The 116137-nt window shown below is 32.4% G+C and overlaps 10 protein-coding genes across 12 annotated transcripts; 5 read left to right on the forward strand and 5 right to left on the reverse strand.

Annotated features, from left to right (window-relative positions):
- The first annotated feature begins 7340 nt into the window (after positions 1-7340).
- Positions 7341-9346, forward strand: LOC18105361 (S-adenosyl-L-methionine:benzoic acid/salicylic acid carboxyl methyltransferase 1). The gene is given in 5 exon segments (XM_024585523.2): positions 7341-7454; positions 7570-7950; positions 7953-7976; positions 8462-8716; positions 8856-9346. Coding segments are annotated over 5 exon segments (1125 nt in total). The 5' UTR covers positions 7341-7349; the 3' UTR covers positions 9216-9346.
- Positions 9347-11138: 1792 nt separating this feature from the next.
- Positions 11139-13239, reverse strand: LOC7469333 (nitrile-specifier protein 5). The gene is made up of 2 exons (XM_002321165.4): positions 12973-13239; positions 11139-12468 (listed from the first exon to the last, which is right to left on the reverse strand). Exons 1-2 carry the CDS (start codon positions 13006-13008, stop codon positions 11509-11511), a joined length of 996 nt encoding a protein of 331 aa, XP_002321201.1. The 5' UTR covers positions 13009-13239; the 3' UTR covers positions 11139-11508.
- A 15763-nt stretch (positions 13240-29002) lies between these two features.
- On the reverse strand, positions 29003-32149 carry LOC112324164 (uncharacterized). The gene is made up of 6 exons (XM_024585810.1): positions 31786-32149; positions 31228-31662; positions 30512-30849; positions 30359-30436; positions 29940-30235; positions 29003-29885 (listed from the first exon to the last, which is right to left on the reverse strand). The coding sequence occupies exons 1-6, from the start codon at positions 32147-32149 to the stop codon at positions 29003-29005; spliced, it is 2394 nt and encodes a 797-aa protein (XP_024441578.1).
- A 468-nt stretch (positions 32150-32617) lies between these two features.
- LOC7456012 (nudix hydrolase 2) lies at positions 32618-35575 on the reverse strand. Of its 2 annotated transcripts, XM_024584661.2 has the most exons (10): positions 35292-35575; positions 35103-35142; positions 34586-34812; positions 34397-34462; positions 34183-34320; positions 34020-34097; positions 33876-33926; positions 33725-33759; positions 33415-33523; positions 32618-33275 (listed from the first exon to the last, which is right to left on the reverse strand). In XM_024584661.2, the coding sequence occupies exons 1-10, from the start codon at positions 35304-35306 to the stop codon at positions 33093-33095; spliced, it is 942 nt and encodes a 313-aa protein (XP_024440429.1). In that variant the 5' UTR covers positions 35307-35575; the 3' UTR covers positions 32618-33092. The 2 variants fall into 2 exon arrangements, with proteins under 2 accessions (XP_024440429.1, XP_002321202.3); XM_002321166.4 differs by lacking the exon at positions 35103-35142.
- Positions 35576-56912: 21337 nt separating this feature from the next.
- On the forward strand, positions 56913-63834 carry LOC7469335 (protein ACTIVITY OF BC1 COMPLEX KINASE 7, chloroplastic). The gene is made up of 18 exons (XM_002320491.4): positions 56913-57111; positions 57409-58054; positions 58245-58388; positions 58528-58653; positions 59037-59124; positions 59646-59739; positions 60213-60306; positions 60473-60527; positions 60699-60790; positions 60932-61102; positions 61758-61814; positions 61926-62009; positions 62295-62379; positions 62545-62606; positions 62703-62777; positions 62907-63011; positions 63168-63309; positions 63433-63834. Exons 2-18 carry the CDS (start codon positions 57443-57445, stop codon positions 63504-63506), a joined length of 2160 nt encoding a protein of 719 aa, XP_002320527.1. The 5' UTR covers positions 56913-57111; positions 57409-57442; the 3' UTR covers positions 63507-63834.
- A 1637-nt stretch (positions 63835-65471) lies between these two features.
- LOC7469336 (acetyl-CoA acetyltransferase, cytosolic 1) lies at positions 65472-71414 on the forward strand. The gene is made up of 17 exons (XM_052447031.1): positions 65472-65594; positions 66806-66953; positions 67055-67205; positions 67720-67769; positions 67974-68072; positions 68183-68356; positions 68476-68581; positions 68668-68806; positions 69336-69413; positions 69495-69560; positions 69671-69756; positions 70088-70187; positions 70307-70417; positions 70503-70544; positions 70749-70835; positions 70964-71067; positions 71198-71414. The coding sequence occupies exons 1-16, from the start codon at positions 65472-65474 to the stop codon at positions 71051-71053; spliced, it is 1650 nt and encodes a 549-aa protein (XP_052302991.1). The 3' UTR covers positions 71054-71067; positions 71198-71414.
- Positions 71415-73343: 1929 nt separating this feature from the next.
- LOC7469337 (protein NOI4) lies at positions 73344-76912 on the forward strand. Of its 2 annotated transcripts, none has more exons than XM_024585061.2 (3): positions 73344-73504; positions 75574-75762; positions 76547-76912. In XM_024585061.2, exons 1-3 carry the CDS (start codon positions 73499-73501, stop codon positions 76586-76588), a joined length of 237 nt encoding a protein of 78 aa, XP_024440829.1. In that variant the 5' UTR covers positions 73344-73498; the 3' UTR covers positions 76589-76912. The 2 variants fall into 2 exon arrangements, with proteins under 2 accessions (XP_024440829.1, XP_052302853.1); XM_052446893.1 differs by lacking the exon at positions 73344-73504 and adding an exon at positions 75247-75486.
- A 2710-nt stretch (positions 76913-79622) lies between these two features.
- LOC7469338 (indole-3-glycerol phosphate synthase, chloroplastic) lies at positions 79623-83101 on the reverse strand. Its single transcript, XM_002321167.4, has 10 exons — positions 82799-83101; positions 82488-82721; positions 82223-82399; positions 81582-81656; positions 81397-81441; positions 81127-81291; positions 80729-80807; positions 80478-80560; positions 80255-80323; positions 79623-79964 (listed from the first exon to the last, which is right to left on the reverse strand). The coding sequence occupies exons 1-10, from the start codon at positions 82949-82951 to the stop codon at positions 79881-79883; spliced, it is 1164 nt and encodes a 387-aa protein (XP_002321203.2). The 5' UTR covers positions 82952-83101; the 3' UTR covers positions 79623-79880.
- Positions 83102-86523: 3422 nt separating this feature from the next.
- On the reverse strand, positions 86524-89654 carry LOC112324134 (uncharacterized). Its single transcript, XM_024585339.2, has 6 exons — positions 89100-89654; positions 88796-88941; positions 88136-88304; positions 87273-87368; positions 87019-87101; positions 86524-86918 (listed from the first exon to the last, which is right to left on the reverse strand). Exons 1-6 carry the CDS (start codon positions 89472-89474, stop codon positions 86786-86788), a joined length of 1002 nt encoding a protein of 333 aa, XP_024441107.2. The 5' UTR covers positions 89475-89654; the 3' UTR covers positions 86524-86785.
- A 357-nt stretch (positions 89655-90011) lies between these two features.
- Positions 90012-94372, forward strand: LOC7456015 (ribulose-1,5 bisphosphate carboxylase/oxygenase large subunit N-methyltransferase, chloroplastic). The gene is made up of 12 exons (XM_024585338.2): positions 90012-90466; positions 90558-90721; positions 90850-90933; positions 91045-91102; positions 91298-91351; positions 91843-91914; positions 92017-92097; positions 92510-92682; positions 92772-92874; positions 92954-93085; positions 93264-93386; positions 93985-94372. Exons 1-12 carry the CDS (start codon positions 90086-90088, stop codon positions 94069-94071), a joined length of 1512 nt encoding a protein of 503 aa, XP_024441106.1. The 5' UTR covers positions 90012-90085; the 3' UTR covers positions 94072-94372.
- The last annotated feature ends 21765 nt before the right edge of the window (positions 94373-116137 follow it).

Raw genomic sequence — 116137 nt, forward strand, 5'->3', positions numbered from 1 at the left:
CTAATAGATTAAAAAACTCATGAAGGAGGAACCCGTACTTAAAAACAATGATAAGGGGCATAGTGGACAGACTCATATCATACCCCTACTTAGAAAATTTTTTAAATGGTGGAGGGGATGATCTTATGTCTAAGCTCATATTGTGAAAAATTTCTAAGGAGCAGAGGGGATATGCCCATGTCAATGTTTATACTTAGAAAAACTTTTAAGAGGCAAAAGGGAAGAACTCATATCTACGCTTCTATTTAGAAAAATTTCTAAAGAGCGAAGGGGATGGATCCATGTCGATGCCTATACTTAGAAAAACTTATAAGGGGCGATAGGGATAGACCAAAGGAGAGTTGTGAAATCGCACTAAGGAGGTTTCAAATACATCCCTTCTAAAGAAAGTTGTGCTATCACACTAGGGAGCTTCAGATCCATCCTTTCCAAAAAGAGTTGTCATATCTATCTCATCCTTGAATAGTTGTGCAATTGCATTAGAGAGACTGTGACAATCACTTCTAAGGTAAATTGTGCAATTATACTAAGAAGACTATGTCAATACCATCAGTGGAAGGTTATGGTGTCTATCCCATCTTTAGAGAGTTATGTAATTGTACTAGGGTGACTATGTCAATCTTTTCTAAGGTAAATTGTGCAATCACACTAGGGAGACTAAGTTAATACCATTATTGGAAGGTTGTGGTGTATATCTCATCCTTATAGAGTTGTGCAATCGCACTGGGGTAACTAAGTCAATTCCTTCCAAAGTAAATTGTGTAATAGCACTAGGGAGCCCGTGATGATTTCTTCTAAGGTAAAATCTACAATCGTACTAGAAAGACTACGTTAATCTCATCCTTAGAAGGTTGTGGTGTCTATCTCATTCTTAAAGAGTTATGCAGTCGCATTAGTCGCACTAGGGTGACTAAGTCAATCCATTCCAAGGTAAATTGTACAATCATATCAGGGAGACCGTGAGGTTCTTTTTCAAGGTAAATTATGCAATCACACTAGAAATACTAAGTCAATCCCATCATTGTAAGGTTATGGTGTCTATCCAATCCTTAAAGAGTTGTGCAATCACACTAAAAAGACCATGACGATCCCTTCCAAGGTAAATTGTGCAATCACATTAGGAAGACTAACTTAATCTCATCCTTGGAAGGTTATGGTGTCTATCCCATTATTGGAGAGTTATGCAATCTTACTAGGATGACTAAGTTGACCCCTTCTAAGGTAAATTATGCAATCGCACTAGGAAGATCGTGGTTATCCCTTTCAAGATCAATTGTGCAATCACACTAAAGAGACAAAGTCAATCTCATCCTTAGAAGGTTGTGGTGTCTATCTCGTCCTTGGAGAGTTGTACAATCTCACTAGGGTGATCGAGTCAATCATTTTCAAGGTAAATTATGAAATCACACTAGGAAGATCGTGACGATCCTTTCTAAGATAAATTATATAATTGCACTAAGAAGACTAAGTCAATTTCATCCTTGAAAGGTTATGGTGTTATTTTCCAAGTCAATCATTTCCTTAGAGAGTTGATGAGAGGCTCTCAGACATCACCTGAGAAAATAAAAAGTCATTTTGAACAAGTCATTCATATACAAGAAACTAACATTCTTGTTCTCATTAGCTATGATAATTTTTTATTTGATCAGAATGCTAGGCGTAAGGTAGACTCATTCTTTTTTCTTGGATGGTTTTCAAAGATACTTCACATGTTTTTCAGTTTGAACCAATATCCCACTTATACTTATTGAGAGCTTTCCAAAATCTCGAGACTCTAACTACATTCGTGAAGTTGGCAAATACATATCCTAAATCTACTAGTCTCACTAAGTCCATATGCAAGTAAAAGAAATCATAATTTGACTTAGTGCAATCAAATTACTGCATAACCTTTTTCCTACCTCTTATTGAAGAGTTGTTGAAGCTCTAATGGATCAGATATGCCAACAACTATTATGAGGTCTGTGACACATCTTATTCCAGGAGTGTTTTGATTATCTTCATTTGATGGTGATTAAGGATGTCAATAAACCAGTTATAGAAAACAATTAATGGCTTATGAGCAAGGCTTATGTGTTGGATAATTGAATAATCTCTTGATTCTAGCAATCTAATCCATTTTCCCTAGACAAGGTGGCTGGTAGTATGTACTTGGTGCCTGGTAGGCCAAAATAGCTAGTGGATGGTACCTGCAAAAAGTCATATTTGGTAGATTCGAAGACTTTCAGATGTATAAGTATCTTTTTAGAAATGGAAGACAATGATACTTTTGAGAGAGATGCTATAGAAATATATATGCAATAGAGAATAGAAATTGAGAACTTAAAGTTTGAAGGATTCCATATGTATTTATAGCACATGAGTCTTGTCTATTTATGGAAATGAGGGGCTAAAGTATAATTTTTTTCCTAATAGTTTTAATAAGGGAAAATATCTCTAACATATACATTAATGAGGGATAAATATCTCTTATGTAAATATTAATATTGATGGAAATATGGTAGGCCCTTAGATGACTTTTATACAATATCTCTTACACAACATTAATGTCGATGAAAATATGGAAGACCCTTAAAGGAATTTTATACACATAAGGGTGTAAGAAGATAAAGATCCAAAATGTATCTCTTCCTTTAGGTTTGAGCTTATAAGGGATGGGCTTTACCTAAAAATTAGGTTCAAAGTATAGCAAAATAAAAAGGAACTATGCATGTTTACTTGTTGAAAAATAAATCTAGAAAAGAAAGCTTGCATTGTCATTAATGATAATGATAAAGTGAATAAACTTGAAAGTGAAAATAAATCATTGAAAGAATAGCCAGACAAGCTAAACATTATCTTATCTAAATCCATTCAAAGCTAAAAAAAATAAAATACTAGAAACCATGCTTTCTAATTAAATATGTGTTTTTAATAAAAAGAGGTTTAGGCTACCAACTTAAAAAGAATAAAAAAAATATTTTAAAAACAACTTTGTTAAAGCCAAACAATCATATGATCCTAATTATATATCAATTATTGTAGAGAAATAGGTCATTTGGTTTATACATGTCCTATTAAGAAAGACAAACCTTGTAAAATAACTTGGGTTCCAAAATAAGTCACTTTTAACCACAAAGGACCTAAAAAGGTATGGGTACCAAAAACCTTATCTTGACTTTTGTGTATAGGAATCAAATGAGTATGGGGAGTGGTTTTTGAATAGTGCTTGCTCAAGGTATATGACCAAAGATGATTCATTATTTTTAAGTGTTACCAACATCAATGAAGAAAAAGTCATTTTTTGAGACAACTCAGAAGAAAAAATCATTGGAGTTGGCAATATTAGAAGTAAATCTTCACCTTCAATTGAGAAAGTATTTCTTGTTAATAACTTATAACATATTTTTCTTAGTATTACTCAATTGCGTGACAAAGGTTATAAGATTATGTTTGACCATGTATGTTGTTTGATTCTTGAAAATGACAAAGTAGTCATTGTAGGAAATAGAAAAGGTAATGTTTACAAAAATAGAAAATTATGCATGTATAAGAATAGAAAATTATCTTATTACTAGTATAAAAGTTTTATTTGACATAAAAAACTAAATCATATAAGCATAGATATTCTATCTAAACTAGTTAAGAATGAACTAGTCAAAAGGTCTTCCATATATTGTATTTAAGAAAGAAAAGCTATATGATGCTTGTCAAATGGGCAAACTAGTGAAAACATCATTTAAAAGCAATAATCACATCTTAGCCAAAAGACCAATAAAATTGCTACACATTGATCTATTTGGACCAACTAAAAATAAAAGCTTAAGTGGTAATAGATATGTGTTTGTGATTGTTGATGATTTTATAAGATATATAGTGGTTTTGTTTTTAAAATCAAAAGATGAAACTATTTATGAATTTGTTAAGTTTTCAAATAAGATTGATGTGGACCAAATGTTCAAATTATTTTTTTTCAATTTCATCCTCAAACTCTTTTTTTCATGCGATTCCATCCTTTTTTAGCTAAATTAAAGGGCAATTGAATCAAATTTCTAAGGATGAAATTAAAAGATAAAGGACCAAAGCAGAAAAGGGGTTATAAATGGATAATGGTTTCAAAATTCACATAAAAAGTTTAATTTAGTCATCATACTTTAAAAATAATAAATATTTGGTACCTCAATATTTTCTCAATTTAATTTTAGTATAAAAGTTTATTTTATTTATTTTTCAGTCTCTGTTTGAGAGAAGAGAGAGAGTGGTCATTGAATTCTAATGTAGAGAGAGAAACATGTTGTTGATGCCGATTTTAGCCACCAAAACGGTTGATTTTTGTGTTAAATGGTTCCATTTAATGAGGATAATTTGTATTATATGATTTTTTTAACTTGAAAATGCCTAGAAAAATATATATAAGCTTGAAAAGACTTTTGGTATCGGGTTGATTTTAGGTGTTGGGATGGTTTTTTATGTTTTTTTTAGACCATGGATAGGTTTATCATGGTTCCTAGGTTTGTTTTTAGATGTTTTGAGTCAAAATGGGTTTTTATGATAAAATCGCTTTTGCCATAATTTTCCGAACACAACAGTGACCAGATTCTAGGAAAATCAGACGACGTGTCGTCTAATTTTTTTATTTTCAGAAAAAATTAGGGCAAACAGTATGTCGTTAGCCTCGGAAGAAACAAAAAAAAAAGACTCACGCCTGTGCGTGGGCCTTAATGAAATAAGTTAGGGGGGCTAGTCTAGCTTGCCAAGTCGAGCAGCGCCTAGCCTTTTCTTGTTTTTCTAAATTATTTTTTTCTTTTTTAAAAAATTAATGCTTTTTTATATGTTTTTTTTTCAAAATTATTATTTTTTATTTATATTTAGATTAATATTTCTTCTTTCTTTTAGTTTTGTTTATAAAATCTCTTTTAAATGATGTATATTTTTTGTTATTTTGTATGCGTTTAATTTCTTAAGAGATTTTTTTATTTATCTATAATTTTTTTAATCTTTTTTATAGATGAACTTTATTTTTTAAAATAAAAAATATTTATTTTCAAATGCTATTTCTAATATGTGTAGCCTTACATAAAATTATTTTTTATTCAATGAATTTAATGGGTGTGTCTATTTCTATTATCGTTTAACTGAATAAAAAATTTATTTTAATTAATAAATTTAGCAAACACAATAGGACAAATGCCCCGTTTTGCAAGATTGAATATCTTGATCTATACATGTCTCTTGATTTTTCATGTTTTATTTTTTGTTATTGTTTTTATTTTCATTTATTAACACATTTTCTCAATTTATTTGATTACATGTATGCATAAAAAATTTTATTTTCATTAGAATTTTTTTAATTACAAAAACATGTCGAAAAATCTCATGTATACAATTTTTTTTAGAAAAAAATTTTTATTTAAAACGATTTTTGTACTTGATACTATTGTCCCGTACCATTAGAGAATACAACACTATGAAACCATGTTGCTAATGAGACAATGAACTAAAAGCATTTTTGGCATTTGTTAGTAAATTAAAAGCATCATGCAATAAAAGAAGTCAATGAAGTACAATATTGATTATAAAAATAAAGGTATTAAGTTATAATTTTATTTAAAATAGAAGGATTAAATTTACACCACATCCATTTAATAATTATTATTAACATGTACTAAAAGACCTTGACATTTTATTATAGCGATGAACAATGAAATGCTTTGGCCTTTTACAATTTGATCCTCAAGGTTAGCTAAAAAGCCTTGGCATTTTCACTGTAGTAGCGAACAAAGAAATAATTTGGCCTTCTACAATTTGGTATTTAATGTTTCTTTTTTATTATTTTTTTTTTGCAAATTCATCCTTTAACGTTAGGTTTAATAAGTATTGAACTTCATAATTTGTTTTGATTTATTTTCTATTGAGTTATGTTAGTCTTATGACTCGAGTTTGGTAGATTAACACAAGTTGACTCGGCTAACTTTTTTTGTTCTTTTTTTAATTGATTTTTTTTCTTAACTTCATCCATCAACATTGTGTTGATTGATAATTTGACTTTATATTTTTTTTTTTTTGCTTTCAATGGGGTTATCATGGTCTCATGACCTGGATCGCAAGTTTTGCAGGTTAGCTAGGTTGGTCCAGGTTTTTTTTTGTCCCTTTTCTAATTGATTTTTTTTTCAATTCCAACATTTAGCATTGGATTGATTGAGAATTTGACTTTATAATTTTTTTTCTTTCTATAGAGTTATCTTAGTCTCATGATTTGAGTTTGACAAGTTAACCCGGGTTGACTCGGGATATTTTTTTTTGTTTTTCTTAATTGATTTTTTTTTCAATTTAATTCTTTAACATTGAGTTGATTGAGGATTGTGCTTCATAATTGTTTTATGGGGTTATCATGATTTCATGACTCAGGTTGTGGGTTAGCTTGATTTTAATTTATTTATTTTTCAACTTTCAACTTTCATCTTTTATTCATCCTTCAACATTAGATTGATTGGGAATTGAGCTTCATAATTTGTTTCAACTTTCTTTCTATGTGGTTATCCCGGTCTCATGATTAAGTTTTCGCAACCTTACTCGGGTTAACTCGACTCATTTTTCTAATTAAATTTTGTTTTTAATGTCATCCTTCAATATTGGGTTGATTGGAAATTAGGTTTAATGATTTTTCTTTCTTTCTATCGGGTTACTAGAGTCTCATGACCTATGTTAAAGATTTGACAAGTTAACCTGAGTTGATCCGAGTAAATCTAAATTGATCTAATATATTGTCGTCTTTATATAAAAAACAATATCGTCTTGATTTTTTTTAGTCATGCTATATTTTTATCGATCATTAAGGTTGTTTTTTAACGTGCAAAGTTGACTATGTCACATTGAGTCAACCTACACGTATTTGTTTTTGCTAGAAAATATGTTGACATCTAAATATATTTTTTTTTGTTCAACAAAATTTAATTGAATTCGCAACATAACATCTGCAATTATCTAGTAATATTTATTTATTGTTCAAGTTTGATAATAATATATAAAAGGTAAAAAAAACTTTATATCTCAAGTAATTTACTTGTGTTTGGTATTGTGATATAATATATTTTTTAAAAGTATATACTAAAATTATTTAAAAATATTTTTAAAAAATTAATTTATTTTTTAAAAAGAATAATAATTTTAAAAAAATTATACATATAAAAAAAACCCTTAATACAAAGATGGCTTGTCTCGCGTCCAAACCAAAAAGTAACCGTATTCAATGCATTATTTTTTTGTTTGACTTCAAATTTAAAATCAATTACCTCGACAAAAAAAAAATTCAATAAATTATTTTATGATGATAAAAGGGCCAAAATAAGTCAGATTGCCAAACAACAGGTATGGAGGTTGAGAAATACCCTGTTAGAGATCTTCAACTCCACCAGGTCCTCCACATGAACGGAGGAGATGGAGACAATAGCTATTCCAATAACTCATTACTTCAGGTGATCTCTCTGTTTGTATCTTAATCATGGAAATCAGATTTTCCTCTAAAGCCTAAGTTATTTTGTAGAAACAGTACTAATGGCATTAATCTTTGCTTTCTTGTTTTTTCAACAGAAGAAGGTGATGTTAAAGGCAAAGCCCATTCTACAAGAAACAATTGTGCAGCTGTACAGCAAGAGTTTCCCAGAGTGCATAACAATGGCAGACATGGGGTGCTCTTCAGGACCAAACACTTTCCTGCCAATATGGGAGGTCATAGAGGCCATTGATGAAACATGCCGCAAGTTGAATCGGAAGCCTCCGATTTTGCAGGTGTTCTTGAATGATCTTCCAGGGAATGATTTCAACTCCATCTTCAGGTCATTGCCAGGTTTTCATAAGAAACTTGAGGAAGAGATGGGTGGCAAGTTTGGGCCTTGTTTCATAGCTGCCATGCCTGGAAATTTCTATGGGAGGCTTTTTCCAGCTCGTTCCCTTCACTTCGTTCATTCTTCTTATATAGTCTCCACTGGTTCTCTGAGGTCAACCATTCAGCTATAGCTTACAAGTAGTTAGTAGAATAGAATTATGCAAACATGACATTTAATTTATTTTGTGCTAACTGACATTTCATCTCACCAAATTATACACGAAAGATTGTTCAGCTTGATCCGAATTTTCAAGCATCAAAAAACTGATTTTGATTCCAGAAAACGCTGGCTCCCAGCTGTCTGAAAAACAGACCATGTTCCTTTCTGTTTTTAACACAAAAACTAAAGCTATTTTAATACATGCATCAATGGCATCACATGTAAGTTCAGTTTCTCACAAGCAAATGCTCAAGCTGTACCTTAGCTAGATCTATCCCATTTAGTGTGTTACGTGCCCAACCCATCCACTCTGCATTTCTTTCTCACAGGGAAATCTGGAATCCATTGGTTTTTGGACATGCTAATAAATGCCAAATTAAGTTTAGTGCAGTGCATTTTCTGTTCAAACATTGCATAAATTGTGCTTGCTCTACCAGGTTCCGAGAATTCCACTGAACAAAGGGAACATTTACCTGGCAAAGACAAGCCCTCCTGGTGTCCACAAAGCATACTTGAATCAGTTTGAGAAAGACTTCACAGCATTTTTAAGATCCCGATCAGAAGAGATGATTCCTGGAGGTTGTATGGTGCTTACCATCTATGGAAGAGATGAGAACAATGATTCTTCTGTAAAACACAGCCCCACCATCTGGGAATTTTTTGGGATGATGCTGAATGACATGGTATTAGAGGTAACCACGCTCGTAAATCACAAAGGACAAGATCAATGTTGTTAAATCATAGACTAATAAGTGTAGAGGCACTTATAAATACTAAATTAATGTCTCCCTTTTGCTGATTTTTTGACTTGGTGCCTGCATGTGCATGCAGGGATTGATCGAAGAATCGAAGCTGGACTCCTTCAATATTCCATTCTATGGAGCGTTAGCTGAAGAAGTAAGAGATGTGATTCAAGCAGAAGGATCGTTTACCATCAAACGGCTTGAATCCTTCCATGTAAGTTGGGATGCAAGCATCGACGATCGTTACAGAGATACGATGGATAAGTATACGAAAGGCAAGTTCGTAGCAAAGAGAATGAGAGCTATTATGGAGTCCATACTGGCAAGGCATTTTGGAGACGAAATCGTTGATGTTTTGTTCCAAAGATTTTCGATCAAGATAGGAGAGTACATGGAAACAGTCAATGGTGAATACAACAATCATGTAGTTTCCATGGCTAAGGCATGAATCCTTCCTTGGATTTCTCAGTTGTCATCGGATTACGACTCTCTCGGTTTTAATTATTATATTAACTTTTCAATAATAATATTCTTATGTTAAAAAACTCACTCGTTTCAATAAAAATGTTTCTTTTTATACTTTTTTATAAAAAAAAATATAGTAAGAATCACTATTCAATTAGTTAATTAATTTTATTCAATTTATAGAAAAAAATTGTTTACTCTAATTCATTCATTTTTATTTGTTGCAAATTATTAAATTGTATAAAATAATTTATTGTTTATTTTGAGATATTTACCTTTTCATATTAACTTGATGAAATGAAAAAAACAAACTTTTAATACAATTACATTTTTAAAAGTATTTTTAAAAAATTAGTATGTGTGTGAGAGATAACATGTATTTGAAAATTAATAAAATAAAAAAAAAATTGAAATTATAAAATATTTGAAAGGATAATTTTAAAAAAAATTACTTCGTTTTGTCTTCATCCCAATCGATCTCTCATTTTCAAAGAGATGAAAAATTGATTAAAAATTACCTATGAGATTAAGATTTTTGTCTCCGTTGTAACCAAATCATACTTAAAGTTGTGTTTGGTTAGTGTACTGAGAAAAAAAAATATATATATAAATATGTTTAGTTAAAAAAATAAAGATAAGAAACATAAAATAAAATTACCTCTCTAATATTTTTGGATTAAATTTTTATATTTTTAAAATAGAAAGTTCGAAGAGAAATGTCTCTTTTATTTTTATTTTTTTTATTTTAAAATAGTAACCAAACACTATATCGCATCTAAACCAAAATGTAACCATATTCAACGTATAAAACCTAGCCTCGTGATTCTTCGACTTAAAATTTAAAATCTATTACCTAGACAATAAAAAAAAAAAAAAAAAAACAATTTAGTATATTATTTGACGTAGATAAAAGGGGCAACAATAAGTAAGATTCACTCACACACACACACACACACACAGAAACCTTTATTACTAATGGCATCAATATTTGCTTTCTTGTTTTTTCAGCAGAAGTGAAGTTACATCATCTTTAAATATAAAAGGGGGTTAAATGAAGATTTTCAAACTTGATTTTTTTATATTTTTCAACACTTTTTCTCACTTTATTTTTAGTGTTTTTCTACAAGGTTTTTATACTTTGATTTTTTTTTCTAAATTTAGAGCTTAGATTCATCTTGTCGATGGATATTTAAGTTACATAATCTTTAATTCAAAAACCTTGTAGAAAAACAAAAACCTTGTTTAGATGTGTATCTAAACCAAGATGTTGTTAGAATCTTGACAGACATATTGCAAACATCTTAGTTGCACAAGTAAGAATTAATAAAGCTTTAGATACAAATGATTCATCATTTATAACAATAAAAGTTTCTATCTTTTAAAGTATTTTAATAAATATATACCCTTACTTGTTTTTATTTAAGTATTATTATTTTTATTATTAATATACATATTAAGACTTTAATCTTATGTATATTACAAGTTAGAATATATATATTTAGTATTCGTGGTAGAGTTGTATTATTATTATTATTATTTCAAAATTTAACTCTTATACATAGTCAACTCTTCACTATCATGACTCATCTGCTATTTTCCACTCCTCTAAGAACTTCTCTATCCTCTTTTTCATATGTAATCTTTTTTGTCCTGTCTCTTTTATGAGAGGATTTGTCAACTTCCACTAAAACTCTCTCCTAAACTTCTGTTCTTTAGACTTCATACCTTGCATCTCTTGTTTTTTATTTCGCCTCTCCATCCACTCACTCCTGGATTTATTGCCTTTGCGATTTCTTTCTCCCTTTATTCAACAAATATGCTCTAACTAATCTCTTAAACGATACCATTTTATTGAAAGAAAATGGAGTAGGTGAGAAGGAAAACATGGTGAAAAACAACTCTCATATCACAAGAAAAGCCCTGTGCATTTGATTTACATTACAATACTTTCAATACATGTATAAAAATAACTCCAGAGACTCAAAGGATAACTATATCATTAAACATGCACTTGAAACAACTAAAAAGACGCATTAAATTGACAATACATACCTGCCTAAGTCCCAAAAGAGCTGACAGTATTTTGCAGATCAAACGTTGATGTACGAGATGGATTGATGCATCTCTACTGATTAACAAACTCAACATAACAATATCAAAATATACACAGGAAACCTTATGCAGTTTCAAAGATCATTTCTCTCGTTCACCACCATAGGAAATCAAAACTCATTCCATAGAAACAGCACACATTAACACATGATCATTCCCAGACATCAACTTCCAATTGCATCCACACAAGGAGTGAAAAAGAAAATGTCGTCAAGCCGGTCATTACTAGGGGAGTTTCCGCCGCACACCAAGAGCCCCTGGTTGCCGTTTAGGCAACCGCCAGCAAAAGCACACCAACCGCGAGGCCCCGGATGATCATCGGAACCCAGCCCATCATTCAACCTCTTCCAGGTTAGAGTATCAGTGTCCAATGCATATGCCTCACTTGCAAATTTTCCAGCACCAAGGTGGCCCAAGTCACTAGGGTCTACTTCTCCACCAGATATGATTATGTATTTCCCAATCCCGACCGTAGAAAACACACTTCGAGCCGATGGTTTTTCCCCGCTCGTGTCGACTTGAGTCCAGGTTCCCTGGATCGGATCAAAGCAATGCACATCATTCATCTCCACCCCGGAAAAACCGTAAACAACCCATATCTTTCCCTGAGCCACAGCAAGCCCAGTCCCACCTCTGCCCTTGCAATTGTCACCTGGTGTGGGATACTTGACCCACTTCTTTTCAATCACATCATACTCCCACAGATCATTAAGCCGGCCAGCAACACCACAGCCACCAAAGATGTACACGTGTCTGTCATCGGATGCAGTTGAATGGTAGCTCCGGTGAGGGGGCCCAGCATCACCATTTGATAGTAGAGTCCACTGATTAGTAGAGGTGTCAAAAGAATAAAGCTCATTGAGCTCCTTATGTGTGGCATCCCTGCCACCAAACACATAGATGGTTTTGCCAACGGTGGCCATTGTGACTCCAACACGTGGTGGAGGGATATCTCCGGTTCCATCAGCCACGGACCAAGTTAGAGTCTGGAGATTAAAGACATGAAGTTTGTTGTCAACAGGGACACGAGGTGCAAACTCGCCGCCAAAAGCATAGGCCTCGTGTCCAACTAGGGTTATGGCATGTGAACTCCTGGCTCCAAGCCCCGTTCCTTTCTGGTTAAGCTGATACACAAATTTCAACAAAATCCAATTATATTAGAGTTGGTGATAGCTTGAGATTCATGGGATTTCCTAGTTTTGTTCTACCTATTGACAATTGCAATCAGATTCAGTTACACAATCACAACTAAAATAGATTCAACCCTAAAACACAAAGGGTCGAATTACCATTACCTACTTCTACACTTCAGAAACAAATACTACTGTTGATGCTTAAACTGGTGCGAAGATAACTCTTACAATTGAAACAAAATACAAAAATCACCATTATCAATTATGATGACAGAGATATATAATAAAAGAGTAATATTTATTAATCAATCAAGGGGTTGGAGAAGAAACAAGAAAGAATTCACCACATATCACAGCTGATGAAACAGACTAATTTAATTCAAATTATTTGGGACCAAGAAATTAACACACCAAAACTATAACTAAAGATTTTTTTTTTTAATAGTTTGAAACTTTGGAAAGCAAGTAAAAGAGAAGTAAAAAAGAACTGATTACCTTGACCCATTTGCCTCCCACTCCCACCACAGCCATCGAGTGTGTCGGGTGAAACTCTTGATGTTTTTCGATGGGCAAATCACCTTAAATTTATGGAGGCTAGCAACAATGTGCGGTCTTCTTGGTGACAACTACGTATATACACTTAGCTTTCGTTTGTATTTACCAAACTGCGTCTCCTGGACTGGATCGGATATTCATGCATCCTCGAGGGTAATGTTGAGTCCCCATTTTTCTGATACAATATTAAATTACAAGATTCCTTCTCAGTGGCAAGGGACGTGCCGTTCTGCTACCCTCGGCCCTGTCCTTAAATTGTTTTTAAAAAATAATTTGTTAAAAATTAATTATTATTTTTTATGTTTTAGATTATTTTAATATATTGATATTAAAAATTTTATTTTAATATATTTTAATATAAAAATTACTTTTGAATTCTAACCACAACTACAATTTTAAATAGAAATAAATTAAAAACAAAACTAATTAAAATAATAATATATTATTTTTAGTATGAATTTATTTAATTAATTTTATTTGTTTTTATCGATGTGATCTGTGCAATAATCATAATAAAAGCCCGGGCTAGCAATAACTGGAGTGACTTCGATTGAGGGAGGTAGCTTGCTTCTTGACAAAGACCATTAAAAGTAATTAGACGCTCCAGCTAAGCCTAAGTTAGTGATAATGAATAGGAGTCAGAAGCTCAATCTCCAAATAATAATATATTATTTGAATAGAAAAACTTGTGTTTGAACAAATAAACAAAATAAGTAAATATACAAGATTTTTATTTTGTATAATAGAATATTTCTGCGAGTGTGATTGCGGTTGTTTTTTAGAGTGTTTTTCACTTGAAAATGCATCAAAATGATGTTTTTTTATTTTTAAAAAATTACCTTTTACATCAGCGCATCAAAATGATCTGAAAATACTAAAAATATATTAATTGAAAGCAAAAAAAATAAAAAAATTTCAATTCTTTTTAAAAACGCTTTTGAAACGCAAAAATAAATAGGATCATAGCTACTTTAATAGCAATTCAGAAAAATAAGTAAATATAATTAGGTAAATTTTTTATTTTATATGATTAAATATTTTGATTTATATTTATTTTTAAATTTTTTTACCATTATTAACAAAAAAAATTTCATTTATTTATATAGATAATTATTAATTTATTTAATTAGATATTTATATAGGATTTTTTATTTACATTTTAATTTTTTTTATGTAAAAAACACATTAAAATTGCTTGTATTTATTTTCTTTTCTTTTAAATAAAAAACAGTTACAACCGGGACGGAGAATTGGTTAGATAAGGAGTGAGTTGTTGTAGATATCCTGCGATTATCTGGTGGAGGATTGTCTTGGACAGCTCATAAAATATATATATATATATATATATATATATATATATATATATATATATATATAATGGATGATCCTTGGCCGTATATTATAAACTTACTGATAAAAAACTATATTTACATTAAGAGTGCGCTACTAATTTATTTATAAGATATTTCTTAAGATTCATTTTATAAATTAAACTAATTTTATTTTTTATATATAAAATTCAATGTCAGTAGTATACTTAAACTTTACCATTAAAACAACACTTATTTAATATATTTAATGAATATCATTAATTTTTTATTTGAATATTGAAGTTTTATTATTTTTAATTCAATCAAGCAAAAAAGGGAATCTTATATGGTTTCCAAAAGACATCCATTACTCCTCAGCTATTGCCTAAAACAATTTATCCCATAAGGAGGGAAAAAATGTCATTTTAATTTATTTTTTCATCAACAGTATTTTAATTTTTTTTTTCTAGGCTGATTTGTTTGTTCTTACTAAGGTGTTTTGGGATTGTTTTTTATTTGAAAACATATTAAAATAATTTTTTTTAGATTTTTTTTATTTTTTATATCAACACATTAAAATGTTTAGAAAACTCTAAAAAACTATTAATTTAATATGTTTTTGAAAATTCAAAAATACTTTTGAAAAACAACTAGAAATAGAAGCAGAAGTTATGTCAAACATCACTGAATTTTTGTTTCTTGTTAATTTTTGATATGGTCTTTCCTTAAAAAAAAATACATTGTATGTGTCATTCCTTTCATTTAATTTCATTCAACTAGAAAAAAAAAGATTTTATAATCAAGAAAGAAGAACAATCCTAATGAGAGAAAGAGATTAAACTTAAAAAAATATGTCATTGTTTTATTATTATTTTACTTGATTCATTCCTTCATGTGTTATCTCTAATAGATATCATATATCTCTAGTATTTTTGCATGATGTGATCCTATTGAATTGACTTCTACTCAATGAACAATATAAAGTATTCAGCATTCATAAATAATAATTTCTTATCACCATTGGTATACTTACTTCTAGGTTTAGGAACCATTATATTATTTTTAATCTTAGTAGGCTTGTGAGGTGACCTCGAGGTTGATAATCCTTCATTTTAAATATTAAAACTAGTGGTTATCATTTTACTTAAAATCTAAGTAAACTTATATAAATGAGAGGTAAGTTCTAATACCAATTATTGTTTTAGGAATAAGGCAACAATAACACCACCTAAGGGGTGAATTATGTGGTTCACTAATAATAACGATTATTGCAATTAACTCAATTAAACATAATTAACACAATCAATAACAATATAATTAAAGTGGTTAAAGTAAAGAGTATAGGAATAGAAATTGTAAACTCGGTTTTTAATGTAGTTCGGTAAACCTACATTCACACCTCAAACACCAAACTTGTCTCAAGTATTGTATTCTTTACTAATTCAAGCCAAAGATTACAATGTCCTTGATGAATCCTCACCAAACCCTTTTTCATCACTTGAAAAAAAATATTATATTCAAGATTTTTCCCCTAAATGATGTACCTCACCATTGACCAAGAGTTTTTCACTTAAACTCTTGAAGGATTACAATTGTTTGAGATGTAATAATACTCTCAAAGAATAGGCAATGCAATTGAAGCTTATATATTTATAGCTTACTCAATAACATTTGGAATATATGAAGGTGTTTAAGTGTAGTGAGTGTAGAAATTTATACTCTTGTGCAAGAATATAAAGGTTTAATGCACAAATAAAAGTATAATTTAGGCTTGATGATTTGAAGTGGTTTTTGCTCTTAAAATAACTTATATATTATATATATTTAATTTTTATTTTTAATTATGCAATTAGACAAGCTATAAATATGTTTCTAGCAAAAACTAGTCATTTTATAGCTGTGTAATGTTCCTCTGACAGTTAAAATGGTTGACCAGTTCATATTGGTTAAGTCAATCAATCGACCGATTCATGCAGATTCTCAGGTATTCATCCATGATGAATAAGTGGTCGAGCGGTTTACTTAGTATGGTCAAACAGTTGATCGGTTCAACTTAAAATCCAGTTTTAGCAGTATTAAGCCTAGTGAAACTAGAACCGACTAAATGCATATCAATCCTATAATGCATGCAATATGAAGTGTGTGAATTTATTTTAATTTTTGCTATCAAGTTAGATATAAAGATTTATATAATTTGCACTAAAATAAATCATTAAGAACTAAGTCTGCACTTACTTAGTATCTTGGACTTATTGATTGATTTTTTTTCATTTAATTATTCATGCTTATTGATGATATTCATATAAACCTGTTTAAATTTATTCTCAACCAAGCATATTATTAGTCTATTTTCATTTAATTGTTATCATCAAGATACATAAAATATTAATATGTGATCTAAAGGTCAATAATTTTCTCCATGACTAAAATATTATTTTCTAACATTGAAATACTTCGATTCTAAAAAAAATATTTCAAAAGACTAGGTTTTTTATTTCAAATTCTCTAGCCAAGTAATCTTATTGAGCTTCCTTACTTCAAGATCATCTTTTTTATATTCATCATACCATACCATTTATATATATATAATAAGTGAAATAATCTTACTATGTTATTGTTTCAGAAATAATATGTGATTTGAATTGTTCATATAATAGCCAAAAGCTATCATATATTTTGTGAACCTTTTTAACCATGCTCTCAAAGATTATTTCAATCCATACAATAATGTTTTCACCCTTTGATTATGCCTTTTAAGTATCATGCACCCTGGTAGGAGATTCATATAGACTTCTTCATATAATTCACCATGTAGAAAGATGTTATTCACATCAAATTGTTATAATTACCAACTAAATTCATAGCTAGATATAATAATGCTTGAACCACGTTAGTTTAATCGATGTAATCAATCTCATAGATTTAAGTATAACCTTTTTGTATCATGTCTTGTTTTAAAGCATTTAATTATGCTATTAATCTTGTATTTTACTATGTAAATCCATCAATACCAATCTAAATTCTTTCATGATAGAGGATTGACAAGTTCCCATATTATATTTTTATGCAAGGACTTCATCTTTTTATCCATAGATGCTTTACACCTTAGGGTAGTTAAGGCTTTATACATACTATTAGTAATAGATATAATAGATATTTGATATATAAATAACAACTTTGATTATAATAAATGATGGCTAGGCACACAGTGACTTATAAGATATTTGACTTTACTAGAAATTTTGATTTATATATGGGATTAAAATACCTTAATGTGGTAATTTTCTAATTGACTCGACACTAAATCATGAATATCGACATCTAAGGCATGATTAATTTTTTTGGTTATCTATTAACATATTTTGTATTTTATTTAAAAAAGAAAAAGAAAAGGAAGATATATAGTTTCTAATGTGATGTTTGTAAACTAGAAAAGAGCCATCATAATTTGTTTCAATTAACTCTAACTAAAAGCATCAACAATATATTTAATCAATAAAGAACCTTTCAGTTCTATTGATTGTTGGAAACCATTCCACTCTCTCATTAACACAATTTGTGCCCTAATAGTTTAACATTTACCACCCTATATCTTTTTATTGTGTCTCATTTGTATACCTTCATAAACACCAGCACAACAAGTTGACTACTCAAGTGTTGTGATGGTTTTTTCTTAGGTATGTCAATCATAAAAAGTTGCACTAATGTTATTATCCTTCAATTTGATAAATTTTTTTTATCACAAGGAGTGTTGTTTTTCATGAAGACACCATGTATTTTTTTTTTCTTTAAGCTTGAACTTTAAAGGGAGTATCATAAGGAAATTCAGATTCTAGATTATGATTTTCTTGATATAAATTTAAATTCTAGTAGTGATGATTCACATGCTAGACCAAACAATCAAGGGGAAAGTGAATTAGATTTAGTCAAAGTGGTAATGAACACCTAGAAGCTGAAGATGTAACTCTAACAAATGTATTTTTTAAGTTAGAATCTATCATAATTGATATACCAAACTAATTGATTAGATAGTATTTTCTTAAATTAGTGTGTGACTTATTTAGAAATTACCACATAATCACACCAAAGATCTTTCTAAACCTATATATGAACCTAAACTTTCTAATATAGTAAAATATCTCAAGAGTCAATATATGTTTAACCATCATTTATCAATATCAAATCTATCATATATATATATATATATATATATATAAACAACCTTAGTTGACCTAATGTGGAAAACAACTATGAACGAGGAGATGAAATTCTTGCAAGAAAAAAAAACATGGGAACTTATTGATCATGGACCAAAAAATAAATAATTTGAATACCGATGAATTTACAAAGTAAATAACAAAGTTGATGGCATAATTAAAACTTATTGTAACTAATGATGAAAGGTTACGATCAAATCTATAGTCTGTTTATATATAGACATTTGTATTTGTAGCCAAAATCAATACATTTTGAGTCTTATTGTCTTTAGATATGAACATAGGTAGGACATTATAATAATTTGATGTGAAGAACACCTTTCTACATGACGAGTACCAATTTGTTAGTTACAGATGACACTAACTTTATTCATGCAAAACATAGTTATCATTGATAAAGATATTTTTTATTTTTAATATTCATTTATGTTTGATTAATGAGTTTAGAGTAAAGATAAAGTTCGGAACAAAATGTTTTGCAAAGAAAATTATAAAGCAGTTATAATTATAAGGATTCTTATTGCATCAAAGAATTAGTCCTCAATGTTTATGGTTAATGCTCTATTAAAATTGGACATTAATTAGAGTTATTAAGATCGATATATATTATGTTATTTTCTTTATGAAAAAAAATAGTTTTCATAAGTTGAGGTATAAGAGATACCTAGAATTAATATATAGGTGTTTTTCAAATGATATGTACACTAAACTAACCCACATGAAGATTTATTTGGAGAGATCATTTGTGTCTATGAAAAGACTCATATGACAATGATGCAAATGATCTTTAGACTTGAGATTACCAAGTCATTTTTATATAGAAAATGCTATGTTTTTTATCCTAATTACATTTAATCAAGGGTAAAAAATGAGCATATATTGGATATAACATAAATTATATGAATGTATTTGAGTGATTAAGAGAGGATTTATTACCTTAGATAAATTAGAAAAAATATTTCACATGATCTCAAATAGTATTAATTTTAAAATCCTTGTACAAGGTGGAATAAGATTTAAAAATTATTTCAAATATTATTCAAAGAACCAATGATTATGCTGTTTAAAATAAACATGATTTAAAAAAAGTAAACACACTTCATGCTCAAATACTCAAATCAAAATATTCTTGATGAATGAATAATAATTACACTTAGAAACTTATTATAAAAAAGTTAAGTCAAACTACTTATAACCTTTCTAATACTTAGGAAATCATGACATGTTGTTAGACAATATACTTGATATCTAAATATAAATCAATAAATTTGTTGAGTTAATAATAATTTAAATTGTTTAATTTATTTAATCCTATTTTATTTATAATTATGATTTATATTTGGTCTAACATATTAGGAACCTAATAGGTCACACACATTTAGAGTCATTGCTAAGAAATTAAATTTGGATGATTAATCAAGTGAAACTTCATTGTAAATATGCTATAAAAATTAAGGACTAGAATATAATTTATATAAGAATTACTATTCTAGATATAGAAAAATCAAGTAGGGATCATGATTGTATAAATTTCTAAAACTATTATGAAATAATATATATGATAATTTTCAATAGCCAAAATGATATTTTACCATTAACAAGGTTATGAACGTTTTCTATAAATATAATATTATACCTTATATTTTTCTCTACATACTTTACATACATTAGATACCCTATAAAAATAGGCAAAGTAGAGAAAAGAAAGAGTTAACACTCAAGGCGTAGCAAACCGTCTCTTCTAAAAGGGTTTTAAAAGATTTCTAATCTGATGGTTCGTGTAGATTATTGTTAGATGCTGAATAATTAGAAGGTTTGTGTCTTGCAACAACCTAGCCTGAAAAAGTTGATTAAACCTCATAAAAAAGAATTTTTTTTCAAGTAATCTTTGCATAAACCCTAAATGACACTAGATTGTCTAACGAGATCATTGGGACTCCTAAAAAAATTTTAAATTATTGTTTCTATTGTGTTTATGTTTTTTTTCAAAAAAACTTAAAAGAATTATCCAAAGAAGTCTGTATGGATCTCCCATTAGAGTGCATGATATCTGAAAGGCATAGTTAGAAGGTGTGCATGTTGAGATAACATGCATTTTGTAATGCTATTGATTATGATTGATAATCATCTCATTATGTCATTTACAACTAAGAAGTCTTCCATGTGTTTTTATTATAAGATGAAATGTGATTAATTTTTATATCTAGTAGAATTCAAGAATTGATTAGTCACTTAATATATATGAGGCTAATGTTGTTGAAAAATCCTTAGCATTGGTAGTGATTGAAAATAATAATGGTAAAGTTTTAAATATTTATGCACATATTTCTATTACTGCATGAATAATTTATTATGGTGCTACAAAACATATGAAGTTTGATTTTAAACATGTCTCATCTCTTAATTTGTCCTTATAAAAATTTATTTTTATTATCAATGATACTTTGAGCTCGGTTGTTGGGGAAAAATCTTTGACCCTTACTTATACTTTGAAATTAGATTTTGTTATAATTGTTCCATCATAAAATTATAACTCTTTATTAGTTTCTCAAATAACCTCAACTTTATCTTGTGTGGTAATTTTCTAAACTAAATATATTTTTTTAAAGAAATCCATTCGAGTCAAACAATTGGTTGTACTATTAAGCGATGAAAATTGTATTACTTTGATTTAATGTCAATATTCTAAATGGTTATGTCAAACTTTAACAGTCGATTTATCTAATACCATGTTTACAAATATGAAAAAAATACTCTTTGATTTTTTTTTATTAAGAGAGTGGGAAAGGTACACTATGTATACAATACTAATTAAGCTAACTTAGAAACTAATTATATAGAAAATATAAAAAATAATTATCAAGAAATTTTCTTTAAATTTGGAAGCTAAAGATGTAGTCATAACTATACAATCCCTATATAATATACATGAAATCTCAAAAAAGGTAGTTAAGAAAATATTACTTATTATCCAATAAAATAATAATCTTGATTGATGTACAAATTAGTCCAAAAATATTATTCATTATCCAATAAAATAAAATAAATACGCAAAAGAGATGGATCTCATCCAGACATGTAGCTTTTTTATATCTTATTGTTTAAATTTTAATTCTTGCTCTTTTCTTATTACAAGTCTTACTTACCACTAGTCAATGAAGAAACTGAAAGAGGCTTTTGTTTTACTATAGCACCACTACTCATTCCCTTACAATTCAATTTATACACTAGATATAGCATTGCCTGAATTCATTATTGGTCCCTTAGATTTTATTTTACTTTTATCTTCAAGTTGTAGATTTTTTTATTTTGACACCCCAAAGTTCTTTTTTCATTGTATTAAATTTTTCAGTTCACTATAGATTTCATTTTTACATATGTTTAAGCTATTACAAATTTTTTCAGAATTTTGTGACATGTTGATTTTACATGGAAATGTTTAAAATTTTCAAAAATGATGAAATTAAAAAAAAAAACATGGACCAAATTTGACAATGACAGCAATTGAAAACCTTTTTTCCATGTTTATTATTTAATAGGCACATTTATTATTTAATAGGCACATATATCTAACCTTTGGTCCCTCAATTTTAACTTTTTCTTATATTTGATCCCTTTTATTTTTTTTATTTTATGTTTTAGTCTAAACTTCATTTGTTTTACGTTACAATCCTTGGATTTTGAGAAAAGAGAAGAAAGTCACTAGCAAAAATTAAAGAGAGATAAACCAAATACTTTGATTTCAATGTCTATGGATTCATCTCTGAAAAAGAATTCAATGGAGGTGGTTCCCAAATTCATTGATGCCATGAAAAGGAGATCGAAATCGATAATATTTTTTTCTATTTGGTTTGATTTTGCATTTTCATGCTGAATACAATGTGTTTGATTGTTAGAAAAAGGGCCTTAGTTGTTCTTGAGATTTTGTTTTCATGTTTTTTGCAAGTTAGGGAATAGAAGAAACAATATAACTGTATGAAATAGTAATGGTTGAATAATATGAGTAGCAATAGCCATCCTTTGTGTGTGTGTGTGTGTTTAGGGTTGAGTACAATAGTAATGGTGGAAAACACTGCACATGATAATTACACCATGTATATGATAAGTTTTCTGTAATATGCCCCCTCAAGCTGAAGAGGGAGATTCCTCTCGAATTGTGTGTGTGTGTGTGTGTGTGTGTTTAGGGTTGAGCACAATAGTAATGGTGGAAAACACTGCACATGATAATTACACTATGTATATGATAAGTTTTCCGTAATATGCCCCCTCAAGCTGAAAAGGGAGATTCTACTTGAAACTTGGATCGAAATTGAGCAAAAGGTGCAGACGGTAGCGGTTTGGTAAGGACATCAGCTAACTGATCATTCAAAGAGATGTACCGAACTTGAATCTTCTTCTTGGCAACTCGATCACAAACAAAATGGTAGTCAACCTCAACATGTTCAGTACGAGCATGAAAGACAAGATTTACTGACAAAAACGTTGCCCTTAAATAATCGCACCACAAGGTAGTCATAGGTGGAGAGGGAAGACGAAGTTCTGACAGTAACGAACAAAGCCATAAGATTTTAGCAGTGTCATCAGCTAAAGCTTTGTATTCGGCTTTTATGGAGGATCTAACAATAGTACGTTGCTTCCCGAATTTCCAAGAGACAAAAGTATTATCGAGATACACCAAATAACCACTAGTAGATTTTTTATTATCAACACTGCCAACCCAATCTACATCAGTAAATCCATTGAGGGACATGGAAGACCCTCGAGTAACATGTAAACCATAAGATGTCGTAGCCTGAAGATACCGTAAAATACATTTAACAGCTGCCTAGTGGTCCTCAGTGGAAGCATGCATGAATTGACTCACCTTATTGACAACATAGCAGATATCAGGTCTAGTAAAATTAAGATACTACAAAGCACCAATAATTTGTCTATACTTGGTGGAATCAGAGTACGAAGCACCTGACAGGATGGTCAATGCAGAAGAAGGGGATGAAAGAGTGTCAACCGATTTATAGGATGACATATCTGCTTGTCGAATGATATCATTAACATATTTATGTTGACTTAGTAGAATGCCCATAGAGGTGGTTTTTACTTCAATGCCCAAGAAGTAGTGCACAAGTACCTGAATCCCAAAGCTTGAATTCTGAGCTCAATAAAGTAATCAATCGGTGGAGTAAGTCAGAGTTACTCCCAGTCAACAGAATATCATTAGCATACACAAGTAAATGGAATAGAGCACCACCAAAAAAGAGGATGAAGAGAGAGGCGTCAGCTTTGGATGCTTGGAAACCAATGGAGAGTAGAAAGTCATTTAATCGTTTGTACCAAGCCCGAGGTGCTTGCTTAAGACCATATAATAATTTATGAAGATGACATACATGAGTAGCAAAAGCAGAGTGAACAAAACAAGAGGGTTGGTCCATGTATACCTCTTCCTGAAGGATGTCATTAAGGAAAGCATTGTGAACATCCAACTAATGGATCGACCAACCATTCGAGACAGCGATTATGAGTACTAGCTGGATGGTGGTAAGCTTGATTATAGGACTAAATGTCTCAAAATAATCAATCCCTTCTTGCTGAGTGAACCCTCGAGCCACCAACTGGGCTTTGTATTTTTCAACACTACCATTGGCACGTCGTTTGATCTTATAAACCCATCAACTTCTAACCAAGTTCATAGAGGGCTGGTAAGGGACTAGGGTCCATGTACCATTATCATACAAAGCCTGGATTTACTCTTGCATAGCGTGTTGCTAGGACAATGAGCGATGTGCCTTCTAGAAGGTGAAATGTTCGTATGTAAGGGAAAATGAATGCCCCGGAGCAGAGGTGACACTGAGGTTAGCCGTCCTAGTCTTCCATTGCCTAAGAACAGTGGTGTGCTGGCGAGGAACTAGAGGAAGAGATGTTGGAGTACCACTGTCTAAGACCTGCTGAAGATCAAAATGCAAGAGATCAGTGACTAAATTCAAAGCAGGAGGAGAAACATTAGGGAGACATGTTGGTGAGGTGGCCAAGTCAGAACCAAGCCGAGAAGAAGTGTCTAACAGTGGGCGAGCCAACACGAAACTAGTCCATTACAATGCTAATGATTGTGGTGAAGCATGATGAGACGCTGGAGCCAAACTTGTACCTGGACACTAATCAACAAAAATATATGCATGTGGAGATAAAAGGAGCGGACTAGCGCTCATGAGGGGGTTCAAAACAGGGGAAAATAAGGCTGGTGCAATGGAGGCAGGTTAGGCAGGGGAAACAGAGGCAGGAAACGATGATAAATGAAAAAAGGACACATGGAATATGAGGAATAGTTGAGGTAGACATGTTCTGATGTCTGATTGTGGAGGAGAGTTATTCTGTTCAAAAGTTGCTAGAGGGAAAGTGTGTTTGTAGAATCGAACATGTCGGGCCATATAGATACGATGGGAAGATAAATTGAGACAACAATAACCTAGGTGAGAGGTGTTGTAACCAAGAAAGACACAAGTAGAGGAACAAAAATCGAGTTTATGAGCATTATACAGGGAAAGAAAAAGGAACCAAAGACACCCAAAAATGCAAAACAAAACTATAGTCAGGAGTCAACCGAAAAATACATTCAAAATGTGACTTGATTAAGAATAGAGGTTGGCATACGATTTATTAAATAAACAGAAGTTTCAAATGCATAGCACCAGAATTTTAAAGGGGCTTTACATTGACCCAGAAGCGTAAGGCCAGTTTCAATAATATGTCGGTGTCGACGTTCAACCATGTCATTCTATTCATAAGTATATGGGCAGGTCAAACAATGATGAATGCCAATAGATTTGAAAAATGTATTTAATTTGCGATACTTGTCACCCTAGTTTGTTTGAACAGATTTAATTTTTAAAGAGAACTAACGCTCAACTTGAGTTTGAAATTGATGAAAAATAATGAAAACATCAGATTTGGCAACTAAAGGAAAGAACTAAATATACTTCGTATAAGTGTTAAAAAATATAACAAAATATCGAAAACCATCTAAAGACAACATAGGGGAAGGTCCCCAAACATCACTAAAAATTAATTCAAGAGGAGCCAACGTTTTGTGACCCATAGTTCTTAAAGACAAATGCAATGATTTTCCTAATGGACAAGCCTGATAGTCAAAATGAAATTATTTTGACATACATGACACTTTTTTATTTGATACCAAGAAACTTAAAATACGTGAACTAGGATGCCTAAGTCAGCGGTGCCAAACATCAGCAGAAGTGGATCGACATGCAGTCAAGAAAGCTTGAGGCAATGAGGTGGCAAAGGATTCGAACGTAATGTAAAGACCATATCTCTATTGTGATAATCTCTATTGGCGGGTGTCACATGCTGATTAGCACTTGTATCAGGAAACAAAGTAATATGAGTACTCTGAGATTGAGTATTACACATCAAATGAGCATTAGCTTGCATATTATGAGTGGATAGTTGGGGGCATTGCTGTGCTGAATGCCCAAAACTATAGCAGAGCTGACATTTTATTTTTCGTGAATTGGACCATTGACCGGAACCCCCAAAACAATTGCCTTGTTGCCTAAAATTTTGTCCAACAAATTGTCCAGACCTAAAACCATTACTGTTAATATTCTGACCAAAGTTATACCTATTAGTTCCATGATTGAGATAAACATGGTTATGAGTCTTCCATCCTCTAGAAACGACCCCTACGACCAGAATTTTGATTATAATTGTTACCTGAAGACCATGACTGACACTGTGAGAGGCAAGCTGAGATGGTGTTGGCAGCAATGGTGCTGTCATGACGGGTTAAAGAGAAGCATTGTGCAGAAACTTAAGTGTGAGAAGATGGCTGTGAAGATTAGTGTATGAAATAGGTTCTGCTCTGGTGGAGAGGGTGGTTACTAGATCCTAAAATTCTCCTCTCAATCCACGAAATACATGGAAGTTAAAATCTTCCATGGACAGCAGCCTGTTGGCAGCAACAAACTCATCAATAACATATTGGCTTGCTATAAATAAGCATTAATAGTGCTATCATTCTGCCTCGAGTCTTAGAAGGAGCCATTGTATTATTCGTGAGTTTGGTGAAGCAAGAGTAGTTTCAAGAGTTGTCCATAGACCATGGGATGTCTGGCAATTAACAATAATATGTAGCACTTCAGTAGACAGAGATGACATAATGACACTCATAAACAATTGATCTTGTTGCTTTTATGACAAACATGACGGATATTAAGATTGAACAAAGTCATATCAGCAAATGATATATACACAGGAGGGCATAGGAAAGAGCCATCAACATAGGAGTACACACTTTGGCCTAACAAGCAAGGTTTCATCTGCATCCTCCAGTATAAGAAATTTGTGTTTGATAGTTTTAAAGAGATTACTTGTTGAGTGTTTGAAAGAGGAACAATCGTGTGAGAGGGTCTGGCTACTCTGTGAAATCAAAGGAAGGAACCATTGCAGCAGAGTAGACGTGTGGGAAGACAATAGCCGAGGTGTTATTGATGGTTGCAACAGAAAAATGAACGTCAAAGGAGAGTGATTCATTACCAGAAGAAGAAATAGCAACAACAGCCGATATTGTTGCGGCAGAAGAGACACCACCAGAGGAAAGGATTGTTGCAACAAAAGAGAGACCTGGTGCAGCAGAAGAGAGAAACGGTGCAACCATGTGAGAGTCCATATATTAGGTGCTTATAGAGTCTAAGATGAGGAGGAATACCAAGTCTGCTCTGATACCAAGTTAGGGAATAGAAGAAACGATATAACTGTATGAAATAATAATGGTTGCATAGTATGATCAGCAACCATCCTTTGTATATATATATATGTTTAGGTTTGTGTACAATAATAATGGTGGAAAAAACTGCGTATGGTAATTATACTATGTATATGATAAGTTTTCTATAATATTGCATGAAACAATCATTGAAAATCTAGGTTTTTAAGATCCAAAAATTTAGATCCTGATTTTCTAATCACTAGAGACACCTTCAATGATTGAAGAAGAAGGTTGACAACCGATGCATCATTTGGCTAGGTGCGTCATTCACCAAATTAAACAAAAAAACAATTAGGGTGGTGATATCCACCCTTTAAAGAAAGAAAGAAAAAGCGTGTATTCCTAGGTTTTTATGTTGGGGTAGATATTTATTTCTAGCGCAAGCATGCTTGACTTTTCGGTTTTTTTCTCATTTTTTTTAATTCAAGTAATTTTAAATAAAATTATGTAAATGATGTTTAAATAAGTATCTAATTATGCCATTATTTTAGAATAATATTAGCTTCTTCCATGATAATATTAGCAATTAATTTCTTAATAGGTAAATATAAACCTAATATACATAATTTTCTAAAAGCATATGAAGTATTTATTTTTTATTATTTTAATATTTTTTTTATTTAATTCTCTCAATGCTATTTGTTATGTCTTTTTAATACCTTGCCATTAAAACTTGCTTTTTAATATATTGTTTTGTGAAAATGTGTTCGCAATAGCAAGACATTCTTTTCTTGAGTACAGTTAAAGAGTCTTGGCCGGTTTTATGGAGTAGAAGATGTGAAGTTCGCTCATCATTTAGCAACTTTTCATTCGATGTCTTCAATCCCAAAAATCCTGAGAAAAGGTCATATTCATAGATAAAGATGAATATAACAACGAATTTTGAGGAAGTTTAATTGATTAGACAGATAAAATACATGTAGCATTAATCATCACATATTCATCGTTATTGAAAGTGTTTACGTGTTTGAGTATTATGTAAGAAAAGAAAATAGAAGAGAATTGTAAAAAACTGTAATATTATTGATGCTGCGGTATTATTAAGAAAAGGATTGAATACAGAATTGCTTGATGTTTCACAGCAATCGTTTACATATTTATTGAAATAAAAGCAACAGAAATACTAACTTATAGCAGCTTAACGTGCCATGATCTGTTAACCACTTAACAGATCAACTGATTCCTAAAGACTAGGACAATCATTTATTAAAGCATAAAAAATCGTAACTGAAACAGAGTAGCAGCAGCAACTTGAAGCAACAAGCTCAACACTCCTCCTTGCTTTAAGGGCTGCATACTCCTAACCTTGTCTTTAGAAACTCAAACCTGCTTACTGGAAGTGGTTTGGTGAATAAATCAGAAAGTTGATCTATAGATTTGCAATAAATTAACTTAACATCACCATTTTTTTGCACTTCACGCAAAAAATAAAGCTTGATGTTAAAATTCTTGGTCTTCCCATGAAATATTGGATTATGAGAGATTGCAATTGCAGCTTGATTATCAACTGAAATCTCTGTTGGTTCTTCTTCCTCCATGTGCAAATCACGTAGTATTTTCTGGAGCCACAATGCTTGATTTACTGCTACTAAGGCTTCAATGAATTCAGCTTCTGCAGTAGATTGTGCTACAATCTCCTGCTTCTTTGAGCACCATGAGAAAACTCATGAGCCAAGGGTAAAGCAATACCCAGAAGTGCTCTTCATATCTTCAATAGTTACAGCCCAGTCACTGTCTGAGAATCCATGCAGTTTAAAACTTTTGCACTTCTCATACTTTACACCAAAACTTACAGTCCCTCTTACATACCTCAATATTCTTTTTGCAGCTCTTAAATGTAATTCACTAGCTCTATGCATAAAACGAGATAAGAGACTTACATCAAACAAAATGGCAGGCCTTGTTGTAGTAAGATACATTAAGCAACCAATTATGCTTCTGAAATAACCCTCATCAATTTTATGAGCACCGTCATCCTTGCACAGCTTTTCTTTTTGATTCATGGGTGTGCTGGTTGCTTTGCATTCCTCCATCTGAAATTTCTTCAGTATTTCCTTTGCATATTTCTTTTGGCAGATGAAAACTTCATTTTTGCTTTGCTTGACCTCCATTCCAAGAAAATAAGTCATAAGACCAAGATCGGTCATTTCAAACACACGCATCATCTCTTGTTTAAACTCTTCAATTTGCAGTTCATTACTTCCTGTTATCAAGAGATCATCAACATACAAAGACATTATAAGAATGTCATCATCCTTCAGTCTGATATAAAGAGTGGCCTTAGATAAGCTTTTGACAAAGCCTAAGTTCAGCAAATGATCATCAATCCTGCTGTACCAAGCTCTAGGAGCTTGCTTAAGCTCGTAGAGAGCTTTTTGTAGCAGATATACTTTATCCTCTTCACCTTGAATCGCAAACCCATCTGGCTGCTTCACATATATTTCTTCCTGTAATACACCATTTAAAAATGTTGATTTGACATCTAATTGGAACACTTTCCACCCTTTTTGTGCTGCAATTACTAGTAGCAATCTAATTGTGTCCAATCTAGCAATAGGAGCAAAAGTGTCAGAGTAATCAACATCGAAAATTTAAGCATACCCTTTAACTACAAGTCTGGCCTTGTATTTGTTGATAGAGTTGTCTGCATTAAACTTTGTTTTGAAAATCCACTTTTCTCCAATGACTTTTCTGCCTTCAGGTCTGTCAACTAAATCCCAGGTTTTATTTTTCTGAATCATTGACATCTCCTCCTCCATTGTTTTCTTCCATTTGAAGTCTTTGAGAGCTTCTTCATATCCAGCAGGTTCATATATTGCAACATTACATCTTTGATAGATGTCTGAAAGTAACTTTGTACCTCTGATTGGAGGTTCATCTTCTTGTTCATTCTGCCACTGAGGTATTGTTTGATCCTCATAAATAGTGCTCTACTGAAAGTTCTTCCAGTCTCATTGCTCATCTTTATTGAATTGTACATCCCTTGTGATCGTAATTTTTTTTGTTTGAGGATGATACACTTTGTAAGCTTTGGAGACAGAACTGTATCCCACAAATATACCTGGAACTGCTTTCTTGTCAATTTTGTCACGCTTGACCTGTGGAATATAGACAAAACACACACTGCCAAACACTTTAAGAAAGTTTAGTGAAGGTTTATATCCATATCAGACTTCAAATGGTGTTTTGTCTTCCAAAAACTTTGCTGGAAGTCGATTTTGAAGAAAGACTGTTGTATTTGCTGCCTCTGCCCAAAACTCCTTAGGCAACTCCTTCTCAAGCAACATACATCTAGTCATCTCCATTACATATCTGTTTCTTCTTTCACTAACACCGTTTTGTTCTAGAATGTAGGGAGCAGTGAGCTGATGTTCAATCCCAGCTTCTTTACAAACCAAATTAAATTCTGCTGATGTGTACTCCTTTCCATTATCTGACCTTATACTTTGTATTTTGCAGCCACTTTGATTTTCCACCATTTTCTTGAACTTCCAAAAGACTCCAGCTACTTCTAATTTGAACTTCAAGAAAAAAATCCAGCACATTCTTGAAAAATCATCAATGAAGACAATATTGTAGAGACTACCTTTCAATGATGGTGTTCTTTGAGGTCCTGCTACATTCATGTGAATCAGTTGTAGCTTTTATGAGGCATTCCAAGTAGATTTAGGAAATGGCAGTCTTTTTTGTTTACCAAATTGACATGCATGACAATTTGGTATTTGATCAGCAAGAACTGGTAGACCTCTTATCACTTCATTCTTCTTCATTTTCAACATTCATTGAACATGACAGTGCCCAAGTCTCTTGTGCCAGATTTCAGTCATGCTAATATTTGTGGAATATGTTGTATGCTCCTTCTTAGTTGGAAAAAACGAGAAACTTTTACCTCTCATTTTGATTTGTAAAATTTTCTGTCCAGCAGCATCATAGATGAGGCAGCATTGATCTTCAAACGTCACTTTGAATCCCTTTTCTATTAGCTGACCCACACTCAGCAAATTTTGATCAATATCAGGTACATAAAGAACATCTGAAATGGTTTTTGTACCTGAGTTTGTTGCAATTGCAATGGTTCCTTTTCCTTTTGCTGAAATGTAGTCACCATTCCCTATTCGAACTTTTGAAATTTCAGTCGACTGCAAGTCCTTGAAAAGAGTTATGTCAAATGTCATATGGTTTGTACAACCACTGTCGATCAGGCAACATTCTGATGAGCTCCTGGTTGAAAAACAGGTTGCCACAAACATCTGATCTTCATCATCTTGATCAGCAACTTGAGCATCTGCTTCTCGTATCTGAAACTTGTTTTTGCAGATTACAGCTGCATGCCCAAGTTGATTACACTTGTTGCACTTTGCATCTGGCCTCTTCCAGCATTTGAATGGTGGATGACCTGTTCTTCCACAGTGCTGACAAGATGGATAGCTTCTTTTTTAATTTCTACCCTTGCTTTGATTTATGTTGCTGGCAGTGTTTTCATTGCTTGAAAGTTGATATTTCTTGAAATATTTCTTCTTGCCATACTCTTGATGCTTGGCTGGCAAGGCTCCTTCAAAAATACGATCCTGCCTCATAAGCATGCGTTGCTCTTGAGCCTGCAAGGCATTTATCAGCTTTGCCAAGATTATCTTGGACAAATCTTTTGTATTCTCCAAGGTGGTTATGGATGCTTCATATCTCTCAGGCACTGTTACAAGAATTTTCTCAACAATTCTGCAATCAGAGAAATCTGTGCCAAGTAACCTTACCTTGTTGACAATCCCAAGCAATTTGTCTAAGTACTCCTTTATAGTCTCAGAATCCTTCATTCATTGCAGTTCAAACTCTCTTATCAGGTTCAAACTTTGCATGCTACGAATTCTTTCATCTCCTGCATATTCCTTCTTCAAATAATCCCAAACATCTTTCGCTGATTTAAGAGACATAATCGTGGTGAAGATTGTTGTGGAAACAGCAGCAAAAAGACAAGCTTTTGCTTTTGATTTCCTTGTTTTTCTTTCTTTGTGATTTTTGATCTGAGCTACTGTTGGATTAGTAGGCAGCGGATGAACTTCATAATCGTCTTCAACAGCTTCCTAAAGATCCAAGGCATCCAAATAGGTCTCCATTTTGACTGTCCAAAGTTGATAGTTCTCGTCGTCAAAGATAGGAGAGGATATGTGAGAAAAACTTGATTCAGCCTCCATTACAGGTCCCTTCAAGAAATAATTGCTCTGATATCAATTGAAAGTGTTTACGTGTTTGAGTATTATGTAAGAAAAGAAAATAGAAGAGAATTGTAGAAAACTGCAATATTATTGATGTTGCAGTATTATTAAGAAAAGGATTGAATACAGAATTGCTTGATGTTTCACAGCAATCGTTTACATATTTATTGAAATAAAAGCAACAGAAATGCTAACTTATAGCAGCTTAACGTGCCATGATCTGTTAACAACTTAACAGATCAACTGATTCCTAAAGACTAGGACAATCATTTATTAAAGCATAAAAAATCGTAACTAAAACAGAGTGCAGCAGCAACTTGAAGCAACAAACTCAACAGTTATCACCATCAGGCCTTCATTGCTGTGAAGCATGTTCATAAACGAAGAATTATTCCATTTTTCTTTGGCTTTCCATTTGTGTGAGAGTTGTCTATGTATAGACATTTAGCACAACTACAAGAGAAGGTAGACAGGAAAAACTAAAGAGTTCTACAGTTTGTAAGCGACAGTTCTGTAACAATCCGTGGATCTCTTTCGCAGAAGCTTAGTTGAAATCCCTGTTGTTGAAGAACAAGTAGGTTTCTTTACCAGAATCTGGGCCTACAGGCATTGCAGAAAACCCACTGTAGTCCATCTTGGCTTTAGTTTTGCATATTTCGGCAACATATTTGAAGAGCTGATGTTCTTTGTTATAAGGTTGGTTCACATAGTCTTCAATTGGCATCCACTGAGAGAAAAATACAATTGAGAAAAGCAAAATGAAACAAAACTAAGGTGGGCACCGAGAAACTATTGAATCTAGGCATGACCTAACCCAGAGGATCATTTTTTTTACATACAATCAAGTAACTACCAGAGTAAAATACCTGAGCTGCCTCGAGCTCTAAATCTTGCTTCTGGATGTCAAAAGAGCGTGGCCTTAGCATGCAAATGAAAAATAGATCTGATTTGCTAAAGAATGATCGGTGGCTTTGTCTGCGAGCGAACAACAGAGATGAAATTGTGAAAGTACGGAATTTAAGTGGGAAAAAAAGAGGGATTATGCTGAGAAAGAATGGAATTCTCCTGTCGAATGATGCACATGGAAGACTATCTGTATTCCTTGTATAGCACCAATGCCTGGAAACAATTTATGCATGATGAACTAGTCTATTCATTACAAAGCAGACATCTCACCTGAATGCTAGAACTTCCATAAATTCTGTGTCAATCTGATACAGGATGAAAACCGAAGACCTTAGATTTAGAAAGGAAAATAAGAAGCTAAAGATATTTCACCATGTTGCTCCCATTTTTAAGTCTAAAAGAGTGCAGATTGATTACTTACTCCTGTCTCTTCCTTAACTTCTCGAATTGAAGCTGAAGGAATATCCTCACCCTGTGGATGGAAATTTTTAATTTACGAGGTAGAGCATTGTAAAAGACAACACTACAGCCTGCAGGGAATGGAAATGCTTGCAATCCTGCTCACCTCATTAACCACCCCGGTAGGTAGCTTCCATACACCTGTGCCTTTAAATTCTCCACTATTCTCCTTGACTACAAGAACCTACTCGTAAACAAATTATAGAATTCAATGCCATCAAAACTTATCCAAAGAGAAGGTGGACAGATTGAAAATAATTATCGAATACCTCTCCATTACTATTCAATACAAAAGCCCCAACCCCTACACGATGCGAAGCATTTTCTGGAAGAGTATCAGGAGTATCAGGAATCCAATACACCAGCATCAAGTAGTCTGGTTCAGCATGATGATATCTAAATCCTTCCTACACAACTCATAAAATATTACTTTAAAGTTTATGAACAAGCACTAGTTGCTGCTGTAAAGATGTGCTTAATTACCTGAACTATAGGTTCAACAAGACTGACAAGTCCAATAGGCAATTTGATCCATACACCCTTTTTCCCCTGAAAGGAGTGTCACGAAATGAAAAATACTGTGTGTTATGCAAGTGGAGATTAAATTATCATCGAGTCAAGTGAGAGTAAAGGGAAAACATAAAAGACTAATGAACACTAAAGAAGCATTACTTGTTGCCTCCATTTTACTATGGATGCTCTGAGTGAAGGGATAAATTCTGTAGAGTCCACAGGTTCTTTCATTTCTATTACAATTCCTTCATACAAATCCTCAACTGCATTGAGTAATCCAACATGCTCGACTCTACTTTCAGCTTCAATTTGCTCCTTAATAGACAATGAACTTGTTGAAGCTGGAATTTTCCTGGGCGAAAAGAAAGCCTTGAAATAACTGCTACCTGAAGGAACGGAAAATCAGCTGCTAAATAGTACTTGTGTTGAAAAAACAAAGAACATTATTAACACCTTCCAATTCTCAGAAAGAGAAAGTAGAACAATTATAGAAGCTAATCAATGCTGTTTATTCAGACATAACCATACAAAAAGGCTTTCCTGTTCGAGCATTATGGAAGGTATGTAAAACAAATCTATTCAATGTGAAGTGATCTGTTTCTAGCTCACAAAAATATGGAAAAGTAATTAAAACAAGTCCTAAAACTCCTAATTAACAAGGCAAAACGTATCTCACTCCTCATTGTGAAGATGAAGAGAATGACATGAAGAAGTGCCTGCATTCAACCCAATTAACCATTAGCTTTTTTATATGTGTCTGAAGAAGAGAAAAAGGAATGTCTAGAGGAAAAAGACGTTCTGGGAACCTGATAAACTTTTATTGAACAACAGAGTAGTAGTCATCGGAAAGCCAAAGTTCAAATACCTTTCGAAAATCCATGACGAGAAGATGAAGATAATAGGGTGGTCGACAGACGAGGCCTATTTGGAGGTAGAGAAACTGGTGACGGAGAGTTCTTGCTCGGAAGAAGAAACACTAGTTTGCGATACCTGATTCTGATCATCTGCTTATCATTAATGTTAAGCCAAATATTATTGCTAATATACAGCATTTGCAGGTTCGAGCTGCTTTTGGTAGCTTCCACCTTACTTCACGAAAGAGATCTGTATTTCTCTGAATTTTCGGATTCTTTTATATTAAATGTATGGCACCTGGAAATTTATTGGGGTTGATGGTCATCAACTGACCAGGATACTTTGAATGGTAAATCTTTCTTAATCTTGACCAAAAATTCTTGACACGGTTTCGTACTGTAGTATAGACCACTACGTGCAAAAGGGGTTTTGAAAATAACAGCTTGGCTGCTTCATACAAGCTGCGTTTCCAGTTCATTTCCTTCCACCTTCCTCTCACTGTCCCTGCACTGAAGGAAAGAGGAAAAACGAAAAAGTTTTGTGAGTGAAAAACGGCACCAACTTTTTACATGATGAACTTGTTGACTGTAAGTAAATATTAACTTTCTTTTCTATATGTTTCGGTTTAGAAATATTACTAAATCATTTATCCTTGTCGATTTAATTTCTCGGATCAATTTCTTTTTAATAAAAAAATATATAAACGCTGCTATTTTGTTTTCTAATAAAAAGTTTAATTATGAACTAAAAATATAATGCATAATTATTATTTTTTTAAATATTGATACGATGAAATATTGGATGATATATTTTTTAAAATATTAAGACAACAATATGTTAGATCTATTCGGGTTAACCTGTTAAATCTGCAACCCGGATCATGACACCATGATAACCTCATAGAAAATAAATAAATAAATAAAATTATGAAGTTTAACCAACTTAATGTTAAAAAAAATTAAAAAAAAATAGATAAAAAAATAATAATTCAAGTTAACCTAGGCTAACTCCTATTGCAAAACCCGGAAAAAATTAAAAGCATTGAGAAAATAGAAATAAAATTCTGAAATTATTTTACTTTTTGTTGTTATTTTTTCAGATTTTTTTTTATGTGTGTTTTGAGAAGTATTGATTTATTCATGAATGATGAAAAAATAACTTAAGATGTAGTAAATAACTAGCTTTAAAATTCACATACATCACCATGTAGGATTCCAAATTAATTTTTAATATAGTAAAAGAATATATCAATGTTATAAAAATATTTTATTATATCATAGTTTTTTAATTAAAAAAAATATGAAGATGCTATTTGTGTTTAATAAAATAAATTTAAAAAATAAATGAATCGACCACCAATGAAAGTGTTGTTAATATGAATTAAATATTATAAAGAGAATTTGAGCTTCAATCTGATGAATTATTGGAAAGAAGCGGAAACAGTTGTCATGTACAAAATATTGGGCTATATAAGACCTTCTAGGTGCGTGCTGTTATTCTTAAATGTACACATCTTTTTTTTTATTATTATTATTAATATAGGTATCGGGTCAACTTATACGCATCTCGACTAATCTTACAAGCCCTGAAGTTAATGAACATATAAACCTTCAATGACCATCATATTAGCAACTAAAAGGCTCGAACCTGAGACCACAGGAAAAGCAAACTACTTAGTCTCAAGTTCTAACCACTAAATTATCTACTGGACGGTTAAAATGTACTCATCTTGACTTTGCTTATGTCTTGCTGGAGGTTTTTTTGGTTCAGTCAATGTGCATTAAAAATTCATACAAACTGCTTTTCCAGTTCATTTCCTTCCACCTTCCTCTCACTGTCCCTGTAAGGAAGGAAAGAGAGGAAAAACAAAAATAGTTTTGTGAGTGAAAAACGGTACCATCTTTTTACATGATAAACTTGTTGACAGTAAGTAAATATTAACTTTCTTTTCTATATGTTTTGGTTTAGAAATATTACTAAATCATTTATCCTTGTCGATTTTCTCGGATCAATTTCTTTTTAATAAAAAAAAAATATAAACACGGCTATTTTGTTTTCTAATAAAAAGTTTAATTATGAACTCAAATATAATGCATAATTGACATTATTTTTTAAAAAATATATTGATACGGTGATATATTAGATAATATATTTTTTAAAATATTGAGACAACAATATATTAGATTTATCAGGGTTAACCTGTAAAATCTGTAATCCGGATCATGACATCATTATAACCTTATAGAAAGCAAATAAGAAAAAATTATGAAGTTTAACCAACTCAATGTTAAAGGATTAAACAAAAAAAACAAGTAAAAAAGATTTTAAAAAATAATAATTTAAATCAACTTAGGTTAACCTGTTAAACCTGTAAAGTGAGTATTGAGATCAAGATAACTTCATAAAAAGTAAATAACAAAATCACTAAGCTCCATTTCCAATAGATCCATTGTTAAATGTTGAAATTGAGAATAAAAACTAAATTCATAAGACTGAAATAACTCCATATAAAGCAAATTAAAAAACAATTATGAAGCTCAATTTTCAAACAACCTAATATTAAAGGATAAAATTAAAAAAAAAAACTAAAAAAAAAACATTGATTTATTGGAAGGTGAAATTGAAAAAAAAATATTCGATTAAAAAAAGACAAAAAAAAACGAAGGCGGCCTGAGTTAATGACTAAACTCATTAATGAATCTCATGTTTAATTAATGAATCTAATGTTTAATAAATCTAAAGCAAAGATAAAGTCCATGGAACAATAATGTTTTGCATAGGAAGATATAAAGTTGTTATAATTATGAGATTCCTAATGCATCAAAGTATTGTTTCTAAATGTTCCTGGTCAATGTTGCATATTATGTTCTTGTCTTTATAAAAAAAAAAACAGTTGCTCTCATAAACTGAGGTATGAGGAATACTAGGAACTAATATGATGGTGTTTGGCAAATGACATGTACACTAAACTGACTTGTAATAGAATTTCATATGGAGAGATCACTTATATATATATATATATATATAAAGCTCACATGATAGTTATGTAAGTGATTCTTAAACTTGAGATCACTAAGTTATCTTATATATGAAGTGTTATGCTTTGATCCTGACCACATGTTATCCTAATCAAAGGTAACAAATGAGAAGATATTGGGTATAACATAAACTCTATGAAGATATTTAAGTGATCAAGAAAAGATTACTCACATTAGGTGAATTAGAAAAAATAGTTCATATGCTCTCAAATAGTATTGATTGTAAAATCTTTGGTCAAAGTGGAATGAGTTTTGAAAAAAGTTTCAAAATCTTATTCAAAGAATCAATTATTGTAATGTCGATAACTAACATAATTTAACAAAGTAGACATATCACATGCTATAATGTCTGAATCAGAACATTCATAATGAATGGATAATAATTACATTGAGAAACTAGTCACAAAAAGGTTAAGTCAAACCACTTATGACTTTCTTAATATTTGAAAGATCATGACAGATTACAAGACATTGTACTTGATCTTCAAATATAAGTAAATCAATTGTCAAATTGATAATAAATTAAATTATTTAATCTCATTTTATTTAGAATTATGATATATATTTGAGTTAATTTATTAGGGAATCTAATAGGACACACATATAAGAACCATTGGTCAGAAATTAAAATGAAATGATTAATCAAGTGTGACCTCATTATAAATAAATTTTAGAAATTGAGGACTAGAATGTAATTATTATAGGGTATTACAATTCTAGACCTAGAAACAATCAAGTAGGGACTTGATTGAATAATATATATATTATTGAAGGGGCAAATTGATATATTTTGTATTTATAGGGTTTTTAGGTTATTTATAAATAAATTGTTATGCCTTTTGTTTTCTAAAATGTGAGGAGAGTACAGTACAAAAATATCTAAAACACAAAAAAAAAAAGAGTTAACACTCTAAGGTATAGAAATCTCTCTCTCCTAAAAGGGTTTAGAAGATTTATCATTGGTGGTTCGTGTGAAAAGAGTTAGCATTCTAAGGTATAGAAATCTCTCTCTCCTAAAAGGGTATAGAAGATTTATCACCGGTGGTTCGTGTGAAAAGAGTTAGCACTCTAAGGTATAGAAATCTCTCTCTCCTAAAAGGGTATAAAAGAGTTAGCACTCTAAGGTATAGAAATCTCTCTCTCCTAAAAGGGTATAGAAGATTTATCACCGGTGGTTCGTGTGAAAAGAGTTAGCACTCTAAGGTATAGAAATCTCTCTCTCCTAAAAGAGTATAGAAATTACCATTAGAGATCGGATATTTGGATAGCTTATGGTTTGCGACAACTCAGCTTTGAAAAAAATATTCAAAGCCATCTAAAAAAGTGTGACTTTTACATAAAAATAATTTTTTTTTTCTTTGATATGTTGTTAGTGAAAAAGATATTGAGATATATGAGGCTAAGGTTAAGGTTATAAAAGAGTAGCCTACACTTAAGACGGCAAGTGAGGTAAGAAGTTTTCATGAATTGACTAGTTTCTATAGAAGATTTATGAAAGATTTTAGTACAATATATACTCCTTTAACTGAAATTTTAAAGAAGACAATAGGTTTTAAATAGAAAATTCAACAAGAGAAAGCTTTTAATTTGTTAAAAGAAAAGCTTATTCCAGCCCCATTACTTGCTTCACCTAACTTTTCAAAAAACTTTTAAGATTGAATGTGATACTTCAAGTATAGGTATTGAAGCATTTTAATGCAGGATAAAAGGCTCATGGTCTATTTCACTGAATATAAAGGAATTTTAATGTGATTCTAGTTGCATTGGAAAGTATACATTCATATCTTTCCAGTAATATATTGTGTGTTATCTAATTCATTAAGATGAGAGAGAACCATGCGTTTGAAGATAGATTTTGATTCTGTCAGCAGATTACAAAAATGATTTTAGTCTTATTTAAATTAGTTGAGCTATTGTTTTATTTATCTTTTAGTTATTATTAGACTTTTTAAAGATATTAAGGCCTTTATTTAAATTTGGGTTTAATGGATTATTACTATTTATTAGGTTTATCCATATTCACTAGAGATATTCTATTACACTTCTGATTATTAGGTTTATCCATATTCACTAGAGATATTCTATTACACTTCTGATTCTTTCTAGTATAAATACTCTTTTATAGAGATTTTTTTAGGGAATACTATTTTTAGTATAAAAAAATCATTATTCTTGCTATCATTTATATGGTTGAGTGATTCTTATACTAAGTTCTTAATTAAACTTTCAAACTTTTTGAATGATTGATCAACGTCATTGTGATTTTAAAATACTTGTTCATTTCTCTAATAAGCGTAGGGTGGGATTATCTTTGTGTATAACTTTGGTTCTCCAAGATAAGTTCTTGTTGGGTCAAGTTGTGAAAGATTGAAATCTAATTTTAGCATATCTTGGGAGGTGTCCACATAAAACATGTTATATCTAGCCATGTATATGACAAACAACTTATTTTTTTCAACTAACTTTTGATATCTTTATTTATTTATAGTTATTTGATTTAAAAATTCTCTTAAATTGTGATTTTAACATATTGGAGTTTCAACCAGCTTATAATTAAGCATTTTTGTTTTACATGAAAATCTAATACATACTTCCTTTGACATAAAAATATACCTTGTTTTGACCGAGCTAACTAAATACCTAAAAAATACTTTAGTCCTTTAAGATTTTTTTTTTATCTCAATTTTAGTTACCAAGTATTTCTAAAGTATATAGATCTCTTATAAGTCGTCTCCTATGAATATCACATCATTAACATAAATTATCAAGGTTGTTACCTTTTTCTTGTGATGTTTTAGAAATAGAGTATGATCTTAGTTACTCTCCTTAAACAGTCTTCATCATAGCCAAACCAAACCTTCCAAACCATCATTAACCTTTCAAAGCGTAAGCATCAAAATAGAGGACAATGTTTCATGTTTGGAAGTTTGAAAGAGCTTGAAATGGAGTTTGAAAGTTTAACACATTAGACAATATATGGTTCATTAAGTATATAGTGTTGCAATTATATTATCCCGATAACTATTGAGCACATGATCCCTAATGAGGAGAGCTATACAATTTTCTAGATTATGCATGTTTTTATATTCTATAATGTTGTTTTGTTGAGGCCTTTAAGAGCAAATAATCTCATGAAGGATGCTATAAGCATCAAAGTATCTTTGAAATTCATAATTAACACATTTTTAACCATTATTAGATTAGAGAATCAAAATCTTAACAGAAAAAAGAGTTTAAATCATATTATAAAATAGTTGAAAGATGTTAAACATATCATGTTTATGTTTCATCAAATAAAGCATGGTCATACATGTTTGATCATCAACCAATATCCAACCTTCATCACATACATTACATATATTTGACACATGGATTCCTCACATTAATTCTTATAGTGTTGCAAAAAATACAGAAAACAAGGATTCAACTTCATACTTCAGTCCTCTGTCGGGAGTTACACAGGTGCAAAACATTTTTGCCATAAAGTTTCTCTAGAATAGCAAACCACAACCAGCGGGGTCTCCTACACCACTACAGGTTGAGGGAGAGCAGTCAATTGAATATATATATATATATATATATATATATATATATATATATATATATATATCTACAAGAACAAGAAAGCTATCCTTTAACAGACTCAACAGGACACTTAGAGGCAGCAGCAAATCCTACAACAGACTATCTTATAATAGACTCAACAGGACACTTAGAGGCAGCAATAGATCCTACAGCAAAGACAAACTCTGAGGCAGTAGCAGATCCTACTACAGAAACAATGATAGAATCCACAATAGATCTTGTAACAGATCTTGCAACAATTGGGAGAATAACAGATCCTCCAACAGTAGAAAAACACTCAGCTCCAACAATAACAGACTCTGCCCTAATTGTGATAGTCTTCACAACAGACCCTATAAAAACAACATCTAAAACTTCTTAGGTAGAATCTGAGGCAGCTATAACTCATCATCTTTCTCACCCAATGATCATTTGGTCCCAATCAACCACTTCGGCAAAAGCTCCACAAACAAAACGAGCAAAGCTCCATAAACAAAACCTACATAAACAATTCTACAGCCCTCTCAAGGACAAGATTCTCACTCTATGGTTACACGATTTCAACTTGGAGTTGTAAAATCAAATCCAAAGTATGTCTTAACATCTATATCTTCTCAAAGTGTACCTAGGGAGCCACAAAATGTTCAAACAGCTTTGACTCATTCCGGTTGGAAAACTGCAATGGAAGAAGAATTTACTGCTCTACAGTTGAATCAGACATAGACTCTTGTTCCTTGCACCCTAGACCTACATATAATTGGCTCTAAATGGGTGTTTAAGACAAAACTAAAACTTGATGGATCCTTAGACAGATTAAAGGCTTGTGTTGTTGCAAAAAGGTACCATCAGATTGATGGAATTGACTACACTGAAACCTTTTCTCTAGTTGTCAAAGCAGGCACCATACGAATGATTATCAGTACAACACTAATTCTAAGATGGCCTATTCGACAACTTGATCTAAAGAATGCCTTTTTGTATGGTAACATTACCAAAGATATATATATATATATATATATATATATATATATATATATATATAGACAACCACTAGGAATGGCAGACTCACAACATCCAAAATATGTCTGCAAATTGCATAAGGCTCTCTATGGACTCAAACAAGCTCCACGTGTCTGGTTTGATCGTTTTAGCACATTTCTTTTTAAATATGGATTTATCTATAGCTTATCTGATCCATCTTTATTTATCTTTCATTCTGAACATGGCTTACTGGTACTTTTGCTTTATATAGATGATATGTTGCTCATAAGATCTACAGAGGCTCTTATCAGCAACTTCATTCAACTCTTAAGTAGTGAGTTTACAATGAAAGATTTGGGACCTATTCATCACTTTCTTGGAATTGAAATCTGTAAAACAACGAGTGGTCTTCACTTATCTCAGTCACATTATGCATTTGACTAGACTTGAACAAGCTACAATGACAAATTGTAAACATATGAGCACACCTCTTAAAGCAAAGATAAAAGCCTCCTTAACCAATATCCCTCTAGAAGACCCTAACCATTTTAGAGGATTAGTTGGATCATTACAGTATCTCACCCTCACACGACCAGATCTTTCATATAGTGTTAATTATGTGTCATAGTTTATGCATGCACCAACAATGACACATCTAAAAATGGTTAGACGAATCTTATGATATGTTAAAGGAACTCTTAACATAGGTCTATATTTTTCTGTCAATACTTCACTTGATCTTTCTGCTTCTTCAAATGTTGATTAGACAGGTTACCTCACTACTAGATGTTCCACCATAGGATACAGTGTTTTTTTTTTTTTTTTGCAAAAACATCATTTTTTGGTGCGCAAAGAAACAACACATAGTGTCACATTCTAGCACTGAAGTTAAATATCGTGCAATGGATAATACAACAGTTGAACTTACATGGTTAACTTTTATTTTAAAAGATCTCTGCATTCTAATGACATCTCCTCCAACACTCTATTGTGATAACCTCAGTGCTCTTCATATAACAATCAATCCTGTCTTCCATGCTAGAAGCAAACATATCGAATTAGATTATCATTTTGTGCGAGAGAGAGTTTTCCTTGGACAACTGATCATCAAACATATCTCCACTAATAAAAAAGTTGCAGATCTCTTCACAAAGCCAATGTCAAAGCGGCCCTTACAAGTTTTCAAAACAAACTATGTCTTCAACCCAAGCATAGTTTGAGGGAGAGTGTTAGCAATAGACACTCTGGTAGCAGTAACCATGGTGTGAGTAGATGAAGTGATAAGATGAATAAAAAAATATAGGAGAAACAAGGTTGAACACTCACACTTTACTTCCAGCAACATCCCTTAAATTAGTGGAGAAATGTTAGGAGAGAAAGAAGTTCAAAAGGCAACAAACTCTAGCTAACATGGGAGTCTAATCTGATAAGGAAATAGCAACTACATGAGTGATTGGTATACAATCAGAATCTACCTCTAGAAAGCATACAAGAGAAGAGATCTTATGCACAATCAAAAAGATCATCCACAAAAATAAGGATAAGACTTATCCTTGTAGATAAAGTAGAGGTGTTAATATATGTTACATATACATAAGAAAAATCCCTCTGTATTAAAGAAAAACAGTGCTCACGTTAATAAAATCAACAACACAATTGCTGTTGTTTTTCCTTTTTCTCCCGAACAATGTCTGCAAATTCATTGTTCTCTTCAAAACAGTCTCTATAAATTCAGTTTCTCTTCTTCAGGAACGAAAGCTCACCAAAACCCCTGGCTTATCAATTGCCAATCAAAGCTAGAAGGAAAAATCCACCGGTTATGAGTTCACGATACTGTTGATGGCATCCGATTAATCAGTACGATGTCACACCATCTTCGCTCCTCCTTTGTGTTTCCAGCGGATATGTGCTCTTCGTTCACTCTAGATGTAGTGTCATCAAAATTTAAATTACCAAGGTTTCTTCATCTCCATTGATAACATGCGAGGAACACCGGTTGAGTTGTTCAATCTAAGGTACTTGAACTTGAGAGATACCAAGATCAGGGAGCTTCCCAAGTCGATGGAAAGGCTAAACAATTTACAAATACAAACGTTGGATGCAAGGAATACCTGTATGGAGAGGCTACCGAGTGGAAAATCAAAACTATCTAATTTGAGACATTATGCTCCGCAAAAATGATAAGATTTCTGAAACAATAGATGTTCTCATTAGTATGCAGGTTCCGGCAGGAATATGGAACATCTGCAGTTTGTAGACTCTTGCTTGTATTGAAGCAGAGAAAGAGCTGATTCAACAGGTGGGAAACTTGACTGATCTCAAACGGTTGAGATTACGAAGTTGAGAGCTGCTGATGGATCAAAGTTACGCAATTCAATTCAACTGTTGCCAGGGCTCCTCCGCATAGATGTGATGGCAACGAATGCAGAAGAAGAACTTCAATTGGAAGCAATACCTATGCCTCCGATATTTCTTCTTTAACTAACCTTGATCGGTCGATTAAATAGGTTACCTCCCAGGATTGGGTCCTTGGCAAACAAATCTAACAATTGTATTTGGGTTATTCTCTTCTCCAAGAAGATATACTTTCTTCTATCCATGAACTTTCCAGTATAGTGTTCCTCAAACTCAAGAAATCATATGACGGCAGGCTCTTACACTTCAAGAAAGGATGGTTCCCTAGGCTGAAGAAGCTGAAATTTATAGAGCTTGCACAATTGGGATAGCATGAAACTGGAGGAGAATTCGCTGCCAAGCATCCGGGAGTTACACCTAACTCATTTGGAGGATATGCATAAGCAATTGGTGCAGGATTTACAGAGTAGTGGCACCAGTGAAGATAGAAAAAAGGTACAGCACATACCCACAATCAATCTTGTCTATAAAACAGACCAAACTCGACGGGTTGAAACTCTTTGAGTGATTCTAATACCAACCCACCTCGAAAAGGGGGGAAATTGAGCTCTTACAAATTCTTGAAGCACTGCACTGTGTACTGTTTATTCTAGTAGATTGAGTTGTCTAGTAGATTTATTTACAATAAATTCACAAACATTGTACGAGGTAGTGAAAAAGAAGCAAGATCATTATTTTGTGACTTAAACTGGGCTTACTGCATGTATATTGCGAAATCAAACAGGAAGGGATTCAGAAATTTACAGCTTTACTGTTGATGATCTAACAGTAATACTAGCTCAGAGCATTAATTATCAGTAATGATGCAGTTATTTTCAGTTCATAGAGACACTTAACAATGAAAAAACTATATCACTGCCCATTTGTTGAGAAATTTCAGAGCCAACTAGAGACAATACAGTGCATTTTATGGATGATCAAGAAGATGTAACAATTCACAAGCAAGGAAAAAAAACGATAGTAACAACATATATCATATCAAATGAGAGCAACGTGTACGTTTTGCCAAGAAGTAATTGAAATGAGTAGCCAAACTTGTTAAAATTATTTTGGGTGGGGAATTTTAAGTTATCAACCGCTATAAAAATATACTGAAGGGGTCAAATGTGTTAGAGAATTATATAAATCATATTGTGTGACCTTACCTAACAGCTTAAACTATTAGAGTTTTAATATGATTCTTTAACATAGTATCAGAGTTTTAATGACTAAGTGGTTACGAGTTCGAATCTCATCATCTTCTTATTTGATAAAAATTAAGCACAAGGTAGTGTGGGTCTGTGTAAGTTTCTTGAGAGAGTGTGTTAGAGAATTATATAAATCATATTTTAGAACCTCACCTTAAGCTATTGAATTGAGATGGTTCTTTGATAAAATGATGTTAAACTTATGCTAGGCACTTGGATTTGGAGGGTGGGGGGATATGAAGAAAGAAAAATGAAAAATTATATAATTAAAAAAAAAAAGGGTTTATATATCATTTTTCTTTGTTTTCGCAATCCTGAAGAAAACTTAAGGATAACATATATAGAACAATTTTATTGAAGCTATCCCAAATCAATCACGGCTAGAAAATTTGTTTTAAAACTATGGTTAATTAATATATTTGAGCTCAAATTAAAAATAGCTCTACTCATTGTTAGAGCTAAAGTTTTATTGAAAAATATTTTTTTTCAACAAAAATTCTATAACATAGAATATTAATATGATTAAAATAAATTGTAGGTAAATGACAAATTAATCTCAAACAATCCTTGGTAAATATGTTTTTGTGAAACTCAAAACTTTTTATTCCACGTTAGATAAATACAAGATTTTCTTGTAGTTTATATAGTGAAAAGTTGAAGAATCATAAATAAACCTAAACAAATTGGATTTGGGTTTAAGCCACATACACATACGCGTGCTTGTTTGGCTCAGGCTCGAACCTGGGCATGGACTTTGGGTCCTAGAAACTGGGTTTGGGTTTTTTTTTTTTTTACCAAACTATTTTGGACTTGAATTCAAGTTTGTTATAAAATAATTATTTGGCTTATGAATAATTTTTTTCTTGTCATCCCTTTTATTTATTTAGCCCATGGATAAGGAGTCTAAACAGTTATTTTCTTTAACCTAAACAATTTTATTTATACACAAAACATTGAATTTTAAAGCAAAAAATATATTAGGTTAATTTCATTTTTATGACAAATAATTAAAGTTAAATAGCAGAAATTAATTATGATAATTACCCGATTTAGTTCTATACTAGTTTTGGCTTCAAAATGTACTATAAAAGAGGCTAGAGAAGTGTTTTACATAGTTTTTCAAGCTCTTCTTTACCTTAGTTTTCAATGTTTCTTTCCTAAGATATAAGCTTTGTTTTTCCATTTTATTTTCCTTTTGCTCTAAAGCTTAGTTTTGTTATTGTGGAGAGATTTTGAGTTATATTTTCTAAAGTTCATGAACCTTGTTTAGTAGTACAATTAAATAAGGTGGTGATGTTGAAATTCTGGTAGGTTGATAACAATCATTCTATCTGTATTAAAAGATGAGTAATAAATAAATTACTCAAATATTTAAGGTACAACTTGGATTATGGGTTATACTATATTGGTTACCTGGCATACTAAAAAAGTATAGTGATGCCAATTGAATATCTAATACTAGGAATTAGAAAATTCACTAATGGATATGTCTTTACACTTGGTAGAGCAGCTATTTATGGAAATCCTCTAAAAAAAACATACATTATAAGATTCATGATGGAATCAAAGTTTATTGCTCTTAATAAAGATGGATAAAGAGCCAAATGGCTTCAGAACTTCTTGGAGTATATTCCATGTTGTTCAAAATTAGTGCTTGTAATTTGTGTACATTGTGACAGTCAGTCAATAATTGAGAGAGAACAGGGTAATATATATAATGGTAAGTCTAGAAATATGCATAATGAACATAATATCATTGGATACTTGCTCTTTAATATGATTATTTGCATTGACTATGTAAAGTCAGAAAAATAATGTGGATTTGGTGACTAAAGATATGACGAGAGAGCTTGTGTATACTTCATCAAGAGAAATGTACTTAAAGCCTTTAAATATAAAAGAATATAATGATGGTAAACCTACCTAGGTGACTAGATATTCCAAGATATAGGTTCAAAATATTGGATAAAAACAAGATTTTCTTGTAATTTATACAATGCAAAGTTGAAAAGTCATAATAAGCTTAAGAAAAGCGGTTTTAGGCTTAAGCCACAAACACGCCCACTCGTTCAGCTCAGCTCAGGTTCAGGTATGGGCTTGGGCATGGACATAAAGTCGAGCTCTGTGTCTTGGGATTCAGGTCCTAGAGACTGAGAATTGGGTTTGGGTCTGCATTTGAGTTTGAGTATTTTTCCAACTTAATTTAGACTTGGATTTGGGTTTGTTATAAAATAATTTTGTGACCCATAAAAAAATATATTTGCCATCCTATTTATTTATTCGGCTCATGAATAAGGATTATGAACAATTATCTTTTTTAAATTGAATAATTTTATCTATACATAAAAAATTGAATTGTAAAGCCCAAAAAAAAACTATTAGGTTGATTTTTTTATGACAGACAATTAAAGCAAAACGATAAGAATTAATTATAGCGATTCTACATCATCTTCTGTTCCAAAGTTCATTATAAAAAGAGGTTGAAGAAAAAGTGTTTTACATCATTTTTCAAACTCTTCTTCACCTTAATGTTCCAAATTTCTTTACTAGGATTTAAGCTATGTTTTTCATTTGTTTTTCTTTTGCTTTATAGCTCAGTTATGTTATTCTAGAAAAACATTGAGTTATAATTCCAAGAGTTCATGAACTTTATTTAGTAATGCACTTAAAAAAAATGTGTTGAAATATTGAGAGGTTGATTATTATCATTTCATTTACATCAAGAGATAAGCAACAAAGTTTCAAAGATAAATGATTAATCCTTAACAACAACATATTTTCATCTAAATCTTATTCTAAGTTTTTTAACAAGTAAAAACATTTACATTTTTTTTTTAGTTGAAGTATAATAATTATCTTTATATATTATAATATACATGGTATTATCTTTGATATTTCATCAGTAATTCTACATATTCAATTAAATGCTCAGAATGCATGTTTATGTTCTTTACCTTATTTTTGCATGCAATATAAATTAAACATTTATATCCTATAATAAGTTTTGATAGCAATTACAACGTTTATATTTTTTTAAATACAATGTGTGTAAAAAATATTATATTTCTGTAGATTGAAAAACAAAAACTACACAAACAGGTGGGTGCTAGTTCGAGGTGTCATGGTCTAACTGAGTTCTTATCAAAAATATAATTTCAGTAAATCTTAACAAGAATTATTTTATATCATGGTCTTAAGATATTTGTTTTTTGAAAATTGTATATCAAACATTATTTATATACATTAGCCATTCATATGCATTACGCATAGCTTGTGACTAAAATTGGTAAATTAATCCATTTGTCTTGATATATTAGAACTATTTTCTAATATGTCTGGGAACCTCAATCTATCAACTGAGTTCTTATATATTTACATATTTTTTAATGGGTCCTTTTATTAAAATTTATAGTATAAATAACCTCAAAATACAAAGAAAAAACTTAATTCAAACAAACCCAAAAAAGAAGAACTACTATTGAAAAAACCAGAAAAAATTGAAAGCATTGAGAAAAAAGAAATAAAATCCTGAAACTATTTTACTTTTTTATGTTATTTTTTCAGATAATTTTTTTTGTGTGTTTTGAGAGGTATTAATTTATTCAAGAAAGATGAAAAAATAACTTAAAACGTAGTAAATAACTAACTTTAAAATTCATGTACACCACGGATAGGATTCCAAATTAATTTTTAACACAGTAAAAGAAGTACCAATGTTACAAAAGCGTTTTATTGTATCATAGTTTTTTAATTGAGAAATGTGAAGATGTTATTTTTGTTTAATAAAATAAATTTAAAAAAATAGATGAGTCAATCAGCTATGAAAGAATTGTTAATACGAATTAAATACTAAATTGTTAGGCCAATATTTTTTCTAAGAGCAAAAGAAAGATGAATATGCAAATATTTAACATCCACTTTTATTTTAAATGTATGCCTTTTATATTTTTTATATTAGGTGATTTTTTTCTCATCAAGAACAAATATTTTTTAAAAAATACATTATGTCATGACATGCACGACATCGAATGACAGATTTGCTTCCTGAAATTGAAGGGGTTTTTGGTTTAATTATAAAATTATGATTTGAGAGAGTTGTTACTTAGTATCATGGTCATTAAAAAACCTATGGTCTACAAGAGTTTGAGTAAGGAGACTAGTTTTGTAAGGAAAAGACGCATCATCCCCAATTCACCATACCTAAAGTAAGTTGCATTGTTGTTTGATTGTTAATCTAAGTCATGTTTCTATCTGTTGATTGAATCTAAGGTTAAAAGAATATCACTTTTTGTGAGGAAGTCTCTATCTCATCAGGTTAAATCATAATTGTTCTAAGCCCTCTAATTTTATCAACGCATGTATTTTCTATTTTGTATCTTTAATACCTAAGGGTATACTTTATATTGTAATTTTTTACCCTTAAATCCTAAAGTTTACAACTAAATCCTACACTTAGAATATTAATTAAACAAAATAATTGATGTGGGATTTTTGGGATTTTGTTCAAACCTTAATGGATAATTATAAACCGGTTACGATACCCATTTTATATTTGAAAAAAAAAACATGATAAAAATGCAATTTTTTTTATAGAAAATATGCATGAAAGACTTTTAGGATTTGACTATATGCCCTGAGGAATTGTTTTGGATTTTTTTTTGAAATTTTGGAGAAAAATCAGGTATTTTTAATATCGGATCCGTATCTTATAGTGTAAGTCTACAACTCAATATTAAATGAAATTCTTGAAGAATAAAAAATATTTTTTTATTTTCTGAAATAATAGAATTTTTTTTGAATTATTGAAATTCTTTTTTTGAGAAAAAAACATGTATTTTTAATACCGGGTTCATATTTTACAATATATGTCTACAACCCGATATTATGCAAAATTATTGAAAAAATACGCTAAAGACCCACAAATAATTCCAAAATGATCCCTGAATTTTCTTATAATTTTTGAGATTTTCTAAGGGTATATTTGGTTATACACACAAATTAAAACTAAAGCGAAATTTTTTAAGGCGTGTTAAACACGCCCCTTAGCCTAAAGCTAAAGGCATTAAAAATTCCTTAAGGATATGTTTAGCAAATGTGATCTAAGAATCCAAGCAAGACCTTATTTTTTAAGGAAAGAAAAGGTGTGTAAAACACACTTTTAGGTCTGAATTAGGCTTGTCTCAACCACATAGGTTGGGCTTATTGAGCCCCTGGTCCAAAGCCCACATGTATGGGCTGAGCTTAAGCCTGACCCAACAAACTTTTTTTTTTTTTATAAGTGGTTCATCTTCAATTTAAAATTAAAAAAATATATCATAGAATATATATATATATATATATATATATATATATATATATATATATATAATGAATGTACATGTACATGTACATATATGTGATCATAAAAGGGGGTTCATTCCAACCGGAAAACTAAGCATGTATGAACATATGTAAATATGTAAATTGAAATTTTGATGAGTAAATTATTATCATAGTAACAATTAAGCTACAGTTACAACCATGAGTTGGGTTTGGGTTTTAGTTATGATTGTATCTATGATGACTATAAAAAAAATGACTGAAAAAAACATTAGAAATAATATTAACTATTTGCTAGATAATTTGTTTTTTCAACACAAAAAAATAAATATGCAGGGCTTATCCAACATATTTTTTTGACATAAAAAAATCATAATCGTAAACCAAAAAGTTTATACATGCATTTAATTAAATAAATCAAGAATCATCTATGTTAATAAATAAATAAATAAAAAGTTATTGACGATAGCTAAAGACTAAACTAGAAAATCAAAAGATAAATATAGATCAAAATATATGATCTCGCAACACAGCTCATGTAACCATTTGCGTTTAATAATATTTTTTTATTAGAATTAATTTTTTATTTAATCAAATGATAATAGAAATAGACATACACATGAAAGCGATTTAATAAAATCAAATACAAAAAATATTATGCAAGGTTGCACATATTAAAAAAGATTGTTATCATTTTATGTGAAAATCAAGTAAAAACTAACCAAAGACTAAATTTAATAGTTGAGAGATAAATATGGATGTAGATATCTGATCTTGAAAAACATTCATAAACTCGATTATATTTAATAATTTTGTTTCTTGCAACTAATATTTTATTTAATAAAATGATAATAATAATAAAAAAGATAAGCATAGGAAAGTGATTGAATAAAACTTAATAAATAAAAAATAAAAAAGAATGCCTCCTAATATTAGGGGAAAAAATATTGAAATCTTATATGTAAAGCAAGTAAAAACTAAAATGTTGTACATTAAAAAAATATCATATTTTTTTTAAAAAAAATGTGTTAAAATTAAAAAAAAAACAATGAAAAAATGCAATAAAGTCCTAAAATTAAAGGATCAAATTGAAAGTAAAAAACAATTAAGAAAAAAAATCAATGAGAATAAAAAAGAGGCCCAAGTGCGCAGGGCTAGCCTAGCGCGCCTAGGCTTAAGAAAGCTCGTGCGTGTTGGCCTTATAGCCTACGCGCAAGAGCTGAGTTTTTTTTTTCTTTTTAAAGGGTTAGACAAACTGTCGCATGCCCCGAATCTTTTTTGAAAAAAAAAGTAGGTGATGTGTTGCTTGTTGTGGTAGACAACGTATCGCCTATTTCTTCACATAATTCGACCATGGTGGTGGTCGAAAAATCAAGGGTGTTGGTTTTTTTTTTATCTAGAAACCTAATTTCAACTTGTTTTTCAACCCAAAACACTATATACTCTTTGATAAACTAATATATGGCATCAAATAACCCAAAAACCTCTTCAAAAACCCGAAGTAAAAAAACTTATGAAGCTCATATTTATCATCTTATATGATGGGAAGGCCAAAGAACATCTTGTGAGACTCCTCTCATCAAATAGAACGCATTGTCAACAAAATCAATTTTTATCGTGGGCTTAATTTATGTCAATCGAGATTTTTTTTTCTACCAACATAATACAGTTACTTTCTCTATCCTCTCTTGAACCAGGTAGTGAAAATTAAGGAAAATGAAGTTTTAGACTAAAATTGAAATTTCAAAGTCAAAGGGACTTAAAAATAAATTGGAAAGTATGAGTACTAAAGTGAACTTTTATCCAAATTTAAAGTTGTCATCTATTTTGCCTGTCTTTTTCACTTTGGTCCTCCACATTTCAATCATACCCTTGTTTAACAAAACAAAGCCAATTGACCATCAATTTGGTCATAAAAGAAGTGAATCGTGGAGAAATAAACTTTGATGATAAAAACAAAAATCACTATGACAATTCATAGTGAATTATGTGTGTGAACAATAACATGGAGCTACAATATTTTTCCTATTTCATTTAGTGTTTTCTATAATAATAATAATGAAGGGAAAAAACTAGAAATACTTTAAAATGGAGCTTTCTTATAACCAAACAAGTTTGGTTGGAAAAATTAATAGAGAAAATTTGATATTGATGCAATACTTTTTTTTCATTTTAATATATCCTTTATTATTTTACCAAACTAGAAATAAAAATATTATACAAAGATTGAGGTCATAGTTTCTCAATATCTAATTGATTGAGACTGAAAAATATTAATGTTCAACCGACCCAATCCAATGTTTTTGAAGAGGACTCAATTAGTAATTTGATACAAGTAAAGGAGTAGAAGAAAAGATGGCTTTTTTTCATGAGTTTTTTTTTAGGAATCCAAAATTTTCACAAAGAAGAGGAGACGAAATAAGTTAAATCCCGATCGACCAAACTATATATAAAAAAATTGAAGTGAAAAAATAATTACCCTTTTGGATTAAAAAAAAATATCCTTATCTTTCTACCATAAATATGTCCCAAATTATTTTTAAGAGGACTCAATTAATAATTTAATAGGACTAAAGGGCTAAAAGAAAAGATGACTTTTTTCATGACTTTTGTTTTGTTGATAAATCAGAAATTTTCACAAAGAATAGGAGACAAGCAGGCAGTTAAATCCTTGAATTTTTTAAAAAAAATATTATTGTAAAAAAAAATTTATTGATCGACCAAACTGTTAAAAAAAACCTTGAATTTTAGTGAAAAAATAAGTATCCTTATAAACATAAAAAAAAATAAAAATACCCTTGATCTTTTACCCTAAACAATACTTCCTTTGTCTCAAAATTTTAATATCATTAACCTGGAGAGCTATAGTTCAACTGGTCAGACCCTGAGTTTATTTCTCAGAGATCACCAGTTCGAATCTCATAAATCTCAGGATTACTGGAGGCTTACATGGTCGTTAACTTTAGAGCCCGTGAGATTAATCGAGGTGCATAATCGAGGTGCATAATCGAGGTGCACGTAAGCTGGCCCGAACACCCACGTTAATCTAAAAAAAAATTAATATAATTTGATTTCTCACACAGTTTAATATAATATAATTAATTGTATAGCATGCATCTACCTTCAAATTGCTTTCTAATGTTACCTTTTTATTTTATTTAGGAACGAAACATATATAAAACTTGTAGAATTAGGCTGTCGTGAAGGGTTTATTTACCATCACGTTGAAATAAATGGGTTCAATTCCATCATGATGGTTAAAGATTATTATAATAATCGATCATATCATAGTTTTCAAATAATATTAATAGTTACCATGTATATAACTATACATAAACTTAATATGGGATCTTTTTTAAATAAAAAACAAATCTCATGAATATTCAATGAGGATAAAATGTCTCTTTTATTATTATTTGTTTATTGTAAGTTCGTTATATAATTTTTTAAAATTAATTTTTTATATATATAATCACATAAAAAATATATGAGTTGTAATCTTTTTTTTTATTGAAATTCTCTCTTTAGATCATTATAAGTTTTCATTTAAAAAATAACACTTCTAATATAAAAAAATTCATTAAAAAAAAAACATGAATGAGGAAAGTGATTTTTGATTAAACAGATACATTGATTCCTCCTTAATTTAAATAATTTGAATTTTTATATGTATTTATTTTTGTTGCTTTTAAACTTTGTTGCTTGTGAGCCAGGTTGGTACAGCGATATCAACTATAGTTATTCAAATATTGACCAATCCCATATAATAGAAAAACCAAATCAGACACGCAAATAAATACTAACAATAATTGAGAGACGTCCCTATTTGTATTTTGCGGTTGTAAAGTTTTAAATTAATATTTTTATGTTTTAAATTGTTTTAATGTATTAATAATAAAAATATTATTTTAATATATTTAATAAAACATTACTTGATGGTTAAAGATTCAAGTATAAAAATTGATTTTTTTTAATTAGTGTTGTGGAAGAGAAAGAAAATTCAAAATAAATAAATATGTATGACCGTATTGAACTTTTGATGAATAAATTATTATCATCCTTGTAATCACAATTAAACTATAATTACAACCATAACTGAGATTGTAGTTATGGATGAGAAAAAAACTGAAAAACTGATTAAACCGAAAATAAAATAACAGAAAAAACCGAATCGTGAAAAAAAACAGATTAAAATTTTAAAAAAACCGACCGGTTCGGTTTCGGTTTTATAAGTCTGAAACTGAAAAAACCAAACCGAACCCAAACTGGAAAAAAACCGAGCCAAACCAAAAAAACCAAGCCAAACCAGTTTGAACCGGTTTTTGTCCAAAAAAACCAAACCGAACTGAAACCGGTCAGTTTGAATCGGTTTTGATTTTATTTTTAATTTGATTTGGTTACTTTTTTAATAAAAACTAAACCGAATAAAAATTGATCACCCCTACCCCTAGTTATGATTAAACAGCCACTCACTCCGAAACATCAAATGATATAACATAGACTGAAAGAGTATTGAGATCATAGTTTCCGGTATTATATTGACTGAAATTGAAAAATACAAAGCTCACCTTATGGTTTTAAAAAGGACTGAATTAAAAACTTGATACAACTACAGGGTTCAAAAAAATATACCTTCTTTTTTCATGGTTTTAGTTTAATTGATGGTCCGAAAGAAGACGAACCAAACCCAAATAATTGAAAAACTAAACAAGAAGCTACTGTATAGATATTTGATATTGCGGCTATTTTTAAATTTTTTTATTTTATTTCTTTATATATTTAGATTATTTTAATTTATTGTGCTGATATAAAAATAAATTTTTTAAAATAAAAAAATATTATTTTAATATATATATATATATATATATATTTTAAATAATTTTAAAATCAAGTATATTCCTAGACAATACTACAAGAAGCAATTGAAAATATTAAAATTTGGTGGTGGTGGTGATGGTTTATATTACGAAAATATCGATTTTCTGTTTTGTTATTTTGGGCCGTTGCTTACCACCAAAACACAAAAAGAAAATAAATAAATAAAAGAAAATAATCTCACTCACACCCGCACAAGCCACAGGGACATGGATGCCTTGTCTTGCCTTAAAAAACAAAAGGAGGAAATTAACTTGTGAAATTAGAAACATGTACACGCTTCGTCCTCTCGTCCACGTTCTTTGTGTCTCCCCTTCAATTTCTATTTTAGCGTCTTCTCTCACAAATCTCTCTCACTAACAGGCAGTGGCTTCAATCATTCATTTTTGAAACAAATAATATCTGCCCCCCTGAACTCGTTGTCTTCCTGATCTCTTCTCCAGCTCAATTGGTTAGTTTTTTTTCATCTACTCCCTTCTGTTTTTTTTTTTTTACAAAATATTATTCATTGCGTTCATGTTTTTGTTTCTGAATTTTGTTTGCCTTATTCAGTTGCTTGATTATATATTAGCCGCCTGGCTGCTTAGATATTTGATTCTTTCTGCCTCCAATTTTATGGTCAATTCTCTTTTCAAAAGGGTTTTGTTTTTCGTAGCTTCAAGGCCAGGGTAGAATCACTATTCACTTGTATCTCAGTTTCAGCAATATTTGGGGTCTCTTTAATCTTATTTTTTTTTTTATCGTATAGGCTGTATATTCTCAGGTGGCATTTTGTTGCTTCAATGGCGGCAATACTGGCTTCACAAGGTTGTTATTGTCATCATATTGATTTGATGAATGAAGGAAGGATATTATCGGACAATCTCAGTTTCTCGAGTTCGGTTTCGAACCCATTTGTGAAGTTTGACCGAAAAATACGTAACGTGATTTTCTCTGATAAATTAAGAATGGAAGTTGAAATGCGACAAACTGAGTCGCCGGCTTCAAAAAACTTAGGTTCCAGTGGACCACCAGACCCAAAAAAACTAGGGTCCAATGGAAGAGTGATAAAGATGGTGCCTACAAGTGAGGTGATGAAGAAAAGAACCCCGAATGGTAACAGAGTAGATATACAGAATAGAACGAAGCAGGTTATTAATGGAGCGACTTTAGCTAAGAGAGATTCTAGCGCTGCACTTGTAAAGTCAACAAGATCTAGAGAGACTGACAAACTTCCACCACTGGAGGATTTTAGGGTTCTTCCAACAGATGAGGGCTTCAGTTGGGCGGATGAGAATTACAATGACTTTCGAAGGACCATTGACATTTGGTCCTTTGTTCTGGCCTTGCGTGTTCGTGTTACGTATGACAATGCCAAATGGGCATACGTGAGAGGTTTCACAGAAGATAAACAGGTGACTTTTCATAATCCCTTGAAGAGTTAAAACTGTTATATGGTTTGGTTGTTCATGCCTTATGTTTTGAAATTCTGTTTCGCCTGCAAGTATTTTCTAATGGATGAAATTCTGTGTGAAATTATGTTGATTATAATTCTGTTTTCTTTCTTTTTTTCCTTTCGTGTCAATGGTGGTCTTTCTTGTTCAGAAAAGCCGTAGGAGAAGAACTGCTTCATGGCTACGGGAGTGTGTATTGCAGCTTGGTCCAACTTTTATCAAACTTGGACAATTATCCTCAACAAGGTCAGATCTATTTCCCCGAGAGTTTGTGGATGAGCTTGCCAAGTTGCAGGTACCTCTTTGATTTTATTCTGTATTAATCTTTTATTTTGTCATTATATGCTAATATGGAGTAGTCCAGTCATTTTATCCTTCGCAGTCTTTGAGCTTTTCTTATAAATTTGATATGATGGTCGCATGATGTATTCCAGGATAGGGTGCCTGCCTTCTCTCCGAAGAAAGCAAGAAGTTTCATTGAGAGAGAATTGGGAGCTCCGATTGATGTGCTGTTTAAGGCGTTTGAGGACCAGCCAATTGCTGCAGCTAGTCTTGGTCAGGTGTTTGATTTATGCTTGCCTGTAGTACTTGTTTGTGTCCGTATTTGGCTTTCTGTGAAATTTACTTGGTACTCTATCGAGCTTTGAAAATATAATGTCGTGGAGATATTTCTCATGTGATATGATTTGCAGATTTAAGAAGCTCCTTCTATAAAGTTTAGGGAATTCATGACTAGGACACCATTCTCAAGCAAAATTAAGAAAACATGCAGACAAGGCTTCTTGCTTTCACCGATTCAAGATTTCATTGCTTCTACTTCTATTCCCATAAGAGTGGTGTATTGATTAGTTGTTAGGACCATTGAAACCTTTTCTCTGCAATTATTTTCTTTATGGTGAATAATTCACTATATTGCTGATTGGAATTTATCTGGTGCCTTTAGGTGCACCGCGCCATCCTGCATAATGGGGAGAAAGTAGTTGTGAAAGTTCAAAGGCCTGGTCTCAAGAAACTTTTTGACATCGACTTAAGTGAGTTATGTGTACTATATTTTTGTTACTTCTAGACAAGGATATTGTACTTGCTTATAACTATGTAATACCAGGCATGATTTTACTCTTTTTCTCTGCTTCATGGCTTTCTTTATAGCAGCTTTGTTCTCTTTTTTGAGCTCTACTGGAAAATATGTTCATCATTAGCTTGATGCTCTTTGTTAGTTTTGGGATTCTTTTTGGTTGGTTTTGCAATTTTCATTAGAGGAGATGAATTGCTTGGAGTATACTAAAACTGTAATAAAAGCACTAAGAAGGGCGTGTCTATTGACATGCTTTTAAACTGCCAAAAAATAAAAATTATGCTCGAGTCAGATTTAATATCTTCTGAGGCACCACTAAAAAATATATTCACATGTTAATTTACAGGTGCGTATATTGACTCTATAGGTTTGGCTGGGGGCTATACTCTTATTATGTCTTACTCCATAGATAGTGGTGCTTACCCTGTACAATTAACGTTTTGATTGTTTCTCCAACTCTATTCTTCTTTCACCCAGGAAATTTAAAGCTAATCGCAGAGTACTTTCAGAGAAGCGAGACTTTTGGTGGTGCAAGTAGAGACTGGATTGGCATATATGAAGAATGCAAAAGGTAAATCATAGGCATTCATTACTTGTCATATTATTTATATATTTATTTTTATCATGGTTATGGATAAAAATTCAGGAATTTTTTTCTATTTGGGTTACAAAGGAGAGGCTCAAAGTGGAGATCTCTTGGCAGGAAGGGGGCATGGGTGCCAGCTTGAGCCATAGGCTCATTGGCAACAGTTGTGGAACTCTAATTGTTCATTAAACACAATAAGGCATACTTATTTAATATGAATCCATGTCCTAGCCTGTGCTATTCTGCTTGACATTTCCTATTTGCTTTGAAATCCAAAAGACAAGCTGGGTTTCAACATTGCATTGTTCCACAAATATAGATTTTGTTGCTTTGGACATAACAGGGACTAAAGGATTTAATCTTTATCGAAGTGATGCAAGTAAAGAATGGCATGTGTTTTTGTTCATATATGTAATTATGAAATGCTCCCTATCATTCTAGTGCTACATTGATTTCAGGATTTTGTACGAGGAGATTGATTATATTAATGAAGGAAAAAATGCTGACAGATTCCGCCGAGATTTTCGGAATATAAAATGGGTCCGAGTGCCGGTATGCCTCTTGCTACAAATTTTTTTTATTTATTCTTTCTCCTTGATCTCGTAGTTTACAATTATGAACAGATTAAATTCTGAACTTGTCAGTGAAAGTAGACTGTACACTTGAATTCTGTTTATTTGAACAATACTTATTTTAAATCTCATTTGCCTCCTTCTAGCTGGTATTCTGGGATTATACTGCCACGAAGGTTTTGACTTTGGAGTATGTACCGGGTATCAACCTAAACTTATTCATTTTCTAAAGCTCCAGTTGATGTCAAGCCCCTTATATTTTAAGGCAGTTAAAGTCTATGTTAAGATCTTGTTATAATTAAACACATTATATAAATTGTAAAAAAAGTGTTTGTGATAATTGACGTCATGTTGTTTTACTTCTGTGTGCAGGGGTTAAGATAAATCATTTAGGTATGCTAGATTCACGGGGATATGATCGTTCACGAATTTCATCACGGGCCATAGAAGCATATTTGATTCAGGTATATGACACTATTCAGATACATCCACATGACTTTAAGTCATTACTGACTTTCAACCTAAGCAGTGATGACTGTAAAATGGATTTTATTTGTTCCCTTATATATGTTTCTATTAATTAATGGGTTCGGGTCATACTACAGATTCTGAAAACTGGTTTCTTTCATGCTGATCCTCATCCTGGAAATCTCGCTGTCGATGTGGATGAATCACTTATCTATTATGACTTTGGTATGATGGGAGAGATCAAAACTTTTACACGCGAGAGGCTACTTGAACTTTTCTATGCAGTTTATGAAAAAGACGCAAAAAAGGTTTACTTTTTTTTTACTAATGTTTCCTTGACATTTTTCAAGCTCTAGAATGATTTGTAGGATGGGAAGCCCCAATTTTAATGCAAACAAGCTGCCATCTTTTATTTTCAATGCCTCAAATTAGTATATGTTGCAGCATTGAATGCTTGTGTATTCATGTTATTAAACATGCTATGACTGTTTCATCTCTCGACCTCTGTGATGTCACTTTATTACATAGTTCCTGGACTATTGATAAGAGAGTTGGCAGGTGGGAATTTGTTAGGAAGGAACCATGGTGTGCCAAGAACTTGGCAAAATTAGTTCATAAAATATTCTGATTCACAACTTAATGTTGAGTTCAGTTGTAAAATGCAGAATTTGTGAACTGTTTCTCTGCATCATTATCCTCAACTCTCATTCCGTCTCCCTTTCACCAAAATTCTTTAAATCAAAGTCAATTTTGAAAATTGGACTTGTGAGAAGAAAATTTTTCTCTGTACTGTTCTGCTGACATTGGCACTACGGTGCTAGGGTCAGAAGTTCTACTATCACTTTTCAGCTGCAATAACAGGAGATGTTGGAACAGTCAGAACCTTTCTATATATGTTGTCTGAAATTGATGGTTTCCTGTGCTTGCTTCGACCATTTGAACTGATGAATAGTTACCATGCAGGTTATTCAAAGCCTCATAGATCTTGAAGCACTTCAGCCCACTGGAGATTTATCATCTGTAGGTGTCAAACACAGTTGAATCAGTATTTAGGAAATGTATCTCAGTAATATGTAAACAGTTTTTGAAACAAGTGGTCTTATAAGCATTTTTATTATGGTATTTTCCTAGGTGAGGAGATCTGTACAGTTTTTCCTGAACAATTTACTGAGCCAGACACCTGATCAGCAGCAGACTTTGGCTGCAATTGGGGAGGTATGCAACAACGAAGGCTTCAAAATCATTTATCATCTATATGTGAAACTTAATAATAGCTCTTGTATCTATATAATCCTCACACTTGTCTTGTCAGTTTATGGCCAAATGAACAAAATAGCTAAAAGAAAATAACTATTATTTAAGTCATCTTTAATTATAGTGACAGGTAAATGCATGTTACCATTTTATTTTTTGTAATAATATGATCCCGTTTATTTTCACCCAATCATTTTATATGATCCTTCCTTGATCACTAAGTTTGACTCCCCTTCCTTTTTTCAGGATTTGTTTGCAATAGCTCAGGATCAGCCATTCCTGTTTCCATCCACATTTACCTTCGTCATTAGAGCATTTTCAACGCTTGAAGGTTATCTCAAAGCTTTACTACCAGATATATATATATCACATTTGTGCTGATTCACAGAATCTTATTGGGATATTTTGTTAATATGTTAACTTTGTGAATGAGGAAAGTTTAAAGGATAGCCTACATATTTGTTGCTCTTACCTCGGTATCATTGTGTTCTTCCAGGTATCGGGTACATTCTTGATCCAGATTTTTCCTTTGTGAAGATTGCTGCCCCTTATGCGCAGGTTGGATATGTTTTACTAGCCCGTTTTCATTACAGCTTCTCTCCCAATGCTTTCATGGTCTGTATACAGTTGACTGATGCTTTACACCACCTACAGGAGCTTTTAGATGGAAGACAAAGGCCACGTAATGGAACACGACTAGTTGAGGAAATAAGGAAACAAGCAAATGATGTATTGCCCTCGCTCTTGTTCCTCCTAGATTCCATTTACTCCCTAGAAATGCTGTTAGATAGAAACTCCTGCTTCTAGTTTCCTTGGTTATATTTTATCCGTGTTAAGTGTACTTGTATATTTGTTCAGGCTAGAAGTTCCACCATATCCATGCCGTACAGAATCCAACGAATAGAGGATTTTGTGAAACAACTTGAAGCGGGTGACTTGAAACTCCGAGTCCGGGTGCTTGAGGTAATCATCCTTTAATATTCTATTTAGAATATGTAGTCTGATGGCCTCTTGAAATGGTTTTTTGAAAAAGCTCACCACCATAGCTAGACCGAGCTTTTAGGAGTTTTATCTTTTTCCTACTTCCATTTAACACCACAATCAAACTGCCTTTACCAGTCAGAAAGAGCTGCTCAAAAAGCAACAATACTACAAATGGCGACCATGTATACAGTCTTAGGAGGTACCCTACTAAACCTCGGGGTAACCTTCAGCAACCAGGGCAGTCAAGTTTTCGCAAATGGATCGTTCATTGGTGCAGGTGAGCTTTCTTGCATTAGAACCTTCAAATCATATCGGCGCGAGTTTTTGGTTTCAAACATTGAAATTCCTGATCATTCATCAATATTTCGTGGCATAAAGTGTTTCGTCATTGAAAATGCAGGAGTTTTTCTGACACTTCTTCTAAGGTCGATGCAAAGGGTAAAGAAGCTTGATAAATTTGAGAAGATGGTATGATTTCTGAAGCGACTGGTCAAACTTCCTGCTGCATGGTGCACACCAGATACTAATCATTCATCTGAAGTCGTCAATTGTCCTATTCTTAATCCAAGTGATCACAAGCTTGAGAGATCAACCATAACTTCAAACTCAAAATCATATAATTGGACCATTGAGGTGGTGATATGGCATTCCTGAAGACCCTGAGTGGCAAGGAACTTGTCAAGCAGACAGGTATACATTAATTATTAGTCAGTTTGATCACGAATCACGAACAGAAAGACTCCGTGTAAAGGAAGATAGAAAACATCAATTAAACAATGGAGGAAAAGAAAATATTGTCAAAGAGGGTGTTCTTTTCTTTAATGAGTAATGGGTGCCGTGAACTGACCGGTGCATGTGTCACACACATTCCACAAGCCAATTTGCATGCCTGAGAATACCTTGTTTTGGACGGTAGTGGTGGGTGGCTGGCACCGTCTGATCTGACCATATTCCAACTCTCTCTCTCTCTTTTCCTTCTGGGTCAAGTAATATGTTTGAATTAGGTTATGTATCAAATGGAAATTAAGTGATCGATTTTAAAATTTAAAATGTTTTTTTTTTATTTAGAAATGTATTGAAATAATATATATTTTTTATTTTTTAAATTTATTTTTTATACTAACAAATTAAAATAATAATATTAAAAAAAAACTGACTACATGGTGCTGGCAAGCCAAACGAGCACTAAATTCAAAGAGCACATATCTGCCGCTGCTGACCCAGCAACGTTTTTCACGATTCCATGCACTAGTATTGCCCCTTGAATAGGATTTGAAAAGTTTGACTCGAATTTAATTATTATGTGATGCCAAACTCAAATACATTTACATTAAAAATTTAATGAAAAACTGTACGGCACTTCTAAATCCAATTTCTTGCCCCCTTATGCAGAATTGATTACGCTTTGGTCAAAGTTGGGTATAAACCGGATTGATTGTTAACCTAACTCAATATAAAAATAAAAAAAATTATTATTATTATTATAATTTTAATATCTAGTTAAGATATGATGTAATTTAAGATTTAAATTATAATTTATTAGATTAATTCAAAATAATATAAAATAAAAATAATAATTATTATAATTTTAAAATGCTATTTAAGATTTACCTAAATAAGACTTTATTGACGGTGTATGAGAGTGAAGCTGGGTTGGCTAACGGTGTGTATTTGAGAGTGTGGTTATGGTTGTTTTTTTCAAAGTGCTTTTAACTCAGAAAAGTATGCTAGTAATTTTTTTTATTTTTAAAAAATTATTTTTAAGATCAGCACATCAAAATAATTTGAAAACATAAAAAACATATTAATTTAAAGTAAAAAAAAATTAATTTTTTTTAAAAACGTTTTTCAAACACAGTACCAAATGAAAGTCAAAGGATTTATAGAGCTAGCCAATTAAGTTAGCTGACCGATTCTCCAGATAAATTTGTTTGTGTTTGAGATTGTGGTAGTGATTATTTTTTAAATTGTTTTTCATTTAAAATATATTAAAATAATATTTTTTATTTTTAAAAAATTATTTTTAATATTAACATATTAAAATAATCTAAAAACATATTAATTTTAAAAAATATATATAATTCTTTCAAAAAAATATTTTAAAAAACACTTTCCAGCGCAGTCGTGACAAAAACTGCCTTATGAAAAAGCTGATGACTTGTCATTGCTGTATTTTTATTAGCCGAAATCATTAATAATAATAAATAAATAAAAAAGCACAATCAACTCCTAATCACCTCATTAACAGTATTTAGTGTATTGCATAGGAAGCCTAACTTTGTTTTTTCCTCACCTTATCACAGTGAATGCTTGTGCAGAACTGGACCCAGAAAAACCCTAACTTGACATTTATGGTCGTGTCTGCGATGATGGCTATGGTGGAAACCAAAACAGCATTGACCTTTTTTAAAAAAATATATATAAAAAAATAAAATGCAAATGGGTAAAAAGGATATTTGCAATCCACTTGAAACCAAATGTAATCAAGTTTTGAAGAAGATGCTGTGTTCTGTACCTATTGATTTTACTGTTTCTCTTCCGTTACCTGTTGAGAGAGATGCCGTCTGTGATAGCTTGTAATCGCTGCACCCACCACGATGATAATAATAATAATTAATGACAAACAGCGAGGGAGACGAAAGGGAAAGAAGTAAAAGAAAAAAAGAAAACAGAGGAAAAAAACAAGAGCGTCGGTATTTTTAAGATGTTAAAACACGCCCGGGAATCTTTCATCTTTTGAGGCCAGGTTGTAGCCCTTGGCCGCTAATGCGATCGATGTAAGGCAACTAATTTGGTATTTAATGCTGATGGGTATTTTTTTAAAGTTATGTTTTTGTTTGAATGTATGTTAAAATAATATTTTTTTAACAATAGTTAAAATAATTTAAAATAAAAATATTAATTTAAAATAAATAAAAAAGTTAGTTTTTTTTATGGTAAAATATAATAAAAATTATAATATAGAGGGACTAAAGTTTTATTATTTTTCTTAATTGTTTGATTTTACTTTTTTAAAGTGCTTTTAAAATAATTTGAAATTTTTTTGTTTTGTTCTTTACTTTAAATTAATATTTTTTGTTTGTTTTAAATCATTTAAATGTATTGATCTCAAAAATAATTTTTAAAAAATAAAAAAAATTATTTTGATACATTTCCGAGTAAAAAGCAACCACAATCACAATATCAAACATTCATCTTAAAGTTACACGTGGTAGAGAAATTATTCTTAAGAATGTACTAGACAGATATAAAAAAATATATTTCTAAAATATCCAGAGAATAAAACTTTATTTTAATTGATGTCCTTTCATAATTTAAATAAAATAAAACCTTCATAATATCTATTTATTTATTTTTTATTTCAAAACAATAAAATAACATAAAATGGATGGAGAATATTAATAATTAGTTTTTGAAACTAGGTTGGTGACCGATGCTATATCGCGAGCCGATCAAAATGTTTTAGTGTTTAAAAGATGTTGAAAGAATGACATTATTTTTAAAAAATCAAGAAAAATTCGATACTCGAATCATTAATTTAATTACATCTAATAAAATTATATAATTTAATAATTATTATTTAAACTATAAGCAATGATAGTAGAAGAACCACAATACATTATATTGGGGTAAAATAAATTCACCACACTCTTTAGTTTTTTTTTTATTTTTAACACGAGGAACTAATTAATTTATTTTTTAAAAAATAAATAGAGGGACTTAAAACTCAGAATGTTACAAGTCAAACCAACCAATATTGACAAAAAAAAAAGAAAAAAGAAAAAAGAAGAGTCAGTCCTTATATAAGCAAACGTTACCTTTTTATACTAATTGTTTTTCATCTTCCTGCTGCTCTTCCCTGGAATTCTTTCTTTTTTTCAACGTTCTTCGTAGTGTTAAACAAAGTTTTTTTTTTAAGTGGTATTTTTATGTTTTTGAATTGTTTTGATATAATAATATTAAAATTTAGTTTTTAAAAAATAAAAAATTTAATTTTAATATTAAATTAAATTATTTTGCAGGTGGGCAGTTGCCTATTTCCAAACACTTCCTCTCTTTTTGTGTTATATATACAGAAGTCTCACTTCAAATACTGCCATTAAACCTCTCTCCATCTCTCTGCATTCATTTCTTGAGGATCTCTCGAAAAGTCCTCTGCGTCTCGTATTGCAGGTATAACCTTCTTCTTTCTTTTATTACTCTCCTCTCTAATAAATTCTCTCTATAATGTTTTGTTTTTTAAAAACACATATTTCATTTACCTCTGTTTATTCATCCTATGATCCGTCCATCCATCTGTCTGTTTTCTTAGCTTTTCTTTTCTCTATAATTTCTCAGTGAACAAACAGCCTTTGATGTGAGTATCTTTCGTGTTTTAAGTAATTAAAGCATACGCGTCTCGTTGGGAAACTATATAATAATAATAATAATAATAATAATAATAATAATAATAATAATCCAATGTCTCATGCTTTTTCTACGATTGATTTCGGATTTCCTTAACTGATCAACTGACTACTTCATTAATATCAACTGTTTAAAAGGCGGATCATCTAAAGCTTGTGTCGTTTTTTTTTTAAATTTTTTTTATACAGCTCATTTATGTTTATGTTTATGCTTATGCTTACCATAATTATTTTTCTTTTAATTGGAATCAAAGGCTAATTGGGTTTGTAATCTCTTGCAGATTTTCATTTCCAATATTCTCAATGACTTCTGCAGAGATAAAGCCGAGAGGTGCCGTATTTTCTCTCTTTCTTTTGATAAATCTGTACATGCATGTTAATTGAATGTAATCCTTATGGCTGAAACTTTGTATAGTCCTGATGCTCTATTTTTATTTTATTTTATCAACATTTCAGTTTATGAAGTTGGTGGAAAATTTTCAAATATAGTTTCTATATGTGCTGTTCAATTTTCTTGATTTAAATTTTTTCACAGATGTTTGTGTTGTTGGTGTTGCCCGTACACCAATGGGTGGCTTTCTGGGTTCACTGTCATCTTTACCTGCGACCAAGCTCGGATCTATAGCTATTGAAGGTCAGAATACAGCCTTGTTGTGCTGTTTACTTATTGGCTTAATCTCTGTTTATGAAACATTCTTTTTGGCATTTGGTGCTAAATACTCTCCTTTGTTTGTTGATATGTAGCTGCTCTTAAAAGGGCCAATGTTGATCCTTCAACTGTGCAAGAAGTGTTTTTTGGCAATGTTCTCTGTGCGAATTTAGGACAGGCTCCTGCTAGACAGGCTGCATTAGGCGCAGGAATTTCTAATTCAGTAGTTTGCACGACCATTAACAAAGTTTGTGCTTCAGGGATGAAAGGTGCACGTGATATCATGTTGATCTCTTAATTACTTCTTCCTAATTTTATGTTAAGAAAATATCACTAAAGCATTTTAGATTTTTTTTTTTTTTTTTTTTTTTTTTGGGGGATGTTGCAGCAACCATGCTTGCAGCCCAGAGTATCCAGTTGGGTATTAATGATGTTGTTGTTGCTGGAGGCATGGAGAGCATGTCAAATGTCCCCAAGTACTTGGCAGAAGCAAGGTTAGTGTGACACACTCATTATGGTTAGTCAGTTCCATTACTTTGAAACTCCATTGAATATTTTACGATTCAATTATCTCAAGCAGGAAGGGATCCCGACTTGGACACGATTCACTGGTTGATGGAATGCTCAAAGACGGTTTGTGGGATGTTTATAATGATTATGGAATGGGAAATTGTGCTGAATTATGCGCTGATACTCATTCGATACCCAGGGACGACCAGGTACTGTATTAATCCCATAGGGTTCTGTGAACAAAACCTCACTGTTAGACATGGCTTTTGATATACGTATTTTCTTCATAATACGGTGTCAAATCTACATTATGCTCTTGTGGTCAGTGAATTTTCTTATAGACAGTTTGATGTTTTTTTTTATCAAACCTAGCCTTGTTTTAGCCACAAATCCCAATATTGATTGGTAAATTGTTACGCAGCCAGTTTGCTGGCTTGTTTTCTACCTCTTTTCAGTTCAGTTTCTGGAACACACATTTTCCCATTGCCTTTTCTTTTCCCTCTAGTAGCCTGCCTGTCTACACCCATGGTTACCATAAGCCTTCAGTCCTCTGGTATCATTGTATCAGGGGCAGCTTTACCAGTGAGGGCATGATGGTAAAAGCTGGAGACGCTAGATTAATGGACACAAGTCTCTGAATCTCTGCTGTCCTCACAACCACATAGAGCCTCAAACCTACGACCTTTTTTTTTTCAATTTCAAATCAGTTTCTTACTAGGATCTTGGTGATTTATGCAGGATAACTACGCTATTCAGAGCTTTGAGCGTGGTATTGCTGCACAAGATAGTGGTGCCTTTGCATGGGAAATTGTTCCGGTTAGAAATCTATTTTTATGTTGAAGATATTTCCTTTGCTTGCTTTTGTCAATATTGTGTATCTAAACTGTTACTGCACAGGTTGAAGTCCCTGGAGGAAGAGGAAGACCTTCAACAATTATTGATAAGGATGAAGGTTTAGGAAAGGTATGATTCCAAACCAGTCCTTTGTCCTTGCTTCTGATGTTGGGAATTAGTTATAAGTATCCAACTTGCTCTGCTCTTAAATTTTCTATGTTGCTTTTTTGCTATGCCAGTTTGATCCTGCAAAATTGAGGAAGCTCCGACCAAGTTTCAAAGAATCTGGAGGCTCAGTTACTGCTGGCAATGCCTCTAGCATAAGGTTTAATATTTCTCTCACCTTCAATTTACTTATCCATCTTCTTTTAATTATTCAGTTAGGTCAGAATATGAGAAGTAGCTATATGTTTGACTCTACTAGAGGTCTATCTCTTGCACAGTGTAGTCATTTGATGCCAGCACCTTACTTCCCTTTCCATCATTATGAGCATCTCCAAACACTATACCCAACGGATATTTTTCCTGAAGATCTATAAACATTGTTTCTCCTTATTATTATATCTCTTTCAGCTTTTATTTAACCTCTAGCATGTTAAAATCGTGGTAATAAGTGCCCAAGTGTTTTACTAAAAGTGTAATTTTCTCATTAACAGTGATGGTGCTGCTGCTTTAGTTCTAGTGAGTGGAGAGAAGGCACTTCAGCTTGGACTGAAGGTGCTTGCAAAGGTTACAGGATATGCTGATGCTGCTCAGGTAATTCATTAAATTGGGTGGGAAATTACTATTTTCTTGATACTGTGTAATTTAAATTACTTTGTCTTTTGAGTTTTTAGTGCCACGCACTGCTTAATCATGTGCAATTCCCTGTGCAGGCGCCAGAGCTTTTTACAACATCTCCAGCCCTCGCCATACCTAAAGCTATCTCAAATGCTGGCTTGGATGCTTCCCAAGTTGATTACTATGAAATAAACGAAGCCTTTGCTGTGAGCTTCCATTCTTTATCTTCTGCTTGTTTTGGTCATCTATCTTTGATGATAAAAATCACCATTTATGTCACACTATATGCAGGTGGTGGCTCTTGCGAATCAGAAATTGCTTGGACTTAATCCAGTGAGTGCTTTTGACCTCTGCCAATGCTTGTGTGCATACAGTGTTACTCAGCACCTGTAAAGATTTTAATATTCAAGATACATGGATTAATAATGTTCAGGAATGACTGCAATATCATCTCATTTAGCTCTATCATGTTTGTTGACATTGAAATTTGTGCATTTCATTCTTGTTGACGAAGCACCCCTTTTATCCTGCTTACAGGAAAAGGTCAATGTACATGGTGGAGCTGTATCCTTGGGGCATCCACTAGGCTGTAGCGGAGCTCGTATCTTGGTCACACTTTTAGGGGTATGCTTTCTTCAACCCCTACTGAATTGCTACTGAGCTGTTAATAACATCTTGCTACCCCCGCCCCTTCTCCCTCCCGTATTCATGTGAGTGCATGGACTCTTAGTACAGTTGTCATGGTACTGTAGGTATTGAAGCAGAAACATGGTAAATATGGTGTTGGTGGTGTTTGCAATGGAGGCGGCGGTGCCTCCGCGGTAGTTGTAGAGCTTCTGTAGACTTGCAATATCTGGTGAGTACAAAATCTCATGCAAATACCTAGCATAGATGATGGCTTGATGCGATTCTTCAACCCTCACTTGATAATGGTGGTGGGTGAAAAATCAAGATTTCTAGTCCGATAACGCAACTGTCTCTTTCAGGCGGTAGACAAGGATGGGGACTCGATCAAGTGAGATAAGTCTCTCCTCCGTCGACATCAAAGTCAACGTTCAATTTCATCCGTCTCTCATTTCAATTTCTTCTCTAATAACCTAGACTAGTTGTTGTATTTAACTTTCAGAAGAACAGATGCTATCAATTTCTCTCCTCGTTTTGATATTTTTTTTCTCCAATAAAATTACAACACGTTTGTAACCAGTTGAGAGGTTGTAATAATAGTATGTAGAATTATTACATGGTAGCACAATAATTATAAAGAGAATAATATAAAAAATAAAATAAATTGAGTTTTATTTATTTTAAATTCAAATTATTTTTTTATTGTAATTTATATCTTTCTCATTTTGGTCACAAGACTTTATGTAGATGCTGTATTCACTAAGGTCTTGGTTGTTATATTTTAAAAATGTTTTTAAAAAAAATAATTTTTTTATTTTTTTTTCAAATTAATAGTTTTTTTTTCTTATATTATTTTGATGTGATGATATTAAAAATAATTTTTAAAAAATAAAAAATATTATTTTGATATGTTTCTAAGTAAAATATATTTTGAAAAATAATCCTAATCACATTTCTAAACATGCTGATCTTATTTGTTTTTATATTTTAAAAATATTTTTAAAAAAATTTGAAATTTTTTTAGATTTTTTATTTCAAATTAATATTTTTTGATATTTTTAGATTATTTTAATTGTTAATATTAAAAATAATTTTTTAAAAATAATAAAATATTATTTTAATATCTTTTTAAATAAAAAACAAAAATAATTACAACTACATTTCTACACCTACCATGAATACATGGCATCGTGATTAACGAAGGGAAAGATTGTGGATTTTGTCCTGGGTGTGGACCCATATTATTATTTTAAGAGGGTGTAGGAGCTGTAGCCAGAGAAAGCAAAATAAATAAATAATAATAAAATAAAAATATGTAAAGGAGGCCAGATCATGTGACAGCGCATAGTAATCTGTGAGGTGTAATTAATCTATTTCTTCCGGAAAAAATAAAAATAAATCTGGGTTGGAGTATAGAATTCCTTTTGTTTTGGGCATGGGACAATGTCTGGGACCATCTGGTCTGTTGGGTTTGAAAACAAAAGCAGATGCGAAGTCCGGAAAAAAACAAGGCATCGTGGCAATAAATAAGAGATAATTTTTTTAATTATTATGGACGTCTAGCCGGTTAATTTTTCAAGTTCTAAATTAATAAACTCAAAGCTTGAATTATTTGATAGAGAAGCAAAACTTAAGATATAATTTATTATTAAAAAATTCATTTATTTAAAATAAAAAAATATTATACTATCCTATATTTAAACACTAAATAATAAAAAAATATAAAATGTTTTGCAATGACCGGGGCCACTACTTGCCTCCTCCTAATTCCTCTCCTGCATATAAGCCTCTAGTAGCCCTGATGTTTGTGAGATTCGAATTTGTAACCTCTAGAAAATAAATTCAGGGACTAACCAGTTAAGTTACACCCCCACAATATTAGAAATAAAAGATAATTGTTATTTATTCTCCCTGTATGTTTATGTAAGAGAAAAAAAAAATTATTTCCCTTTAAATAGTGAAGAGAATGGATTTATTTTGGGATAAATATTGGTTTCTAGTTGACCTGGTTTAATAAATTTATTTAAAGATATTATATCTTGTAATAATTTTTTTTTAAAATAAAATAATAAAGGATAAAATTTTATAAAGGGTAATATCTAACACTGCTTCAGTCCACAATATTTACACCCGTAGCTATGGTAATTGACCGTGGACTATTAGTTTTTTTTTATTTTTTTGTAATTGTAGTGAAGCTGAGTTAATGGAAAATCAAATCATATATAATTAATAAAGAGTATGATTATTTGAATTTGGATGGATAATTGATATGAATAAAAAATGGTGTAGAGAAGAGGAGAGGAGGTACCTACCATATTATTGCTCAACTTGGAAATATAATCAATAAAATTATGATAATTTGCTTTTCAATTCGGCAATGCCAAGCTGGATATTAATTAACACTACAATGGAAGTTCTAGACCCTAACCCAAACAAGTTTACGCTATGCCTTTCCTTATTATTTATTTATTATTCGTTCCTTGTGGGCCCCCACCGACCCACATACTATAACTACCATCGATTCCATTTCTTTCGGCCCAACTTGGCCCACTCACCCTCGCAAACTCCCTCATCATCGTCATCATCATCATCATCACAGAAACAGCTAACAGGAAGGAGGAGGAGACTCAAGCAGCGCCTCCCTTCCTCTCTCTTTCTAAATAATGGCGGTACTGTCTCAACCCGAAAAATCTCTTCTTCATTTCATATGATAATTAACCTTTTTTTTTTTTTTTCTTCTTTGTATTTTATGCGGCGTTTATTTTATTATTCCTTTTCTTTAACATTTCTCATCTTCTTCTTCTTCTTCTTTTTTTTTTTTTAATTTCTTATGTTAATTTCTACCGTAATTCATAAATATTGCAGCTAGCTCTGATGATATATTCTTTATATATAATTATTATAATTTGGGCTGATTGCGCAAAGTTCCTGCATAAATGATGCTTATTTATGTTGTCTGAAAATGAAATGAAATGTTAGAAGATTGCCGCAAGTGATGATTTACTAGGTTGGGTCGTGCTGTGTCTTCCTAAGAAAATGAGTTTTTGTTTGCGCCTTGTCAAAATCAAGCGCGATCACGGCCTCCATGTATTTTAGCTAATGAAATGATAGGCGGTTATGCCTCGATGGCTAATTGTTTTTGAATACGTGTTTGTTCGCTACAATAATGTATGCAAGTCTAACCGATCCAAGCTAAACTGGGTTGTTCGATTTGTTGACATCCTGTTTTTTTCCGCCCTCTATTTAACATGCAGATATAGAAATCAATCCTGCTATATGAACCTAGGAATGGGGAATGTTGGTTCCTTTTTCTGACAATTGCGAAGGGCAAATTGTAACCGAATGCAAATTTATCTATGCAGCTCTATTCATTTGTAGAGATTGTCTTCCAGCATGGATTTTTAAAGAGTTATTTAGTGGTGGTCATTGCCTTATAAATGAATACAACATCATGTTAACAGGGCTTACCTCTTAGGTGTACATGGATGTTATGGGAAGCTTGAGAGCGAGGGCTTTATTTTAGGTGAAAAATGAGTTTGTTAAAGGCGTATAAAGTGTTGCTGATACTACAAATTGAATGAGCACACCCTACCCTGATCATATTCCTCAATGGGAGTTGAGTTTTGATTTAGTATCTTGTGTTTTTATATGAAATCCCAGTCCATTCTTTTTCTCCGCTGAGAAAGATAAACACTTCCAAACAGGGTTTATACCAACCTTAAACTTGGCCCAGATGACCTGATGTGGCACGCTTGGGATTGTATGTTTATGTTAGATTTTGATGTTGGTTATGGAAAAACCAAAAACAAAATATTTCAGTCACAGTAAACATTGTTGAACTAGAACCCTTTGTGAGAGACTCCAAGAGGGTAATTATAGAAAGTTGAAGAGGATTTTTATAGTCAAAGCAGTAGTGGTTGTATGTGGACGAGGATATAAATGGATGATAAAAATTTCTGTAACCAACACTATAAAGAGCATGTATGTTTGCTTATCTATGTGGCCTTGCTGTTTTTTTCTAAATCAAGTTGTTTTCCAGAATGAGCCTTGTGATAAAGTAATGAATGTAGCTTCATTCCTTAAGAATCATGGAGGTTACCACATTTCCATGTGTTATATCTACTAAGTAGCGCCATTTATGTAGTTGTGGATTGTACCTTGAAATTACCTAATCTTGCCTACGAGGCCATCTGCTCGCTTGTGGTTATTTTGGGCTTGGTCAATTATTATTCAAGATGCCACCTTTTTTTGTGTTGATGAACCTAATATACCGGTCTTCTTTTCTTGTTTTGTTATGGATTTATTTTATTTTAATTGATTGGGAATGCATGCTATTATATTTGTTTGTGTCTTTGTGAGCATGTGGGTATGTTTATGTTTCTACACATAGCATGCAGAAACATCGAATGTCTCCCAGGTCATAAATTAGAATATTACCATTTGCTTGAATGGCATGTGTTTCAGTGCATGCAAGGTTCGATGTATCTGCTTCAAGTTCCGATGTATCTGTTTCAATCTTGCATTTAATATATAATTTTGCTGTTCCCTCTCTATTTTTATTTTTTTATACTTTGCTATTCCTTATTTTACAAGATCAGCAAGATCCTTTTTTTGTTTGCCAGTCGAAGGGAAAAAAGTGATGGGAAATAATGTAGATATCATTATGCCTTCTAGTTATCCCTTTTGCTGTCTTGTCCTGAGATGACTGACTTTTCGTGTGAATTTTGAACCTCTTCAGGAAAAGGACCAACCATTGCCAAAGTTCGGGGAATGGGATGTCAACGACCCAGCATCAGCTGAGGGATTCACAGTAATCTTCAACAAGGCTAGGAATGAAAAAAAGACAGGTGGCAAGCCTGACTCACCAGCAAAGGATAGTTCCACATACAAGCCTGGTGCTACTACTACTCTTGGAAAGCCTCAGACTGTAAGCAACAACCTTTCTTATTTTATTTCGCTGGCTTTTGGGTTTGGTTAAATACTCTGCCATTATCAGCTGGAAGCATTTTCATCTCACACATCACGCTACCAGTCCCATGCCTTAATCTTGAACTTGGATGTATTTTTCATTCACTTAACATTAATGAAAGTAATCTTTTTAAATAATTCTCAATACTGTTTACTGATTGCCTCTTGAATTTTACGTTGTTCTAATCATGAAGATTTTTCTTGTGCTAGTGCTACTGTGGGAATTGCTTCAGCAATTCAAAATAATTAACGGAGATCCCAACTTCCTGGCACATGCTACTTCATTTTATTTTTTGCACTTAAATCTTGCCTCTTGAATTTTTTGCTTCTGTCTGAAGTTTTACCTCTCATTAAATCTTAAGCATGTGCATCTTACTAAAATGTGCATGCTATGTTCTTTTGGAATTAGGGTTTTTTCATTTGTTGCTATTACATGTCACAGACGTAGAAAACTAAAAGGAAAGTAAATCATTGCTCACAAGTATTTTCAGTCTTCTTCAGTAGCTTTCATTTGGATGAATTTGGGACCATTTTTTCTGAAGTAGTTTCTTAGATAATAAATAATTGTACTTGGTTGTTATGAATTTTTCAATAACACTCTTAATTGCTGGGACTAAACCCCTGGACAAAAACCACATCAATGAGCAACAATAAAATGCTTTGTTTTATTAACAGTTGCTAAATTGAACAAATTCTAGGTTTGCATCATGTTTGATACTTTAAAATTTATTACTGGTTTGCAGAAAAAATGGTTTTGCTGCATACAAGCTACTCATGCAGAATAATGAAGTGGCTCTTGCATTGTAAGAGCACTGATGGCAAGATATTATTTATCTACACCTAGCCCCAGCATACAATCCAGAAGACTGGAGCTGTTTTCAGAAGCTATGATGGGTCCTGCAGAAATCTATTTGTTGTGGCTTGAGCTTTGGTAATGATGATGGCTTGGGGAAGTATGTGATGAAAGAACACTTTTATTTTGTGTTTATGAATACCGATGGGTGATTATTGAGGTTTATGCTTGTCTGCTCCATTCAATATGTCCCATTAGGCAACACTGTTGTGACATTCTATGTTTTGTTTCGAGTGATATGCTTTTCTTGTGTGTATTTGTGTTCTTATTATACCTTATGAAGGATGAAATACCACCAGAGAAATCACTGCAACGTTTTGGTGCCATAATGAACCCAAGGGTTCGGAGGCTGTGTGTTGTTGATACGGTTCCGTGTCCCTGTTTTATCATAGTTGATGAGAAAATGTTAGTAATGGTGGAGACTCAAGATAGAGAAGAAATAAAATATCAAGGCAATTTACCTTGACCTCCATTGTTGGACCTTACTTGCCTTTATTGAAATCCCAGAGATTTTTTTGTCTCAATCGGATCCCTAAAGTATTCAAAAATTCCTCAATTAAATTTCCCATCTAGTTTCTTCACAAACTTTGAATGGAGAACGCCAAGTTTCCTAAGCAAAGATATCATTTGGACAGATTCCATGAACGGACATGGATGAAGAGATTCAATGGTGAATTTCGACAACCTATAGAGGTTTGCCCTCTCTCTTTCAAACTAGAGGCTAATCCCTCCTCTCTGACCGATAGATTGCCCCAAACCCTCGAAGAAGATAAAGCTAGAGACTCTGTTTCCCACAGCATGTCCAGAGAAGAAGCGCAGTTATGACCTCTTAGTAACCACAGATAGCTAAATGCCAGAAGAATTGCAAATGAAATGAAAGCAAATTGACATAGAATGACATAGAATGACAACAGATGTTCAGGTCATCACACCAATCACTGCAATATCTTCCTCACAAAAAACCTTATGAATATTCACATTAAGTTATGATTACTTGAACACTTTATATCCTATTCAATCCATCCCAAATGAATCAAATTGCAAATTTGATGCATTCAAATGTGATAACTGAATGTCAAGCATTAAAAACAATCCAACATTTGTCAAGCCTACTACCTTAATACAAGCCTTTGATCAGGCAAAATAGCAAGAAGAATCAATTGTTGCAGTTGCAAGAAGAAACATAATCACTTCTAGAATTAGTTCTTCATTTAACAATGAAAGACCAGCAGGTATTACACCCTATAAACCTTTCAACCAGCATAGAGTTGATGAGCAATATAGTCCAAAACAATATAAAGACACTCTTTATGAACAGAGAAGAAAACTTGGATTATGCCTTAAATGTGGTAATAAATTTGTATCTGGACATAAATGTAGTGTTAAAGGGATTCATTTGATTCAGGGAAGGCAGGATGAAAAGGAGAAATTCTTAGAAACAGAAGAAAGAATACAGGGTTGTTGATATGAGATTGGTTAAATGGTATCACGTGTTCATGAAGAGATAACATGGGAAGACCTAGAGGAATTGAGCATACAGTTTCCAGATTTTGCTATGGATTCTTGAGGTCAAGAATCTTTTCAAGAGGAGGGTATTGTTATGATTCAAGTTACCATGGAATTAAGGTTATTAGCTTGCAAATAAAGAGTGCAAGCCTCCAGTATTGCTTCCATTACAGAACAGAATTGCTAGCCTTCAAGCAAAGAATTGCAGCATGTGCTGAATGTGGAAAACATGAAGACCATGGCTTTTAGTTAGGAGGTAGTTAGCTGTTGAGTTAGTTAGTAGTTGGTAGTTGAATAAAGGGGTTAAATCAATTGTAATCGGAGGGAAAATCATTGTATATAAACTGGTGTATGGAAACGTGTTGAAGAACATGAAAATACAGAAGATTAATCTCACTCCTCTGCTCTTTCTCCTCTGCTCTCTTTTCTTTTTGTTCTTTCTCAATTTTTGTTCTCTCTTCTTTCTATTCTTTCTCAATCTTGTTAAGCCGAGCTTAACATTTCTAGCCTAAAAAAAGGAGTCCTTTTTATCGCCGAAGCTTTGATACTTCACGGTGAGCTCCTCACCTTTGAGGACCATGAAGACGATGTACCAAGCCCCGTCGGTCAAGTTCCGAAGCTCAATGGAGGGGCATGGCCGTGTATTCGGATTCGCCGTCGACATTGCGGTTTTTTAAGGTCTTGGTTTTGACATCAGGGAAAAAAGGGTGTCCTGACTGGTGACTGCCATGCTGGAAAAAAAATGTTTTTTTAACAGTATTTCCTAGAATGTGGCACTTGATTTGTTCAAATTAGATTAATTATTAGTAATGATATAATTAATTAAAGGATGGCTATTCCATTAACTTTAATCAACTTACCGGTAGAATTTGTGAAAATTCAAGTAGTCTTCATGAATATAGCATATGATTACAGAGACAATCAAGTACTCTTCATGCCTCCATGGGACGGATTATTTGGCTCCTCTTTTTATCATTAGAACAGACTTTAATCAAAATATTAGACACTAATTTCTTCTACTCTTTCGGAGAATGGATAATCTCACATGCTTTCCCACAAGAAATGGAGCACTTATCCAGGTTGGAAGTTAGCATACCTGCCTTGTAGCAGAAGGCCATAGAAATTCTTGACTGGTTCCATTTCTTCCAAGGCAGACAACAAATCCAGCCAGCCCTTTGAGCATCTAAATCTCTAGTACTTAAATATGGTTCGACTTGAAACCACATTCAAATCCGAGCAGGTCTATGAATCGATGTTTCCATGCACGCAGCAGGAAATTCCCCCGCCATTATCCCGTGCACATTGCTATAACTTTGGTTGTATTGACCCTTCCAAAATAAAATACATAAACCATAAGCAAAAACAACAACTTTAACAACCAGTCTCGTAAAGCTTTTTCACTCCATATTATTCCTCCCATGCAAGCTTGGACCAAGAACACTCCTTACGGTCAAATCAAATAGAAAAAAACCAGATGCACTACTTCATAAGAAATCCATCATTAATTTTACAATTCTTCCATTGTAATGAACACTGCGTACATGTTTCAAATACAACTTTTGGACCAACCCCAAAATGATTCCCACTACAGTTCAAGACATCATGGGAAAGCATGGCGAGAAATAAGGATGCAGGAACACGTATGTGTAAGTAACAAGTGCCTCAGTTTAACTTCACTCTATGCCAGCTACAACAAGGTTGATGTTCCTACTTTGAGCTTACAAGGAGATATCTTTACCAAAAAGTCCTGATATTCCCTTCCCAGGATCACTCTGTTTCACAATTGACTCCCCAACCAAAACCTGCAGGACAGCATTACAAATTCAACATCTAATATACACTAGATAATTATCCATTGCAAATGCGGCATTATGGATTCACATAACAAACTGTGGATTTGTTATTCACATGCGTGGGCAATACAAATCAAGTTACTGGGATGAAAATCCATAACAAGTCCGAGTCACAACATAATTGTTGTTTCTAACTATAGGCCATCAAGGACTGCATGACTGGGCAAGACAATATACTGTGGTTTCAAACATTTGCATAACTTTACATCTAGCATGGAATTTTCAATTTGTAGACTTACTGCTTTGACACCAGCTTCTTGCACATAAGCAATATCATCAGGAGTAAATAGCCCAGATTCCCCAACAACCTGAACAGTCCAACAAAGAACCCATCAGAACAACAGTTTACAAGAACACCACACAGTCAGAAACAACACATTCACATGATGGATGCTAGTCCAACTAATCAGGGGGTCACAATCAGATAAGCTGCCACCACTCATCAAGACAAGAGGCACTTACAATTATGTCTTTTTGACAGATAAGTTGACCGCGCTCTCCTTCAAGAAGCTTCTTTGTGTTACTGATATCAACCTCAAATGTTTCTGAGAGCGCACACATAAGTGAAATATTGTCAGTCGTTTATGTAGGTGGTAGAACAATTTGGCAAAGTACATGACATGCATAATTACAAAAATTGAAAATGCTTGAAAGTGAAAGCTTCATAGATGAGGTCCATGAAAAAGCAAGTTTTTAGATGTTGAAAGGTATACCAAGGTTACGATTGTTGATGCCAATAAGTTCGACCCCTTCTATTGCAAGTACGCGATCCATTTCTCTCTCATCATGGACCTATGGATAAACAGCATGAGCAACAACACTTCAGATCACCAACCTAGCAAATTTTCTTATGTCAATGGTGCTGTTATACTTGAATGTTACAAAAAACAAAGCATGATAAGAAAAAAAAATTGAAGGATTGGTTAGAAACTTGTCTATGTTCCATCAGATTAATAATTGGTCAAAATAAGAAATACAATGAACAAAAGTCTGTATAAAGAACTGCAAATTTTGTCCAAAGCATGTAATAAAAGAAAATGTTGCATTGGATGCCTGTATAGACAAAAGTAACATAGAAGTGTAACAATTCCAAAAGGAGCACCATTCAGACCTCCACAAGTGCAGTCAAACCAAGCATCTTGCATATCTTAGTCATGTATTTGATGTCAAGATCAGGAAGAACAGCAGCAATTAAAAGAATCGCATCTGCACCTTTAATCCGAGCATAGAAGATCTGCCATGCGTCCACAACAAACTCTTTGCAAAGCAGGGGGCACTGCACAATTTGCTAGCATTAGAATCATGTTTTATGCTCTCGATGAAGTAGGCAAGCATGTACAATACATTACATGTTGAGCAATAGCAGAACACAAAAGCATACCTTTACTCCAGCATTTCTTATTGCCTCCAGGTTTTCAAAGCTCCCCTTCGTTTATCAAAGCAAAATCGAATTAAAAGAACATATAAAATGATTTTGCTACAATACCCACACATCCTACTAATAAAAAAGGGAATGAAAAATACAATGAATGTGCTTGGTAAGGATGTCCAGGAAGAAAATCATACCTTAAAATATTTTTCATCTGTCAAAACACTAAGACACGCGGCTCCTCCTTTCTCGTAAGCTTTGGCAATTTCAACCTACCATGAGAAACAGTCAGTCATGATGAAATCACTAACAAGATTACTACCAGGCCAATGTGGCTTTTGGAACATAGTTTCAGTTCTAGAAGGCTTTTTAGGGGAAAATGCATTATTACTATGAAACCCCCCATTGATTTTTCAAAAACATTTGCACACCATTCAAAATGCCAAAATTGCAGAAGCCATCCCTAGTTTAAGGTTATTCCCAGTTTTAAATTAAAAAAAAAAAAAAACCTGAAACCATTAAAGCACCACTTGCAGCAATAAAAACACAATCGTATAGATTTGTATGAAAATCGCATTACAAGAAAGGTCTAAGCAAATAACTGTAAGGTTATCTTGGAAAAAAACAGATTCAGAAAACTACAACAAAAACTCAGAAAACATAACTTGACCAAGAAAAGCTCATCAATTATTACAAGGGAAACATGAAAAAGAAATGTGTAAGCCTGAGAAACATATAGAACCAGAAAATACTAATTAGTCGTGGTGAAAGCATGCATTAGAGGATGCCAAACACAACCCGCCTGTATTACTAATTAACAAAAAGGGCATGTACTTACAGGATCAAAATCCTCTCTTAAAATCCCTCTACTTGGTGAAGCCTTCTTGACTTCAGCAATCAAACCAGGAAACCCCGTTCGATGATTTGCTTCCCTAAGAGCTCCAACAAAATCCCTTGTGGGAGGAGCATTCTCAAGATATTTCTTTAGCGAAGAAAGTGGCTTTCTCTGTTTCATCTGAAAACAGTATCCACCATAATTCATATATTCACTAACAAAAAAATAATAAATCAAGAAATAACAAAATGAAGTGATTATTACTTACGTGAGAAACTTCCACATCCTTGTTCCAAACAATTTCCTCAAGGATGTTACGAGGAGTGTTGCCTTCACTCTGAATCCGAAATTCAAAGGGTCCCACATAGTGCACAGGTGGGCCAGTGGGTGGCCTTCGTCTGATTCTTATACCTTGGCTTGCAGCTACCTCTTCTTGCAGCATCCTCACTTCCCATTCCTTCGCTTTTAGCTCATCTTCCTTGTTCACTGTTGAAGCCTCAGCCTGCAAATTAAATAAATCAATTAATAACAATAATAATAACAATTCAGAAAACTAATCAATCCACATATCAAACAAACCTGTTGAGCTTTAATGGAGGTAACGGAAAACCGATTCCCGGCACCCGGGTTTGGGTTCATGGAGAAGTTGTTGGGCCCGTGATGGAGAGGAGAAGGTTTGGGTTTGGTAAGGAAAGGAACCCTTGTTGATCTCAAAGAAATCAACCCCGCCATTTATTTTCTCTCGCTGCAATTCTTTTGAAACTCGAAAGGTACTGGACTGGATGGCTTGGCTTGGCTTGGCTTTGGGTGGGCTGGTGATTTGTTTTTGAAGCTTAATAAAAACAAGAGGGGAGGGAGGGAGATGTCATTTGGTGAATGTATGCACAGACGGATTGTCGTCCAATCCACATTTCTCACATGGATTATGCTTGCTTGATAAGGAAGGATATCTACCTTTGATTATTGGGTTAATTACCTTTTTTGGAGTTTGATTAATTGGATCTGGATTCTATTACCTATACATTTAATTTTTTAAAAAACAATTTCTTGGAACAAGTCATACATTCTATAATTTTTTTTATCATATATAATTTCTAACAATTTTTTTTTAAAATTAAAAAATATAACAGGAAAGCCCACGAATTTAATCAATTTTTTTTTAAAATTAAAAAATATAACAGGAAAGCCCACGAATTTAATCAATTATTCTTCCCGCTTTGTGAGCAAAGAACATATATTTCTTAGAAAAAATGTTTCATACATGTTTTTTTTTTTTTTTTATTGTAGAGTTTAGGCTGTGTTTAGAAACGCGGTGCAAACATTTTGATATGTTGATGTCAAAAATAATTTTTTTTAAAAAAAAAATTTATTTGAATGCATTTCTAAGCGAAAAATAATTTGAATTGTCACCACTACCACGATCCCAAACGAGCCCTAATTTATCTCTTAATATTAATCTTAATTGTTACTTTAAAAAATTATTAAAATATAAAATAAGTATAAATAATAAACTAGTAACAAATGATATAAACATCTATATTTTTCTATTTAAATTATAATTTTATTAATTATTAAAAAATTAACAACAAGATTTATTATCACTTTTCCCTGAGTCCTCTTAATGTAAATTCTCTCAATTTATGACCCACCAACCATGCATTATGTTATAAAAGCAAAACAGGTAAATTTTCATTTTTATTTTTGCTATTTTAGATTATTTTCTTTTGTCAATGGCCAATTAATGAAGTCATGGCATGCATGCAGCTGATTATCTTACACCGACGAACAATATATCGACAGAAAATTAATTTTACACCCACGAACAATATATCGACGGAAAATTAATTGGTAATTTTTTATTAATAAGGTGGTAATTTTACACTGACGAAATCGTTTCATCAATAAAACTGTTAAATGTTGTAGTAATTTTTCCGAGCAAACTTATAATCTTGGTAGATGCTGCAAGGTCACTTGCTCTGTGAATAGGTTCTTTCTAATATTTCATGCTCACTTGTGATGACAGCCAACTCGTAGCAAGGATGATTAACCTTTTGCTGTTGTTGACGCGAACAAGCCTATCTCACCGATTTATAAACCTTTTGAATTTAACTCAGCCAAATTAATGTGTTCATCAAACTTCAACAACATCGTCTTTTAATCATATGAACATTGAAGATTCTTACAGTAGTAATCATTCAAATGATTTTACAATCATAATAGTATCAGAGCCTTCAACCTCAGGTACTTAATTTTCTCAGGATTCACCGGCCCTGCGTTTAATTATAGCAGGCCATGCATGCCTCGTACGTAGCTTTCATAAGAGCCTTTTGCTAGCTGGTAACCTGTGCTTCCCGGCCTCGTTATAGCTTGATATATCGTTCCCAATCATTACATTTTCAAGCACCAACATCAAGTTATGCATCTTATACAAAGAAAACACAAGCTTTCAGGCCAGCCCCACAGTGCCTATCTATCTTGATTTTAGAGACAAGCTGGTTTTTGCATGCGAGTATTGCAGTGCTCCTAGCTTCCTGGATTCATGAACGTCTTTAATTCAGCCTCTTCTAAATGATATCCTAATAAGTTTTCACCATGTTGCTCAAGTTGTAAAGTTCATTTCCCCCATGCCCACCCAACTCCCTGCAACATCAAGATGCATAAAGCAAAAACATTGCTCGATACATCTTCCAATGAAGCTCAAATTCGATACAATCTTTGACGAGCATGGTTTCATCTACTATAAACAATGTAATGATCCTACAAAATATATTGTATAGGAGAGCATCAAGTTTGATTATAGCTATGTCATGCCATATAATCGTGAGCTTCTACTTGGATACCAAGCACATATATAAACATAAAAATGTATTGCCAATCAATACTTATAAAATATCTTTTCAAATATTTTAGCAAAGGATCTAATCGAAGCAAAATGATGAAATTCAAGCCTATCTAAACCGTAAATTTATTTGTTTTTCTGAAGCAGTATAACGGCCTTTCCAATTTCTCATATTGAACATCTACAAGTATAAACGTCATTATAAAACTATATTAACCATATAATAGGTGACCAAGTGATAAGAGTTTGAGATTAAGAGATTTGCTCTCTCTGTGGTATCAGATTCGAGCCATGAGTTTACTAATATTAATGGTCATAAGCACCTAGTCGTTAACTTCAGGGCCCATGAGAATTAGTCGAGGTACGTGCAAACTGGCCCGGACACCCTACGTTAATAATAAAAAAAAACTATATTGTCTTTTCGAGTAGAGACTCATTTTAGTTGGTTTTTAAGTGACCAAACATCCATAAAATAATGCTTACTAAATGCTTCAAATATAATAAAATTGACCCACATGCTCAATCTTTATACTATTCATAAATTCCTTTAAAATATGTATGAGATAAAAATAAAAATGAATGAATAGCCAGAAGAAAAGGTCAAAGCATTTAGAGAATGACTTAAGTTCATCCCATGCCTAGATAATTATATTTTATATGGTTGTTGCTTTCTCACCTCAAAGGAGCTACAATTAGACGATGAGCTTTAAAATTATATTTTAAACTAGCTTGAATAACTTTCTAATTCATCAATGACACCCTTAGCCACGGGCGAATCAAAAGTCAAGTAAAGTCAAAGTCCTTGATTGTAAATGAAATATAATATAGATTATAAAAGGAAGCTTGCAATCAAATTATTAGTAGAGGGATTCGATTAATCAAACTTTCATAATAAAGGGACCACGAGTTTAATTAACCCATCTATTATTATTATTATTATTATTATCAGTGTATATATAATTTTATTAGAGAGTATTTGGTATATAAGATAAAGTAATTCTAATAAACCAGTTTTCTTACTTTGTAAGCCGCAGTTGCCAAAATAACAAGGAAAAAGATATACAATGCCTTTGGATATAACACAATTATGGATAACATCTCTTTCTTCATTTTTCCTTAGGAACATGTACGTGGCAGTATCATGCAAGCCTGTCTAAACCCAACATACATATCATGGCTGCTTCCGGGCGTTCATGCAGCTTGCTCTAGTGCTCTTGCACAATGCGCAAGCTGTTTATTTTGCTACTTCCTACCCCCAGCAAGACGCTTATTATCTTACAGAGGATGGCTCTCCAGAGAAAGAGTATCAGCAGTGGTTCTTCCCTTGCAAAATCTCCTGCATGATAAAGATAATTGGCAACATTTTCACCTCTGTTTGAAAATCTAAATTTTGGTAGCTTCATCCGTGTTGCAGGCCTTTTCTTATAGCTAATAATCCATACATCCATCCATCAACGCAACGTAATGGTCAACGAGGGAGTTCCTATTGATTACAAAACAAACAGAGGCAAATTACAAAAACATTTCTTCCAGACAAAGAAATTGTAAATTGATCCTTTATGTATTCATTCAAACTGTTTCTTTCATCTGAATCCGACCGCTAACTTCCCACCAATTTCTGCAATACAGATTCCCAACTGTGTGCTTCATACAACTAAATTCTTATTATTGGTGTTACAAGCTTTGCCTTCCTAGTAGATATGGCTGAAAATGTAAAAACTCCAGTGCTACTGCTCTTCAGATGAAGTTGGGCTCTGTGAAACAGGCATTTCTGAGAGTGATGGCCGTAGAACTAGATACAATGCAGGACCCAAGAATGGAACCAGTGATATGAGGAGAAGCCATGAACCTTTGTCATACCTGTAAGACACAGCAATTAATCGTGCTAAGCTAAACTCACCTTAAAAAGATTTGAAAGCAATAAAAGGATTAAGGTATCATTATTTATATAAGCTCTCACCACTTCCTGGCAGTCATATCGTTGTAAACCCAAAAGGGGCCAAAAGCAGATAATAGAGTAAAATCAAGGCATGTGATGTGGATCTGCGAGTGAGGTGATGAAGGTAAGTTAGCATCAATTTTGACTAATACAACCACGGTAACAATACAGTACATAAATGCACAAAGAACCAGGATGCTAATTGTCAGCTCTGCATCGGTTTTAGCCTTAACCGATATCAAGTATGCACAAAATCAAACACAAAACACACTTACGAATTTGCTTTCCCTGAAATACTGGTAGAACTCCTTCCATTCACCACCATTTAAAGCTGCATTGACGATTATAGTCAGCCCTGCAGCCAGTAATATCTGAAGTATAATAGAGTTAAATTGCATTTCCTTAACACAAGAAAGAAAGTTAAATAGATTCCAGTCACTTGCTAGTATAGGAAATTAAAGAAAGATGAACATTTATAAAAAGTTAAATTAATGGACAAGAAAAGGGCGAGAATCAAGCTTTTCTTAATTGATGTTAAACGTAAAGTGCTTGTTTAATGAAGAATAACTCATGAATACAACTAAATTGGCTGTGGTGACATCACCTTTTTCCCTAAAGGAAGAAAGCATCAAAGGCAAGGGGAGAAAAATAGAAGTGGCAGAACCAGGTGCAGCAGAAACTTCTTTTTCAACCTCCCAAGTTGATCTTAATCGTTTTCTCGATAAGTTGACAGGGTACAAGCTGAATTAGACTTAGTGAAGACCCTATCCATCACACTGACTGTCTCAATTCTAAAGATGTATGAAGTCCATGTTAATTGATATTGTCTCCAACATTTCCTTAGAAAATAGTTACAGCATCACGGGGTTTTTTACTATATTATACCACAAGATAGAAGAAACATCTCAGCCCAACACACTATATGAATTGCTATGTTGTGATCGAATAACAGGTAGAAGTGCAATGTGCATGAGCACATGAAGTACAAGGACTTTTTGAGAGAGATAACACCTTATGATGGGACTATAATTTTAAGCAGCATTTGTGAAGCATTTAAAATTCCACCTAGTTAGCACTCAACAGATCCTCTCAAACGCTTTAAACAGAAGATTAAGATGTTCAATCAATGAAAACTTACTCCAGAAGTCAACTTTGATTCCAGAAAATTAAGAGGCCATCTTCCAAGCTCATTTTCTTCAACAGGAGGTGGTGGCGGTCTCCAGAGAATAAAATAGGGTAGAAGAGCATATGCACCACCAAAACATGAAAGAATAAGGAATGGCCAAACAGGAATATTGGTTTTTGAGCTGCATAACAAGAAATGGATCCATTAGATTCAGCAACGTCCCAAAATTTGCAAGAAAAAAATTATATGATTTTTTATACAGCAGCATGCCATTCCCTTTCAATCTAACCAGAGTCAGATGCATGCATAAAGACTTAAAGCTCATGACCCTATACATAGCGTGCAATTTTCGCGACCAGATGTATAATGCATTGTAGCAAAATAATGAGAAATTAGAAGTCACACTCATGCAATTGCTTTCCCTTGATAAACCAACGGCATAATAAAAAGATGCGGTCAAACTGAATAGTGACTGTCTCTCTGAACATCCCAGTAACTTTAAAGATTGTCCTTACTGAATTTTAAGTAATTAGTATCAAACAGAGGAAAGGCAATGGGAAGCTACGCCTAAGCGCCCAGTGGTATCGTTAACATCCTGAACCTTGTTAGAGGTTCAGACCCTGTAACAAAAAGCCAAGCACCCCTAATATCGGGGGGTGGGGTGGAATTTACCTTCTGCCTGTTGGAAGTAGAAGCATGCTATAAACTAAAGGCCAAAGACCCATGATGTACCACAATGACACAAGCACAGAATTCATCCTAAAGCCATCATCTCCCTTCAAATAGAGAAGTTTCTCCAAGAAATACATGTCCCTTGACTGCAAAAGTTATAATTCAACTTCCATTAAGTTTAACTCTTCAACTTATCTAGAAGGACATAACAAAGTGATTAAAACAAGCCAAAACCAATCAGTCTAATCAACAGAAAAAACAAATAAGAGGTTGTCGTAGATTTAGCAATATATTATTAAATTACCGGAGTCTGGTCTGGAGTGAGGTTGAAAACATAGTAAATGAGTCCACCCCAGAAGACAAATAGCAAAATTGAGGTTGTCCAGTCCCTTTCTCCCTCTTTACCACCACCCATAGCATCTTTATCTAAAACTTGGTCATCCGGTGACTTGTTGTCAGAGTTTAAGGTGCTATAACAAGTCTGAAGAACACCCTTCTTATTGTTATAAATGTATTGGGGCTTAACTAAATTTGAAATATTCAAGCCTTCTCTTGTACTGGTATTTGAAAACAGTAAAGATGTGTAATGAGTTTTGAGTAAAGATTTGGGCTTTGGGTTAACCTTGAGAGGAAGACAAGAGAAGTTGCAGGAGATGATGAGATTTGTGCTAGCAACCATCTTTGCTGGAAGCAAACTCGCCAGATTCTTTCGGGCTATGCTCTCTTGTAATTATCTGATTGCAAGTGCACGACATCGCTTGGGATGGGAACGGTGCAGTTTTTTGAGCAAAGGCTCCAACAAATCTCACAAAATGACACCGTTTCAACGATGGAGGAGGACCGCTTGCTTAAGAAGGATTAAAACCCATTCACAGCCAACCAGAATCTCTGCCTAAAACGTATTAAAGTTATGATTGGCACCTCTATATTTCCTTTCTTCCATTTTAATACCTGAACTCTGGACCCTCTCCACCCTTTTCTTTTAGAGATTTCACATAAAAAAACTGAATTTAATATTATTTAGCTTGATTTGAGCTTTATTATTAAAATGATTGCCTCTACGATCGAGATGATTTAGCGGTTAAAATGATGAAATTTTAATGGTGGAGGAGGTTGTAAAATAAAAACTAAAAGGGATTGAAATAAACATTGATCAATAATTGAGGGGTCTTAATTTATAAAGTTTAGCCAAGAATCTATCTTCATCACCTTACCTTGTTGCGTAGATAAGGTAGGTGCTTTCTCTCTTCAGTCTCTCGATCTGTACAGTGGTGTACACTGTGCACAGACATGGCTGAAGCTTGTAGAATTATTCTCAACACTACATTTCTTCCTTCACTCCATTCTCTCCACAAAACACACAAAAAAGTCTCTTACTCACAACCTTTCTTGCACAAAAGGCACCCAGCAATTCAGTGCTCAATTTCAACAAGCAGTGACACCAAAGCAGCAGCAAAAGTGTCCGAGACCGTGCCATGGGGATGTGACATCGATTCTCTGGAGAACGCTGAGGCCCTTCAGAAATGGTTGTCTGACTCAGGCCTTCCTCCTCAGAAAATGGCAATACAAAAAGTGGAAGTGGGAGAGAGAGGTTTGGTTGCTTTAAAGAATATTAGGAAGGGTGAGATGCTGCTCTTCGTTCCTCCCTCCCTTGTCATCGCTGCCGACTCTGTAAACCCTTCTTCCTTTTCTTCTGTTCATAAAAGAAAAATATGCTATCATTGGCAAGTGGCAACTGGTTATAATTTGCTCTACCTTGTAGGAGTGGAGCTGCCCTGAGGCAGGTGAAGTGTTAAAAAAATACTCTGTACCGGATTGGCCATTGCTTGCAACCTATCTGATTAGTGAAGCAAGTTTTGAGAAATCATCAAGATGGAGCAATTACATCTCGGCCCTACCTAGGCAGCCCTATTCTCTTTTGTACTGGTAAGTTTTTCATGTTGGATACTTGATAGATCATATACTGGTGTAAAGAGTTGTTCAAGAGGTTTCCTTTTACACAGAAAGGGTCTACTCTCAGTTTCTTCCCCAATAGCCTCTCTATATCATTTCAGGACACGAGCGGAACTAGATACGTATCTGGAAGCTTCACAGATCAGAGAGCGGGCAATAGAAAGGATTACCAATGTTACTGGAACGTATGGATTAATTTGTTTGTGAGCTGTTTTTGTTATTCATGTGCCGAATTTCTATGCTATCTGCTGTGGAATTTCTATACTCCCTAACACTTGGTTAGTCCCTCTTGGCAGATATAATGATTTAAGGCTCAGGATATTTTCCAAGTATCCTCATCTGTTTCCTGAAGAGGTATGCAAGAGGCGTTTTGTCGAATATGATATTTTCCAAGTACTGGCATCCTTTGCCTTCGTACTGTAAACTAACTTATGTGTCTTTTCGAGAGATTTGAGAGCTTCTATAAGCTTTATTAGTTGCTTGAATGCTGTATATACTGTTGATACAGCTCACCGTTTGTTTGATTTTTCCGTTATATATGACTTACAGGTATTCAATATGGAGACTTTCAAGTGGTCGTTTGGCATTCTCTTCTCTCGCTTGGTAAGTAATCTAGTTAACACTGTTTCTGTAAATTTGTTTCCCAATCCATATACAGGAGCTATGAAGGATGTTTTGGAAGCAGGTGGCATTAGATTGCTTTTCTGAGAGATTGAGTAAACCAAGCTTGTCTTGTAAAATCATCTCCAAGTTGATATGTGAATTGAACAAAATGAAATATGAAATTCTGTCTTTCTGACTTTTTTACTATAAATTGCTACAGCGCTCAGTCTTGACGTGTTTGATATGATCACTCATGAAATCAGCTACTAAGACTGCAAATATAAAAATCAATGTAATTGTTTTAATGGAAAAACTCGAGGATACCTCATTTTTTGCTGAATTGGTATTGAATGACTTGCAGGCCTTCTATAATACTTGTACTTACATATTAGATCCTTGCACAGTAGTGTCAATTGAATTTTAAATCTGAAGGCTTAATAGTAGTGTTTAAATAGTGATTTGTGTGGACTTGATTTATCTCTTCTACATAGGTTCGTTTACCATCGATGGATGGAAGAGTTGCCTTGGTTCCCTGGGCAGATATGCTGAATCACAGTTCTGAGGTATGCAGATTAATCATCAGAAATTTCTCCTTGGAAATATGAGCTAATTACATAGTACAAGAATCAATGTTTAATAAGCATACTTGAAATTGGATGATCTAGGTGGAGACCTTTTTGGATTATGATAAATCATCAAAGGGAGTGGTATTTACAACAGATCGACCATACCAGCCAGGTGAGCAGGTAAATGAGATTTTCGTTGTGAAACTCAAGTCATAAGTTGCTATGAGAATTGCTGCTAGATAAACCGTTTACTGAACTGCATTGATAATGTAAGACTAGTTATTAAATGACAACGTTGTAAGGGAAAAGAGCAACAATCAAAATCTATTTTTGTTGTTTTCATCAAAAAAAAAAAATGCTTTGAAAATAGATTCTGAATTTAAACTATTAAATATATTTATCCACAAAAGTGCTGTCACTAAGATGATGGCATGAACATAAGAATGAAAGAGGTGGTCATGCCAAACTGTTTTCTCTCTGTAATGCAAGGTTTTCTAAGATGAATAAAAAATTGGTGCTATGAACTTCACTATCAATTTACTAGATCCAAGTGTAGCAGATAAAGGAGCAATAAGGATGCCATTTTGTGCAGGTTTTCATATCATATGGAAGGAAATCTAATGGAGAGCTGTTGCTATCTTATGGATTTGTTCCAAGGGAGGGCACCAATCCTAGTGATTCAGTGGAGTTGTCATTGTCTCTGAAAAAATCTGATAAATGTTACAAAGAAAAGTTAGAAGCTCTGAAGAAGCACGGTTTGTCAGTGTAAGTATTGATAGCTGGCAGCATCATCTTCAATCACTGTTCATCCTTAAATCGTTGTGTGACATTAAATATTTCTGTTCAACTAGCAGATCTCAATGTTTTCCTCTACAAGTCACTGGTTGGCCGTTAGAGTTAATGGCATATGCTTATCTGGCAGTCAGCCCTCCAAGCATGAGCAGGCAGTTTGAAGAGGTTTGTCAGATTTATCTTCTTAGTTAGGAAATTTGTCTAGAACTTGTGCTTCTGTCTAAACTCGAAACGGTTACTCCAGATGGCTGCTGCAGCATCAAATAAGACAACCACCAACAAGAAAATAACATACCCTGATATTGAGGAACAAGCATTGCAATTCATATTGGATAGTTGTGAGTTAAGCATATCAAAATACACCAAATTCTTGCAGGTGAGAGAATTTTTGTTGTTATTTCTAACCTTGTGGCCTATGCGTTATACAGAATAACTGTAATTAACATAGCAAAATTCTGATGTAATGATGGCATTACTTAGATGCAAGTGCAAGAATCAATGTTCTTTCGTTTACTTACTACTTTTAACATTAGTTTATTATTCTTTTATCATAGGCAAGTGGATCAATGGATTTGGATGTGACATCTCCAAAGCAACTTAACAGAAGATTGTTCCTGAAACAGCTAGCAGTGGACTTGTGCAGCAGTGAACGCAGAATACTATTTCGTGCTCAATATGTAAAAAAAAAAATCCCTTTTTCTTTTGCAGCATGATAATTCTTATTTGAGTGTTATGCATTCCATGTTTATTATCATCAATTGTTGGTTAGTTAAAGCCTTTATTTCAACTCTCACTTGGCAGGTTCTGAATCCAGTCACTAACTTGTTTTGCCATATACGTTTAGTTAGGCCATGGCTTCTCTGTTAAGTGTTCATATTAGATCTACCTGCTACTTATTTGACCCAACACTGCGTTACTAGTATCATTTACTTTCCTTTGGCTGATGCAAATTTAATTGAAATTTATCTGATCTTCTTGTTATGCAACATGGCATCTCATGCTTGATAATCAATGACTGATCAGGATTAGAATGAGATTGTGCATCTGTAGTTGCCCCATAATCTATAAGCATACAATCAACAAGCCATTGCAAAGTGCAAACCATGAATTAGATATCTTGTCGAAACCCTTTTCAATGTGCTAATCAGTGAGCATTCTGAAATGTTACATATTCCTGTATGCTTACAGATGACACGAACACGCCCTCTTTATAATTTCACACATGGCCTATCATGCCAGTTGCTTTTATATTATTCTTAATGTTTTATTCATCAGGTACTGAGGAGAAGATTGAGGGATATAAGGAGCGGTGAATTGAGAGGTCTGAAGATTTTTAATGGGTTCAGAAACCTTTTTAGATAACTTCATAGTGTGTGTTTAGAATCAGAGATGGATCTCTCTTGCTGATCGAGCAGCAAGACAGCAAAGAAACAGGAGTCGAGGCCAGGCATTACAAAGGATGTTGATGTGCAGGCTTTGCATGCATGTCCTTGAAGTAAAATTTGCGTAATTGAAGTATTTACTGGGTTTTTTAAACCATTTTTTCATTGTATTGTAATACCATAGAGACATTTATGAACAATCAAATAGCTTCCAACTACTATACCCTTGATATCATGCGCAAATATTTTCATTATGAGAAGATATAGGGCTTGTTACTTGAGGGAGGTGGCTTCTAGTTCCTTGGTGACAGATGTGGTTCGTTTCAGGAAACCGCTTTGCATGTCTTGCATGGCTGTTAAGTACTGGGCTAATCGTATACTGAACTGCTTCAATAGAGATTTTAGGCAGTGGCTTAAGGATCAAATGAAATGATCCGTTCGTGGCATGCTGCTACCGATTGCATCTGGCTGTTTATTCCATTGTTTTTAGACCCGGCCCGGTTCAAGGCTCAGGTTTTGACCGGGTTGCCCGGGTCAATTTTTTTTTTTTAAATCAAAACGACGTTGTTTTAGTAAAAAGAAACAAAAGCCAACGGGTTGCAACCAGGTTTTTGACCAAGTCTTGTCGGGTTACACCGGGTTTTTTCTTCCTTTATTTTTTCTTCAACCCGGCCCGATTCTAGCCCCGGATCGGCCGGGTCCGGGGTTGACCTGCCGGGCCGGGTCGGGTTTCAAAACTATGGTTTATTCATTACATGTTGGACGATTTAGAAAGCATGAGATGAGAAGTGAGCAATTACCATTACGGTGTCTGATTTTGCTGCAAATATTTCTTGTTGAATTCAATAATGCCAGGACACTACATAAGATAAAACAACGTCCCAAATAAAACTAGGATATTTCTCAAACATAACACATGTAACTGAAGAAAAAACTATTAACATTAATTTTAACAAGCTCGAGATTATACTGTAGACTGAGAGCTCTTATTGTTACTATGGATTCAAACAATGATTTCATTTTTGATTTCTTAATTTCTCATTATGCTTTTCATTATGGATTCATCTTCTCTTCTACAACATCCCTTCTTTCTCTTTTCTGACTTTTTTCACCTCAAACCATGTTTTTCAATCGTTCTCCTACTTTTTGTAAACGAGAAGCGCAAAGCTGTGGAGAGGATGGTGATGGTGCTACAGGAGAAGCACTTTGGGCTTCTGAACTTGTGGATTTACTCTTAATAAAGATATTCATGAGATTAAATCAACAATCCATACCATATCTCGACGTTAATCCAAATTATGACCAAAAGCATCATGAAAGGAGAGATTCCTACAACATGGAAGCCAAACTTCTGAAACCACCCAAGGAGGGGGTTACTAAAAAGGTGAACTAATGGTCTGCAGGTTAGCTTTTCTAACCTCTTCCTTTTTTTATTTGGCAAGCAATTAGGAAAATACATCTAGAGTTGTGTCTAGGTTGATTCCCTGCAAAAGTAAATGTTTCATATGGTAGGCTCCTTGCCTAATATCCACATGGCCACCATAATTAAACCCATAGTAATACTGCTCTTTTATTCATCGTTTATGTATAACAACATAAGGTTATATATACAGAGCCTAAAAAACTATTTTAGAAATGTTATTATGGGTCTATAATCTTGCAGAATTTAATAGTTGATTCAAACTAATTAGAAATATACAACTTATGACTTAGACTAATTAGGAATATACAACTAATTGACACTCCCCCTCAAGTTGGAGCATATATATCGCTCATGCTCAACTTGATAAGTGAGCTGTGAAATACTCAGCGTGTGAGTGCTTTGGTGAAGATATATGCAAGTTAATCTTTGGATTTAACAAAAGATACCTCAATGATCTTTGCCTCGAGTTTCTCCTTGATGAAATGTCTATAACTTCAACATGTTTGGTTCTATCATGTTATACTGGATTATGTGCAATGTCTATTGCAGCTTTGTTGTCAGAATTCAGTTGCATGACATGATTGGGTTTGAACCTCAATTCCCCTAACAAATTCCTTATCCAGAGTAGCTCACATACTCCGTGTGCCATACCTCAATATTCTACTTCAGCACTTGATCTTGACATTATGTTCTGTTTTTTACTTTGCCAAGATACTAGATTGCCTCCTATAAAGGTAAAATATCCAGATGTAGATCGCCTGTCAGTAACAGAGCTTTCCCAGTCTGCATCAGTATGACCCTTGATATCTAGATGACCATGTCATGAGAACATCAATCCTCTTCCAAGAGCTGACTTCAAGTATCTCAAAATTCGGTTTACCGCATCCATATAGGCTTCACTTGGTGTATGCATGAACTGACTCACCACACTTAAAACATATGCTATATCAGGTCCAGTGTGTCCTAGATAAATCAACTTACCCTTAAGGCGTTGATATCTTTCTTTATTGGTGGGTACCTAATCAAGATATTCACTAAGTTGATGATTCAACTCCATTGGTGTATATGTTGGTTTGCTAGCTAACATTCTAGTGTCAGTTAAAATGTCAATGATATAATTCTGTTATGATAGAAATATTTCTTATTCAGAACGAGCCACTTCAATGCCTAAGCAATACTTTAGAGTACCAAGATCTTTCATTTCAAACTCACTTGTCAAGTGGTGCTGCAGTGGTTCCTTTTCCTCTAGGTCATTCCTTGTAACTACCATGTCATCAACATATACAATAAGGGCAGTGACTTTACCTTTTTTATGTTTCAAGAAAAGGGTATAATCTGAGTTACTTTTCTTGTATCCAAACCCCTTCATTGACTTGCTAAACTTTCCAAACCATGCTTTGGGTGATTGCTTCAATCCATAAAGAGATTTTCTTTGTTTACATATTATGTTGCCCTTATCAAGTCCCATCTTGCATCCCGAAGAGGAATCCATATAGACTTCCTCTTCTAGATTGTTATGCAAGTAGACATTTTTTACATCAAACTAGTGTAATGGCTAGTCTAGGTTTGCTGCCAAAGAGAGAAGTACTCGAATTGTGTTGATCTTGGCTATAGGAGCAACAATCCCCTCATAGTCAATCCTATAAGTTTGAGTGTATCCTTTCGCCACCAATCTTGTTTTGATCGCTCAATGGAGCCATCTGTCTTGAAATTTATTGTATATATCCCATCTATAACCCATTGTTCTCTTCCCTTTTGAAAGGATAGTCATCTCCTAAGTGGAATTCTCCTAGAGCGACTCCATTTCATCATTCATTGCTTGGATCCACTTGGGATCTTTCAGAGCTTCTTACATATTACTTGGAATAGATACAGTGGATAATTGACAAACAAATGATGCACATGATGAAGATAGCCTATGTAGGGACACATGATTAATAATAGGGTATTTAACATTTATTTTAGGGTCAGGGTCATATTGTTGTTTAGGAATCCCTCTAGTCGTACAAGGAGGTAGTTAATAACTTGTGTTTCCTGTATTACTTGACTCAGGTAAAGTGATTGAGTTGGATTTTGAATGTTTAATTACCTGTGGTAAATCTTTAGGACCTAATTGGATGAGTAGTGATGGTACTGTAGTAGGAGTTGTAGAGGGGAAATTATCTGAACCAGTACCAATAACTGGAGTTCTTAGTGACTTTTGATCTTGTTGCACCATTGTAACTAGTTGTTCGGACACTGACTGCTCTAAATTTTTTTATTGAATTTGGATGATCTGAGTATCTTCTATAAAGATAGAGCTCTCCTCTCGCAGAGAATACTCAAAGACTCCCCCTGAGTAATAGAACTCACTCTCATGAAAAGTCATATCTGCGGTAATATGCATGGTCTAAGTGGGAGGATGAAAACATTTATAACCCTTCTGAGTGTCAGCATAACCCATAAAGTCACAACGCAGAGCATATGGATCAAGCTTGCCACGCTGGTATGGATACACCTAAACATAAGCAACACGTCCAAAGATACCTTGTTCGAGATTTGGTGTGGATGGCATGGTGAGGAGAGTGGTCAATGTCTGAAATAGAGTTTTATACTGAAGAGTACTGGATGATGTTTTATTAATGAGGTAAGCTGTATAACAAAGAGCCTCCTCTAAAAAATGATGAGGTGAACAGGCCTCAAATAAAGAGGCACGAACAACTTCCAGGAGATGTCGATTCTTACGCTTTGTGACACCATTATGTTATAATGCATATACACATGTGGTGTGATGAACAATACTATATTGACTTAAAAAATTATACAGGTCATGGTTGACGTACTATCCTTCATTGTTAGACTGGAGTGTCATGCCTTTTTTTGTCAAACTGAGTAGCAATATATTAATAAAATAATTTGAATTTGACAGTGACTTCACTTTTCTATCTTAAAGGACAAACCCAGGTCATTCGGGTGCAAACATCAATAAACGTCAGAAACCACTTATAACCATTAATAGTAGGAACTCGTGATTGTCCCTAAACATTAGAATGGACAATCATGAAAGGCATAAAACTTTTATTCAACATTAATGGGTAAGAAATACAATGACTTTTCACCAAAATACAAGTTTCACAATGAAAGTTTGCTTTAGTAAACTGAGAAAACAAATCTAAAAATAGAAGTTTCTGATAACCAAAAAGGCATGCCCTAATCGTCTATGCCATAACCAAAATTTCTTCATCCTGATAGACCCACCTCCTCTCAGATGATATGCATGACTCAATCTTTTAGTGGTGTTGTCTGTCAAGTCTAAATAATATAACTTTCCCTTTCTAGTACCACATCCAATCACGGACCTAGTGAGAAGATCTTGAAATAGACAACACAATGGCAAAAAAAAAAAACACGATACAATTAAAGGAATCAATGATTTGAGGAAAGGATAACAAGTCATATTCAAGTGAAGGGACAACTAAGACATGATCAAGACTTAATGATGATGTAAGATATAAGGACCCTTCTCACACAACTTAGAAGGTGGTGCCATTGGCACTGACAATATATGTTTGGCTGGAAGATGTGGAAGAGTGTAACCCAATAAAACTAAATGTCATGTGATCAGTGACATCTGTGTCAATAATCCATGATCTATTACAAGTAAGTGAAGATGTGCAAGAGTTACATGAGGTGACCAAGGCCTTGGAATCAAATGTACCTGATAGAGTTTCTAATGTAGTCTTTTGAGAAGACTAGGCGGATGGAAATGAGGCTCGGTTTAAATCCCTCTTATGCCTTTTATGAACCCATCCTTCCAGATAACCAATGATTTCACAACAACCCTTAATTGTGTGATTATCTAAACCACATTTGGTACATTTTATTGGATATCGGTTATGAACGGGGTCGACATTATAGTTATGCAGCCAAGATTGTTTGGACCTGGTAGTAGCCAAAGTTGTGGCTTTAGAGGTTACACGAGCTTCAAACATGGTTCCCTGTCAGTTACTTTTCTTTTTAATATGTGCATATCCAGCCTCAAGTTCTGGCTTAGGCTCCATCCTCAAAGTCTCTCCTCATATTTGATTAAAATTATTGTCCAAACCTGCAAGAAATATATAAACTCAGAGATGATCAACCTTTTTTTGTCTAGTTTCAATGTTTGATTGATGCTCCATGGTGCTTGGACTTAATTAATCAAGCTCCTGAAAAATCTTAGTGAGCTCACTGTAATATTTGGCAATTGATATGCCAGTTTGTCTCATTATGAATGACCTTCTGTGAAGGTCATAAATCTTAGCTTCATTAGCACCATCTGAACAGGTTTACTTGATTGCATCCCAGACTTGCTTTGTTGTGTCATAATGAATAAACCTTTTAATCTAATTAAGTTGCATGACATCAAACAACAACTCTCGACTTGGCAATCTTATGCACGCTATTTATTAAATGTGGAATTTATGATTGTAGGCTGGGCAATATCACCGATCAGATAGCCATGTTTTTCTAACCTAGCTATCTACATCTCTATGATTTGATGCCATAAAGAATAGTTATTCTCATCTAGTTTGATTCCTGCGAAGAAGTTGGAGGTGTCACTCTGCAACATGACTTTTTATATGGTAGTGTTGGAGTCTCTCGACATGAAGGATTGATTAGTGTTTGTTGGACCATCATCATCGGCCATGATATTGCTTACAAGTGATGAGAGAAAAAAGAAGAAAAAACAAACAGAGTAATTTGGCTAAAGGAACAATGGAAAGTGAATTAATATTTCTTTTTATTTGTGGGGTGGAATGTGAATGATTTAACTGTGTGGATAATGGTTGTTACTACGAAGGATGTTGTTGGGTTTGTATGATGGCTATTATTGCAGAAGCGATTTATAGAATTAAGGCAAGAAACAGTCAAGATTGACTGCTCTGATACCATATCAGATTTGGTGAAAATAATGCTCTCTTATTCATCATTTATGTATAACAACAAAAGGTTATATATACAAAGCCTAGGAAACTATTTTAGGAATGCTATTATGGGTCTATAATCTTGCAAAATTAAATAATTGTTTCAAACTAATTAGGAATATACAACTCATGAGGTAAAATAATTAGGAATATACAACTCATTGACATGCCTCATGTTAATCACTACGACAACCATCCACATAGCTTTTCCCCCTTCATCATCTTTAACTTAAAGATAAACTAAACTCATTAGTGTGTTTGAATAGGTTCCAGACTACTTGCATGATAAAACCACTCTTTATCGATCACAGAAGAAGAAGGATTTTGAAGGCATCTTTGTAGTCTTACATCATATATATTCCTCTAATATAAACCCTAATTTCTATGTTATTTCCATATTATAATCATGTATGTTTATTTATTGTTATGTGAATAGGTGTTAGCATGAAAATAATTAGTTTTAATTTAGCAGAAGAAGGCAATGGTAGCAAAAGACTTTAGCAGAAGAAGGAAGCAATAATTATGGATGTTAGAAAAGATTGATGCATGTAGACAATTAATTGGATGTTAGAAGTTAGTTAGGAAGTTTGTTAATAATTAGTTAAATAGTCACAAGGAAGGAAGTTAAGAGGAAGAATTCTTGTATAAATATGCAATGTAAAAAAACCTTGAAAGCCAAGCAATAAAAATACATTAATGCAAAATTGCATTTGTTTCTCTTTTCTCTCTAATTCTTTTTTTTTTTCTCATATTTCTTTCACAATAATTATTTGTTAAGGGAAGCCTTCACAAATTAGTATTAGAGCAAACAATCCATGGTTAAAAGGAAGGTTACATTAGTTAATAATGGTGGAGAATAATAAAATCAAAGCTTTGGAAGAGCTTTGAAAGAAGATGGATGAACATACTCAACAAATACATGAGAAACTTCAAGAAATGGCAGAAGAACAAACCAGAAGGAATGATCGATTCAGTTTGTAGGTGGATGCTACAATGGCTACACTCAAGACATTAACGGGAGGCCAATAAGTAGATATATAGGGAAGGAAGGGCTAATATAGTTTCTAAGGATTGATCTCTAGTCAAATAATGAATCAATAAGGAGAAGGCATAAGAAATCAAGAATTTCAAAGAATAGAGTACAATGTAGCCCTGCCAAATGTGGGATTACCAACTTTTTAAGGAGAAAAACTAAAGGAATGGATAAAAAAATGCAAGAAATTCTTCAAAATTAATTTCACCCTAGTGCATCGATAAGCTAAGATAGATTATTTGTATTTAGAAGGTAAGGTATAAATATGGTACGGAGGTTACTTGTATAGAGGAGAAGATCATGCCAGTTAAGAGGAATTCACAAGAGCCATTTGTATGAGGTTTGGAAATAAGAAAGATATGGTGGAAGAATTCAATAAACTTGTGCTGGATAAGGGTTTAAAGAAGTATATGGAAAGATTTGAAATGTTTAAGTCTTTGATGAGTGCTTTGAATCCTTCATTGTCATAATCTTACTACATTTCTAGTCTAATAAGTGAGCTTAAAAAGGATATAAAGCCAATGCGTAAGATTCTCGAAGTAGTAATATTGACACAAGCCTTTAATCAAGCCAAGTGGTAAGAAGAATCCAACAATGACTTTGCCAGAAAGAACAAACTAATGCTAAGAAACAATCCTTCCTATAGTTTAAGAAAGCCAATAGGTAATTTCTATTCTAAATCTTTTAGTCAACCAAGAGGTGAGTTAATGCTTAGTTTTAAACGATAACCTAAAACTTAACATGAACTAAAAAAGAAGACTAGGGCACTATTTTAGATGTGGAGAGAAGTGCACACTAGGGCATCATTATAATGCAAAAAGGTTTGCATATAATAGAAGGGGTAAATAAGAAAAAAAAAAGAATTTATAGATGTAGCAAAAAGAGATAATAATGGTATGATGGTTGATGAAGATAAAATTAAAAAAAATATAGCTTGAACTTGAATGCATTGGTAGAAGTTATGGCAATAATACAATTTACTGCTGAAATTTTGCATTTTACCAATAAAACATTTCATCGGTATTTTAGACACTAATTTCATCGATACTATTTTTACCGACAGGATCATAGATGGTTATTGTTCATTGAAAAATTTATCATTAGTGATTTCTATTTTGTCAGTAATATAATCATCAATTGATCTACAAACGGAAAAAGCACACCAAACAAAAAAAATTACTAACATCACTCCATCGGTATTTTAATCGGTGAAGATGACATATCACTGACAAAAAAGACCATTTGTAATTCCATCAGTTATTTATTTTCATATTACCGATGGAATTAACTCGTCAGTGATTAAATAGTGTCAGTGACATATCTTGTAATTCTTTTCCAACTATTTGGAATCTTTCGACAGACTTATTATGTGGTAAGTACGTCGGTAAGTTGTTTAAATATATTTTAAAAAAATATAATATAAAAGTATAAAAAAGTTAAAATAAATTAAAATAAAATAAAAAATCAAATATTTGTTACAAATTTAAAGAACTATTAGTTTAAATACATTTCATTTAGAAGAGGGGTTAAATGAGAAGGCGAAGGAGGAGGCAGGTTTTTGTCGGAACCGGGAGGCGATAAGGTGGACCACATATACCATCTATGTGTGATTTTAGCTCCATGTACAATTACTAGAGTTTGACCATCTTAGCACTAAGTTATTTTGTCTCAACAACAAGATGAGTCATCTGAGCTTCAACATGTTGGTTTAAAATTGCTTGGAACTTTGGAGAATGAGTGCTTGAAACCAATTGCGAGCATCCAATGGTTGAAACACTTCGGTTCATCCACAACTCCTTAGTCGTGGTGTTTGAGATACTGCAAACCTGATTTTTATTGACTCCATTGAAGGATCTTACCTCCAACCACAAATCCATATCAATTTTTGGATGGGTCGAATGATCATCCTCATATTTCTCTTACAACCGGGTATTATATGTTTCCTAAAAAAAGTCAGCTAATTCAAAAAAAATAACTTAAAAAAAGAACTTGTTGAAATCCAACATACTATGAACTTTTGAGCTCAACTATCCATGAGTTGTTACACCTCTTTTCAATGATCATCATTTCACATGTAAGTTTCTATAAAAAGCTCTATCAGTCTTGTTTACGTCTAAGAATCGTAGCTTGCAAAAGAAATCTGTTATTAGTTAAACATTTTCATATAAAACAACAATTTAGAAAAAAAAAATAGATTAATAAAAAAAGAATCTCATTATCCACTTTGCAATGGAAATGAACATAATGGATTCACTAGTATGCGTGGTAATGAAACCGTGAATCTCTCTATTCTAGTTTTTCGCACCAAATTGTGACCACCACATAAAACACGTGAACGTCATGTGTTAAATATATTTTTCCCATATATCCGCCAAGATATATGGAGGTCTGAAACCCCTCCAAACCACCATATCTCTCTAGCATAGAAGACCTCTTTCTTTAGCATAATTTTTTGCTTTTTTCTATGTCTCATACCAAAAATCACGCAACTTATATGATCGAAATGAATTATCAATTAATTAATTAAAAAAAGAAATTTTAACATTTAAATAAAAAAAATATAACATTTTGAATTCAATCTTACCTAGTTGCGATATGATTCTTCCAAGTTCTCTTGGCAACAATATTGGTAGCCCTATCCTAGTAAAACTTTTCCTTGCATATCAAATTTGTAAAAGAGTTAGTCAATAAAATTAATAAACTAAATGAATTAACATAATAATAATAATAATAATAATAATAATAATAATAATAATAATAATAACTATTTAAGTACATACTAACCTTGAACTTTACGAATCATAGATCAATCATGAGCTTTCTTTCAGGATTTTTGAAAACTTGACTCCATTGAAACAAGGACACTTCCATCAAATATTTCAACGCCAATGTTATCGTGTGAGCATCCTCAACATTTCTAAACCTAAAATTCATTCGTTAATTGAAATTTCTTTTTCAAAATTATTTACTGTTCTTTATTTTTTAATTGTGCAAGAAAGAAAAACAAACTTACATTGAGTAGTCAGGCTTCCACTGGTCAATGTACTTCTCAGTGTATACATCCTACTCTGAACAATCCCCCTTCGATGAGGTGTCATCACACTCGACGAGCCTGTGTCGAGAGAGGTTGTATGTGCCCCAATTGCCTTTTCATGGTTGGCACTTAACAACTCATGGTTGTCAGAAGTGCTGCTGGAAGAATTAGCAACGATCTTGTTTATACGATGCACTACTGACTTTCTTCTTAACATCTACACAAATTAAATGATTAAAAAACATAATAACATTCCTTTTAAAAAACAAATTAGCAGCATTTTTCTTATACGAGAGACTACCCACAATTTAACTACTTGCAAATACACATCAATAATATGTAGTCACAAACTAGTTGATTTTATTTACGACAAGTCCTTGTTTCTAATGATTTCTAAAATAAAAAAGAACCCCAAAAGATGTGAGGAATCAACAATTATGTTACTTAGTTTAAAATTCACTATTTCCAACACCTTTAGTTTAAAATTCTCATTGGTTCCATTACTTCTTTACATAACCAAAAACCCTAACATTTACATATAATCAATATAAACTAAAATAGAAAATAATAATAATAATAATAATAATAATAATAATAATAATAATAATAATAATATTGGAACATCTCATAATTCCATATTTCAACGTATAATTTTATTTTAAGAGTGTATTTTTCATGTTTTCCATCTTTGCTCATATTCTGATGTTTCAAATTGGATAAATGTTGAGGAAGAAACAAATTGTAATTCAAAGCTTCAATTAACAACATTCATCACCAAAAAGAATAAATCATTCTCCATGAAGCTTGAAAAATTTCAAATCATTAGTATTGTAGAAAATATCTATATAAAAGGTGAGCATAAGTAGGATATAGGTTTTAAGTTGCAACTTAGATAAATTTAAAATTGTAACTAACTTTATAAAAGTTGAAAATCACACTTTATGGTTACATGCAGACAACATTCAAGCTTTGATAGTTTATGGAGGTTTGGAGATAAAACTCTAAATTCACGGTGTGCATCCTAGGTACTATTTTTGGCTTTTCATAACTTCTAGTTTTACTTCTCCGGTTATGGGGTTGATGATTTTCAAGTTAAGTGTTTGCTTATGAACCCTTTTTTCCTCTTTATCTTCATTACTTCCCTCTTTAATTCAGTTGTTTTGATTTTATTTGAAAAGAATTCAGTTTTAGATTATCTAGTTGATTATCAGGAATACTTTATAAACTTATTTTTTTAGTGGTGGGATTGCACTTATCAATGCTTGCAGTTTGCATGGGGATGTATAGTACACCATTAATGAGATTTTGTTGTGTTAATTGATTAGATAGCCCATTTTAGGTTGCTTTTGATTTGGTTGTTTCTCATTTTTAATATTTCTTGCTTCTTTACCTCTTATAATATGTTTGATAGAATATGTATGGCTATTATTTTTTTTAACCTTTTGTTCTTAGTCATGTGTTTATTCGCTAATTTGTATCCAGTGGAGAAAGTTTTTCTTTTTTTCATGTATTAATCTAAGTTTAACCATTCTATATTTTTCTTTTCCATGGTTTATTGGAGTTTCTTTTCCTTTGATTGCTAGAGTCATAATCTTAGTATGCTTTTAATATTTTATTACTATTTCTTCCTCTTTTGTTAATTTTGTTTCATACTTAGGTTTATTGGTTGTTCACTATCTGTCTACTTAGCTTGGAAGATCCAATACTAGTTAGTTAGCGCTAATAAGTTATCCACATTATACACTAAAGTTTCAGATATGTTTCCATTTCTTATCACTTTATTTTGCTGATTCTTTCAATTTCCTCCTCTAGAATTGCACATTTTTTGTTGTGGGGTTTTCATTTCTGAACTTTTTTTTTTATTTTTACAAAACCCAAACCAAACACTCTTTACAGGGTTGAATTTTTTTTTTTAGAAACATCAAGTTTACATTGTTTTTACTTGTTTATACATTTTGTTGTTCATGTTCGATGCTCTTGATTTGGCTTATATATGCCTATATAATTCTGCCTTTTTAGTCTTATGTTTTTCTCTTATATTTTTATATTCCCCAGCATATTTTGTTTTCATCATATTATGCTCTACATCTATTGCTTTTTTACCATTAACTTTTGTTAAGCAAGTACTATTTGGTTGCCCTTGCTTCCTATGTTGTCTATCGAGTAGGTAAGATGGATTGTATGCTATCAAGTTGTTAAAAACTTTTATGAAAGCATAGCAATAAATATAGAGAATGAAAGTTTGAATTGAATTAGAAAAGGTAGGAGTTGAAACTTTTATACAAAGAGTTGTAGAGCATTATGCATGTAAACCCTCGGGTTAGGATTTTAAGAAAAGATTGAAGTAAAATATATTTTAAAAGAGTTTAAGTGGGTAGTTGATTGCACAAAATAGTTGTGGAGTGTGGACCCTAGGAGTCGAAGATAAAATAATTAAGTGTGGGTTTCCAATTATAGTGTGGAAATCTCGTATAAAAGAATATATATATATATATATATATATATATATATATAAAGATGTTCCTCGAAGGTTAGTTAAGGAATACAAATAAATTCGATCAATTTTCAATATTAATTATATTGGGAACTGAGATAAATACATGAAAATATTAAAGAGGCAAAGAGGGAGTGATGAAGCTATAAATAAGCTAAAAATTCCAACTCTCCTTTAAAACTGGCTAGTGGTTATGAAGACAATGAAATGAGCTTCTCTTCTTCTTTTCTTGTTTTTCTTCCAAGTCTCTCCATGAAATAAAGTCTTAGGGTGTTATAAGATATATTAGAAGAGTGTAAACACTTAAATTTAAGATATCAAAAAAGAAATCAAGTGAGGAAAATGAGGTTTAGCGAGAGAAACTAAGAAAATTAAAGGAGGAAGAAGAAGAAGTGGTAGAAAGTAAACAGAAGGGCATTCGAAGTATACAAAACCGTCTGGTAAAGTGCTCTAGATCCCTCAAGTTATAATGAAGTTAAATGTGTTTTGACCAAAGACCGTTCAAATTTTGATTTAAGGTTCTTAGATGAAAATTAGAGAAAATATGAAATTGATGTTAATTGATTCCATTATGATAAAATATATCAGGAAGGGCATAAAATCTCAAAGAATTAAAGAATGTGACTTGGTGCTTTGAGGGCCTAAGGAATCGACCAAGTTATGAGAAAAAAAGGATTGCTTTATTTTTAACATACTTTAAATTAGGGACTTCTTGAGATAACTAGGAGAAAGATATGAACATGGGTTGTGTTGATTTAACTAATGTGTTTAATTTTTAGGATATAGGTTGTTTTGGGTTGGAACTTTCAATGAAAAATTGGAAGGATACTTATAAGACAAATGGTTAAAGTTTCGGCCAAAATAAGGAAAAGGAATGAAATAAGTCATCATACTAAATGATTTTATGTTAATTATCAATGTTACATTGAGATATAACATTTGTAAAGGTGTTTTCATGGTAAGGGGATTTTCTAGCACCTTGAAATGTAGATGCTATGTGTGTTGCGATGTCGCGGTTGCATAAATTAATTACCCTAGCTTAAATAAACAAGATAGTATAGAGCAAGCAAGGGGTCGATCCCACAAGAAAGTTTTAGTTCAGATTTTTATGCTATACAATATTCAAGTGGGGGAAATTTTGAGATTATCTAGACTATAGAAGAATTAAACAATCAAGCTAAATTAAATAAATCAGAAAACTATCAATAGAAAAACCTTGGTTTCAAGTAAACATCCACCTACGGAAATCTGAACCGATCATTGAAACAAAACATCAATTTATATTCTGAATTCTTATCTTTTTTTAACATTGGTTAGTTAACAGATCTGCCGTATAACTAATTCTAACCATCAACAATCATAGTGTCTGCACTAGTAATTAAATTCAATAACAACCTTAAGAACTAGATAAGTTGATTAATCTAGACAACATAATTGTCTACAATTAATGTTTGATTTGATCAAATGTTTTCCCAAAGATTAATAATATAGATACGCTATGATTATTAAACTTAGTTGTTTCACAAGTTCATATATCAGAACTCCTATTTTGATAGCAAACTTAGCAATAGATTGTTCACAATAATAACTTACATTCCGCTCTAGCAATTAAAATAAACAATCCTAAGAAATAAGCATAGGAAAACAAACATATTCATTCATCATATAAAATGAAAAGAAAGGTAAAATAAATCTCACAGTTCTTGAAATCTAAAGGTTTATGTGTCCTTGCAACCAATAAAAAGAGTTTAGCCTTGCATGTCTACTGACTAACTAATAAAAAAGAAAGAAGTATACAAGATTTCGGGTTTTTTAGAGGAAGGTGCATTTTTTCTCTCTTGGCTGGTTGCCCCCTCTTCCTTTCTCTCTTTCTTTTTATTTGACAGGAAACCCTAATATCTCTTTCCTACAAAATAATCCTTATCTAAGTAGACAATTTACATTTAAGTAGTTCAATAACTATTTTCCTAAGAAAAAAATAAATAGCCTTGCATAAAATCCTCAAACTTTGACTTTGGACTTATAAGAGTTAAATTGCCGAAATAAAGACTTGGATGTCGGTTTGGATGCTTTGGGAAGTAATTTGGACTTGTTTCTTCACAAAACCTATATGTTGGTAGAATTCATGTGATATCTTAGAAAACTCATATCTCTCTCATATGAGCTCCTTTTATGCTTCAATTTGGTATGATGATAGGTCTTCGAGTAGAGAATCCAACAAACTTGAGTTTGCATCAAATGGACTTTTATAGCTCAAGATATCCAAGTTGGAATGGCCAAAGGTCAACATTGGCAAAATGCAAGATTTGTCTTTAAAGGCTGAAATCTTCATGCTCTTTCTCTTTTTATTTTTCTTTCCATATATTTACAGAAAGGTATGGATGTTAGCTTTCTAATTTCACTAAAATCACTTCGTTTCGACCTCTAGAGCTCAAGTTCTGCATAAAACATCGATTGGAGGTCAAATCTGTCAATTATCTCCAATTTATTTCTTTTTGAATCTTACATTCAAAAGTGCCTTCAAAACATAAAACAAAGAATATCAAGACATTTTATATATAAAACATAGGCAAAATACTAGGTGAATGTGGGTAAAACTATTAAATAATATGGTTGCATCAATGTGTGTGGTATATTTATTGTGTGTTTTTATTGAATCCAAGTATGTATCTTATGTAAATGGTGAAATTGGGTTTAGATAAGTAATAAAAACATTTAGAAAATGCAAATATATGATTGAATCACGTGACTTCCTTATTATAATGCATAGAACATGTGTTAAATAAAGAACCAGGATATGGTTCTTAGGTCAAATGGATATGTCGATAATGGTTTGAAAATCCTATTGATACAAGGGAGAATACTGGAGTGTGACATCAGACAAGAGAAGCAAGACCTCTGTTGGTAGTAGGTAGGTGTTAGGCACCTAAATAGCTAATTTTTATTTATTAAGTATTCCATATAAGTTTAATGTTGTTTAAATTCTACAATGATTCTAGAGAGATGAAAAATAAATAAAATAAAATAAAAAATATCTCGTTGCGAAGGACTGATTAGTCTGCCATATGGTGGCAACAACTGGTATCAGTTGGTACTGATACCGAAATTTGTTATGATTAGCCTATCACGCGGTGGTGACTAATGGTATCAATCGGTACTAATATAGAGATTTATTTGGTTAGTCTATCCTGAGATGCAAGCTAATGATATCGGTTCATATTGATATCGAGATTCATTAACTGGTCAGCCATAGTAGTGGTGACATGATACCAGGCATACTAATATCAGGATTTAATGTTGTTTGCCATATGTAAAGATTGTGTATTAAGGACTTATTACCAGGGAAGTATTCGGAATGGGATCTTGATTATACATTTGTAAACCAAACTTTTTGATGAGATATAAATATTTATTTATGTTAATGTATATCATGTTTCAAGTACCTCGCATATTAGATAGGAGCAATTAATTACTTAATTGTATTTATAGATTAGGTATTTACTTGGTACACAAATGTTTTAAGAAAATCTCTTTTTTGTTTGTGAAATAAATGATGTAAAATAAATGATTGTGTAATTCAAAAACTAGATTTATCATGCATGTATTCTTAACGTAATAATTACTTTTATTATGTGTATTGAAAATTGTAATGTATGTTTTTATTATTGTTATTGATATATATTATGATGATGATGATGGGTTATGATATGAATTGATAAAATATGATGGGGTGAAGGGATAAGCTTGAGGCTATTTGATGTATTGAGATTGAGATGGTGATCCAGGATGGTTAGATTTGATGTGTATGAAGTGTTGATGTGTCAATTGTAGGATATAAATTTTAATGAGACCTCTTTTTAAAGGGAAACACTACCGAAATTTTGTTAGAATTATTTCTAACATAAAAGGATTGCATGAAATTAATCAAGTGGCCAAAGGTTATTGAATAACAAAGAAAGTTTTTTTGATATTTTTCATGCAAAGTATTGTTATGAAATGTATATCATGGTTGAAAAATCCAGGGTTGTTACAATGTAGTTTTGCTTCAGAACAATGTATGTGTTTTAGAAGCTGAAAGTGTCCAGCTTTGTTTATTTTATTATAGCTAAGCATTTTTTTTTTGCCAATTATTGGCAGCTAAGCTTTTGTTTTTTTACTTTTAGACTTTCGTTCACATGATATGTCTTTATTTGGTCGTGTTTTACAACAACTAATTTACTTTGGTTATTGCTTCGACTTTATTCTGGGTTAGTTCCCTTCCAAGAACCTTCTTTTCCTTCTCTGTATATTTTTTTTGTTACTTTTAGTTTATGAGCTAGTTTGGCTTTTTCTCCTTTTTTGTTTTTGATTTTTTTTGTTGTTGCCTTTTCCTCTCATTATTTTTTTCAATGAACTGTTATTGTTATCCAAGCTTCTTTTTTTAAGCTTTTTTTTTTTGGTTTATTGTTATGTTATCTTTATTATTATTATTGATACATTATAATTTGATGTTAAGAACATTTTTTTTGTTGGTAATATCTTTATTGTCACAAGAGCTTGATGTTAAAAAGACTTTGTTTCTTTGAGATTATTTTTTGGTGGTTGTTTGGGCTGCCATAAGAAACTTTCTAATATTTGACTGGAAAATATGAATAATTGCTTATGATTTGTTAATAGTTAAAGAAAGCATTTAAAGGAATAGGAAAATAACTATATTAGGGATTCAAATAAGCATGTGCTGAACTAATATCATATCAGCCACCATGGTTGTTATAACTCTGATAAGATTAAAAATTACATAAGTTGTTATATAACTTCCCCGTGATGTCCTTCGAAACTTCTTTGTTCTTAACCTTAAATATATTTAGCTCTTTAATTATGTCAACTCACTAATTACAAACAAAAGACATGTATGTTTAATTTTGATTTCATAGTTGGTTGTGCTTTCATTGTTATAGAGGTTTTCGACCATAAAAGCTTGTTTTTTATATTATTTTTGGATTATTATTGAGGCTGCCTATGAGAACTCTACCAACATTTAACTGAAAAATATAAAACACTGCTTTTACTCTGTCAATGGCTGAAGAAAGACTTTTATTTAAGGATTACGAAGCTAACTATGTTGGGTGTTTAGAATAGCATATAATGAAACAATCTCAATTTAGTTAGGTTAGTTGTTATAATATAAATCACAATAAATGAATTTTGAGATACTATTATAATATTTCAATATAGTGTGTATATGTCGAGGTTTTTCATATTACCATTCATCCTTTCTAGTGTCTTAACTTTGTCTTGTTTTTTAGGGTTGCAATGACATTTAGAGTTCATTGTTACAGAGGTTTTTTACCATAAAAGCATGTTTCTTGATATTATTTTTGGATTGTTGTTGAGAATGCCCATAAAAACCCATCAACATTTAACTGAAAAGGTATAAAACATTTTTTCTACTTTGTCAATGGCTTTGAAGGATTAGAAACAATCTCATTTCATATAGGTTAGTTGATTTAATACCAATAACAATAGATGAATTTTAAAATACTATTATAAGATTTTCTTATGGTATGCATGTGTCGAGGTTTGGCATATAACCATTTATCCTTTTCAGTTTCTTAGCTTTTTCTTGCTTTTGAGGGTTACAATGACCTTCGAAGTTTCTTTTAATCTTCAAAATCATAGATGAAGGAAAATTAAACCAATAAAGAAACATATAGCATATCCCATAGTTTTATAATATGGGATTTTTTTTATACTACTAGTGGTTGTATTGGTTTACAAACATATACCAAGATTCTATACTTGTATACTTTAGTTTTGTATGCTACATGTTATCGTAGCTATCTACAAGTGCATAAGTTGTTTCTTTGAAACTGAGTTGATTCATCATATCAATTTTCTTGGATATCTTGAACTTATTTATTCACTTTTTTAGGTAATTGATCATTATTTGTCACTTTTTTTCTAACAGGGTCACTTTGTTGAAAAACGCATTGTATATTAGCTATGGATTTGGACTGCTAGCAATCATGAATTGATTTTGCTCCAGATATTATAAGGTCATCTTAAATTCAATTTTTTACCATTCAATAACTAGAATCTACATGCTTAGTTCGCAGAACTAATTTATTAGAATAACTCAATACTCAGTTATGTTAGTAACCTTGGCTTTAAGTTTTAATTATAACAAAGATGACATTAATTTCCTTTTTTTTCTGAATGATTATACTCCTTTTAAGTCATATATGTATCTATATTATCTACCATGCAAGGCATATCTCTACTTTGGTGTTCCATCAAGCACCGTATACCTACATTATTGTCATTTTTTCTTACTAAGCATATGTTATAAGAATCTCTTAGATGTAATTGCATTGTTGGTCTAATAAGGTTTAGTCTTCTATTTATGCTTTAAAAAAATTAGGTTGTTTGTTGTGCAAGGTTACAATAATTTGTCTTACAACCCATCACCATTATTTATATTTGTTCTTTGAAAAACAAAATTTTTTTTCTTTTTGTCTACATAGTGCATGTACTTCACTCATATCCGTTAAATGACTTTTCTAGCCTGTGAAGATTATTAACTTCTGCCTTTTAAAATTTCTTTCTCACGTTCAGACACAAAACTTATATTGTTTTTTTATTGTAGGATGGTTGATTTAAAGCCAGTAGATGTGTTCATTCAATAGATGAGTCGATGGGATTTTTATCCTCACTTTTGCATAGAAAATTTGGAAACCCTCTCTCCATTTGCATACATTTTTGCTTAAAACTTTTGTATATGACTTAATGACTTTGCTTTATTCGGTGTCATTAGAACCAAATGATCCTACTTATGCTATTTTACTTTTTATTTTTCTTTACCCTTGCAAAATACACTGAAATCTTACTTCGTCAAGGCATTGAAAGGTAGCCCATGAAGTAGCACATAAAACCTATCTAGTTTCTAACTAAACCTGCTAATTCATGGGCTACAACATTGACATCTCTCTTAAAATGTTTCAAACTAAAATCATTGAAACAAGAAATCAAGTGAACTATGTCAACTACGGTAACCACCAAGGATTAGTATAAACCATCTTTGAAGGAGTTGTTTAGTTAGTTCACCAAATTCAAGGAGTCTAATTCCAGCATAACATTAAACCAGCCAACATCCCTTGTTAAAAATAAAGTGAACTATGTCAACTACGGTAACCACCAAGGATGAGTATGAACCATCTTTGGAGGAGTTATTTAGTTAGTTCACCAAATTCAAGGAGTCTAATTCCAGCATAAAATTAAACCAACCAACATCCCTTGTTAATTAAATATCAGAGAGAGCAGTAGCACATGCTCCTGCTATAACCAACAAAAAATGAGGATGAATATTCTTATAAGATAGAACTTGCCCCTTATGCTCTTTTGCAATAACCCTGGGCAAGATGGCAACTATCATGTGAGAGTGTAGCACTTATATTATTGTGTGGTTCAACATGTTAGGTTTAAAATATTCTGCTACAAGTGGAGTATTAGAAGTTAGCAAAAATTGCTCTTGTTATATTAAAAGAAATGCTAGTTAAAGATCATCGTGTTTTGAAAGATGGCAACTATCATGTGAGAGTGTAGCATTTATATTATTGTGTGGTTCAACATGTTAGGTTTAAAATATTATGCTACAAGTGGAGTATTAGAAGTTAGCAAAAATTGCTCTAGTTGTGTTAAAAGAAATGCTAGTTAAAGATCATCATGTTTTGAAAAGTTATGCAAGGTCTTTAAGTTTTGGAAGGTTATGTTAGTACAAGTGCAATTGTCAATTCCTCTTCTATGTTGAATTCAAATTGATAAATTAAAGCATAGGTAGCCAAAGACATACATGGAAGATAATATTTTTTTATGTTAGCAATTAAAATTAACAATTAACATTAATTGACAAACATACTAAAAAACTACGGTGTACATTGGTTAAGTTTTGACCTTGGACTTTTTAATTTGCAATTTCATCATTCTAAGTTGTATGATCATGGTTTTAGAGGTTGAGGTGTCTTTTGATTTGTATTTTTCCTTATATGTAAAATGTTTAGGGATATTTTGGTAATGAATTAAAGACCAATTCTATAAAATAAAAATTTGTTGGTAGTTAAAAAGAGAAATTTAAAAAATAAGAACAAAAAATAACAAACAAAACAAAACGAACCCATTTTGTTATTGGTATGAAAAATATCAATTTGTTCTTATATCTTTTAGTTTATCTATTATTTGGGCTCTAAAATCTTAGCATTTTATATTTTGATCTAAGACTTTATTTTTCTTACGTTTAAGTTCTTGGAAGTTGGGAGAGAAGCGAGAAAGTCATCATAAAACATTAAAGAAAGAGAATATTATAAGTTGTTGATTTTCTAGCTACAAGGGTGATCTTGGAGTCAATGTGTTGAAATTGTTTATGAGAGTTTGATGGAAGTGGTTTTTCCCTCTCACAATGTCAAAAAGAATAATTAAGACAAATATATTAAAAGAACTAGGTGTTCACATATTTTTTTCTATTTTAGTCTTCAAACTTTTTTATTTGTAATTTCATCCTTCTAAGATATATGATCATGGTTTTATTGGTTGAGATGTCTTTTAATATGTATTACCTTACATACACAAAGTATTTTGGGATATTTTGATGATGAGTTGAAGATCAATTGCAAATTAAAAATTTATTGGTAGTTAAAAAGAGAAATTGGAAGAACAAAGACTAAAAACACAAACAAAACAGACTGCATTTTGATATTGGCTTAGAAAATTTTAATTTTCTCCCTACTCTTTCTAGTTTATCTATTGTTTGGTCCATGAAATTTAGCATTTCACTTTTTTATCCGAAACTTCATTTTTTACATTTCAGTCCCTAAAAGTTAAAAGATGAGACAAAAAGTCATCAAAAATATTAGGGAGAGAAAGTTATCAATTGTTGACATTCCAGCCACTAAAAAAGGTAATCTTGGTGTCAATGGGTTGAGATTTTTTAGGAGAGTTCAATGGAGGTAGTTTTTTCTTCTTATAATGCTGGAAAAAGTAGATCGATGTTGTTAAAGATTTTTTTAATCCGATTATTTTTTTATTTCTTAGAGAGATTATATTTTTTGTTGTGATTGCAAATAAGTTTTTAAAAGCCATTTATAGTA

Source organism: Populus trichocarpa, chromosome 14 (assembly GCF_000002775.5).
Source record: "Populus trichocarpa isolate Nisqually-1 chromosome 14, P.trichocarpa_v4.1, whole genome shotgun sequence".
NCBI lineage: Eukaryota > Viridiplantae > Streptophyta > Magnoliopsida > Malpighiales > Salicaceae > Populus > Populus trichocarpa.

What these genes read in the sequence shown, in the direction of transcription:
- LOC7469333 (XM_002321165.4), bottom strand. Translation starts at nt 13,008, where the DNA reads ATGGCTGTGGTGGGAGTGGGAGGCAAATGGGTCAAG. An exon ending in TGGGAGGCAAATGGGTCAAG is followed by an intron (nt 12,469 to 12,972) that starts GTAATCAGTTCT and finishes TTTGTGTATCAG; the next exon opens with CTTAACCAGAAAGGAACGGG.
- LOC112324164 (XM_024585810.1), bottom strand. Translation starts at nt 32,149, where the DNA reads ATGAAGGATTCTGAGACTATAAAGGAGTACTTAGACAAATTGCTTGGG. An exon ending in AAGACAAAACACCATTTGAA is followed by an intron (nt 30,437 to 30,511) that starts GTCTGATATGGA and finishes TATATTCCACAG; the next exon opens with GTCAAGCGTGACAAAATTGA. An exon ending in GCCAGACTTGTAGTTAAAGG is followed by an intron (nt 29,886 to 29,939) that starts GTATGCTTAAAT and finishes TCCTATTGCTAG; the next exon opens with ATTGGACACAATTAGATTGC.
- LOC7456012 (XM_002321166.4), bottom strand. Translation starts at nt 35,478, where the DNA reads ATGCTGTATATTAGCAATAATATTTGGCTTAACATTAATGATAAGCAG. An exon ending in TAGTAAAATGGAGGCAACAA is followed by an intron (nt 34,463 to 34,585) that starts GTAATGCTTCTT and finishes CACTCCTTTCAG; the next exon opens with GGGAAAAAGGGTGTATGGAT. An exon ending in TAGAGCTCGAGGCAGCTCAG is followed by an intron (nt 33,276 to 33,414) that starts GTATTTTACTCT and finishes TTTTTCTCTCAG; the next exon opens with TGGATGCCAATTGAAGACTA.
- LOC7469335 (XM_002320491.4), top strand. Translation starts at nt 57,443, where the DNA reads ATGGCGGCAATACTGGCTTCACAAGGTTGTTATTGTCATCATATTGAT. An exon ending in GACTTTGGAGTATGTACCGG is followed by an intron (nt 60,528 to 60,698) that starts GTATCAACCTAA and finishes TTCTGTGTGCAG; the next exon opens with GGGTTAAGATAAATCATTTA. An exon ending in TCCGAGTCCGGGTGCTTGAG is followed by an intron (nt 63,012 to 63,167) that starts GTAATCATCCTT and finishes TGCCTTTACCAG; the next exon opens with TCAGAAAGAGCTGCTCAAAA.
- LOC7469336 (XM_052447031.1), top strand. Translation starts at nt 65,472, where the DNA reads ATGGGTAAAAAGGATATTTGCAATCCACTTGAAACCAAATGTAATCAA. An exon ending in TGCAGAGATAAAGCCGAGAG is followed by an intron (nt 67,770 to 67,973) that starts GTGCCGTATTTT and finishes ATTTTTTCACAG; the next exon opens with ATGTTTGTGTTGTTGGTGTT. An exon ending in TTGTGCTTCAGGGATGAAAG is followed by an intron (nt 68,357 to 68,475) that starts GTGCACGTGATA and finishes GGGATGTTGCAG; the next exon opens with CAACCATGCTTGCAGCCCAG.
- LOC7469337 (XM_052446893.1), top strand. An exon ending in CTCTTGGAAAGCCTCAGACT is followed by an intron (nt 75,763 to 76,546) that starts GTAAGCAACAAC and finishes ACTGGTTTGCAG; the next exon opens with AAAAAATGGTTTTGCTGCAT.
- LOC7469338 (XM_002321167.4), bottom strand. Translation starts at nt 82,951, where the DNA reads ATGGCGGGGTTGATTTCTTTGAGATCAACAAGGGTTCCTTTCCTTACC. An exon ending in CCTCCATTAAAGCTCAACAG is followed by an intron (nt 82,722 to 82,798) that starts GTTTGTTTGATA and finishes TTTAATTTGCAG; the next exon opens with GCTGAGGCTTCAACAGTGAA. An exon ending in GTTTGACTGCACTTGTGGAG is followed by an intron (nt 80,808 to 81,126) that starts GTCTGAATGGTG and finishes GTTTATCCATAG; the next exon opens with GTCCATGATGAGAGAGAAAT.
- LOC112324134 (XM_024585339.2), bottom strand. Translation starts at nt 89,474, where the DNA reads ATGGTTGCTAGCACAAATCTCATCATCTCCTGCAACTTCTCTTGTCTT. An exon ending in AATCAAAGTTGACTTCTGGA is followed by an intron (nt 87,369 to 88,135) that starts GTAAGTTTTCAT and finishes ATTATACTTCAG; the next exon opens with ATATTACTGGCTGCAGGGCT. An exon ending in GATATGACTGCCAGGAAGTG is followed by an intron (nt 86,919 to 87,018) that starts GTGAGAGCTTAT and finishes TGTGTCTTACAG; the next exon opens with GTATGACAAAGGTTCATGGC.
- LOC7456015 (XM_024585338.2), top strand. Translation starts at nt 90,086, where the DNA reads ATGGCTGAAGCTTGTAGAATTATTCTCAACACTACATTTCTTCCTTCA. An exon ending in GCATTCTCTTCTCTCGCTTG is followed by an intron (nt 91,352 to 91,842) that starts GTAAGTAATCTA and finishes TCTTCTACATAG; the next exon opens with GTTCGTTTACCATCGATGGA. An exon ending in AATACACCAAATTCTTGCAG is followed by an intron (nt 93,086 to 93,263) that starts GTGAGAGAATTT and finishes CTTTTATCATAG; the next exon opens with GCAAGTGGATCAATGGATTT.